Here is a 144018-nt window from a genome sequence, read left to right on the forward strand (position 1 = left end):
ACTTTTTTCAGTTCAAAATAGAACTTGCTTCCAACAACCTACATCAACGTTTTGAAGTGGTTAAGAGGTTGGCTGTGCCTTCATCCTGTCTTTCCTCTGCATTCTGCTCTCTGTTTGATTATACTCATTTTGTTGACTTTTCTATTTCCAAGGTGTGAAAGCTCAGACAAGTAGCGCCTCAGAGCCTTCTGTTTTGTTGTCTACAGAGATTTCAAGGCAGGAAGACAAAGATTCCCCTGTTCTCCTGACTGATTTTAAGTTGATAAGTCTGAAGGAGGATGTCCACCTTTTGCTGGGTGAAGTCTAGAAATTCTATGTATGGATCAGATCCTTGTCCTTCAAATACACTTCATTTAAGGAGACCTTTTCCCCTGATTGTCATAGTTAATCCTCTAATTAGGGATGTCAAGATCCAAGATCTTCATTTCAGTTTTTATTTTTCAATTAGTGGGGGCAGCAGGGACTGTGTTTCGCGATTCAGTTTGTTAAAGGTTTGGTTCATTTGCCGAACTGAAATAAACATTAAATGAAAAATAACCCAGAAAAAAACCACTAACAGAAACCCCCCCCTCCACCATGGCCCCCTGTACCCCCTGCTACCCTTTCAAAGTACTGCTAAAGAGGCAGAAGTGATCCCCAGTTGCTCCTGTCCAGCCAGGTCCTTTTTAAAAATGGTGCCATTGGCGCCATATTGATTTATGATCATAATGCATGATGGCCATAAAACAATATCATGATTACCAGCACCATTTTTAAAGGGATCACTCCTGCCCTTTAGCACCACTACAGAAGGGGTAAGGTGTTGGCGGGAGGTGGTAGGGCCCGGGGCTTTTAAAATAAATTCTCAGCAAATACTGCGTGATATTTGCTGAAACAAAAAGACCCAAAAATGTTCAGGGTTTTCTTACCCTGTAGGGAGGCAGTTAATTTGAAAGGAGCCAAAATGACAATGGTTTAGATTCTCTATTCATTTCAAAGTAATGCACATCCCTACTTCTTATCAAAACAATGTCCTTGGATGCTAATCTAGTTGAAAACTATAGCTCAGTAATGAATTTATCTTTCATGGCTAAATTTATTGAACATTAGTTATAGAACAGCTAAAGGACCTAAATCAGTTCAGGGTTTGTACCAGTTACTATATTAGTTACCTTTGTGGATAATGTAAGGCTTGATCTGGATAGAAGGGCTTCTATGCTAATTTTCCTACATCTTACAGCTGCCTTTGACACTGTAGATCATGAAATCCTCTTATTCAGGTTAAGAATATAAGAAGTTATTTATTTTATTTAACACTTTTCTATACCAACCTTCATGGTAGAGACCATATCAGGTCGGTTCACATCGAATAGGGGAACTGAACCAAGAACAGTAACCAAAACAAAAGGTTGAACGTGAAAAAGCAAAGTTACATTTAACAGGGAAATTAAACTTGGAGGCATAGACTGCTGGAAGGAAGGAAAGGCTAGAGATAGCGGAGAAATTATTAGTATAAACAGAGCAGTCAGGAGGCTCTTATTCTGGGCTTAGGGGTAATATGGAAATCTATTGCTCCTAAAGGAAGTTCTGTCGACTATTGTGTGTCATGGTTGCCCTACTGGGTCAGACCAAGGGTCCATCAAGCCCAGCATCCTGTTTCCAACAGTGGCCAAACCAAGATACAAGTACTTAGCAAGTACCCAAACTTTAAATAGATCCCATGCGATTGATGCCAGTAATAAGCAGTGGCTATTCTCTAAGTCATTTTGACTAATAGTTTATGGACTTCTCCTCCAGGAACCTATCCAAACCTTTTTTAAACCAGCTAAGCTAATTGCTTTATCCACATTCTCTGGTAATGAATTCCAGAGCTTAGTTGTGCATTGAGTGAAAAAGAAATGTATTTGATTTTTTTTAAATGTGCTACTTGCTAATTCATGGGGTGCCCCCTAGTCCTATTATCTGAAAGAGTAAACAACCAATTCACATTTACCTATTCTAGTCCTTTCATGATTTTGTAGACCTCTATCATATCCCCCCTCAGTCATCTGTTCTCCAAGCTGAACAGTCCTAACCTCTTTAGCTTTTCATCATAGAGGAGCCATTCCATCCTCTTTATTGTTTTGGTCGCTCTTCTCTGTACCTTCTCCAGTGCATCTATATCTTTTTGAGAGGCGGCAACCAGAACTGAACACAGTACTTAAGGTGTGGTCTCACCATGAAGTGATACAGAGGCATCATGATATTCTCCATTTTATTCACCATTCCCTTCCTAATAATTCCTAACCTTCTATTTGCTTTTTTGACTGCTGCAGCACACTGAGCTGATGATTTCAATGTATTATCCACTATAATGCCTAGATCTTTTTCCTGGGTGGTAGCTCCTAATATGGAACCTAGCATCGTGTAACTACAGCAAGGGTTATTTTTCCCTATTTGCATCACCTTGCTCTTGTCCACGTTAAATTTCATCTGCCATTTGGATGCCCAATCTTCCAGTCTCACAAGGTCCTCCAATCCGCTTGTGATTTAACTACTCTGAATAATTTTGTGTCATATGCACATTTGATCACCTCGCTTGTTGTTCCCCTTTCCAGATCATTGATAAATATATTAAAAAGCATCGGTCCAAGGACAGATCCCTGAGGCACTCCACTGTTTACCCTTTTCTACTGAGAAAATTACCATTTAATCCTACTCTCTTCCTTTTAACCAGTTTGCAATCCACAAAAGGACATTGCCTTCTATCCCATGACTTTTTAATTTTCTTAGAAGCCACTCATGGGGGGCTTTGTGAAACGCCTTCTGAAAATCCAAATACACTACATCTACTGGCTCACCTTTATCCACATGTTTATTCACCCCTTCAAAAAAAAATATATCAGATTTGTGAAGCCAGCGCCATTAGTTAAAGGATATCAGTGTCAGAGGCAGCGTAGGTCAATGGGATTGTTCTTTCCTATCCAACAGATTCCAGTCCATGGAATGGAATTGACAGCAATCATAGGAATTTTTTGGTGCTGCAGGGCGCTATTTTACCCCCACTATTTTATATTTACTGATGTCCAGTGTCAGGAACCATCGGCGAGTTTGGTTTTAAAGCCTAAAGATATGCGGATGATTTGCAAATTTACTGCCCAGCCCAATAGCATCGAATTTCACAATTTCAGTTTCGACTATCAGTGAATGTCTGAAGATCCTTTTCTATAGGAATGCTATGGAATAGACTCACCTTAACCCGACTATATCTGAGGTTTTACTCATTTGATAAATCTCCGCTCTAAAGATGAATTTCTTCTCTAGTTAGTATTAAACACGGGTCTTTTCCTGTGCAGCTGCTCTCCAAAGGAATTCTCTACCTAAAGAGCTTAGGTGAGAATTGAATTATTTGAGATTTAGAAGAGATCTGACCATCAGTTTGTTTTAGGCAGTCTTTTTCTTAAAGAAGTTTTAATAGTTAAAGCAGATGTGCAACTTATATGTTGTAATGCTGCAAGGAGGAGGAATAATGCCTTCCATTTTTTATTTAAAGATTGGTGATTAAGATTTTGTTTTGAATATATTCCTTGTAGTTAATTGAAATAATAGATTTGTGATTTAAGCAGTGTATGTTTACTGTTATTGAAGATGTTTTATTTGTTTTTAATCAGTTTGCTGTATGATTGCTTTTATTTAATTTGTTGTACATTGCCTTGAGCCTCACGGGTTAGGCAATTAGGAAGTGTGTTGAATAAATAAATAAATACATTCTCCACGAAAGCAGCAGCTGTGTTCCCTTCCTGCCCTGAGAAAGAGAACAGGAAGTTGGAAGTTTTCTATGAATGCTTTTACTGCTAAGATCTGGTACTAATGGGACTCCTTCCCTGAAATTACAAATGGAAGTTTCCTCTCAGACTGATTGAGTGCTGTGCTGTGGATCTCAAGATGGCAGCTGACAACACTTTTTCTTCCTTGATAGCTTACTGTCTGCACAGTATATGAGTTTGCCAGTCTCAAACCCCCCTGAGTGGTAAGTTCTAGCAATTTTCTGTCTCACCAGAACATATCTGTCCCCGCCCTCTCTCTCTCTCTCTCACTCATTTTTCTAATAATTCCTATTTGCTGACTTTTATGTCTAGAAATACAATATATACTGGCCACGATACAAGACCTGAAAGGAATAAAGTTGAGTGGGAAGAAAAACAGAGCCATCGCCTCAGAAGGGATAGCACCACACCTCAAAAACTTCCCAGTACACCACAGCATCACAGGAAGGCTACCCAGTCCTCAGTCAAGCATAGCAGATGAAAGATGTCATCTGCAACTCAACCTCTACTGCAATTCCTTAATGGCAGCTTTCTCATTTTGAACAATTGTGAGGGTGTGTAGTTTGCTCTGAGTAAAATATCGTATACTATATTAAGATTGCACACATATAGAAGCAGAACTTGCTCTTTGGTTAATCTCAGTCCACATGTCCGTACAGATGTTTATGTAGATTCTTTCCCATTTTTTTAAATTTTATATTTCCGGCTGTAACCTTCAGTAGTATATTTCTGAGAATAACTTTGATTGTTCCTGATACCAGCTGTGTCTCACTTGCAGAAACTGTAAATAAGTTTTGGCACTTCCATATCTGCGTATATTTCCTGGAGTAATTTAGGTTGTCAATGCATCCTTTAAGTATTCAAACCTCTCAATTTCCTGAAATCCCCTCTCCTTTATTTCAGTTTATGTCAACCAAAAGCATGCTCATGGTTCGCCATTATTTCACTATACTTAACAGGCTACTCAATAACTTAGTTCAAATTTGTTCTAGTGACATGTCCTAGCACGCCTTGGACTGTTACTTCTTAGAAAATATTTATTTATTTAGGTGTTTTATATATCATCGCTCCAAAAGTAAATCACAACGGTTTATAAAATCAGCATTCTTATGCTTGACCAACATTCACATTCTGGGGTAACAGTAATATTTGAGGTCGATTCAACAGCAAATACGTATTCTAGGTCATATTCATACATTTTCTGGGTCAACACAACAGTAAATACCAATTCTAATTCTTCTATCATTACACCATACATCATTCTGTATTTATGGCTCATTCTACTAGTATTGTCTCTGGTACCGACAGTGAAGTTATTGGCATTTTGTTGTTTTACATTAAATCATACGCATGTCTAAAGAGCCATGTTTTCAGTTCCTGTTTGAAACTCTTTCTTTCAGTTATCGGACATAGTGACTCTGGAAGAGAGAGAGAGTTCCACAACTTGGGGCCCACTATGGAAAACATTTGGTCTCTTATTTGTGTCAGGTGTGCTCCATGTTGGAGGCACCGTTAAAAGTCCTTTATTTTACGATCTTAGGGCTCTCTGTGAGGTGTATGGTTGAAGAGTCACTGCTATTAAACATGGGTTGATGTTGCTGATAAAATTAAAAATTAGAGTTAATACTTTATAATGGATTCTCAATTGTACTGGAAGCCAGTGCAGTGCTATCAGTGAGGGAGTGATGTGGTCAAATGTCCTTGTTCCTAGTAACAGTCTAGAAGTACTAGAAGACCTAACACATCTTTCCTCTTCTTGCCAAAAAGAAACTGTTTCTCCCTTTTGTATACTGAGACATCTACTTCATAAAACACCAGTGCTAACTTCTAGCTAGATTTTTTTTTAACAGGTTGTTTACTTCTACTGTGTTGACTATAATAATTTTCTGTTCTCAGTGGGGTCAGCTGGCAGAGCATTCACTCTCTTTCTCCCACTCCTTCCTGCCTTCCTGATGTCCCTTTGTCCAGACTCTCAATTCCAGCCAAAGGGCAAAAAATAGAAAGTCCTCAGGTCATGGCTCAGAGCTTAAATCGTAGACAAAATGAAGGCAAAAAAAAGAATCTTCTATCCAGTGGTGGAGCATATTGCTTAGGACCAATGGAATATGGAAATGTCAGGAAGTGGAAGGTGATGTGCTCTAGCCTTGAGGAGAGGGTGGCTTAGATTTTGCCTGACATAGATGAACCTTTCTGCTGAACCCTGTTGTCATTCAAAAGTCAGTCCCTCGGCCAGCATAGAAGCTCCTATTACTACAAGATTGTCCAAGAGAAATGAGGCAGGGGAATCGAGGAGAAATTCTCAACGGAAACAGGAGAAAAGCACCTCCAAAGATATTCTACACTTTCCCATAAACTGACAGCCTTTATCATTAACAGAGGAAGTCACACCTTTATTATATTGCAATAACTTGGAATATTGATGTTGTCATCTACCAGACATCTGCGAGCATGAACAATCAATTTTAGAAGCAAATTCCATCGCTTTATTATACTGAACAATGACCCTATCTGATATCAGGTGGGATCACTACATTCTATCAAACATTTCCTTGCAAAATTTTTTAAATGTAACTATTCATTCATCCTTCTTTTGCAAACATTTTCTTTATTCCTGATTCCCATCGTGCTGATAGATTTTAATAGTAACCTAAAAAAAAAACCCAAGTGTCTTGTTGGAACAAAGAACTATTGTCTCATCTTTAAAACTGAAACTAAACAAGTGTTATTTCTTTTTGCATCTGTTCCTAGTAATTGCATTTGTCATTCTTTCCAATGATATAAATAGATGTTAAGTTCCTCCCCTGCCCCACTTTTACAGGACGGCTCTTTGCACGACAAGTTTATGAAAAACTTCATGGATTCAGGAAGTTACTTATTTTGAGATTTTGCAACAAGCAGTTCATCTTGCCTTTATAATGCAACAGGGTTATTTTTGTTTTGCTTTTATCCATGCTTTAGAAATGGTCATCATCGGTGGTCACAGGCACAACAAAAAGAAGGGGGGGGGAGGGGAGTGTTACCAAAGGTACACTAGATAATTTTTGGCTGAGTTAATTCTTAATTCACAGCCATTAAAAAAAAAAAAAAAAAAAGAGACAACTTTAGAAAAGGTGCTCCCACCTTGATCCTTCTATCATGCTGAAATCGGGAACTTGTAAACCGATATGACGGTTCCCACCAAATACCAGTGTAGAAATTGTAACAAATAAATAAATAAATTATCAAAGTGTTGCTCCAGTATAATAATCTCTTACCTTGTGTGATTTGTTATTCATTTATTATATCTGTTTATCTTCTATGCCACATAATATGCTGTATAATAAGCCATCTAGTGATTTTACAAAATGGCGAAGGTTTATCTAGACTTTTGGCTTCACATTTACACTTTCTGGCAACTTCATGCCTAATTCTTTTTGCATTGACCTGATGAAGGGAGCGCAGAACCCAAATGCTAGCATCAAATTTAATCCAATGAAATGATATCACCTACAAGCTATTTCTAGAGCTTCACACTGAAAAATAGTTTTAAGCACTGAATGAAGCAACAGAAAACAAAAAAGCCCTGAAATAAACAGCTTCCATCTAATTCCTCACAAGGATAGCCAAGTTGGACAAAAAGTGACCCTTATTTCCTATAACAAAAAAACCAAACAAACCATGTATTCTAATACAATTCTAATCTATTTCGAGCTGATACGGAGGGCTGCGACTATGGTGCTCGAGCTGCATGTCAAGCTTTCCTTTATTTTGCTTGGGGCTCTCGACTTTGATCATTTTTCATGATATAGACTGTTGCGATCCCCCCCTGCTGCTGCGCTGCAGGAGGTCTCTTACCTTCCTCCAGAGGCCGCTCTGAAGCCAGGGCCTCGCCTGCGCATCATCCAGGACTTGCTCCAGGGCCTGAGAGGCCTAGCTGCTCCTGAGGCATGCCTGTGGCTTGCAGCCTCAGTGTTTGGACTTCCTGTTGGGCGACGCCCTTCCCTAGGGGCTGGCCCGCAGCTCTCTACCCTAGTTATAGGACCAGCGGTGGGCGGTCCTGGCAAGCTCCTCCCAGGGAGTTGCCTTCTACCTCCAGTATTTAAGGACTTTCTGTTCACTATGTCTTGGCCTTTGGATCGGGCTCTACAGTAGTCTGTAACCCTGCTGATCCAGGTCCTCTGTGGCTCTGACTCCTGCTTGTCTTCAGCCTGCCTTGACTCCGGTCCGTGACTCTGACTCCTGCTTGTCTTCAGCCTGCCTTGACTCCGGTCCGTGACTCTGACTCCTGCTTGTCTTCAGCCTGCCTTGACTCCGGTCCGTGACTCTGACTCCTGCTTGTCTTCAGCCTGCCTTGACTCCGACTCCTGCTTGTCTTTGGCCTTCGATCAGGCCTTACAGTTGGCTGTAACCGTGCTGATCCAGGTCTTCCATGGTTCCTTGTCCAGTGTCTTTGCCTGATGTCTGTTCCTGTGCCTGCCAGCCGTAAGGACTTCGGATGTGAGTATCCCAGCATCGGAGTTCCTTTTCGCCTGGGTCTTCCCCGCGCCCTCCTTCTCAGCGTGGTCCGCGACCAGCCTTCCTAGGCTGTGTAGGGTGCGTCTGGGACAGGGTGGTCCGCGACTCAGTCCCACGGGTGGGCTGAGTAGGGCGCCCTGATGGACAGTGCAATGTTCCCGTCCAGCCTTGTCTTCAGTGTCTGCTTCAGCCCTTGTCCGGATGTCTACCTGTCTCTGCCTTGACCTGGTTCCTGAGCCTTCTGTCCTGTTGGGCCCTGGAGTGGCCAACAGGAGGGATTCGTCCCACGGGCTCTTGAGCTTCTGCCAGCCGAGGGGGCTTCGGATGTGAGTATCCCAGCATCGGAGTTCCTGCTCGCCTGGACCTTTCCTGTGTCTCGCTTCAGCCCTTGTCCTGATGTCTCCGTCTTGCTTCAGCCTGCCTCTGCCCCGTCTGATGTCTGCTGTTTAAGGACTCTGTCTGCCCTCGCCTCTATCCGGCCTGCTGCCCATTGCCGTTCCCTGTGGCAGGTCCGAAAGGGCCGGGAACAGTCGTCGGACCGTTCATTAGTCAACTTCCCCGTGTTGGCTACCATGGGCATGCAGGTCCGGCTGAGGGTCGGACTCCCTGCTTCTGTTCCTGCCTGCCTGGCTCACCATGCCTGCTCAGCTCACCTCCCACGGTGTGGCCTTGGGCTCCTCCTGGGGTCCTGCCGTGGCCCAAGGGCTCACCACCCGCCCGAGACGACCGCGCCCGCGCGCGCTCGTAACAATAGACTACTTTCTTTCTTTCTCTTTTGCTCACATATCTACAGTGCCTGATTGTAATCTGCTTTGAAATGCCTGCAAGGCAGAATATAAATCACATAAATAAATATCCTTCTGCAATAAATTAGCTGATTTTCCATCAATGACTCTAAGCATATGATCAGTTAATCTCCTTTTTCTTTTGGCCAGGTATTCTGCCAGGGTTGTTTTCACTTCCAGTCATGTCTTGCGCTTTCATTTGAGATCACATCTTTCCAGCTAATCTAATTTTATTTATTTATTTAAGTTTTTTATATACCAACATTCAAGACAAAAGTCCCATCATGCTGGTTCACATGAAACAGGAGTGCAAAATAAACTTAAACTTGAACAATAGTGCGGAAAAGCAGTTACATGTAACAAGGAAAAATAGAACTTGGAGAGAGAAGGAAAGGAAAACCAGCTAATTACATATAATTACATTGTAAGAGGTAGCTAATAGTGATGTTGATGGTGATGTGTGTTGATTGTTAGGAGTTAAATATTGGAGTTAGGAAAAGCCTGCATGAACAGCCAGGTCTTGAGTCTTTTCTTGAAGGTTGAGAGGCTGGGTTCCATTCTAAGATCTGGGGGGATGGAGTTCCATAAGGTAGGACCGGCTGTGGAGAAGGCCCGATTTCTTAGCGTAATGTGTCTGGTAGTTTTGGCTGGGGGTACTTGAAGTGATCCTTTGTAAGCATCTCTTGTCGGTCTTGTTGAAGTGTGTAATCGGAGGGGGAAATGAAGGTCAATTAGGGCTAGTTGATGGATGTTTTTGTATATGGTGAGAATGGCCTTGTAGATTATTCTGAAGTGGATGGGTAGCCAGTGGAGGCCCAATAGGATAGGGGTTATATGGTCTCTTCTCCTGGTGTTAGTGAGTATACGGGCAGAGGCATTTTGAACCATTTGCAGTGGTTTGGTGTGTAGTGAGGGGAGACCAAGCAAGATGGTGTTACAATAGTCCAGCTTTGCGAAGATGAGTGATTGTAGGATTGTTCTAAAGTCATGAGTGTGGAACAGAGGTCTTATTCTTTTCAGTACTTAATCTTATTCTTTTCAGTACTTAATCTTCAGAAATTTTCTGTAACACCACATTTCCAATGCATTATTTCTTTACACAAACTCTGTTTTACTTCCGTATCCTACCATTAAGATGTATGCAGGCAGTAGCTGTTTCTTTAGTTTTAAATCTAACTTCCACCCAAAAAACAAAAGGGGGTCATTTACTAAAGCTACAATAGCACATAGTAAATGCATTACCACAGAGATAATGCTCGGAATTTCAAATACTGCACATTATTTGCAAGTTAAAAATCCAGTGCAATGCAGGTAATTAAATGAGCTGAACTGGGATAATAATGCATGTCCTGATAACCAGGGTTCTTTCCTTAAACTGGCCAGCCAGCCACTGATACACTTTTGCCCCATACCAGCTTGTGCCATTTTGAAAGTGGTGCTGCTGGACCCTGGGCATTACTAGACCACCAGGGATTTAAAGTAAGTGGTAAGGGGTCCAGGCAGTGGCATAGCCACGCTCTATTTAAATGAGGCAGTGCACTAATAAGGAGGCGCTAAGGACAATAGCGCGTCCCTAGCGTCTCCTTATTAGCGGTAGAGCTGGCTGTCAGCAGGTCCAACAACCAACACACTATTTTACCAGCATTGGTTTTTGAACCTGCTGCCAGCCACAGGTTAGGAAAATGTACGCCGGTAAAATTGAGTGTCCATTTTTGTAACCCGCTGACCTGTGGGCAGATTTAAAAAAAAAATTTTTTTTTTTAATTTTAGGTTCTCCGACTTAATATCGCTAGGATATTAAGTCGGAGGGTGTATGGAAAAGCAGTTTTTCCACTTTTCTGTACACTTTTCCAGGTTGTTTAGAACTTAACCCAGCTTGGCTTGCACATTTTACTTTCAGAATCCCAGGCGACTAACTAATAGGCTCATCAACATGCATTTGCATGTGATGAGCGCTATTAGTTTTTGGGGGGTTGGCAGCGTATTTTCGATGTGCTATTACCCTTTACAGTATAAGGGGTAATAAGAGTGCATCGAAAATGCATGCCCAAACGGGTGTTAAATGAAAGGAGGCTCTTTTTTTTGGCTTAGGTGTCTCCAGAATTTGTATAGGTTTTTTTTTCATGTTGGGTTGTAATGTGAACTGTCATAGTTTTGCTCTGCACCCACTCTTATGATTATTGCTGTTTTACTGTAATTAGGTGATCTTGGCCCTTCTGGAAAGAGAATTTGTGAAAGAATACATTGATATTTGTTTTATTACATGATTGATTGGATCTGTTTATGTTTTTTTTTACTTTTTATCAGATCTTATGTATTTAAAAACTGCAATAAATACAAAATAAAATACAGATTAATAATGAATTTTTAATGTTGGTAAGTGCTTGAAATAAGTTAAAACATTCTAAAGTTTCACTCATGATGCACAAGGGCTGTTGTAGACTACTTAGGAACCCATTGGCATATAACTAATAGGGTTTTGACCTATATGCGTATAGCCTACAGCCTACGATTGCTAACTTTGGGCCTACCCAAAAAAATCAGTTCTGACTACTCCACTGAGTCCAGCTGGGAAGAGAGTAAGGGGGGGGGGGGGGGGGTTTAGGGAATTTGGGGAGTCATTTTTTTCTACACAAAGAGGTTGGGGTTTGGCACTGGGATAGAGTTGACAGGGAAGCTAATTTCTTTTTTTAAATTTCGGCCACTTCAAGGTATGTAGGAGTAGTGGGAGACAGGGCCTCACTAGACACCCCCCCCCCCCCCCACCAGGCCCTTTTAAAAAATATCAGCCTGAGACGGTTACAGTGGGAGCGAAACTGTATTCCTAGCGCAAGCACAACAACCCAGTTCAAGTTTCCATTGCAGCGCAGAAAATGAAATAACAGGAATCAGTTGCAACGCGCTAAGGAAAGGCCACACCCACCCCAACTTTTCCCGGCTGGTGCAGCAATCAGCAGCTCGCGCCTGTCTCGAGACGCCCCAGGAAGGCGGTCACGCTCCCGCCCTCTGCCCGCGCACCCTCACTGCGCCCAGGCGGTCACGTGAGCCTGTGGCGTCAGGGAGACGGCGTCTGCGTCTTGCGCGCGCGGGTTTCCCCCGGCCGGAAGTGGATGCGCTTTCGGTTTCTGTGGCGCTGCGCCCTCCGTAAGTTTTAGGGAGATTTATCCCGGGGGGGGGGGGGGGGTGTCTATTTGTTTGCTGCTCTTCGTAACCCTGCACCGCGAAGGACCGTAAAGGGTGAACGGTGCCAGGGGGAGGCTGCAGCTGTTTCAGGGTATGAGTGTGCATTGCGTTACAGGGAGGGGGGGGAAACGGCCAGAGCCGGGGTTTAAGGCGTGACAATCGCGATAGGCGAGAACTGAGCTGCAAAGTTTGCTTCCCCTTTCCCGCAAATCCCGAGGCTGCAAAGTCACGAGCTAGCGCTGCGCCATGCAGCAGGCAGGCGCTTCTTGTTCACTTTTCCCGTTGCTCTGTGCACCTTTCATTGTTGCTTGTTTTGCTAAAGTGCTCGGGGTCTGGTGCTGCATTAAAAACAAAAAAACTGACTGCATTTTACGAGGCGCTTCTGGGAGCTTCCTGCAGCCCACGACTGCGGGAGGCAGAGGGCATGCTTTGACCTTGCCGCTTCCCCTAAATCTTACAAGCACAAATTATTGCCTGCAATCAAGGTGCATTAGAGTTTACATGCTATTTAGCATATTTCAGGGAAGGCGGCCAGATAAGACTCAAAAGATGCGAAATCGTTTTTGGCTAGCGCGGAGAGTCATTTCACTTTGAGATGTTGCCTTAACTGGGAGAATCGCTACACTTCCATCTAGAGGAGATTAAATAGCAGAAAACCTAATTCTGTTTTGAGTAAATGTTAGCAGGTCCAACATTACAGTTGTAAGCTGCTTTGATCTTAAAATGGAATTAGGTTAATCAAAATTTAATAATTTGTATTTTTATATTCTGCCTGTTGTGACCCTTCAAAGCGGCCATTAGAAGCTGGAGCCTTGTTATGAACTGTCTTTATTTCTTTCTAAAAAGAAAAGTCCATTTCTCTATTCAAGGTTTTTTGTTCCAATATTTTGAAATAAAAGTTCCACCTATCTTCTAGTTTTAGTAGATTTTTTTTTTGTAATCATATCTTTCCACTGCCACCTAAGAGCAATGTGGTCGATAGCATAAACACGATGCCATTTCATACAACGTGCTATCGTCTGCATCCTTCAAACTGTTCTTGTGCTCAGCCTCTGAATCTGTAAAGCTATTTTGCCCACATACAGTTTCAGAGAAGGAGCTTGAATAATGTTAGGAGGCACCACCTAGAAAATAAGACCTTGGAATCGTTGTGAACAATATATTGAAAAAAAAAAAAAGCAAGCTAAAAAGCAATGGAGAATAATACAGAAAGTATCATATTGCTTCTGTATTGTGTGCAGTTGTGGTTGCTCCCATCTCAAAAAAGACATAGCGGGAAAAAACCTGGAACAGGTGCAGAGGAGGGCAACAAAAAATGATAAAGGGGATGGAATGATTCTCTTTGAGGCTAGGGCTCTTCAGCTTGGAAAAGAGAGGGTTGAGGAGATGTGATTGAAATGTTTAAAGTTATGAGTGGGGTGGAGTTGGTAAACAAAGGATGGTTATTTACCTTTTCATATAATACTAAAACAAGAGGATAATGCTATGAAACTAATAAGCAATTATTTACAAACACTGTCCTGCATTGCAGAAAAACCTATGATCACCTTTACAAGAAAACAGAATATCAGATCATATTCTCTCTTCTGCACTTCCCCCTGAAGACCCAGGTGAATTGGGCCGTTTCTGCAGTCTCTCCCCACACAGGGGTTTCCATTTCCCTTTCTAGTTTTAAATCTGCCGGTTTCATGTTTTGGGTTCTAGGGGGGAAAAAAAGGAAGCTCACGTAATCCTCACCATGTAGTTTAAGGATTTACTCTTTTCCCAGAGCTTCACAGTGATTTTTCTTCTCTCGGCGAAGTATTGCTGTAATTCATGATCTCGGTCTGTATGGACTCCTTAGTTCTGGAGGATTGGGCAAGGCAACTTGAACACTGGGAGATTTGTAATTGCCAGGTTCTTGTGGCCTGGATTGGCCTCTGTTGGAAACAGGATGCTGGGCTTGATGGACCCTTGGTCTGACCCAGCATGGCATGTTCTGATGTTCTTATATAGATATGCAGCTTTTTTGCATTGCACAGTTTTCCGATAGCTTACCTTTGTTTGTTTTTGATTAAATATATGAGATGATTTAATATTGTATTTAGAATTTATATACCGGCATTGTAGAGAAGATCCTTGGAAATATTTTTTTTTTGTTGACGGTATCATCTCTACCTTTGCTTCTATGCTTGCTTATGTATTTTCTTCTCACCCTATGGATTTTGTTATTGCTTTTAAAAACACATATCCTGTTTTATTTCTTGATCTTTATTGTATTAGCTGAATGTGAAATCTCCTCCATACATTACATATTCATTGCAGTGTAATAGTTTTCCCTTATTTTTACATATGTTTCAAAGGCCTTGTTATTCTCCAGATTTTGTCTTGCCCCTTTCTATACCACTTTATGCCATGACTTCTTCCTGTGGTGGTGTTTGTGCCTCTCTTGTGTGTCATTGCCATTGGTTTGTGCCTGTGGTTATCATCTGACTTCTTGCCTAATTTCCTATATGGAAAAAGTCTCTAACATTTAGTAATGTACTGACTACACAGAAATTCTCATAACAAAAGTTGTCATATCCATGTGCAAATTTCTATACCAAAGAAGGAAGTAGGGCATCACGAAAGGCTCACAAATCACCTTGTTATTTTTAGCGTGAAGTCTCATATATCAATTACTGCATTTAAGGGCTGATGTAATAAGCCTTAGTGCAGCTGATTGCTTCGGATTTGGCGCACTTTTTTTTTTTTTTTGGTGCATCACCTATACTTTTGATGTAGTAAGTTTTTTAGCACACAAGAAGCGTGCGCTAAACAGGAAGTAAAGGGGTGTGCTAACTTTAGCACACTTTGCAGGCTAGTGACCTACATGTGGAGTTGGTTCCAGACCCAGAAAGTGTGTTAAAAATGAGTGCACTCTTTTACTTCCAGTTTAGCGCTGAAATTGATTCATCTCTAATGCTGAAACTTTGCTTCAATCCCAAAGGGAAGTTTTAACTTGCTATTACTCCCCAAGTTGGAGATCCCTGGAGTAAGGACCCCCTTGCTAAAAAAAAAAAAACAAAAAACCAAACAATCCAGGACAGAGTGGACCATGATCCCCTGCGCCCCCCCCCCCCCGCCTCCTTCCCATCCCACACTCACCCAAGTAAAAAAAAAAAAAAATTGCTGAAGCTAAGTGGGTGAACCCTCTCCTTCCCATTCCCACCCAAGTTAAAAAGAAATAGCCGGCTGAGGGGGCGATCCCTCCTTTCCACTGACATCACAGCCATCGGGGAAGGGAATGCGAAGTGAATAAATGAATATTAAATGCCGGTGCAGCCCACAGGAGGAGGTAAGATCCCCTACTGGTGTTTCCTGCAACTTTTGGAGATACAGGGGTGGGGTGGTTCACAGATTTCAACTTTGGAGATTTGGGGGAGGGAATTAGGAGCCCAGGTGCTATTTTTTTTTTAATGGGTAGGAGGAAGGGGGATCAGCTCCTCCGTGGACCTTTTAACAGGTGGAGTTGGGAGTGAGAGAAATTGCCACTGGGCCTCATATTAAAATGAAAGTAAATCTATTTTCACTTCTGTAAGCACATTTTTTTTATTTTTTATTTTTTTTACTTCAGAGAATTTTAAAAGCCCTGTGCTTGTAAAAATCAGGGATTATGCGTGGGGCCGGCTTCGAAAGGGCCCGGCCACGCGTGTAACCCCCCTATACGCGCACAATTGCCGGGCCAGAAGAAAGGGTGGGGGGCGAGCTGGGACAGCATGCAGAGTTTACCTCTGTTCCGGAGGAGCAGTAAGCACAAAAACAAAAAAATTGGGGATAGGAAGGGTAGGTGTAGGGGTCGGGGAAGAGGGAGGCACCCGCACATGCACACACGGATATTGTATTTTATAACATGCGCGTGGCCACACGCATGCAGATACCTTATTTTATAACATGCGCATGCAGATATTTTATAACATGCACATGGCTGCGCGTGCAGATATTGTATTTTATAACGTGCATGGCTGCGCGTGCAGATACCGTATTTTATAACATGTGCATGGCTGCGCGTGCAGATACCGTATTTTATAACATGTGCATGGCTGCGCGTGCAGATATTGTATTTTATAACGTGCATGGCTGCTCGTGCAGCTACCGTATTTTATAACATGCGCATGGCTGCGCGTGCAGCTACCGTATTTTATAACATGCGCATGGCTGCGCGTGCAGATATCGTATTTTATAACATGCGCGTGCAGCTACCGTATTTTATAACATGCGCGTGCAGATGTATTTTATAACATGCGCATGGCTGCACGTGCAGCTATCGTATTTTATAACATGCGCATGGCTGCGCGTGCAGCTATCGTATTTTATAACATGCGCATGGCTGCGCGTGCAGATATCGTATTTTATAACATGAGCGTGCAGATATCGTATTTTATAACATGCGCGGCTGCGTGTGCAGATATCGTATTTTATAACATGCGCGTGCAGATGTCGTATTTTATAACGTGCATGGCTGCACGTGCAGATATTGTATTTTATAACGTGCATGGCTGCTCGTGCAGCTACCGTATTTTATAACATGCGCATGGCTGCGCGTGCAGCTACCGTATTTTATAACATGCGCATGGCTGCGCGTGCAGATACCGTATTTTATAACATGCGCATGGCTGCGCGTGCAGATACCGTATTTTATAACATGCGCATGGCTGCGCGTGCAGATACCGTATTTTATAACATGCGCATGGCTGCGCGTGCAGATACCGTATTTTATAACATGCGCATGGCTGCGCGTGCAGCTACCGTATTTTATAACATGCGCATGGCTGCGCGTGCAGCTACCGTATTTTATAACATGCGCATGGCTGCGCGTGCAGATATCGTATTTTATAACATGCGCATGGCTGCGCGTGCAGATATCGTATTTTATAACATGCGCGTGCAGATGTATTTTATAACATGCGCATGGCTGCGAGTGCAGCTATCGTATTTTATAACATGCGCGTGCAGATATCGTATTTTATAACATGCGCGTGCAGATGTATTTTATAACATGCGCATGGCTGCGCGTGCAGCTATCGTATTTTATAACATGCGCGTGCAGATATCGTATTTTATAACATGCGCGTGCAGATGTATTTTATAACATGCGCATGGCTGCGCGTGCAGCTATCGTATTTTATAACATGCGTGTGCAGATATCGTATTTTATAACATGCGCGTGCAGATGTCGTATTTTATAACGTGCATGGCTGCGCGTGCAGATATTGTATTTTATAACGTGCATGGCTGCTCGTGCAGCTACCGTATTTTATAACATGCGCGTGGCTGCGCGTGCAGCTATCGTATTTTATAACATGCGCATGGCTGCGCGTGCAGCTACCGTATTTTATAACATGCGCGTGCAGCTACCGTATTTTATAACATGCGCATGGCTGCGCGTGCAGCTATCGTATTTTATAACATGCGCATGGCTGCGCGTGCAGATATCGTATTTTATAACATGCGCGTGCAGCTACCGTATTTTATAACATGCGCGTGCAGATGTATTTTATAACATGCGCATGGCTGCGCGTGCAGCTATCGTATTTTATAACATGCGCATGGCTGCGCGTGCAGCTATCGTATTTTATAACATGCGCATGGCTGCGAGTGCAGCTATCGTATTTTATAACATGCGCGTGCAGATATCGTATTTTATAACATGCGCGTGCAGATATCGTATTTTATAACATGCGCGGCTGCGTGTGCAGATATCGTATTTTATAACATGCGCGTGCAGATATCGTATTTTATAACATGCGCGGCTGCGTGTGCAGATATCGTATTTTATAACATGCGCGTGCAGATATCGTATTTTATAACATGCGCGGCTGCGTGTGCAGATATCGTATTTTATAACATGCGCGTGCAGATGTCGTATTTTATAACATGCGCGGCTGCACGTGCAGATACCGTATTTTATAACATGCGCGTGCAGATGTCGTATTTTATAACGTGCATGGCTGCGCGTGCAGATACCGTATTTTATAACATGTGCATGGCTGCGCGTGCAGCTACCGTATTTTATAACATGCGCGTGCAGATATCGTATTTTATAACATGCACATGGCTGCGCGTGCAGATATCATATATATTTTTTAATTTATCAATTTTTTCAAAATAAATACAAAGTACAAACTTTGCACAGAAAATCAGAAACAGATTAATCATAACATTTATCAATTTACTGAAATAAACATCATCATTTACCAAGACCACAATTTGCTGGGAGTGGAGAGGGAGGAACAATGTCATCTATATCTTAGGAGCTATTAAAGAAAATAGTTTTTGAACCATAAATTCTCGGTGGCTAAACTCCAATCTAATTTCTTCTTTTATGCCTGAGTTATGGGGCTTACTTGAGGAGAAGAGGAAGGAAGCATTCTCATTCGGGAATCTAGAAACATTTTTAATTGTTCAGCAGATGTCGTATTTTATAACATGCGCATGGCTGCGCGTGCAGATGTCGTATTTTATAACGTGCACGTGGCGACGCACGCATGTTATAAAATCAGCGCGTCTATTTGTGCGCACCGAGAACCGTGCGCCTTTTAAAATCAACCCCTTAGTGCGCAATTTAAACTATTGTGTGCTTTGCTTCTCATTTCCTTATTACACCTGAAATGTTAAAATTTAGTGCTGTTTTTTTTATGTGGTCTTATTACTTCGGCCCCTGAGAGGGTAATTTTGAAACATCCTGAATAACTAATGCTGCCATTATTTTATTCATTTAATTGTATTACATTTATAATCTGCACACTGAAATTCACCTGTTCCTCTTGGCAGATGACAAATATTACAAAGAGATGTAAGTAAAACCAGCAAAAAATAAGACAAAAACTCAAGAATAAAACACAGTAGCAACATAAAAAAATACATAGGACCTGATAAAAACTATTGTGTAGCTACAAACCACCTAAATACAGCAATTCACAGGAGTAACCTCGTCTTTGCAATTTTACAAAATTGCAGATAGAACATAACCTAATCTCAGCTGATGAGGCCACATAGCAAAAAAATGTTTGATGGATTACAGATAGTTGTGTGGAGCATAGAGATGGCAAATTTAACAAAGCTGCCAGTGAAGAGCATCTGGGAGAGCAGCGAGATAGCTGAGCTGTCAGATAGGCAGGACCTAATGCATGTATTGCCTGAAATGTCAGACAAACTATTTAAAATTGATCCATAGAGAACTGGCAACCAGTGTTGATCACACAGGACTAGAGTTATATGCTGTTTCGAAAGCTGACTTTCGTGCATAAATCCGCTTTGAATATTATTCCATCAACTCTACCACACATAAAAGTTATACCTGCTATTTGGTGTACACAAAATTTTCCTGAAGATTTACACACACAGTTCTGAAAATCCAAAAATATGCATGTAAGTCCAAACCCCTTCTGAATTCCATCCCCAGAAATGCCTCGGCTCAGAGTGGGTAGCCTTACATGTGAACATACATGCATAAGTTTACCTGTATGTCAGGCAAACAATTTTGTAAAAAATCATTTCTGCATGGAAGAGACTTTTTTTGCACAAAAGTCCCTTTCTAAATTATTATAATGTCAAGGACCACAGAACTGGGACTTTTTTTAGCTTAAGTCACAGAAGCAATTTCAGAAAAGAATTTTGCAGTGAGTTTTCAGCACAATGTGTATTCAGTGCTTCCAGGAAAAGAAGGATTTCCGGCCCATTTCCTTGTTGCTTATATTGTCTAAGATAACTGAAAACGTTGTTTACAGTTGTTGTTCTTTTGGAAACCAACAACTTCTTGACAGTTCAGTTTGGATTCAAGTTGTGTCACAGTACTGAAACTCTTCTGGTTTCTGTTTTTTGACACCATTCATTTCAGTTTTGACTCTGGTTCTCAATTTCTCCTGATCCTGTTCGATATATCTTCAGCTTTTGACACCCTTAATTACAGTATCCTATAGAAACGACGGCAGAAGAAGACCAAATGGCCCATCTAGTCTGCCCAGCAAGCTTTTGCACTTTTTTTTTTCCTCATACTTGTCTGTTACTCTTGGCCCTTAGTAACCTATTTGGTTCTATTTCCCTTCCACCCCCGTCATTAATGTAGAGAGCAGTGTTGGAACTGCATCTAAGTGAAATAGCTTAATTAGTTAGGGGTATTAACCACCGCAGTAAGCAAGCTACACCCATGCTTATCTGTTTACCCAGACTATGTAATTCAGTCCTTGTTGGTTGTTGCCTGTATATAGATCCACCTTTCTACATTCCCCCCTGCCGTTGAAGCAGAGAGCCATGCTGGCTATGCATTGAAAGTGAAGTGTCAGCCTTTCTTCCCTGCTCTTGAAGCAGAGAGCTATGCTTTATATGCATTGAAAGTGAAGTATCAGGCTTATTTGGTTTGGGGTAGTAACCGCCGTAATAAGCAAGCTACTCCCCGCTTTTTTAAAAATTATTTCCAGGTAGTAGCCCGCGGCACTGGGCATCACTTTTACTGTTCTTTCCTGGTTTTCCTCTTTTCTCTCTAATCAGTCTTATTATGTAATGACTGGCAATTCTTCATCCAACTTTCACTGTTTAACTACAGGTGTCCCCAAGGATCTTCACTTTCTCCTTTTCAATATTTACCTTGTTCCTTTTTGTGCAGATCTTTCCAAGCTGGGTGTTCTTTTTAAAGTATATGCAAATGGCATTCAATTTGTTCTTCTCATTACCATCTCTTTTTGATTTTGTCTTTCTGTCTGCTTGAGCAAGATTAAGGACTGGTGTTATATGGCAAGCTTTCTCTCAATTTAAGGAAAAGTGAAATTGTGTGTTTATCTCACATGGCTGAGCCGAATATCCCTGCAAATGTCCAGGCTGATGGATTTTCCGTTCCCATTCAACTTAAGTGCTCGTAATATATGGGGGTGGGGGGGGGGGTCATAGTTGACTCATCTCTTGTCTGTTTGCCCGCAGAGCAGTCAAGTTTACTTCGAACTCTGGACTCTGTTCCTTGAAGCCTGTTTTAGGCCATCATGAATTCCACATTGTGACCCAGTCCCTCATTTTATTTTCCCCTAATTACTGTAACATTTTGTTCTTGGGTTTGCTCGGCTCCCATCCTCGGGCTCTGCAATTAATCCCAAGTTCTGCGTCTGGGCTGATTTCTGGCTCCTCTCCGCATGATCGTATTCTTCTTATCCTGGCTCCCAGTTCGCCTGGGGAGTAAAGTTCAAAGTTCTTGCCGTGGTCTTTAAAGCCCATTCAACAATAAATCCCCCTTCACCGCTTGCGCTCTTCTTCTCGGCTCACGTTAGATATTCCCACCTCAAAACAAGTTCTCTAAAAAAAAAAGGCTCTTTGGCTGGTCCAAATTTATGGAATGATTTATCCAAGACAATGAGATCTGAGAAAGGCCTGCGTTCCAGAAGCAGCTCCAGAGCCCTTTCTTTTCACCCAGGCTTTCCTGGGTTAATAAGGCCTAGGAACTGGTATGGGCCGGATTTTCAAAACGTTACGCGCGCAAATGTACCTACGCGCGCCGGGCCTATTTTAAAGAGGCCCAGCGACGCACGTAAAGCCCCAGGACGCGTCTTAAGACCCAGGGCTTTCAAAAAGAGGAGGGGGCGGGGTCAGAGGCTCCCGGCACAGCGGCCATTTGCTGCTGTGGTGGGGGATCGCGCGTAGGAGAATTTATTTGGCGGGGGGGGGATTTAGCTTAGGGCTGGGGGGGGTAGGGAAGTTCCCTCCGAGGCCGCTCCGTGTCTTAAAATCTACCCCTATGTATTTAGCCACCTTGCATTGCGAGCTTAATTTTTGTTTATTATGATGTTTTACCTTAATGTGCTGTCTCGGCTGTCGTATGTTCATTAATTGTTTCTTTCTGTGTGTTTTTGTCGATGGTATGTATATCGATTATTTTATCGTGTGTGTGTATTGTGATCCGCTGAGAATCGTGGATCATCGGAATGCCGTTGTTTAAAATAAATGTTCAATATGCTAGCATTTGTCTAAACTTTGGCTAGATTGTTGATTTAGATTATAACCGTATTTGTATTCTAGGACAAATTAAATCTGAATGTTTTTTGGCACCTCGGAAGTGAAGAGAAATATTCCGCAAAGATGTCCAAGATTGACAAGATGAGCATCCTCGGAGTGAGGAGTTTTGGAGTAGAAGACAAACACAAGCAAATTATTACGTTCTTCACCCCCTTGACCATTTTAGTGGGGCCAAATGGTGCTGGAAAAACGGTAAATCCTTTTGCCATGAAAGAGCATTTCTGTGTTTATTTAGGAAAAAATTAACAATCACTGAGGATATTCTTTATTGCCTCGCTCAGTCGTTGCAGGCTTTTAATGCTCTGTGAGGATAATTTTCGAAGCCATTCACCCAGGTGCATTGCCTTTCTGAAACTGATCCTCCCTCCCTCAGTCTGGTTACGAGTACTCGCGTTCTTGCACAGTGCAGCGCGCTTTTAGCCGGATCATGAGGAGGCGTGGGCGGGGAAGTCGTGCACGCAGGCTGCGTTTTTTCTAGCTGCATCATTTTCCATTTCAATTTCTCTGGCGCAGAAAGCGGATGAGAAATCCAGGGGGTAACTTTCTACGTGTGGGGCAGGTCTGAAAGGGGGGAAGTACGTCTGTGCCTTCCCTTTGGAAGGGCAGTAATCCCGGGCGGGGAGTTTGAAAGTTGCTGCTCTTTGTGGATCAGCAGCTTGACTCGTCATGACCCGGCTAGATCGTCTCTGGCTGAGAAAGGTGTAGAGGAAACAGGAGACTATATTTCTGTGCTGAGAGGGTGGTTGATCCCTGGCGCGACCTGCTGGCAGAGGTAATGGTTACAGAGGCGAGATGGAATTTAAAAATGCTTGTGGATGTGCAGAGCAGAGTGGGGAAGAGCTGCTGGGGGCAGGTAATGGGTAGGAGATATGAAAGAAAGAGAGATGCTTAGGACAGTTGTGAGGGGGGGGGGGTGTAGTGCTGGTGTTGGTCTAAGCAGAGGGGAGCGTTTGTGCTCATCAACCCAAAGTGGTAGAAAACCAGAGAGGAGGCGTCTTAATCGGGGTAGAGCAGATGGGCTTTTGGTCTTTATTTGCCTTCCTATACTATGCAATTCATTTTCAAAGGGTTTAGACAGCCTTAGGAAATTAGGTGCTTTAATCGGTCCCTTTTGAAAATAGACCGTGCTTGAGCCCGTAAATTTAGGTCCCTAAAAAGTGGCAGGGTGGGGGAGGGGAAAGAGATGGGTGCCTAGCACAGATTTTTCAGACCCGGGGCACCTGACTTAACTACCTAAATCTTGGCAAATGAATTGCAGGCCTTCATTTTAGGTGTCTGAGTGTAAGAGAATTTTTCAGCTGAATGGACCCCAGTTTCATCCGAAAAGCCGCCTGAATTTAGGCACCTGAGCAAAGCATTCTGCATGATTTGAAAATTTACACGTTATTACTGTGGGGGTGGGGGGCAGATCTGCTCCACGCGTGCCAGAGTGCTCAGCATGTTTACTGGGTATGACCGACGCCCCGGGGGCAGCTCGCGGATTCTGCATCAAATGGCATCTTGCTTGCTTCAAGTTAATGTCTGCTTCATTTTGTTTCCCTTTCACTCCCCAGACCATTATTGAGTGTTTGAAGTACGTCACCATGGGAAATTTCCCACCGGGCACCAAAGGAAACACATTTGTTCATGATCCAAAGGTACTCTGGTAACTGAGCTCAGCAAAATATCCCAAACGCATCACAGAAGTTAGGACCGAGGGTTTCCTGCAGGGCACGTTTTTCCTTTTCCAGCATTGCTTTGATTAAAGCAGTATTTCTGTGGCATATTCTGTTATGTAGGGTTTTGGGGGTTTTTTGGCCATATTTATTGATTAAAGTTTGGGTCTTTACACGTCTGACACGTCTGAGCCCTTCCAGAGCTGCATACCCCGAGTAGATCGTGAGCGGGAAGGGACAGTGGCTCCCCGGCATGTGGAGGGGAGGGAGAGCACGGGCCAGTTCCAGTCAGGGAGCCTTGTGTCGTGCAGCTGTAACCAGGATTCCCCACGGCCTCCATTCACCCTGCATGAACCTGGGTTTTGGCACATCAGTCAGATTCTTGTCATTAAAGCTATCATATGACCAATGTCAGAATCGGTCAGGAGGGCCTGTTCCAACCTGTGAGAGGTTGAATCTGAGTAACTTGCCGTCGTTTGTGACTTGAGTAAATGATCTCCTCTATGCTCTTAGCTGACACTAACTGGTTTGAAAGTCTGCATTCCCAGTACAAGGGCTGGTGATTAATTAGCTTTGGAGACTACATTTCTTCCGGGAGAAGACTGGGTAACTTTTGTGGCTATAAAAAAGGATGTTTAGGTACCTGGTGATATGCTGTATTATGGCACTGCAGTTAATTGGCGCAGTGTAATTATGGGGGATATATAAATTTCAGTGTTCTCAGTCCAGCTCTTCTCATAAGCAGGAAACTCATTAGGAAAAAGAAATTTGCAAAAATAAAACCAAGATCAAATTTTCTACAGCATGTTTTGGGCTTTATGGGGGCCCACAAGTTTTTAGAGGATAAAACTTGTGTTTAGAAGCCTGAGGTTACCCCACCATAAAAAGAAGCCGCCGCCTTTTAAAACCCTGCTCAGGAAAGCTCCTATTAGAGACTTCTGAGCCAGGCTATTTTATCATTCATGCAGGTTGCCCATGAGACGGATGTTAGAGCTCAGATCCGCCTGCAGTTCCGAGATGTTAATGGCGAAGTTGTAGCGGTCCAGAGATCCATGATCTGTACCCAGAAGGGCAAGAAAACGGAGTTTAAAACCTTGGAAGGCGTGATCACCAGAGTAAAGTAAGCTTCTCCTGAGACATTGGGGCCTGGGTATTTAACTGCGCATTTAAAAAAAAAAAAAAAAAAAAGTGAGCTGAAACTGATTTGTGTCTACCAAGAAACCATCATTTAGTTTAAAGCGAAAACATATAGGCTGGAGAGATCTAGAATCACCCTGTCTTTCTCCCTTTATATTTTGTTTTGCAAGCAGTGGTTAGATGAGCGTAGCAATTTTCAAAAGCCCACTTACACGGGTAAATTACCTTTACCCCTGTAAAACCCAGTTTTAAGTTTGTGAATGCTTTTGGAAATCAGGCCCTTCTATTTATTTATTTATTTGTTTTTACAATTTTGCAGAGCAGAAGGTGACCAGCTCTGACCCCGTGGCCACACAGTTTATGTTTAATCTCCTCCTCCCTGAAGGATCGCGCAAAGTGCCCATGCTGTGTTTGTATTTTGGATTAACTCGGGCAGCCACCAGCATGGGTACCCACATGCGGTGGAAATAATCAAATTTCACGGATTTACAAGTGGGAGGGGGCGCGGGGGGGGGGGGGTCTCTCCACTTAGCAATAAAATTAAAAAAAAAAAAAAATCATCAATGAAAGCGGGAGGTGAAATAATTTTGCGTATATGCCAGTGAACCTGTCCATAGGTTTTACCTGCATTAAGCGTGCTTTTGCAAATTGCTGTGTGATGGTACGTTGCTTTTCCATGCCTTAACTCTTTTGAAAATTCACCTCGGCGTGTCTTCGGATACTGCGAGCACCGACTGCTGAAAAGTCTTGGATTCCCAGTTGCGTGCCTCAGCCGCTGCCGTTGCTTGCCTCGGAGTTTGGTTTTTTGGTTTTTTTTTTATTGGCTGGCACTTTCTAACTGAGATCCAACAGAAATATGAAAGCTATTGCTGGGGCAATTTAGAGATGGCCTGCCAGCACATTTTCGGAGAGAAACTCCCCCTCCCCCGGGGGGGGGATTCCCTCTTAAAATCCAGCCAGTGGCTTCCGATCTTTTGCTGTTGCAGCGCGAGACTGTTTCAGAGAAGATCCCTCTGCTTTAGAGACGCCGTCAGGTAAGATTTCATGTCACAGGTTCCTCAGGGAACGAATCATCCCTCGCTCATGGAAAAGACCCCCCCCCCCCCCCCCCCGTGTGCAGTAACCTTCATTAAAAAAAAATAAAAAAATTTTTAAAGCGGCTGCAGATGTATTACGTAAATATTTGTCGAAAGAAATGAATGGTGCGCTGAGGGCGTCTTTTTTTTGTGTCTCTGTCGTGCAGGCATGGGGAGAAGGTGAGTCTGAGCACCAAGTGCGCGGAATTGGACCGGGAAATGATCAGCTCCCTCGGCGTCTCCACGGCCGTGCTCAATAACGTCATCTTCTGCCATCAAGAGGATTCCAACTGGCCCTTGAGCGAGGGAAGGCAGCTGAAGATAAAGTTTGACGAAATCTTTTCAGCTACGAGGTGGGTTTTTGTTTCCGAAAGGCAGGCCGGGGCAAATGCTGCGGCTGTGCCCGTCACTCTTTGCAGAGAGACGCGATCCGATTCCTGGCGAGATGCCATTGTTTGGCCTGTTCTGGGTTTTGTTTTTCTAAGCTTCCATCCCAGTGCCTTGTGATATTTGTAGTCCTGCTTCCGTGTGCAATTAGCACTGCAGATACCATAGTGCATCAGGAGGAGCGCCAATGTCTGAAAAGACTGTCTCCATATATTACATCCCAGCTGTGTGCCTTGCTGTCTCATTTCTTACCAAAATTACCATGGACGTAATTTTAAACATTTTTGCTGATTTTTTTCTTTTGCATTTTGTGTTTTGTTTTTCCTTTTTTGTTCTGGACTGGTAATTTCCTCCTTTGAACATCCAGCTCAGTCAGAACCATTCTGTACTGTGGTACGGTGACGTGAGCCTTCATTCACAGCTACCCAGATATTTTACCCCGTTTTTAATCTTCTCCTTCCCTCCTTTCTGGCTCCATCATCGCAGTATCTCATTCCCAACTGAGTTCAGATATCATCACTATGCAGTGACTGGGATTCTCTTTCTCCGGGGCGGGGGCTGTGAATGCCACCTACACCGTATCCCCAGTCTTGGCTAATCTAGGAGTGGAAGCCGAGCTCAAGGGTTAAACCCAGATTTCCCACATGGCCTTGCACAGGCTAGCTCGAAAATTTGTGTTCTTTTGATGGTATTTGCATCAGAAGGCGAATAATCTTGTAAAACCTACTGGGCAGCATTGCATAGTATTACCAAGTGGTTATCCCATAATGCCACATGACCACAGATCATGGAAATGGAAATAAAAAAGATTTTTAAAAACAAGAATTAAAGAACCTTCCCCACCCCCCACCCCCTTTCCTCTCTAAGGAAAATTGAGGACCTTAGGCGCGACAGCCGCAGTTGACTTCTCTTCTCTGTTGTGACAGCGCTATCTTCTGTTTTTCTCTCTAGGTACATTAAAGCTCTGGAAACCCTGCGTCAGGTGCGGCAGAAGCAAGGCCAGAGAGTCAGAGAGTGCCAGACAGAGCTCAAGTACCTGAAACAGAACCGAGCCAAAGCCCAGGAAATCCAGGAGCAGCTCAGTGGCAAGGAAGATCAGCTGGCTGCTTCCAAAGACAACGCCAGGTCGATTGAAAAACAGCTCGATCCTCTAAAGGTTACCTTGTTTGTTTCTCATTTACTTTAAATGCGATTTTTGTTAGTTAAGGAGATCTTGTTGACTTATCTTTTATTTAGTTTCCACCTGTAGTTTCAAGTTGAAGTCCCTGGGTGAATAATGGGCCCCGTGTATCGTGGGTCTCTCTTTGAGCTGCAGTTCTAGCGAGTAAACAGAAATAGATGTGCAGTGGAAGCCGAGTGCATTAAGCTTCCTGCAAGCCCTGTGCCTGTTTTCACAGTTAGTCCTGTTTTTAGGTGCAATACCCGTGTGGCAAGGCTTGTGAGAGCAGAGCCTGCAGTACTGCAGCTGGAGGGACGTTGTAAAGGGGTCTCTCTTGGCGATCATTCAGTGTTGTGCCAGGATGCTTCACAATATCCCACAAGCCCTTGGAGTGCAATGGAAATCGAAGGGACATTTTGGAATAGTTTGAGAGCGCGAGTCTATTCTCGTCAAACTCCGACCCCTCTATGTGGGTAAAAAAACCCCAACATGCTTGTTGTTTTTTTTCCAGTTACAATGTAAACCGAGATGATATGTAAATTCTTACATGAATCCCGGTATAATGTTAAATAAATAAAATACTTAGAACCCTAGCACTACCTCTTGATCTTAAAAAAAAGTTTGACTGGGGGGGGGAGATTTGCAGCCTTTCATTCATCGCAAACTCGCTTTGCTGGAGATGTTTGGGGAAAATTCATCTTATGGTTGCTCTGATTGTGTGGGAAAGAAAATCCAGGTGACATAGAACATAACTTTAAAATAGATTCCACATTTTTTCTCTGTCCGTCACCATTTTTAAAATATGTTGAATATGCACAGGGGGATTCTTTGTCGGGCTGGCTAATTTTAGTCCATATTGACGAAGCTCGGAAATTTAATCGTGTAAGATCTAGCAGCAAGCATATCATTTAAGTTAATGCTCCTAGATGATGGGGGAGGGGAGGGCTGTATTGGATATTCATGTGCTTCGCCCTGAGAGAGGTCGGCTGTGCTGTTGCTATTCTGCACGCATATATATAAATGCAGTTACCGTGATCTGTTATGCTTACTGAAAATTCAGTGAAATCTAAGTGAAGCCATGTTTGTGCCGGGACTTTCTAGTGCTTTTTAACTTTCTCCCTTTAGAAAGTGATCTCGCCGTTTTCGGACCGAGATAATTTTCAACAGAGCAGGTGTTAGGCCTGTGCTCTGTTTTCCTCCCTCCCCATCCCCAAGCAAAGTTTGAACCCAAATCAGTGAATTTATGAGGACATTCTCATGCCTACAGGAGGACAGACAAATTGAACCAGTCCCTAAGTGCTTCTTTAGATGAGTTGAAAAGCGCTAAAAATACATCTCAGCATGCCACATGAGTCTGTTGTATGATTTCTCTTTATCACTGATTTATCATGTTTCTTGGCAAAACCACTTCTTTCATCTTTGCAAGCTTCACCTTGCTTTTAGCTTATTTTCTGAGCACTTCTGTAACTAATTGCTCTGTTGCTACCAAGGCAAGATTAAATGCTCTGTCTCTCTTCTGTACTGCTGTAACCTGTTGCATGCGTGTGTGTGTGTGTGAGCATGCATCACTGACATAGTATCTGGAGCTGCATTTCTCATGCGCTCCGAGAAGATACTGCATACTGCCCCACCACTGCTGGTTAAAAATAAATCATATGGCATAATAATAGCAGGCTAAATGAGGAAATAACCCAAAACTTGACATGAAGCCACGATTTTGTGGAAAAAGTGAAAGAACAGTAAAAACCTTATTCAGTCCAAACCCACAGCCATCCTGAGATGGGCTCCCATCGCTTTGCTGGTGTGTCTTTTAACCATTGCATTGAATTTTGGGCTCTTCTGGTTTCTGTGAAGCTGTTAAGCAGTTTTCCTGCCGAGGTCTGTGAAAACATCGCAAATCAGTGCAGCCAGTAGGTGCACAGAATTAATTCACAACACTTTTTTTTTTTTTTTTTACTGACGTAATTGAAGGCCTGGAATTTAATTCTGTACTGCGTTGTGGCTGCAGTTTCAGCATGTTGACTTTTTGTTGGTAATTAAGGGTCAGCGGCTCCGTGATCTGGTTGGAAGAGCGGGTGCTTTGGGCCCTATGTTCAGATGTAAGAGGTTTGTGGCCAGAATATCTTTGTGTCACATGGATTCATTTTTACAGGCTCGTCTGGCAGACATTGACCAGAATCTTTGCAAAGTGATGAGGTTGGACAATGAAATAAAAGCCCTGGAGAGCAGGAAGAAGCTGATGGAGAAGGATAACCGTGATCTGGAAGAAAAAATGGAGAAGGTTGGTTGGCTTAATTTCAGCCGTGGGCTTAAGTAATATAAGTAGGGTGGAGGAGGCTATGGAACGGGGAAGGGGGGCACGGTTGCCCCGTGGCTTAGGCCATGTCACTGCTTTTTATTTTCCTACTGTCCAGGTGTTTCAGGGGACAGATGAGCGGCTCAGTGAGATGTACCAAAACCACCAGCGGACGGTGCGGGAGAAGGAGAGGAGGTTAACGGAGAACCAGCGGGAGCTCGACTCGTCCAACCGGGACTACCAGAGACTCAATCGGGAGAAAGCCGATCTCCTGGTGGAGCAAGGTATTTGTAGCTTTTCTGGTCATATTATTGCTGCTATTGTTTTCATTTGTATACTACAAAATAAGTGAGCAAGCTTATACAATCTTGTACAATCTGTCCAAATGGAAAGGTGCAAAAAAAAAAATAATTTTTCTTTTCAGTCAAATGGTTCAGTTCTCATATAATCCCATGCTGTATGCAACTCAAATTCTTGGCAGAGAACAAGAAATGTATGTATGTTCAAAAAATATCAGAAGTTATAGGCCCTTTATAATTCTATTGATAGCACACTGCAGGCATGAGATTCCAGATTATGGCTGTCAGCACCTTATAACTTCTGATACTTTTTGATCATACCTAGATGTTTCATTCTGTGTCAAAAATTTGAGTCACATGCAGCATGGGACTAATGAGAACTTGAACCAGGCGTACACAGTGCTGTACACACCCACATAATGGAGGGTCTTTGTCCTCTGAGCTTCCTGACCGGTTTTCAGGGCCACAGCTCTTTTCTTGGCTCAGAGTTAATCGCAGAGGGAACTGTATTTTTTTTGTTAAGTGGGGATCGTTATGTATAGGGCTTTCTCCCTATACATGGCAAATTCTCCTAACATAATGCAGCAATTATTAGATTTCTCATATTGACTGTCCTGTGCTTTTTTTGGTTCAAAAACTGAAATAATAAGTTGGGGTTTTAAGAGTTGTTGTGTTTGGGCTTCCCTGTCGCTCATCTCACCTGCCCTCTCCCGCGTTGTTCAGGGCGTCTCCAGCTGCAAGCGGATCGCCACCAGCAGAACATCAAGAAATGCAATTCCTTAATCCAGGCGCTGGCGACACAGCTGGAACTTGATGGCTATGAACGAGCCCCTTTCAGCGAAAGACTAGTGCAGAGTTTTCACGAGCTGGTGAAGGAACGGCAGGAGAAGGAAGAGGAAGCTGCAAATCAGCTGACAGTAAGCTTTTCTCTTCTTAACATTTGCACAGTTCTTAGTTTGATTTAGTTATGATTTTCTTAGTTTGTTAATTTTCTTCTGGGGTTTGTTTGGTTTTTTTTTTATATCTAGGAAAAAGTGCTTCGTGTACTTGGATCATAGTGCATTATAATGTTTATTAGAATGACACAATGAAGTCAATATTCAAAAGCCGTTTAGACGGATAACTCACAAGTTCCTGTTCGTACCCTGGATCAGTCCAGACAAGTGGGTTTATGCATCCTTACCAGCAGATGGAGGCAGAGAACAAAACTTTGAGGCATTGCTACCTAACCGAGAGTGCCACCTGCTGTCCTCAGTATTTCTCTGTCTCCAGCAGATGGTAGAATTGCAAGCCTGCACTCTAGAGTTAGGGGGGAAAAAAAAGAGTAAGGAGTTTTGGCTCCCAGAGGTGTTGGGTTCCTTCGAAGTCCATCCCTCGGGTGGAGCAGGGCGAGCTGGGGGTTGGTGACCCCTGTCCTGTCTTGGCAGGGGGGGGGGGGGGTTGATAGCCAGGGGTCCTGGTTCCCTCACCCCCTCTGGGCCCTTCACTCCCTCTGTGTCCCTGGCTCCTTCAACACTCGGCCTCCAGTAGCAGGGAAGTATTTCTGTTTCTTTTCACTTAGCTGGGGCTATGTCTTGCCGGGGGCAGCAAGAGCACTATGGCTGCTGGGACAGCTCTGGAGATCCCGGGGGAGGGGGGGGTGTCTGAGAAGCTGGCAGCCATCTTGTCAGCACGTGCAGGGAGTCAGGCTGCTGCTTCGGAGCCTTGGGACTCCCCTCCCATGCCTTTTGCTGCTGAACAGCACCCTGCTGGTGGCAGGGGAAGGGGAGACACTCAGGGAGTCGCCGGTCAAGACTCTTCCTCCTCTGATCCGGAAGAATTTTCCACAGATTTTGTTCTTCTCCTCCATAAGGCTTATTAAGCCAAGAAGGGTGTAGAGTCCACGAGACCATTACCCAGGAATTCCCGGGTGGTCAAAAAGCTAGGGATCAGAGGCCTGTGGAGACAGGAGAGATCCTGCGTGCCCTGGGACTAGGATGAGCTGTGGGTGGAAGAGGATTCGTTGGAGGGGACGGATGATCCTGATCAGATGCAGGGGGCTCCGGTGATCCAGATAGAGACCCTGTTGGTGCCAGGGGGGGATCCGATGCAGGATCCGGTCAAGGACCCAGTGGATATATTGGGAGATCCAGTGCAGGACCAGGATGCGGTGCGATTGTGGAAGGTGTTGACCTGCGGTTGGTCCATCTGTTCTGGAGGGAGGTACTGGGTCTACTGATTTCCTCAGGTGTTGGAGAACTGGGGATTAAAGTTACCCATGAGGACTCTGACAATGAGAGAGTGAACCCAGTCCTGGAGGGATTACGGGATCCCCCTAAGGCTTTTCCGTTGCCAAAGATGGTGAAGAAGCTGGTGCAATGGGAGTCTCCCGAGGCAGGCCTCAAAGTAGCGAGGGCTATGGTGAAGTTATGTCCCTTGCCGGAGCAGACCTTGGAGTCATGGCGAATACTCAAGGTGGATGCAGCTTTGTCTGCGGTTACCAAACAGACGATTATCCTGGTAATGAGTTTGGCAGCTCTAAAGGATGCCCAGGATCAGAAGCTGGAGATTCTGCTCAAGAGGCTGTTGAGGTTTCAGCTTTGAGTCTTCATGCGGTGGTGTGCAGAAGTTTAATGCAGAGAGCCTGCTTATGCTGGGACATGGCAAGCGGTCAGGGACGGCTCTTTATGACATGATCAGCACTTCTTCCAGGAGTACGGTTTCTGCAGTAGCGGCACAGAGGCTCCTGTGGCTGTGAAATTGGTCAGTGGACATGTGGTCTAAAGCCTTGCTGTCGAATCTCCCTTTCAAGGGAAGCTACTCTTTGGGGAAGACCTAGAACTGCTCATGAAGTAGTTGGGGGAGTCGAAGGGTAATAAGTTGCCTGAGGACAGAAAGGCCCCTAAGAAGCCTTTTCCGTCGTGAGCTCATTTTTGGGAGGCGCGGAGGTTTCGTGCAGGCAGGAACCCTGGTCCAGCAGCGCAGAAGCAGAGTTCTGGCAGACAGAGGCCCTTTCAGAGTCAGTGCAGATCCCCGAGGGATGGTGGTTCTCAAGGGGGTGGCAGAAACAAGATGGGGCAATGAAGGCATGTTGGTCCGCTCCTCCCCGGAGGCTGTTGGAGGGAGGCTGTCCCCTTTTTTTTTTTTTTTTTTTTTACAAGGAGTGGACCAGAATCACGTTGGACCGGTAGGTCCTGGAGGTGATAAGATACGGCTACGCCTTAGAATTTTCTCGTATGCTCACGGATGCCTTTTTAAGTCTCCCAGCGCAAGTGAGAGGTGGTGTGGTTACAACTCCTGCACGCCATTGTACCGGTAAGCCCTCAGGAGAGGGGGGCAGGGGCGGTACTCTGTATACTTTGTGGTGCCAAAAAAGGAGGGGACTTTTCGACCCATTCTTGATCTGCAGCAACTCAATACTGCCCTCCGGGTGCCACGGTTCCGAAAGCAGATGTTGTGCACGATGATGTGCTAAGGGGAGTTTCTGGCGTCATTGGACTTATCAGAAGCTTATCTTTGTATCCCCATTTGGGCCAAGCTCCAAAGATTCCTGAGGTTCATGGTTCTGGGAGAACATTTCCAGTTTCGAGCTCTTCCCTTTGGGTTGACAACGGCGCTGTGCACATTCACAAAGGTGATGGTGGTAGTGGCGGCGGCACTCAGGAAGGAAGGTGTCCAGGTGCATCTGTACCTGGACGATTGGCTGATATGGGTGAAGTAGGAGGTGAAGTGTGGTCACTCAGTCCAGTGGGTACTGCAGTTTCTGAAGTCGTTGGGCTGGGTGACAGTCATTTGAAGCCGGCCCAGTCGGAATTATGCTTCGATACTCGGATAGGGAAAGAGTTTCTGACTGCGGAGGAGTCAGCAAGTTGCAGGGTCAGGTCCCTGGGTTTCTGTGCCTGTCATTTCCCAGGGTCTGGGATTACTTGCAGGTCCTGGTTTCCATGGCATCTATGCTGGAATTAGTTCTGTTGGCTTTTGCTCACATGCATCCTCTACAGGGGGCTCTGTTTATCCCGTTGGAATCCACTGTCGGAAGAATTTCAGCTTCTTTTACCATTGCCAGAGGATGCCAGGTCCAATCTTTCATGGTGGCTGTTTCGGCCCGATCTGGAAGTGCCCGACAGGGTTCTAGTGACCACGGATGCCAGCCTCTTGGGCTGGGGGGTGATTTGTCAAGGGAAATCAGCCCAGGGTCGGTGGTCGCCAGAGGAGGTGAACTGGTCTGTCAGTTGGCTGGAAACCAGGGCAGAGTGTAGAGACTTACTGGCATTTCTTCCTCTCGTTCGGGACAAGTTGGTGCGAGTGTTCTCGGACAATGCAACGACAGTGGCGTACATCAGTCGTTAGGGCGATGTGGCACTGGAGGCCACTAAACATGTGGGTGGAGAAACATCTGGCGAGAATAGCTGCCTCTCATGTTGCCGGGGTGGACAAGGTACAGACAGACTTCCTCAGCAGACAGCGTCTGGACCCAGGAGAGTGGGAGTTGTTGGCGGAAACCTTCGCCTCGCTGCAGGCAAGGTGGGGCAGTCCAGCAGTGGACCTCATGGTAACTCCAGCAAATTAAAAAACAGATTATTTTTTTAGTCGCAGAAGAGAGGTCGGATCAGAGGGCATTGATGCTCTAGTTCAACCGTTTTCGACTTGGTTACTGTATGTATTCCCACTATGACCCCTCATAGGTCAGGTGCTACGGCGCATAGAGCTTCATCTGGGCAGGGTGATTCTGGTGGCACCCAAGTGGCCACTTTGGCCATGATTTGCGGACCTTCTACGTCTGACGGTGGATGGGCCCATTCTCTTGACCCATCTCTCAGAATTGCTACAGCAGAAGCCCATATTTTCAGACCAGGAGGATTGCTTCTGTCTAGCGGCTTGGCTTTTGAGAGGCGGCGACTCCATTTGAAAGGTTATTCAGAACCTGTGATTGCGACTTTTCTTCAGGCAAGGAGACCTTCCACATCAATGGCTTATGTCAGAGTGTGGAGGGTGTTCGAATGTTGGTGTTTGTAGAACAGGGTACAATCTTTGAAGGTGGATGTTCTGCAGATCCTGGCCTTTTTGCAGAGCGGTTTGGCTAAGGGTTGGCTTATAATTCCCTTCAGGTCCAAGTTGTGGCCTTGGCTCTCTTCGAGGTAGGATTCAGGGAAGACCGTTGGCGTCTCATCCGGATGTGGTTTGTTTCCTAAAGGGGACAAAACATTTGCGTCCTCTGGTTTGGAATATTTGTCCAGCATGGAATCTGAATTTGGTTCTTCGGGTTGCTGTATGTCCTCCTTTCAAACCCAATGCGGAGGGCGTCGTTAAAGGATTTAACCCTGAAGTCTGTTTTCCTGGTGGCTATCTGTTCGGCTAGGCGAATATCTGAGCTGCAAGCAGTGTCGTGTAGGGACCCTTTCCTGAGTTTTTCGGAGGATGGGGTTGCATTAAGTCTAAGGTGGTGTCCTCCTTTCACTTTAACCATGTGGTCCAGCTACTGGCCTTTCCAAAATTAGCAGCCAACTCTCTGATGGCATTCATCACCTTAAGATACTGCAAAAGGATTCGATGCACTTATTGGATGTGTATCTTAAGGTGATGAATGCCTTTCGGAGGTCTGATCATCTTTCCTGTTCAGTAGTGCAAGGAAGGGTAATAAGGCTTCCAAGGGCACTATTGCGCCTCCTTCGAGACGATAGCTTTGGCTTACATCTGTAAGGGCCGGTCAGTGCCAGAGAGGTTGGGAGCTCATTCCACTAGGGTGCAGGCAACCTCATGGGCAGCGTGTCAGTTGCTTTTTCCTCAGGAAGTTTGTCGAGCGGCGACGTCTTCTCTTCACACTTTTACCAGACATTACCGCTTGGATGTGTGAGCGCCAGAAGAGGTGACATTTGGGGATAGTGTGTTGTGCACGGGTCTTTCGAGTTCCCGCCCAGAATAGAAAGGCTTGAGTACATCCCATTTGTCTGGACTGATCCGGGGTATGAACAGGAAAGGAAAATTCATTCTTGCCTGCTAATTTTCATTCCTGAAGTACCACGGATAAATCTAGAGACCTGTCCCCCATCTTTTCGAAATACTTCCTCGCTTCTGGATCTTGCTGTGCTGGTATTTATACTCAGATTAAGGAGAGGTGTATATAGTTGGGTATGTATTTTATGTTAAATCAAGGGTGCCTAGTTCCAGGGGGCTCCAGCGTGATTCTCTGTTTGCTTTATCCTTTATTGGGTGGATTTGTTCACATAGACATTTTGGCTTGGGTACAGGTCAATACTGAGGGACTGCAGGTGGCACTCTCTGTTGTGTAGCAGTGCCTCAAAGTTTTGTTCTCTGCCTCCATCTGCTGGTAGGGATGCATAAACCCACTTGTCTGGACTGGTCCTTGGTACTTCAGGAACTAAAATTAGTAAGTAAGAACCAATTTTCCTTTATCTGTCTAAATGGCAAATGTGGCACATTCAATCACTTATCTGCCTAAATTGTATCCGGATAAGTAGTTATCTGAATATAATTTAGCTGGATAAAAGAGGGCATTCCAGGGAGGGGCTGAGATATCCGCTGTGTGGACTATGGATGGGTGGGGGGTATCTGGGGGAGGGAATATTTACAATTTGTTTACTTTGCTAATGGGGATGGCAGGCCCAAGACATGTAAACATACCTTAGAGGGTTTGAAGATGCAGGGCCCCAGCTATAATTTGGACAAGGGATCAAGAGAAATAGGCCATAGGCCCCTTTACTACCTTTTTTTTTTTTTTTTTTTTTTTTTTTTAAAACAGATCTCTACTTAACAGGATATCTTTGAAGATATCCGGTTATCCAGCCACAGAGGATGTTCAAACATAGCCAGTTACGGCTACATGTAGGACATTTATATGCTGTATTTACAGGACAAGTTATCCAGCTAACTTCAGCCAGGGTAACTTGTCCAATAAATGGCCTACTGAATATTGTCCTCAAAGATTTTTGTTTTTCGTTTGTGATCGCCTGCTACAATAATCCTTGCATTCTTTAATGTTCTGCTGGTCTGGAACTGCGGAAAAGATTTCTGTGTGGGAAGGCATTCTGTGTTTCTCCTTTGTGTTACGGCCATTAGATTGCTGTTGCCAGTGCAAAATGCATTTTCAGTGCGCTGGAGATTTATTAACGGTGGGGGCTTATTTTGTTCTTAGAGAGAATATGTGGGGAAAGAAGCCACGAAGCAAAGGCAGATCGATGAAATGAGAGATAAGAAAACTGGACTGCAAAGGACCGTGGACTTGAAATCAGACATTCAAAATAAGAAGCAGCTGGAGCTGAAGAATGTGAAGGCTGAACTTCAGCAGCTGGAGGGCTCTGTGGACAGGATTCAGGAACTGGACCAGGAGCTTGCAAAGGCTGTAAGAATAAACTGCTTTGTGGCAGGAAAATTCATAGGACTACTAGCTTAACCCTTGGTGTTCAGGTGAAAACACCTGCTTGACAGTACACCACTTTTTTTTTTTTTTTTTTTTTTTTTTTGCTTTGTTTTTTTTTTTTTTTTTTAGTGCTTGCCAGATGAAGCCCTCTCTTAGGCTGGGCGCATTCTGTGCACAATAGGGAAGGGAGGGAGGGAGATTTTTTTTTTTTAGCATTGGTTCATTTTTCGCTCCCGTCAGATTCCAGAACAAAGCTCCAGGCAAAGCAAAAGCCTGTATAGCAGTATATTAAAATATTGCAAATAATTAAAAAAAAAAAATGCATCCTGCATTCTGAAGGGAACAGAACATAAGCGACCCAGAGTTTGTGTCCAGAATCTCGGAGTCTTTGTTTAATTTAGTTTTCATGGTTGTCCATCTCCTTCTGCAGCCCTGGTTTTGTGTGTTAGTGTAGGTGGTGATCCCTAATGGGCTGAATCTGTTTATAGAGCATTATTCTTGCCTTCCTTTTCTGACCTGAAGAAGGGAACATTATCTCTAAGGAGCTAGTCAAGAAATGTATGAAATTAATCTAATAAAAAAAATGTATAATTTTTTTTTTTTTAAATTTGTTAACCTTTATTTCTACGCTTTGAAGTGGACTAAGGTGGCAATCACACTGCCTTCTTAATGTAACCGAGCACAGCTGGAAGGAGTGGGAGAGAAGTTAAAAAAAAAAAAAAAAAAAGCTCCTATCTCATTTTCCTTTTATGGAAAACTTCCTATTGCCATGCTTCAAAATCTGTTCTTGGGGTTTTTTTGTTTTTTTTAATTATATATTTTATTTTTAAATGTGTTTGCTTTTTGTTATTAGAAAGTTGATCTGGAAAACGCTGAGAGAGCCAGCAGCATAGAAGCCTCAAAAGCTGAAATTGCAGAGCTGCAGAATGAAAAGGGTGCGCTGGACAGGACTCTGCGCAAACTGGACCAGGAGATGGAGCAGCTGAACCAGCACACGATGACCAGAACGCAGCTGGACATGTTGAAGAAGGACAAGGTAAAAGCTGCCCTGCTCCCTTCGTGACTGGCACGCGGCCAGGGCCGTGACGGTGTTAATCGACCGCATGTGCCGCCATTCCGCTGTGGAGTAGTAAACGCGAGAGCCGAGGCCGTTAAAAAAGCAGCAGCGAGTGTTCAGCAGATTGACATGCTCGGTCGGTTCATGCATGCTGCCTTTCCCTCCCCTGGCGACCCATCCTATAGCTTTTAGTACAGTCTCAACGTGCCTAGTGGAAGGACAGTTGGACTGTTCTGTTGCAGGCCATGGGGGGAACCATTCCCCACAGCGCTTTTTGAAAATAACTTTACAGGCCACTATTTACTGTAAAGCAAAGACAGATATAAAAATCATGGGCACTCTATAATAAGTTGAGTAGAGTCCTTGGCAAGCAAAATCCTGAGTGCGTGTATATCTGACTGCCAGAACTATTCAGCTCACTCCACTCCTACAGTTCCCACAGCGAGACACTGCTCTCTGATAAAACTGCACTTATTAGCATATAGTGAAATAATCTCTTGGTGGGTTATATTGTTAATTGAAACCCTAGTGCAGGTGTTGGTTAGTAATGATGTACCGGTTTCCTGAAGATTTACTTTCTTTGCTGACTATTCCACCTTTTCCTCCCTCCAAGGATACTCGCATCCTAAAAAGATGCTCCCGACACAAGGGTGGAGGGCCTTATCACCCATAATCATGCACCAGTTCATCTCAGAATGTAAGCAGCACGCAGCTTCTATGCTCCTTTTGAGCTGCAGCATCTGTTACTCCTGGAGTTACTAATCTATGAGCAAAGCTTCCTCCCTGTGTGGGATTATTTTATCCTAACGGATGAGTCGCTTACTACCGCACTGCAGGGTAGCATGCTCGCCCCATCTCAAAAAACAATATGTCAGAGCTAGAAAAGGTACGGAGAAGGGTGATAAAAAATGATAAAGGTACTGGAATGGCTCCCCTAAGAGGAACAGTAAGAGCTTGGAGAAGAGACAGCTGAAGGGAGATATAATAGAGGTCTACAAAACTAGGAGTGGAGCGGGCAAATACAAATTGGTTGTTTACTCTTTCATGTTTACTCTTTCATGAAGTTACTAAGTAACACATTTTAAACAAATTGGAGAAAATATTTTTTTCACTCAACTCACAATTTAGTTCTGGAATTCATTGCTGGGAATGTGGTAAAGACAGTTAACGTAGCTGAGTTTTAGAAAGTTTTGAACAAGTTCCTGGAGGAAAAGTGGTTATTAACCAGGTAGACTTGGGGAAAAGCTCTGCTTATTCTTGCAATCTGTCTCTTGTTTGAAATCCTGCCAGGTACTTGGAAACAGGATAATGGGCTCGATGGACCCTTGGTCTGACCCGGTATGGTGGTTCTTAAGGTTCTTATGAGGTGTAGGCCCTGTTTCGAAGAATGAGTCCTGGAGTGAGAACGGGAGGAACTCTTGTAAATGGGTCCCTGTGCCTACAGCATTTACCTTTATAATGAAATGGAAGAGCAAGGGTTAAAACTTGGATGTTTGGGATGAAAAGGCGCTAACGTTTGCATGTGGGTCTCTTGAGCATTGTCTCAATGGTAAAGCAGCTCACGAGATGAGTATTGCTGCATTGTGCTTACATAAGATCTCTTCTGGTAAAATAATATTTTGTCGCTTGGAACTTTGCTGTAAGAATATTTTGCTCATTATAGATCATGATGAAAGCGTTGGCCTATCAGGCTCTTTTTTGGCACCTTGCATGTGTAGTCTGTACATGCTATATGATTAGCTGAAGGATGTGAATGCAAACCATTTCGTGATCAGTGGAATAACAGTTTGTAATCACGTGATAGTACAATGATGATTGTATTCCCTACAGGCTGAGAGAGAGGATCAGATCAGGAAAATAAGATCCAGACACGCCGATGAGCTGACCTCCTTGCTTGGATACTTTCCAGAAAAAAAACAGCTGGAAGACTGGATTTATTCGAAAGTTAAAGAGATTAATCAGATTCGGGACACGATTGCCAGGCTTAAGTAAGTCCCGTCCGTGGATCCTTTTATATGGTGGCATAGTAGATGATGGCGACAAACTCATGGTCTAAGATGGTAATATTAAAATGAGTGCACAGGCACACGTATACACGTGTGTACCGGTGTGTGAGCAAAGGTACACTGGAATTTTTAATCATGCACGCAGTTGTCAGCATAATAAAAAAAAAAACAAAACACCAACCACGTGTAAGCCTGCTCATAATTTTAAGAAGTTACTAGAGCACAGCCATAGGATTTTGTTGGCTTTTACGCACGTATGTATACAGATTTTAAAACATGCTTGTGCGAGGCACATTCACAGTTTGTTCAGTTAGTCCATCAGATTGTCCAGTTAATATCGAGGTCTTTCAGACCTGGTCTGGATCCTCATCCTGCAAGTAGCCCAGTTGACCCAGTCCCCTCACTGTATCCTGTAAGCCCTAAAACTCGAGATGTGCAGACTTGCTGCTCCTCCTCATCAGCTGCAGCAGTAAAGCTACGTCGATATCCTGCATATGCGTGCCTCGGCTTTCATTTTTAAAATACGAAGTTATGTGCGTAAGTGTTGGCCCTGTCCCAGAACGCCCATGCCAACTCCTTTTCTGCCCCCTTATTCCTCACGTGCGCACGAGTACATATGCGCGTAATTTTCGGCTTTTTAACGTCCCTGTTGCTTGCGCGCAGCCCACTTTTGCGCGAGCAATTATTTATTTATTTATTTAGGGTTTTTATATACCGACATTCTCGATAAAAATATCAAATCAGGTCGGTTTCCATAGAACAAAACTGTCGCTGGTAAGGCGTTACATTAAACATACCTTTTTAAAAAATACCTTTTTAAAATCGGGCTGTAAGGGTATATCCCAGCTGCCAGCCATAAAAGCTTGACCGCTTGTAGGACATCGCTCTTCGTCCAGTTTCTGTTTATCTTCCTCTTTTGGGACCTTACGCTAGGCCGCTGGGTCTTCAAGTTCTCATACTCAGCCTCACGTCCAGGGCTCCTTCCCCCAGCACCACCTCTTGTCAAGCAGCTGCCAAAATTGGTGAGGTCATTGCCCTGGACGTGCAGCTGTCTAAGCGTCCAAGGTAAATATTGATAGGTCAGTCACTGTATTCCCTCGATTTTTAAAGACTGTCAGGCTGAAGAGGAATTAAAGTAGAATTTAAACATGCTTAACCCAAGTCTGTGTGCCAGCATGCGTCCATGAATGTCTAGCACTAGAGACATAAAATATCTTCAAAAGGGTTTGTCCGGCAAACAGGACAACCCACAAGATTCAAACTAATACTGTGCAGTATTTGTTTGAGAGGCGGAGACGCGAGTGCCGGTTCTACTGATGCCCCTGAGGCAGCTCGATGAGCGAAACTCGGCCAGAGTCGGGCAAGATCAATAAAGTCCATTTTACCGATTCCACCTTGTTGTTTGTTTGCTGTTAGCCATCTTGGATCGGTTACCGGTTTGTTTTCTTGCACCATCCCTTTAGTAAGATATACATCTTTACAAGATCAGTTTAAAAAAACACATAAAGGAAATTTAAAGAATACCACCGGAAGCCTCGCCCCCTCTCGCTAAGATATATTATATTGCATCAGGTTTTGTTAGTCAGGAACAAACAGCTCCTGTAAATGTTTCAGAATTGCTTGAGAATACATCTGAGGATATTGTAGAAAAGACAGGAACGGTCTTAGTGAAGTTTGTATTCCCTTCTGATAGGGACACTGTCCTTAGATTATTTCTTCGAACTAGATCAGCTAAATTTTGTGATCATCAGATATGGATATTCCCGGATATAGCTAAATCAACTCGGCGTAGAAGGAAAGAATTCCTAGCTATGAATAATCTAGCTGAACTAAAATGGGCACAGATGGTGGTTCGGTATCCTTCCAAATGTTTATTGAGAATAGATAATCAGAGATATATATATATATTATGAACCAGAAGATTTAAAAAGGTTTCTAGAATCAAAAAAATTAATAGGGAGTAATACAAGTTAAATCAATAGCCGTTAAGTAAATAGAATGCTAAACTTTCTATTATTAGTAGATAGATTACCTTAGCTCAGAATTGAGAGATCTACTGTAGAAATACATGCTAAATAGGATTTCCATTGTTAAGGTTTTATGATTGCTACTTAAAATTTACTTTTTTTTTTCTTTTTCATGGTGATAATTGTGTTTAGTAATTGTTATATATTTCCTTTTTTTTTCTGTAAAATGATGGATACCCGTATTGTATTTTGACAGTTTGTCATAATTATTTGGAAAAGCAATAAAATATAAATTAAAAAAAAAAAAAAAGAGAGACAAGATACACAGACAAAAAAAAAAAGCAAATAGGAGACTTTGAGTTAAAACAGCCAGGCCGAGATTGGGAAGAATTAAACTAGGTGAGTTATAGGTGGGATTGATTGAGGAAGCAGTAACTTTTTTAACTGAGTAAAGCTGCATCCCGGGTGTACCTTCATCCAGTCTTATATCCTGACCCCATCTAGAATTTCTTGGGCAGTTACCATTACCTTTGGTGCTCAGTCCTTGTCACTCAGCTGAGCCATCATGGCAATAAGCCAGGTCTTAAAGACATTCATGTCACCTTTCAGCATTCATCGTCGTATATGAACCTGCTACTGTACTGATTTTGTGTGTCTGAACTGCTGACTGAATTATTTTTCACTTATGCAATACTCAGTCTTACTTTATAGCTTAAAATCAAAGCCTTTTCTGGCCCAAGCGCATTCTATAAGCCGCCTATGCTGTCAGGTCTAAGACCGATCAGATTTAAGAGCAGTGCTGTGATGTGACATTTTATGTCTGAGGTTTACAGCAGATTTTTTTTTTTTTTTTTTTATTTCCACACACTTGTTAGCCACATTCTGCATCTTCACACATCAGCTGTTGTAGGCTGTGAACTTTTATGTGTGCTGTGAGCTGCATATGGGCATCTTAATTTCCCTGACAAGCTTTATATGCGTTTGCAAGCTACCTGCAAACAGTCTTTTGTATTTTGCCATGTGCATGTCCAGAGTAAGATTTAAATGCTAGAGGATGGTACCTGCACTTCTTGGTGGTTAGGATGCATTACCTAGATGCCCACTTTTCTTGCCCATTGCTTCTGTGAAATAGTTTATGAACATCAAGATGCATTCTTTGCGACACTGAGGTCATTTATCTTTATCTATTCAGCTTAATTAAGAACACATCCTAAGCTTTCTGTTGCTTTGTCACTTTGCAGAAGCAGAGTTTTTGTGTAAAAAAAAAATTTGTAGGAAAGGAAAATGGACAGACTTGGCAGCCCTTATGGTCTTGCAGACTGGCCTGGTGGTTCCCTGCGAACCAGGGCTTGAATTCCACTTTTCCCTCTGATGTACCTTGTGACCCTGGACAAGGTCACATTACTCTGCATCGCCTCGGGTACAAACGCAGACTGCAATCCCTCTGGGGCAGGGACCCTCCTACGCTCCTTGAGCTTAGGTTTGGAATGGCGAGTAATTAAATCCAGAAATCCAGTTTGTTTGCCATCAGATTTCCATTTCTGTTCATTAACAGAATGGTGCACCTTGCCAAACTGCCTTTTACTTAACTTTTTGGTGCACTAAGAGGATAACTGCTTGTGTCCACCCACGAACGTGTGTATATGGACGCATGCAAACTTCCTACTGAATTTTGTGACCAGTAGGGAGAGGTTATGAAACATGAGAACGTATGCTTGCGTATGTACAAACTGCGAGCTGAACAAGCTCGGACTTATCAAAATAAAGGCCGATTTATCCAGCAAAGTAGTGGCATGAAGCCAGAAAAGGTTCAATAGGCACTGTTCAGGCAAGTAGCATTTTCAGACTTATCCGGCTATGTAGGCCTGCTACTTAGCCAGAATAATCAGAATAAAGCCGGATAAGTTCAGATTTGTCCGTCTAAGCAGCAGCCTAATAACTTGTAAATTAGCTGGATAAGGGTGCACAACTCATATACCCACGTAGTTGTACTTCTGGCTTTATCACATTAATTTGACACTTTTACCCCCTGTAAGTCGGTTTTTACATGCGGAAGACAGGGAATTTTAATGAAAGAACCAGTTTTACCATTTAGTCTACCGGTTCGCCCAGTCCATCTGCGGCTCATGAAAAACCCTCCGGCCTCTACCCTGTCATTTTTTCAGCTTTACGATCACGTTGTGCAGAAGAAAATATTTGCAAGTAAAAGATGTGTGAGGGGTTTTAAAATAGCAGCTTATCTGTATAAATGTTGGCCTCGCCCCTTTCATACACCTGCAAAGATACTCATGGACCCCGGTTTACGCATGTAGTTGCAGTTTTGAAAATAGCATGTTTACGTGTATGGACTGTTTTGTGCACGCAGTGTTTGAAAATTCACCTGTAAGGAAATATTTTGTTTATGGGCTCTTTGCTATTAAGAAACTTGGCTTGTATCATGTAGTGTAAGTTGATTACATATAATAATTAGATATAGTAAAGTACTTTGTGCCTCCTGTTTCTGCTGGGCGGCTGAATTAGGGGCAAACCAGTATGCGCCCCCGATCTAACACCTCTTTATAACCCTGCTAAAAGTGTGCTCGTCGTCGTGGAAGACCAGGCAAGCTACAAGATGCTGTGGTGAAGGCAACTTTCAGCCAGGGCATCCGACCTGGGTGAACACCGTCCTCTCAGTTATATAAAATAGTGTTATATTTTTGCGCTAGCACTTGGAAGCGCATTCCAACGTGCCCGGGTTATTTATTTTTGCATGCTCCGATTGATGCATTTCAGTACAAGTTTTCCCCCTGCAGCAGTGTAATTTCTGTTTGGGTGGTTCCTACCCACATTTGAGATGTTTATCTTGCAGTGAAGCACTGTCAGTCTTCTTAGAAACTCTGGACTATTTTAATTGCAAGTTTCTTAGATTGTGAAGATTTGCCTCCTTGCCTAGCATGCTTGTAGAGGCAGGCAGGGCTGTAAGGGGAATTTTTTTGAGTAGTTGTGTTGGATGCTCACTTATGACTCTTGTTTCCATTTAGAGGTTAAGAAAAAAGGATTTGGTTCACCCTGACCTGGATAGAGAAACTTGGGGGTTTTTTTTGGCTTTTCTTCTGACTTGACTCTTCCATCACCTGTTCCATGAATAATACGCCCTTTCTGTTTCAGTGGGGAGTATTTTGAGAAGGCAGAGGACTTTTGCATTAACATGTCGCTATAGAGCAAAGGACCACCAAATAAAAAATAAGCAAAGAGAACCCCTTTTACTTCTAAGGCCACCTAATTAAAGCTGGGTTTTGGTTTTTTTTTGGGTTTTTTTTTTTTTTTAAAGCTGTGGCGGCCAGCCCTGTACAACATAAGTCCATTTGCTCTAGGGCTGAGAGATTCTCTCCCAATCCTTGACGGCCATAAATAGGTCCGGTTTTCAGGCTATCTCTAATGAATATGCATAAGAGATTTGCATGCATACTGCCTCAATTTTATGCAAATATCAAATGGCTCCATTTTTCACCTATGGGCAGGCTGGTCCTGTCGTGGTTTTACCCCTCCATTTGTGCAATGGAGGTTGATCCAGGATCAGATCGGCTTGTCTTGAAAACACCAAGCCCATTGGTAATGACACCTTTACAATTTAAGTCAATGCCTTTGGGTAAATACGTTTGGATTTGATGTGCATAAAACGTTCGGGAACTTGCTCTTCATCCACCCCCATCACATCCTCAATTGTGAGGCTCCTGCCTTGTATTATAAGCTGACCCTTCCTACTGCCGCTTTTCCCTGGTCTCAAGACTTACTGGCGTTGGAAACGCCGAATCATGAAGAGACTTCTCTGGTCCTAGTCTGTGAAGAAATTCAGCACTTTTTTTTCTTAATACATGCACTAAAAAAATGCAGTAAGCAAAAGATATACTAATGCATCGGGAGTTAATGTGCACAAGCAAATACAAAAATATACGCACAAATCTGAGCTGAAATGTGTGCTTACATATTAGGTCAGGGGAGAGTGTCTTGGACATATTTTATGCACACAGAAAACATTGTCTTGTATCAGCAAAGCATGCTTTTTGTGGATAAATCCTGATTATAGGTCTTGGCACTAGAATTCTTGCTTCTGCCCACAGACTAATACCAAGTGCTGGAAACTTTACTTCACCTCTAATTAGGAATTAAATTTCCCTGTATGTACCCGGATCAGTCCAGACTCCTGGGTTTTGCCTCCCCACCAGCAGATGGAGACAGAGAAAGCTGTGCCAGACTCTGCCATATATACCCGGGTGCCACCCACAGTCTGCCAGTATTACTCTGTCTCCAGCAGATGGTGGGATTGCCAAACTCATAGTCTGGAATAGTTTACTTGGAAGTTAGGTTTTTTTCCTTTTTTTTCAGTTGTTCAAAAGTTATAAAGCTTTTAATTTAAAAAAAAAAAAAAGTAGTTTTGATAGCTTAGACAGGATCTGCTTTTGCTGCAGAAGGTTACCGGTGTGAGCGCTTCAGCCTCCCAGGGGGTCGGCAAGTCCTGAGGGGACTATCCCCCCTGGTGTGAGGCGGCTGCGGCAGGGGCTGAGAGCCCTCCTAGTGCAGTAGAAGCTGGGGTGATACCGGGGAGCCCGGATCACTCACCCCAGCACCACCGGCCAAGGATCACCTCGTCAGACCAGCAAGTTTAAAAAAAAAAAAAAAAAAAGTTTTACTTAATTCTCTCTCCATTGTGTCTTTGCTGCGGCTGTGTGGGCGCTGCGTTTAATCACGCATCGGTTTCTCGTTTTACTTCAGGGCTTTCCCTGTGGTGTATTGATGCCGCGTGGAGCGGCTTGCTGCGCCTGCGGCTCTGGTCGGACACGTCTGTCCCGAGATGGACTCTGTTCCGCCTGCCTTCCCGGTGGAGAGGGAGCCTCAGCGGGGGCCGGGGGGGGGGGTCGTCATTCGCAGTCGTTCGGTAGCGCTGGCAGTAGGGGAGCTCCCAATTTCTCCTCCTTGTTCTTTCCCGCCGAGCGCGGGAAACGACGCCATTTTGAGTGCCTTTGCGGCCGCAACTCAGGTTGCGTCGGGGGAGAGGAGTCCCCCGTCGCGGCTTTCTCCACAGCGGCCGGATCCGAGGCCGCAGTCTATCGCACCGACAGAGTCCATGGGGCAGGGGGATGCCCCTGATACCAATTCGGTTGATTCTGACTGCTCTTTTTCTTCTGAGTTTGTGCTGGTCATGCATAAAGCCTTTAAGGCCCGGAAAGCCAGCAAGAAACGCACCATTCCGGTGTTGGAGTCGCTTGAGTCTCCTCTTCCTCCTCCTTTTGTGGCCTGGAAGAGAGTCACGGGGGCCCCTAAGGGGAAACGTCCCTTGCGAGCCAGGATGCCGCAAGTGGATACAGACACTTCTTCAGACACTGCAGATCCAGATGAGCAGGATTTGCAGGCCCAACCTCCGAGGGGAGTTGAGGGGGACCAGCAGCAGAGCGCTGCACAGGGTTCTCAGAGCATCGAAGGCGATGATCCGAAGGTTGTTCGTCTGTTCAGAAAGGAAGAGTTGCTTCCTCTCATTCCTCCCATTTTGAAAGAATTGGGAATAGACGCTCCTCAGGAAGAAGCACGCTTGGGATCCATGGATCCGGTGTTATTGGGCCTGAGGGGTCCGACGACTTCTTTTCCATTTCATTTTTCTGTCACAGATCTCCTGTTTCACGAATGGGACACCCCAGATTTGGGGTTGAAGGTCACTAAGGTGATGGACAAGCTTTTTATCCGCTGCCTGAGGAGGCGTTGGAGATGCTTCGGGTTCCCAAGGTGGACGCCGCAGTGTCGGCAGTGATGAAAAGGACCATGATCCCGGTCACAGGAGCGACGGCCCTGAAGGATCTCCAAAATCGAAAGTTGGAATTACTACTTAAGAAGATTTTTGAGGTCTCTGCACTTGGTGTCCGAGCCACAATGTATAGCAACTTTGGATTGAGAGCTGGTCTTCGCCGGGTACAGCAATTATTTATTTTATTTATTTATTTAACAGTTTTTTATACCGACCTTCATAGTAAATAACCATATCGGATCGGTTTACATTTAACAGAGGGTATAACTGAAGGAACAATTCAGGTAAACAATAAATAGCTGAAACCCTCTCGGAGGAGGAAGCTCTGCAGGCGGGCCACCTGGAGTCTGTGGTGGCTTATAGTGCTGACGCTGTGCATGATCTGCTGCACACGTCGGCCAGGACTATGGTGTCCGCAGTTTCGGCTCAAAGGTTATTAAGGTTGCGAAACTGGTCGGTGGATGCTTCCTCGAAGTCTCCATTGGGCTCCTTGCCATTTAAGGGCAGGCTGTTATTTGGAAAAGAACTTGAGGATGTGATACAGTTTTTGGGAGAGAATAAGTCTTATCGTTTGCTAGAGGACAGGCCACGGTCTAGGGGGACCTTTTCCTCCCGGGCCCAGTTTCAGGGAGGTTGACGTTCTCGGGCACCTAGAACGGCTACAGCCGCGTTTCGGCAGTATTCTAACAGGCAACAGGCGTGGCCTCAGTCCTTTCGTGGCAGACGTTTTGGCAGGCCAAGTCCCGCTCAGTCCTCGACAGTCTGTAAGTCTCCTCAATGATGGGTGGCCAGCCCAGTCCTCGGTTCCGATGGTAAGAGGCAGATTGTCCCTGTTTACGAGGAATGGGCCAAAATCACAACAGATCAGTGGGTACTCTCCATGATAAGACACGGTTACGCTTTAGATTTTGTCAGCCAGCCTCGCCCTCAGATTCTGATCTCTCCGTGCGGGTACGGCGCAAAGCGTCGAGCAGTAAAGCAGACGCTGCAGCACCTGATCGACCTCGGAGCAGTAGTCCCAGTTCCTCGGCGGATCAACGAAGAGGTCGCTACTCCATTTACTTCGTAGTGCCAAAGAAAGAAGGATCCTTCAGGCCCATACTCGATTTAAAGCGCGTCAACAGGTGACTGCGGATACCACGCTTCCAAATGGAGACGTTGAGGTCAGTTCTTGCTTCGCTGAGGCTGGGAGAATTTCTCGCATCCCTGGATCCGACGGAGGCATATCTACACATTGGGATCAAGCCGGATCATCAGCAGTTCCTGAGATTCGCCATTACCAGTTTCAGGCCTTACCTTTGGTCTTGCTACGACACCCAGGACGCTCACCAAGATAATGGTGGTGGTAGCAGCTCAGTTGGGCAGAGAGGGGTGGTTGGTTCACCCAAACCTGGACGATTGGTTGATTCGGGCGAAGTCGGAATTGCTCTGTCGGGCCGCAGTTCAGCGAGTGCTGCAAGTACTGAAGAATCTAGGATGGGTGGTCAACTTCTCCAAGAGTCATCTAACGCCTTCCCAGTCGTTGGCGTTTTTGGGTGCGTTGTTCGACACCTGACAGGGGAGAGTTTTCTTAACCCCCGACCGCATTACCAAGTTGCAGAGTCAGGTACGAAGGTTACTGTACAAGCGCTCTCCGATAGTCTGGGACTTCTTGCAAGTTCTGGGATCCATGACTTCTTCTCTAGAACTGGTTCCATGGGCCTTCGCTCACATGCACCCCTTACAATCAGCCTTACTTTCCCGCTGGAATCCGGTTTCTGAACAGTTCCACCTGCAATTGCCTCTGACGGAGGCCGCTTGCTCCAGTCTGGATTGGTGGCTCATGGCAGACAATTTGAGCCGGGGAGTTCCCTTAGTTTTACCGGAATGGTCGGTGGTAACTACAGATGCCAGTCTGTCAGGCTGGGGAGCAGTTTGTCTCAGACAGTCGGTACAGGACTGCGGGTCCCCGGCAGAATCTCAGTGGTCCATCAATCGTCTGGAAACCAGAGCGGTTCGTCCAGTGCTAAAAAAAAACATGGGTTAAAGCTGTGCATGTCTCTGCATCGGGTGGGGGCAAGCGGATTACAAACTAATGCCTTAATGTGCACTAAACTCCTTCCTGCAGTGTGAGTAAGTTTGCACACAACTGTAGGTAAGACTGTGCATTCTGCTGAGCACGCCTTAAGAAATGTCTGGATAATAATGATGGATGGGACTGGAGAAAAATAGGAGGAAACCCTGGCTAAAACCAGAAATTGTCGTCATATAGGTGTTTACTGAATACTGACGCTTGTCTCAGGCAGTCAGGGAACAGTGGCAATGTCAAACTTCGTCCTTACTGTCACCATGCTGGAAAACGGAGCCATTGCCACACATGGACAGATGTAGGCTTTCATCTGTTTCACAAGCAGCTGATGCGTTTTAGGAGTAAAATACGATTGGCTGATTTAATGATCTGTATCCTGCCCAACAGCAACTCCTAGGCAATTTGAGACCTGTGAATCAAATCATAATTTCGTTCTGACACTTTCCTGCTTTTTGCCGCACACTAATATTCCTCTTATCCATAGGAGCTTGCTAAATAAAATAAAAAGAGGTGCTTTTATACCTAAGTTCTCTGTCTTGATAAATTTAAAGGTGATAGATTCAAGTTTTGGCATGATACACTTTACATGTTCATTGCTTGCCTCAGGCAAGCTGATTCTTAATCACTTTGTACAGTATGACTGGATTAAAATGTACTTGTTAAATTGAAATTGTTATTAATCATCAACTCCAAATAGAAAATAAACAGGTATTTAAATATCATACAACACTTAATATATTAATATCAGCAGGGGAATAAAGAAAAGAGGATTTATATTCAGACAACAACCAACAAGGACTGAATTGCACAGGCTGGGTAAACAAATAAGCATGGGGAGTAGCTTGCTTATTGCGGCAGTTACTACCCCTAACCAATTAAGCTAGATACTTCACTTAGATGCAGCTCCAGCACTGCTCTCTATATCAGTGGCGGGGGTGGAAGGTAAGTAGAGCCAAGGGCCAAGAGTAACAGATAAGTATGAGAAAAAAAAAAACATATGTGAAAGCTTGCTGGGCAGACTGGATGGGCCATTTGGCCTTCTGCCATCATTTATATATTTAAGTCATTTCAGCATTTTAACCTGCCTTCCTGACTTCCTCTGTGTTTGCCCCTCACTCTTGTGACACATTGCATATCAAGTCCCAAGATATTAAATGAAGCTTCCCCCACTATTAGTCCGTTTCAGAGGTTGACTCATTAGTGCTGTTAATCTTTTCAGTCCCTCCAGATGCTGTGGACTGAGGCAAGGTCTGGCACATGAACCTTTCTCCAGGACTCTCCAGTCACACATCCTGCAGTTTCTAGTAATTGCATAATTAACTTGTCACTTTTTACAGAAGCCCACTTTGTGGGCTTACCCAAGAAAACCACTTTTAGGAACCCACTCTATTTTAACCTTTAGTAATGTGGGCCACACAGATTAGATTAAGAAGCCTTGTAATGTTATCAGTGCTGGTCTAGCAGAAATAAGGCTTGACTGATCCTTGTGTGGTAAGCCTGGTGCCAGACTCGCAAACCTAGCTGCTAGTACTTTTGCAAGAATCTTCACTTCGATATTCAGTAATGATATAAGCTTATAAAAACCCACAGTGGTTTTTATCCTTTCCCCTTTTGGGAATTATTGTTAATACCCACCAATTTCATAGTGATAGCTCCTCACCCTCGAATAGTGAATTAAACAAGAACCTAAGAGGGTATACCAACAAACCTCTGAATCTTGTGTAGAATCTAGAGGTGAAACCATCTAGGCCAGGTGCCTTATCTTATTTCAAGGGTATAATCACTCAATTCCTGTTCATACCCCAGATCAGTCCAGACAAGTGGGTTTTGCATCCTTACCCAGCAGATGGAGGCAGAGAATAAAAGATTTTCAGGTACTGCTAGTTAACCGAAAGTGCCACCTGCAATCCCTCAGTATTTCTCTGTCTCCAGCAGAAGAAATTAAAAAGATGAAAAAAACAAAGTGGAAATTTTAGTCAGAAGAGACAAAATACAGTTGCATTACTGCTCCCCAAGGTGTTAACCTTCATGGGCCATCCCTCAGGTAGCACTGGGCGAGCAGAGGGTTGGTGATGCCTGGTCTATCTTAGCCCACAGGTCATATACACTTGTGCATTACCTCTGTTCCTTACGTACACATGATACTAAACCAGAGGAACTCGGCAAATTATACTGCCAAAAGTGAATTATATATTCAATTTTATTTAAACGATTATTTCAGATATTCATGTTACATAAGTTCCACTATGTGCTACAAGAACTCCCAGATTAAGACCATCATAAACATATTTCACCCTACACTCATAACATTCATACCATTCATACTACACATCCCAGTTAAACTCACTAAAATCAACACCCCCTATATACTAACAACCTGCATCTCTTATGCCTCACACCTAATGTTAACATGGACATAAACCAAAATATAATTATAATGGTTTCATTACAACATGTTATAACTGGTAACGAGTACCTACAAAGATTTTAGAACTTATAATATCATGTCAACAGTATGATGATATGACTTCCATGTAATAGTGTGACTCCCGACGAGATACTCGTTTCGCCCATACTGCAGTGCAGAGCTTCTTCAGGGAAAATTGATGACTTCCACGAATTATATATTCATACTGGCATCTCCATGATACAATTATCTTCATATCCATACATCAGTTAGAGGACTTTGCTGTCATTGATGCTTGCATATTATAAAAATGGCATACGCACATAGCACTGGACTCAGTTGTACTTTCCACAGTTCAATCTTCCCCCACACTAAATAATATGTTGCAGTTTTCTCAAGACAACTTTGCTGATGGTTTTATCCTCAATATCTGGTATGAAGCTTAACCCTTTTCAGACCATGTAACATCATTTCATGGTTTTACCATTTTTAAAATACACAGGATCGCCGTGCTGCTCCACTCTTTCGTACAAGGCAGACATCTGCCAGGCCGTGCTTATGGTTGCACGCATTAGGGCGACTCACCCGATCCATAATAAGTTTTTAAAGTTGCTGGTTTTCCAATGAGTGGTCAATATTGCCTAGGGTGCGGAAAATCACTTGATTATTTTGGAGAGAGTTTTAGCACACATTTCTATGGGGTTTTTTTTGGGGGGGGAGGGGGGTTGTTTGACTGATTTTATTGGATCTGATTGGAGCTCAGAATTTAAGTGGACATCCTGATCAGTGACCTCACATCCTCCTGAATTGAAATCTTAATCATTTGTTGCTTTTATAAGTTGACAGTAGCAAACGTTATTTTGAAGATAAGTAGTGCGAAACGCACTACTTATCTTCAAAATAACGAAACGCCCAGCCACATTCCCAGTATCAGTCAGAAACGTTCATGCAGCCATCTCTGGGGAGGAAGCACTGGCTATCACCAATGAAACCGCCAGTGAACCACAAAATAAATAAAAACCTTGTGTTATTACCACCATATAACAGGGATATGAGTGTAATAAAGGAACATTCTGTGGTCTTTTAAAGAACTTTTTAAGGACTGTGATACACAGGGGAATCATCAGTAAGATTACCAAATCCCACTTTTTTTTATATATCAGCTGTTGATATTACAAGCAAATATTAGTGGGTACAAGCAAAAAGCATTATATTAAACCAATTTTTACTTCCAGTTATTGCTTGATTCTAGATATTGCATGACACAATTAAACAAAATAACTCCTTATTGAACTAAACTTGTAGTGGTGGTCTGGCCTATTGTTTCTTAACTAAACCTCTTTGAGGCCCATATTCAAAGAGTTTCTCTGTTTTATTTTCCGAGTGCTCACCAGCTAAAAAGAGGCAGTGCTGGGGGGAATTCCCGTGGCACACTTTACATTCTCCAGGCAGCAATGATCTTCAGTGCTCTCTGTCCAGGTAAATAGCTGTCCAAAAGTAACCCAAACAGCTTTATCTGGGTAAATTTAAACCGGATACTAAGCCAGCGTGGCTTCAGGCTGAATATCCAGATAAAGTTATCCAGACAAGGCTGTCCGCCACCTGAGTATGAACATCTTCACGCGTGCATGCAAATAACCAGCGCATTAACGTACATTTTCCTTAACCTAATCACAAGTCCACATCATACAGCAAGCTTCCCCATTTCCTCATCTTGGTCTTCTACGTGAAATGTCCACCTGATCCAGAGCAGGGTCCGTGTTTCGGCTGCTGCCTGTGTCAGGATGTCAGAAGCTATCCCAGTACTTTCAAAAGAACAAATTCACTCTCCACTTCAATAGAAAACTTCCTTACAAAGATTTGGGTTTGGGTGGAATTTCCGCCTTGAAGCAAGATCCCCTTTGGACATTTTGGCTTGCTGAAGATTTGCATAGACACCACAACCACAAAAATGTCACAATATTGTTATATATGGTTTTATTAACAATCTTATATTATGTATATATAAAAAAATACCTAACCCAATATAATAAAAATCATTGAAAAAAACAAAAACCCAGCCAAAAACAATTAAAAGTACAACCAAACCCCATCAGCACCATGCCTGAGGGTTTTTATCTAGGAGCTGGGAAGTATTTATTCATTTCTGCTTTTGTGATTCACATTAATGGGGTCCACGTGAGCTCTCTTTAATTGTTTCCTTGGAATGGAAAGACTTGAAGATTTTCACCTTAGACGTTTGTGACTTTTCCGACTCCTCACGTTAGGATTGGACTTTGCACAGGGAAATTACAAAATGAACTTTTCTCTTTAAAATTGGAATCTTGCATTGAAAAAAATGGGGTTGGATGATTAAAACGTGGGGTTGATTTGATCTTTTTGACAATTTGTGTACGAAAGTCCTTAAAGAAAAAAAACAACCACGGCACTTTCCCTCCTTTACTTTATCAAGCTGATATCCTTGTTATATGATGGTGCACGCTTCTAGCTTGCAGACCACACCAAGTTTTGATAAGGGGGTAAGCGAGCAGGAGCAGTAATGTTGTTCTTCTCAAACAGCCGTAGGAAAATAGAAGCAAAGAGAGGTAAAGCACCTCGCCCCAGCTTCACAAAGACAATAAAATCAAGCTTGCCTTTCAGGAGTGCTCGCTTCTTGCATTTCAGTGCTCCGTGCCACTGGGCCTGCTGTTAGGATAACCTGTGTTCCTCTTTCAGCAAAGAACTAGCTTCCATGGAGCAGAACAAGAGCCACGTCAGCAGTGAGCTGAAGCGGAAGGAGGAGCAGTCGGCCAGTTACGAGGAGAAGCTTTTTGATGTCTGCGGAAGCCAAGACTTTGAGAGCGACCTCAGCCGGCTTCAGGATGAAATTGAAAAGTCTTCAAAGCAGCGGGGTGAGTTGGGCATCATTTATCCGTGAGCCGTGTCTGTAGATATGAAGACCATAATTGAACCAACCACCTTTCCGTGCTGTATTCCTAATGCAAGAACTGCAGGGTTATGAAATTGTTTTATTTTACTGTTAGTTGACCGAGATCACAAGTTGGTTCACACAAGCCTGCTGCCTGAAGAGTACACAGGCTTGGCCTGGTGGCTCAGTTGCTGCGCCATGTGGCTTTGATTCCTGGCTCGGGTCTTCTGCTCCCTGAGTGGGCCAGGCCTGGGGTGGCTGCAGAGGCAGGGAGGGAATTTTGGGGCTTTCTGTAACAGATTCCAAGATGGCCACCGGTAAAGAGATAAATTCATGAGACCAGCTGCGGTGTTACTGCGCAGGAGAGGCCCCTGAAAACGGAGTGCGAAACATCATGTAGGGTGGCAATTTGATGATAAGGAAAGTAAAGTGTTACGTTTTATTTGCAATAATTCAAAAATTAAAAAAAATGCAGGTCTGCAGCAGTAATTATGTATGACCCAGGGCAAGAAGGGCTATCTTTGAAACAGAGCCTCATTTAGAGATGGTATGAAGTTCCAGTTTATATATTGAAAGGCAGTCAACCTGCAGATAAAATTGTTTGTTAAAAAAGCAAGAAAGTAACTGAATGTTTTGGAAGTGCATTCTGTGATTGTGCATTCAGTGGTACAAGTGCTTAAACAGTGCCTCATGCAGATTTTTAACCCTCATAACTGCTTCTTATAGTTTCCTTATTGTAGTCTCCCTTTGTAAAGTTATATGTTGTTGCAGTAGTTTTTAGTATTTCCCCTTCAGTGATTATCTCAAGTTTGATTGCATCATGATAATTATTGCCAAAAGTGGCTTCACCGTTGTTTTCCATTGCACCAGATCCTGCATGGCTGCAAGCCAGGGTTCAAATCCCACAGACACTCCTTGTGACCTTGGGGCAAACCACTTCACCCTCCGTTGCCTCAGTCACTAACTTAGGACCTGATTCATAAGCATTTTTCCCATAGACACAGAATTGGGGTTGCGGGGGGAGCCTTAGTGAATCAGGGCCTTAGAGGGGAATTTTAATAACCCGTGCGCAGGCATCCATGCGCGTCTTATAAAATCTGCTACCCGCGCGCACAATTTTATTTCGGCATGCGCACGTGTGCGTGAGTGCCAAATCACATGCGTAATGGGGGGGGGGGAGGATTTTATAATATGTGTGCGGCGACGTGATAGGCCTTATTCCCAGTTCTCTCCCAGTCCGCTCCAATAAAGGAGTGAACTGGGAGGAAACTTCCTAAACCCCCTACCTACCCTGCCTGCCTTTTCCCCTACTAACTCCGACCCCTAAACTTCCCCCCCCCCCCCCCCCCCCCCCCAACTAACCTACATTTTTTTGTTTCATAACTTACCCGCCCTGCCGTGCAGCAGCAGGTTGCATGTGCCGGTCCGATCCTTTGATAAAGCCCACAGCATGGCCTGGCCACGCGCATATCTCCCAGTATATGTGCACGTAGGGCTTTAACAATCGGGCTCGCTGGGGGACGAGGGAATACCTACAGTACCTGAATGAGTGATTGACATCTCCCCTTTATTATTCCATTCCCACAGTAAGTAGTCCATCTGATGCCTGTTAGCATGTCACAGACTTTCATCATTCTGGTCGAGTGGATGGTAGTGCACCCCCACTGCTGTGCTCCTCCCCATCATCGAAATAAGGTGGGAGGGATAATAAAACAGGGGGAAAAATTCCCCAGGTAGTTGAAAATGAAGGCTTATTTGTGCCTACATTGAATTGAAAGCCCAAAGGAGCAGAAGGAAACTTTTACTGGATCAAAAAAGAAGAAACTGCTGATTCTGAAATAGTACATTGCCTGACGCCAGGAGGTGACTCGCAGAATACTTCATCTTTGACTTTTCTTCAGCACCAAATCTCTGTAATAATAATTATATATATATATAAAAAAAAAAAAAGCTGTTTTGTGGGATTTTAAAATTATCTAGTGGATGGTACAGACAGAGATTCAGGTGATGGTTTCTCTGCACTTCCTGTTGTAAATGATCTCGGGGCAGATTCACACAGCTGGCATCTCACCACGGGACCTGACGTGGTGGCCGTTCTGTAGGCGTCTCTCCCTGTCCACCAGCACACCTCTTCCTCCTCACCTGGTGCCTCAGCGTCTGCACTGGGGAGATGAAACAGACTTTTAAATATCTGAAAGGTTTTTAAAAAATACCACGGAAATAAAGTTTGTAGAACTTGGGATCATGAAGCTCTGGGGGTCTGACTTGGGAACAACATTAGAAAACATTTTTTTCACGGGAGGGGTGCGGGTTGCCTGGAACGACCTCTCAGAGGAAGGAGGCGGTGAAGATTAAAATGGTGAGGATCCCTGGAGGCAAGAAGACTGGAAATGAAGCAGCAGTTCCAACCCTAAACACCTTGCTGGGCAGACTGGATGTAATTTACTGTTACTGCATCACTGTTTTTAGAATTGAATCCTGCCACTGGATGTTTATACCTTCCTCCTTCTCAAAGTCTATGCTGTGGTAACTGAGATGTTTCCGGGTTGTGTTATATTGCTGCTTCTGGATTTTCTCTCTTCCCTGGGATGTGGTCCATGGCGGTTACCGTGCATGGGTGTAAAGCTTTCGTACAGTGCATCTGGCTGAATGTGTTCTCTGCGTCTCCCTGTAAAAGAATAATGAATTCTGTGTATGTTCAGAAGATGGCAGTCTTGCGTAAAGAAATGCATCTGCTTCAGGACAACACAGATGAAATGGCGCGTGAGATCCTACAGATGGCGCTCGCTATAATGTTGACTTGTTTCTTGCTTTGTTGTTTTGTTTTGTTTTTCCTTCTGATTCTTTTGTGGGCTTCCAGCTCATTTGGAACAGGGGCTTGGGTCAGTATCATGAACCTTAATTTAAGCTGCCTGAGAATTTTTCCCCTATTTTTTTTATATTCCCCTCCTACCTCAACTTAGCCTGGTCTTTAGAGTGACAGTCCTGGACCGGGGGCCCTGCCCCTGAGCTCCTTCTGGAACTCTGCAGTCATGGACTATAAATCCGGCCACTGGATGTTGTCGTTGTGCAAGGACTGGTTTACCTTACCCTCCGTCCCTCCCTCCGGGGGCTGTGAGCGCTGTCTCCATGATAAGAGTGTCTGTTTTACATTGACCCCCCCCAACTTCATTGACCTAATAGAGCAATATTTTATTTATTTATTTATTATTTTTATATACCGACATTTGATCTGAGATATCACATCGGTTTACATTCAGGTACTGTAGGTATTCATATCATATACCTTCTTCATATCATCAGTTGCACTGCTTTCAACTGCATCCACAGAGAGAACCCAAATGAACTAAATCGATTTCCCAGACGGTTCAGTCCTATGTATTTCTCCTGTTTTCTTCCTTTGATCCCCTCTAGCAATGCTTGCTGGGGCAACTGCTGTCTATACGCAGTTCATTACCCAACTGACTGAGGAGAATCAGCCTTGCTGCCCTGTTTGCCAGCGGGTCTTCCCTTCAGAGGCTGAACTGCAAGACGTGATAAACGACATGCAGTCCAAGCTGCGCCTGGTGCCGGACAAGCTGAAGTCAACGGAGGGCGAGCTGAAGCGGCGAGAGAGGAGGCGGGACGAGATGCTGGGGCTGAAACCAATCAGGTAATTAGGCGGTCAGCGCATCGCGCCTCCTGACGAGTCCTCGGGAAGGGTACCACCCCCCCGTGTGCCTGCCGCAGCAGTTCATGCCGCGGGAACGCTGGGCGGCTGGCTTCAGGCAGGGTGCAGGGATTCTTCTGGGGAGCCTTCCAGCAAGTCTGCTTTTAAGGGTAACCGAGGAAGGCAGAATTAACCTGCTTCTTCTGACCAAATGTATGCCAGCATCTTGTGAATGTCCTGAAAGCCAGGCCTGTTGGGGGTTTCTGTAAGATCTAGATGGTCCTACCTCCTTTGTCTTGTTTCATTTGAATGTAACATGCTGGATTATCTTTAATTGTACAGACAGCTTCCTACTTGTTCACTAGCTCAGGATATTCCAAAGCAGGCAGAGGAAGGGGAGAGACTTTTCGCCTTGCTCCATAGTCACTTTAAAAGTAGTTAGTACAGTTGTCTCTGAGCGTTTAATTACAGTTAGTTTACTTGTCCTGTGTAATAGTTTGTTACTGTTTTCTGGTTTTTGTACTGCAGAGAGAGCCGTTAATAATGTGGGTGATAGGAATTATTTCTTCCCACTATTTTTGCCAAATTATCATGCGGCACAGTCAAGTGTTGGTCATAAAAGGGGTGCAGGAAATGGCCTTGTATGCTCTGCATCCTTTAAAGATCTCCATGACCTGAAAAGTCAGGTTCTCTTATGGGGTAGAAATGATGCAAGGAGAGTTGTTTTGGGTACTTGCCGGGTTCTTGTGGCCTGGCTTGGCCATTGTTGGAATCAGGATGCTGGGCTTGATGGACCCTTGGTCTGAACCAGTATGGCATGTTCTTATGTTTAAAGCAATCAGCAAGAAAGGAGATTGCCAGTCTGAGGCACGGTCCACATCATTAGGTCATTAACGCATATTGCTTCATTCTGTTTAAGACCGGGAGGGGGGGGGGGGCCTTAAAACTGTGTCCTATTCTAAAGGATGCCATGGTACTTTTGTCACTGTTTTAGTAAGAATGATCCAGCGGTTAAAGTCTAAGAAAAATCTAATAAATGCTTACTGTGTTTTTTTTCCTGTCAGCTGTTCTGAATATCATTAGGGTGTGAGAGGTGCTTTTAGGCCCAATAATTCCTCTTTCCTCCTTTTTCTTCTTAATCGGAGCCCATGCTGTAACGCGGCGCCTTCATTCACACACACCCAGAGATTTGCCCCCTGTTTTTCAGATAGCCTTCCTGTTCCTAGTCAGGTCATTGCAGCCAGCGGTCCTGAGGCCAAGAGCCTGTATCATGGGCCCTAAATTTACCCTTACTGATGACCATGACTCGCTCCTCCTCTCGTCCCCTGCTCCGCAGCAGCTCCAGCCCCCAGCTGACCCAGTGTGTGGAAGGCCTGGTTCGGAAATCAAAGTGGGGTCCTTCCGAATGGGAAGTGTACAGCATTTGCCAATGCTTCACCAGGCCCAGAAAGGTTTTTTTCTAACAAGAATTACAGTAGAGGAACATCTCAGTACGTGGCATCTTAGGGGCTGGGCATCGCTGTATTTTTGGGCAAAAGGCATGTTTTGAATTTCTCTTGATAATTTTTCCAAACGTCTTTTTATTTACTTATTTTTTTTAATGCTCAGGCAAACCTTGGTGGATTTGGTTGAGAGGGATGTACCGGAACTGAGAAACAAGCTGACCACCATAAACAGAGAGATCCAGCGTCTAAAGGCTGAATTAGAAGAACAGGACACCCTCTTGGCCACATTTATATCTGAAGAGGAAAGTGCCAAGGCCTGTCTACAGGATGTGGCACTGATGGATAGGTACCAGGTAAAGTTTATGTGAAGTTTTGTGCACACGCTCACGTTTTACTTTTCTTTATAATCCGGCCACATTACGGTATTTGCAGAGACCCTGAGCGGTGAAGCATTTCAGATAGTATCCCTGTGTCATAGAAGATTGCAGATCAGTAGTGGAGGTAGCATTTTTTAATGATTATTGGGAAGAGGTAAAGTTTAAAGGTCAGCATTATTCTGAAACAAATGGTTCTGATATGATTTTGAGTGGTATGAACGTATAAAGCACTTACAACCCCTCTCCTTAGAAAATATCAGCGGACACCAAACAAAAACCCACCTGTGCTACACAGTTTAGTTCCTGGAACCCTTATGGATGAAATAGTTAATCATGCATTATTCATCTAAGAGATTTTCATGATGGAAGCTGCTTGCTTGCTTGCATGATCAGTGCTATTCCAACATTTCTCAGTGGAGAAATGTTGGAATAGCAAGCAAGCAACGACTTCCGTGTATGAAGGTCTTCTAGATGAATAATGCACGAGTATCTGTTTTATCCAGAAGGGTTCCAGGAGCTAAATTGTATAGTGCAGGGTGTTCTTGTTTGGATAACAGTGAAACTATAAAGACCGCTTTCAGGAGCTCAGCAGATAAAGGTTTACAAGAATCGTCTTTATATGTAATCTAAATTAAAGGCTTAGTCTGCAGGAAAGTTTATTTTTATTTTTTTTTAATAGTAAGCACTTTCAGAGGCCTACCTCATGGCTTGGCTACAGTACAGGAGTCGCAGGTTTGAGTCTCGTCTCTGGTGCTGGCACAGTTCAAGCATCTTGCTGTTAAACCCCCAGGTGGGAGGAAGGATGGCTGCTGGTGCTACAGCGTCCTCTGGTGGCCAAATAGCAATGTCAAAGAGTCTAGTCTTGGAGGAGATGCGCCCTCCTGTCTGCAGTCAGGCACAAAAAGAAAAAGGCAAAATAACTCAGGCAGAGCGTCTTGAGGTAGGGGCTTAAAAGTAAGTAGGGAAAGCAGGTTTTAGAAAACCCAAGGCTTTACTTGTCAGTTGTACTGAATTTTAGGTGGAGCTGCGGGATGTAGACAAGAAGATAGTGCAGCAGGCCACGAAGCTGCAAGGAGTTGACCTGAATCGCACAGTGCAGCAGGTGAACCAGGAGAAACAAGAGAAGCAGCTCAGGCTGGATACAGGTAAAACAGCACGGGTCTGGTACTCCTAGTCTAGCCAAATATGGAGAATGTACAGGTTTCTCCTGACCTTTTAAAATCTATTCTTTTAGAGATGATAAACTTACCAGACAATATCAGGAAGTGTATTTATTTGCTACATTGGGTGCTGACCTGGGTACAAAACCTTTGGTGCAGTATTAAGGGGACAGTTTTCAGAGAGATTCTCCGCGTGTAAGCAGTTACCTGCGGAGAAGGCCATTTTGAAAATTTGCCTCTTTCTTTCCTCCACAGTGCAGGAAAAAGTGGCAGCGCTGGGGTCATCCCAGTAATGTACCCGCGGGAAGTTTATTTTTAACTCTCCGGGTGTACTCCCTGGCGGGCAGTTTGCACCTGCAAGCTCCGTGGGTGTTTTATGTACCCATGGTCACCCTCTAGGGCAGAGCTTTCCAAACTGTGTGTCGGGACTCGTTAGTGTGTCGCCTGCAGTGTGCAGGTGTGTCGCGCAAGCCCGGTCAACTCTGATGCGAGTTTGGGCTTTTTTTTTTCAGTTTATGGGTTGCTTATTATTGGGTGATTTTTGCTGTCAATCGCGTTTTTTTGGGGGGCTTGGTGGGTGGAACGAGCCCAGCCATCCTTGCATTGGCTGCTGCTGCCGATGAGGCCTGGCCATGAGGAGTACTGACTGCAAGCAGCAGTGTCTGGTGATCATGGAAGGGAGTGAAGCACTTAACTGGCAACAATCAAAAAGACGAGGTACATGAGTGTGGGGGCCAGACATGTGCTGGGGGGGAGAGAGATGAGTGAGTGGGGGGCAAACGTGCTGGGGGACAGACATGTGCTTGAGGGGGAGAGATATGAGTGTGTGGGGTACAGACATGTGCTGGGGGGAGGAGAGAGATGAGTGTGTGGGGGACAGACAATTTGTTTTATTATTGTTTCTCATAAATTATAACAATAACATGAATCTTGGAATATATATTTTTAATATAAATTTAAGGTTTTCATGAGAGAGGTTGTGTCGTGAAACATTTTATTTATGTATATATTTAAGGAAACATACATAAATTGTCGAAATATGTTTCGTTCGTTTAACCTTTAACCTCTGGTTTACTAGTAGACTGAATTACCGTGTCGTGAAATTATGTTTGTCTAAAAAGTGTGTCACCAACATGAAAAGTTTGGAAAGCTCTGCTCTAGGGAAAGAATTTTCAGAAGGAACCACTGGAGGCCTGCGAGCACTTGGGGGGGAGTCTGAAAATTGGCATCTGAGAGCTCAGCTTGTGAAACCGACCTGCTGACCGAGTGAAGAGAGAGGACGTGCGCTCTACGAACTCTGCAGGAGCCCATTTCAAAAAGTAGTTTTGTTCGCCAGGATGCTCCTTGGATTTTTCAGTCCAGAGAGTTCAGCAAACACCCCTGCAAGCGATGCTAAACCTGGACGGGTTCTCCCGCAAGAATCGGAGCTGGGTGATTTGCGACTGCTGCCTTTGCCGCCTGACGTTGAGGCAGAAGGCTGTAGCGTGTTTGAGAGTCCCGAATTTTATTAAAAGCTTGGTGATCGAAAGATCATGCACAGCTCCCTCCGTGGCTCCCCAAACCGGGGCCCTTCCGAGAGTAGAATTGGTCAATGCACCCAACTTCAAAGATAAAGCTAAATTTTTGACTGCGGCTAGAGATAAAGGCCATGCTTTTCCCAGTTTGACTGAAAGAAGAATTTGAAGGATAACTTCCAGTTTGGTTTTTTGGTTTTGTTTTTTTTTTTTTTTTTAAATCATTCAAGAGGGAAGCAATCAACTGGGCTGAATGTGCTGTGAGGGGAGCCTAGAACAAACCCGTCCTACCGCCACCCCCAAAGCCGTAAAGGATGAATGGATCAAACTGATGGAGGAAGCGTGCAGTTCCTTCTTTTCGTGGCTGATTATTGCTGCTGCGGGAGCCGGACCTGGAGCTCTGGGCTTTGGGGGGAGGCGTTTTCAGTCCCCGCCAGGACTGCAGTGGGTTGGGGCCGTGGAGATTCTTTACCCCTAGCCTCGCTCCATTTCCCTGTGGACAGCGGTCATGCAGGGCTGGGGGAGATGCAGCTTTCAGAAGGCATTTGTAGCGTGCAAACACCCGCTTACCTACAAGGAAGCCGCCTGGATGTGCTGGATCCGCACGTGGGCCTTTGAAACGAGGGCTGCTGGGTCCTCCCAGAGGTTTTCTTAGTGGGGGGGCAAGCACGATTCGGTGACAGAGGGAGTTTTGCTCTCTTTACAGATCAAGAGTAGTATGCTTCTTACAAAGTAAGTTATTTGTCTGTGTGCTTGACCTTTTGCATCCTGATACAAGTCTGTTGCATACTGAATATTTCAGTTGTTTGCTTTTTATTATGTCATATTTTTGTTGTGTGAAGTTTTTTTTATATAATGTACTGGATTTTTTTGTAAACCACTTTGATGCTGTATCGAAGAGCAAGTCAATCAAATTGAATAATAATATGATTTTATTTATTTATGAGTAAGCTTAACATGCTGTGGTGGAATATGGGGGGAGGGGGGGGCGAGAGGGCAAGTTTGAAAAGTCGTTTAGCTGTGTAAAGAGCTATGTGCTCGGGCAAAAGAGCTGTTTGAAGATTTCCCACTGCATTTCTCACAAGTACCTGGATTTTCATGGAAGTGTTTCCATGGGGGAATTAGGCCAGGGCAGGCAACAGCAATCGTAACCTTTGCTGGAAAAAATTACCTACACTACAAAGCAAGCGCATATCTCTGCAGTTGCTTTTGCCTTGGGCAGTTTTCAAAGGAAAATAACATGGTATACTTTTCCTTTGAGTATTGCTGCAAAGCTGTACCATCAGGCTTTGCAGAATTCCATAGTTTGGGGGGGGGGGGGGGGGTTGTTTGTTTTTATACACTGCCCCCCAAAGAACAAAAATTATTTAACTTTTTTATTTATACAGTTTTATAATAGAACTTCAAGAAAATATCTTGAGATAGATACAGTCACAGTAACATCAGGTGTCAAAGGACAAGAGATAGGCAGAGAATACAAATAATACCCCTGGTGCCCCCAGTCCAGAAATTACAGTGATCCAAGTCTCAGTCCCCGAAGGAAAAAAAAACATTCAGACATAGCAGAAAAAAAGGGGAGCAGGACAAGATTAAAAGGAGCCCAGCTTTTACAGTACCTGAAACACTTGAGTTTGGACAAACTTTTGCTCCGAGGAAAATATTGAATGAAGTGAAAGATATATTTAATTAAGAGGATGGATGGGCTCTGCCTTCACCAGCCATTCTAGAGGAGTGGCTTGTGCTCCGTTCATAAAACGGGTGCATACATAAAATCTACAAGGGAAGTGGCCTGTATCCCTTGAGAGTCACAGGAATGTTTTAATGCTGAGCATCTGACTGTGACAAAATACATGCCCCGGCTCCAGTGAGTGCTGACTCCCTCCATAAGATACTGAATCTGGCTGCTGCTTACCTGTAGGAAAATTTGATGTTACCTGGAGATTTCACTACTGCATTAGTATGACCTGGAAGGATCGTAGGAGAGCACTGAGATCTGCACTTCTGGACGCAGTGAATTCTCGGGTGGAATTCACTGAGATGTGGAGGTTAAATAAATAAATAAATCCTAGCAACATGTGAGTCCTTATCCATGAGAGATTGTATGCTTTACGGCTGGGGACCATGTACACAGTGTTCAGAGTGTACGGTGTCTAGCCAGAGGTATCTCGGGTCATTAACAGTTAACAGATTGAATTACTGGTTCAGAAGCGGGAGTTTACTGGAGTGGATGGGATGAGCACAGAGGATCCCTGGCTGTGGAGTGAGTGGAGCGCTATCTATGGGTGATTTGAAAGGGTGCCTCTTACATCTCTTTAACATCTGGATTTTTTTTTTAACCTTGTAGTTTCTGGTACTATTGAATTGAAACGTAAACTTATACAGGATCAACAAGAGCAGATCCAGCAGCTAAAGAGCACACTTAACGAGCTCAAATCAGAGAAACTTCAAATCTCGAGCAACCTACAGCGTCAACAGCAACTGGAGGAACAGACCGTGGAGCTAACCACAGAGGTCAAGGCCCTGCACAGGGAGATCAAAGTGAGAAACCCCATTGAATGGCCATAATCCCTTTTGTTTTGTGATAGCAAATATCTCTGGCACAAAGCTAGTGCCTCCTTTATTCCAAACTGTTTCTTACTCTGAAAGTTAAGGTAACTGTACTTCTTTTTTCTTGCCACTGTGTCAACCTGTTGTCCCACTGTACAAACTGCTAACATTTCCTAGCGTGTAGCCAGATGAATTCAGGACCAATGGGTTATTCTCCCCTGCCAGCAGATGGAGACAGAGTCAGATTTCAAAACTGACATCACCCTAGATACACCCCTGCAGTGACTTCAGCCCTTCAGTATTTCTCAGTCTCCAGCAGCTGGTGGACGTACCACTCCCTATGGTGATCGCTATACTTTTTGGAAGGAGAAATTCTACATTTAAATTGGAGAAATAATTGAGCCCTGCTCTTCTGTGGTGATACCTAAAAGTCCTTCCCCCAGTTGAGAATTCCTGAGGCGATTTTTGAGATCCCTCAGAGATGTGCCTTGGCCCAGGAACTTGTTCCTGGCTTGGATTTTGCTGCTTAAGCTGCTGAAAGGCAGCAGGTACAGGAAGCTGAGCACGGCTGTGATGGCCAAAGCCCTCTTGCCCCGCAGCCAGAGACCATCTCTGTGCTCAGCCGATAAGCGCTGAGCCCCCAGGTAAGCGGGAAAAAAAAAAGAGAGAATAAGTTACCTCCAGATTCAGAGACGTTTGGAGGGATTTTTCGGTAAGACTTCCTCCGGTCTCCTTGCTCGGCACGCCATACCAACGTCGTTCCTGATCCTGTTGGGGTAAGGGAAAGTGGGCTTCGAAGAGGGTTGAGCCTCCTTCCTCCCTACCCAGGTATCCAATCTGAGAATCAACGTGACTGTTGAGAGATCGAGAGAAAAACTGATGCGGTGCTGTTATGACCTTTGCACTTTCATTTCAGGATGCCAAGGACCAAGTTCTACCGCTGGAAAACACGTTAGAGAAGCTGCAGCAGGAGAAACAGGAACTGATTGATGTGAAGAACAGAAGCTGCAAAGCGGCTCAAGAAAAGGTGAAAGGGAGCAGTTGCTTCGCTTTTCATTTGCCATAATTTTGACTTTGTAGAGCCAGACTTCAGAAGCTCCTCCGTAGGCGTGACACCTGTACAGCCACGGTGCAGGACTGGAACCTGGCTGATAGAAGCTCACGTGTCGAGCAGCAGTGTTTACCCCTTCGTCAGTTTTCACAAGTATTTCCCCGGGTAAGACAACCTGATTGGAAATTTCCCTCCCCAAATGCGGTTAAAAGGACGCTCGACTGCCCGTAGCTCATGCGCTTTTAGTCCTGTTAAAAGGAGACGTTCCCTTTGATGTATTTAGGTTGAATCGGGGTGAGAGAGAACAACGGGTGTATACAGGATTTCCGTTCGGCCACCTGCACAGATAGGTGCTCATTTAGCGCTTGTACTCTGCGCCTGCTCATTTTTAAAGGGAAAATGACAGAATTGTTTCCCTCTGAGAGCTGGCGCAGTGTACACGGGCTTAAAATAGCCTTGTTTGTGTGCAAAGTACACAGGTTATTAGAAGTTATCCCCTTTACTGCTAAAGTCTTCCTTGGGTAAGAACCATCTGGTCCAAGAGATACGACTGTTATTTCTAAAACATTCAGCATATCCGCCACTGTGTCAGTCGGCCTTTTCCATGACTGCCTCCGAGAGTTTATTTCCCGTACTATGAGCATTAGTATGCATAGCTTTCCAGATGTTGCTCTTGTTTCCCAAGGGTTTAAAGATGCACTTACCTGAGTATTTTTGCCTACCTGAGGGCTTTTGCAGCCTGAATGCATTAATTTGCATGTTTTAGCATTAAATTTTAGCTGTTAATGCACACACAACTTGCAGTACTGTAGGCCACTCAAAAATTGTCCCCGTAGTTATATTGTATTGCTATTTATTGTATTATTGCCATGCTTTGTGAATTGCATTGGGTTGGGCCTTGTCTAAGGAAGGCGGCATACAGAAATAACATATAGGCTTACTAATTCCTGTGTTCCATCTTGCTTATTTCCTGCACAAATTACACCATGCCCTCTGGATGCGATTGGTCCATATTGGCTGTGATGTCACAACCGACGTCACTTAACCCAATCAGAGTCTTTTTACAGTGAAAGCACTGTCCCTTGTTACTGAAATCCACAATATCGGCCAGGCTTTTTTTTTTTTTCCAGTGCACTAATGGGTGAGCTCTTCTTGCAGCTAAACGATGTGAAAGAGAAGATGAAAACCATCACTTCCTTCATGAAGGAAATCGAGAAGTACGTTCAGGATGGAAGAGAAGACTATAAGGAGGTAAGCAGAGCCACAGGCACAGATTGGAGAGAGTGGAAGGATGCCCAAAAGTAATTTCATCGCGCCATGGACTCACAAAGCTTCCTTCCCTGCAGCAAAAGGAGAACGAGCTGCATGAGATAACAACTCAGCTGAACGAGTGTGAAAAGCACAAAGAGAAGATCAACAAAGAGATGGTGACCATCCGGCAGGATATTGACACACAGAAGGTAAATACCTGGGTTTTCAAGAGCCTGTTAAAAGCAATTATAAATTACAGCATAGGCTGTAATCTCTTCTCCTTCATCTAAGTTGCATCTGGCAATTATTAGTCACGTTGGTAGATTTGCCACATGTAGATCCTTCTGGGGTTTTTTTTTATCTTTTTTTCACATTTTTGTTTGTAAAGTTCAGAACATATTTACCCTTGGGCTAGCCCAATGGCTCAGGTGGCAAGTGCCGTGCACTGACATGGAGAAAAGGTCCCCAGTTCGATCCTTGAGTCTTGTCTTCCACTCCCCAGGTTGGCGGGGGCTGAAGATGCTGCAGATTCAGCATTGAAAGTACTGTGGAGCGGGAATGGGGGGCCGGTGTTGGGGTGTGAGTCATGGTCATTGCTTAAGTGCGACAAGCTAGTGACTGGATTCAGAGCCTAAGATTGCCAGATAGAAGAAAGAAGCCTTGGTGCACATCCACCATTGCTGCAATGACCAAAACTAGGTGCGCTGGGGGGAGGTGGGGGCGAATCTATGGAGAGTGACTAAAGACTCAGGGTACCATATCCCAGCCCTGGTTCTAAGTGAACTGAAAGTACAGCCAGGTCCAACAATGCAAACATATTTATCCTTAATTAATTTAAGGTATAAAATGGTCGGTTATCTTTGTTCTAAAACATATAGGGACAGACTTAAATAGGTACACCTTAGAGGAAGATGGGCTGAGGGATCTATGATAGAGACATTTAAATACCTGCAAGGTTTCCATGCACAGGAGGTGAGACTCTTTCAACAGAAAGGAGGCTCTGGAATTTGAGGGGTCATGGGAAGAGAGCGAAAAGGGGTAAACTGAGGAGTATTCTAAGGAAATATTTCTTTACAAAAAGGTGGTGGAGGCATGGAGCAGCCTCCCAGTGGAGGAGGTGGAGATAGGGGCAGTATCTGAATTCTAGAAAGCTTGATATAAGCACAGGGGATCTCTGAGGGGAGTGGGAGGGATTATAGAGCTGAGCAGTTGGATGGGCAGGAGAGAGGCCATATAGTCTTCTATTTTTTTTCTGCCATCTTGTTTCTGGGTTTCTATGAAAGGTACCATCTGGACTATGGTTTTATCGGTACATCGTCAGACTTTAACATGCTTAAGGGTGCGATGTTCATCGTAGTGGTGGTTGCTCCCATCCACACCTGGAAGACCTAACTAATGCATCAGAGGACATTAGGGTGTAGCAGTTCAATAAGTAAAATTCGCTGTTTTGCCTCCCTTCCCTGCTGGAAGGGAGGCAAAACAGTCCAGACTCCTCTGTTTTGCCTCCCTTCCAGAGATGGAAACAGAGAAAGTTTCACAGGCACCGCCTTGTAACCTGGTGTGCCACCTGCAGCTCCTCAGTATTTCTCTGTCTCCAGCAGATGGAGGTGGTGCAGAACCTGCGGATATGAAATGTGAAGCGTCTGTACCCCAATTTGTAAAAGCATAATTTCTCTTCCCCGATTTCTCACTGTGTAAATAGTATCTGAGCACAGCTCACGCTACAGATGTGCCACAGAATTGCCCCAATGTTAAATAGTTTCTGGCTGCAGAATCTCATGTATCTGTCTGTACAATCTACATTCAAGGAGTTGCAGAAAACTCGAAGGGCTTTGACCTGGAATGTCACCAGATGCAGAGCACAATGTGTGGGATTATAGTTGTCCACAGTCTCCTTTTTCTTGGAAAACCCTCTGGGCGTTTGAACTCAGTCTAATTCACAGTTTAAACTGCTGGTGACCACTGTTGTGTGTCTCCCCTCAGGTTCAGGAGAGGTGGCTGCAGGACAACCTGACATTAAGGAAAAGGAAGGAAGAGCTGAAAGAGGTTGATGAAGAAATGAAGAAAAGTTTGAAGGACATGGGTGACATGAAAGTCATGGAAATGAGAAGGCAAGTTTGCTGAAAGCTGGAAGAGAATTCTTTATCTCCCAGGTGGAACCTTGAGGAGGTGGGAGATGTTTTAGAAGTCATTTCAATTTATCCCATGTTTGTAAAGAGATAAATATCAATATACATTCAAATTAAGGCTATTTGCACAGGTAAAGAGTATCTGGGTGAATTTGCCTTTTCTCGAGGTGCTAAAAATACAAGTAGAGTTCCACAATGCACAGACTTCTAGCTGCTTTTGGGCGAGGTATTAACAGGGAAGGGGCATGATTGGGAAAAAAAACTGTGTAGATTATATTTTCAAATCTAAGCGCATTATTTTGTATAAAAACTTTACTCGTACATGCAACAGTGCAAGTGCTGATAGCGGTTTTAAAAAGGAATGTGTGTACTTTTCACTTTGAAATTTAGTGCGAAGTGTCCACTGACTTTGCACAAAAGCAAACAGTTTGAAAATTGTGGTTCCCTGTATGTACCACAGATCAGTCCCGACTCCTGGGTTTTGCCTCCCTGCCAGCAGATGGAGACAGAGAAAGTTTCACTGACACTGTACATAACGCAGTGTGCCAACTGCAGTCCCTCAGTATTTCTCTGTCTCCAGCAGATGGTAGCTGGTATAAAGCCTGCAGTCTGGAGAGAGGGGAAAAAAAAAAGAATAAAAGACAAAATTTCTGGATCCTCCTAGGCGGTTGTGAGGTCTTAGTGGGGCCACCCTCCCCTGGTTTGAGGCAGGTGAACAGGGGGTTGATGACTTCTGATAGCTCGGTCTGGAGGTTCGGGGAGTGGACATCTGATGGTCCAGATCCTTCAACCCCATGAGACAGTGGTGGAACCTGCTGCCAGTTCTGCACTGCAAGCTGAGAGGAGCAGGGAAGTATCACTTTTATTCGGTTTGTCCTGGGCTGGGTCACTAAAGTTTGGCGAGAGGAGACAGATATAGCCAGTGGTCTGTCTCTTTTCTGATCTGCCATGTGGCTTGCACTCCTGAAACCTGAACCTCTGCACCAAAGGAAAGTATTGGTTTCTATGGATCTTTATTTATTCTCAGAGAGTTTAGAAAAAAAAAAAAAAAGAGAGGACAAGGAACTAGAAGAAGGAATCTGCAGCAGCGAGGTACCAGGGGGGGAAGCTACCTCATCAGCTCGGGGAGCTCAGCGATGAGGTTTTTCAGAGCTTCTCTGCCTGCGAAGGAGACCGGGTGTTGGCTCCCTGGCACTGAGGGACTGTTCCCCTGCTTGCCGTTGAGGTGCTGGTGGTGCCGCAGGTGCAGGGAGGAACAGTGTATGCGTGCAGCGAAAGTACAATGGCGTTCAGGGGTCTGTCGAGCATGACCGCACCGGTAGAACAAGCCTTTTGGGTGACGGGGTCTAGCTCTGAGGCTTTCCCCCCTCAGCGCAGAAACAGCAGCCATTTTCGATTCCCTAGCAGCATCGGCAGGGGAATCCCCTCCTCAACTATCACTGGCAGTTCCCTGTCCCGCAGAGCTGCAGAGAGGCACTTGCACTGAGGAGGAGTTTCTGGTTCTGTGGAGGTCTCCTGCTGGTTTTAATTTGCTTATGGTCAAAATGTGTTTAGCCGGATGCTGCCTCTTGGTCTCAGTATCCATGGATTCTCGGCCAATCAAGAGGTCTGAGCTGTGGAGAAGCTCTTCAGGGCGAAGATTTTCGGTGCCGGATGTTAAATGGATCTGGGCCTAAACAAGCTGAAGGTGCAGGCAGATTTTGCTTAGCCATGTGGTAGGCCATGGCTAAGCATAAGACCGTGACCTAGATTTAAGCGTTTACGTCTGTGACCTACACTTGATTGCGTATTTGCACAGGTACTTGAGCGCGTACGGCCGCGACCTGGACTAGAGTGCTTATTTGGGCAGGCACTTGTGCGCATAAGACTGCAGCCTAAACTTGAGCACGTATTTGCGCAGGTACTTGTGCGCGTATGACCATAGACTATATTTATTTATTTTTATTTAACAACTTTTTTATACCGACATTCGTGGGTACATCATATTGGTTTACATGGAACTAAGAGAAATACAGTGAACGGGGGGGAGGGGAGGGGAAGAAACGGGGTATAACAGGGTAAAGGCATAACAGAAAAAGTCTAATTGGATGCAACTAACAAGAGAAATAATATTATATAATGAAAGTTATAATAATAATAAACATAAAATAATATAAAAGAAACATGAAATAGTTAGTATATGAGTGAGTATTTGCGCATGTACTTGTGCGCGTACAACAACGACCTAGTCTTGAGTGCATATTTGTGCTCGTCCTAGAAGGGTATGCATATTGGCCCAGGTGGCATTGGTGTGCGCACAGGAGGCAGCCTAGAGCCAAAGTTCAGGAGAGCTAGGCGCCTGGATCAAACAGGTCCTTGATATCTGTGAGGCTTTGCCGTCTGATAGTATTTCAGTCCTCACTCTCTCCGTTTGTGTCAGCACTGTTTAGAAGCTCAAAGCAATTTAACTACTACAGCTTTTGCCCATGTTGTGACATCCCCTCAGCCTATGGTGTGTCTGGTGAGGGAGTGGAGTGGGAGGTGAGGCAATTGTCCGTTCTCCTCCTCCCTTGTTCCCGAGGGCAGAAGCTTCTCCAAGAGAGAGAGATTGGAGAGAGCAAGTTTGGGCCTTTGGGCTCCAACATAGACCCATCCTCCTCCTGGGTGGAATGTGTTTCCATGGCCTAAAGACCTTTCTGCAGGGGCGCCCAGCAAAGGTGAAGCAACCTACTAGTAGGGATCACATGCTTGGGGCTCTCTGTCACAGCAGGCAAATGCCACAGGGAGGCTATCCCTGGTAATGTTCAAGGGGGTGTGGATCATGAGACATCAAAAGATTCCAATGGGGAAATGGCTTTCTCACCTCTAGAAGAGGAAGAATTGTATATGATTGAGAGCCGCTTTGGACTCTGCTCAGTTTTTTTTCTTTTTTTAATAGAGATGTCTTGCTGGCTCAGACACTGAACATGCTTAGTGTGGTCGGAAGTCAATTTTAGGTTAAACGTCCTATTTCTTTTCTCTCCGCATCAAATTCAAGAGATATTGGATTTAAAGAAGGTAAACTCTGAGGTCCATCATAGCAGCAGTACTCAAGGGAGACTTCTTGAAATCTCTCGCCTTGATAGAGGCGTATCTGCACATAGCCATCAGGCTGGAGCACCAGATATTCTGAAAGTTCATGGTCCTAGGGGAACATTTTTTGTTTCAAGCCCTTCCTTCGACTGGCGATGGCTCCATGTATCTTTATCAAGGTGATGGTGGTGAGGGCGGCTGCATTGCAAAAGGAAGGTGTGTTGGTGTATCTGTATCTGGATGACTGGCTCATTTGTGCGAAATCAGATGACCTCTGTTGACAATCGGTACAAAAGGTACCGATGTGCTTGAAGTCTCTAGGATGGTTGGTGAACATAGCAATGAGCCATTTAGTTCTTTTAAAAACTCTGGAGTATCTGGGAACTCATTTCGACACACTGATCCTGGTACGTACAGGGAAAGAGTGTTTCTCACCGAGAGAGATTGGTAAAATTGCAAAGTCAGATTAGGCTTCTGCTAGAGCTTTCAGTGCCCAGGGTCTGGGACTATTTACAAGTCCTGGGTTCTATGGCATCAACATTGGAATTAATGCATTGGACGTTCACACATGTGACTTCTGTAGGAGGCTCTTCTCTCCTGCTGGAATTTGTTATTGGAAAAGTTTCATCTTCCTCTTCCGTTCGAGAGGGAAGCCAGGGCCAGTCTTTCATGGTGGCTTACTCACATCATTCTTGAGCGTGGTGTGGAACTGGAGATTCCGAATTGGATAATAGTCACCATTGATGGAAGCCTCTCCGGATGAAGGGCAACGTGGCAAGATCAGTCGGAGCAAGGTCATGGTTGAAACAGTAGGCCTCCTAGCCTATCAATTGGTTTGAGACAAGAGCAGTACATTTCGCATTGCTTGCCTGTCTGCCAAGGTTACATGGCCATCCAGTAGCTGGCTTGTTACGGCGGTTACTACCCCAAACCAAATGTGCCTGATACTTCACTTTCGATGCATATCCAGCATGGCTCTCTGCTTCAACAGCATGGGAGAAGAATAAACTGATACTTCAAGCATATCCAGCATAGCTCCCTGCTTCAACAGCAGGGGAGAAGAAAAACAACCAATAAGGGCTGTATAACATAGTCTGGGTAAAACAAATAAGCATGGGAGTAGCTTGCTTATTGCAGCGGTTACTACCCCTACTACCCCTAACTTATCAGCTAGATATTCACTTGGATGCAGCTCCATCACTGCTTTCTACATTAATGGTGAGGGTGGAAGGGAAATAGAACCAAGAGCTAAGAGAAACAGATAAGTATGAGAGAAAAAAGTGTGTGAAGCTTGCTGGGCAGACTGGATGGGCCATTTGGTCTTCTGCCGTCATTTCTATGTTTCTATGTTTCAGTATGGATCCTATAAGACAATGCGGCGACGGTGGTCTACATCAACATCAAGGTGGAATCAATCAGGCAGTGGCTCGAGAGGCCCCAGAGTTGATACTCTGGGAAGAGCAGCACTTGGAATAGTTGGCCGAGTCTCACATCGCTGGAGTGAATAACATTCAGGTGGATTTTATCAGTCGGATAAAGTTAGACCCCAAGGAATGGAAGCTGTCTGAGGCAATGATATGTCTCATTCATGGAAGATGGAATATCCCAACCAAAGAACACCAAGGTATTGTGGATTTACACGGTACAAAGGAATCTGAGCTCTGGTCTTGCCATGGACTCGAGGGATTCTTCTTTGTCTTTCCTCCCATGGCCTCTGGTGGACAAAAGATTTCGGCAGATAGAGAAACTTCTGGGCAATGTGATCCTGGTAGCTCCAGAATAGCCACATCGACCATGCTTCCCAGATCTGATCAACATGGCCATAGATGGGCCCCTGAGGTTCGGACATCGGTCGATTTTTTTTTTTTCCACCAGGGCCCAATAGGTGATATTCCGAAGCGGTTATTTCCACCTTATTGCAGTCTAGGCTATCTTCTACATGCTTGACATATGTGCAAATTTTGAGGATCTTCGAGTCCTGGTCTGCTGTTGACAGAGTGCATCCTCAGTCTGTTCAGGCTATGGTGTTGCATATTTTGGCTTTTCTACAGAAAGCTGGTCAAGGAACTGGCCTTTAACTGTCTGAGTGTCCAAGTAGTGATACTGGGTTGTCTCTGGGGTAAGGTGCAAGGGTATTGTCTGTCTGCACATTCGGATGTTATACGGTTCCTTCAGGGAGCTAAGAACTTGTTCTCTGGTGTGGAACACTTGTCCATCTTGGAATCTGAATCTAGTCCTTAGAGGATTGTGTGATGCTCGGTTTGAACCACTAAAGAAAGCTACGGTTAAGGACTTGACTCTTAAAGTGGCTTTCCTGGTGGCTATTTGTTCAGCCAGGAGAATTTCAGAGCTCCAGGCACCGTCATGTTGCGATCCCTTCCTACAGATGCCTGATTTGGGGGTCTCGGCGTTCCATCTTATGACAGTAGAGCTTCCAGCTTTTATGGATTAGGATTCCTCTACTCCTCATGCGAGGAAGCTTAGGCTCTTAGATTGGAGACATGCATTACAGAGGTATCTAAAGGTCACTGATGATTTCCGTATCGGATCAGCTCTTTGTACTGTGGAGTGGTCCAAAGAAGGGAAATAAGTTGTCTAAGGCTACAGTTGTGCAGTAGCTGAAGGAAGCGATCGAGTTGACTTACATTTCTAAAGGGTGCTTGCTGCCGAAGGGATTTAGTGGCGCATTTGACGCATTCTCAGGCAAGTTCCTGGGCTAAGTCACAAGCGTCTCAGCATGAAATTTGTTGGGCAGCTACTGGGAAGTCGTTGCACACTTTTGCTAGGCATTATCGCTTGAATGTCTGGGATCCAGCTTCCATGTGTCTAGTGAGAGTGTTCTACGAACCAAACTCTCCCAGTCCTACCCGAGTTAAGGGGAGCTTAGGAACATCCCAGGAATCTGGACTGATCTGTGTACATACAAGGAAAGGAAAATTGGTTCTTACCTGCTAACTTTTGTTCCTGTAGTGCCACAGATCAGTCCAGAGACCCACTCATTTATTGGGGGGAAGAGTCCGCTGCTTGCTTTGTATATAGTGTGGAGTTATTGGAGATTTTCAGTGCTGATCGCTTATGTTAAATTTGAGAAACGAGCTTTCCATTGTCTTTTTGGGCAACTTCACCTTCTTCCGGCTCGTTGGAGGCGAGCGAGTTTGCTTAGAGATTTATGGGTGTGCTGTCATCTTGGCTTGGGTACAGGTCAATACTGAGGGACTCAGGTGGCACTGGGTTATGTAGCAGTGTCAGTGAAACTTTCTCTGTCTCCATCTGCTGGCAGGGAGGCAAAACCCAGGAGTCTGGACTGATCTATGTTACCTCAGGAATGAAAATTAGCAGGTTAGAACCAATTTTCCTGTGGTAAATGCAAAGTGCAATTAATTTTTAAAATACTTTGTTAATTGGGGACTTCACTCTAAAAACTCAATATAACCTGCCTCTCCCCTAAGCCGCATTAAATTGCAGAATTTCAGTTTATGGTTTTCTTACTTCTCTGGGGAATCCAACAGGACCTGGGGCCATTCTTATAGCCTTGTAATTCTCTTCTCACAGTTACGCATAAGTTCTGAATAATAACTGTATGTCATTTTTCCCTGCTTGTCAGTGAACACCAGCATCTAGAGACAAAAATTGAAGACCTGAAGCGAAACCACAGCTTGGCACTTGGAAGGCAGAAAGGATTTGAGGAGGAAATCCTTCGATTCAGAAAGGAACTCCGTGAGCCCCAGTACAAAGAAGCCGAGGAGAAGTACCGAGACATGATGATCGTTATGAGAACAACGGAATTGGTAAACAAGGATCTCGACATTTATTACAAGACATTGGACCAGTAAGTAGCCCAGTGCCATTCCACTTGTATGTCCGTGGTAATACAGTGGCTCTTTGATATTAAACATCAGTGGGCAATAAACAGGATTATGCTTCTTGCATTGTGTTTGAAATGTCAGGTAGGTTATTGTTATAGTGAATCTGTGGTCTCATTGACAAACTTTCTTGCAACCATAGCATAGTGATAACAAGACTGCAACGTCTTAGTCAGGGCTTCCATTAAACGGAGTCAGTAACAATTCTGCATGCTTTTAAAGGTATTTGCAAGACATGTTTAATATAAAGGGTGATTCCATGTCTGAATTTAATTAGTATCTAGGTGTACATAGAGTTTGTGTTTTTTATTTTAACATTCATTTATTTCTTTATAGATTTTTTTATATTCTGCCTTTTCCAGATTAGTCTCAAAATGGATTACAATCAAATTACCGTTGAAAACGTACTACAGTAAAGCAAAATTAATCATCTAAACAGGAACAGGAAAGAGGGATAAAAAAGATAAAATTAGAGTTACGAAGGAGGTTAATTTGATTATTTATGGTAGTAAAAGGAGGGATGGAAGGGGACTGTGGTAAGGAATTTAGTTTCATGGGAGAAAGTCATTGACTGAGAAGATCTTCTGTGGTGAGACCCTATGGTCTGAACATGAATTTCGAATAGTCAATGGATGGAGTCCCTTAACATTGTCACTGCTTGTTGCCATTTTAAGTGAAACTAGGGGAAGGCCTGATTGAATATCCAGGCCTTGCCTCTCTTCCATTATACAAGAATCAGCTTGTAAAATGTACAAAGAATAGAAAGAAAGCTTTGAAACCTGACTCCGTCTCCATCTGCTGGCAGGGGAGCACATAACCCATTGGTCCTGAGACCATCTGGCTGCACGCTAGGAAAATAAAGAAAATAGTCCTAAAAGTCAGCTATGTGAGCCGGCCCAGTGTCGCAGTGCTGTGAACTTCCTTGTAGAAGGTCCCAGGTTCGATTTCAAAGTTGGGTCTTCCGCTCCCTGGATTGGCTGGAGCTGGAGATGGAGCAGTGAGAGCATTCACAGCCCCCTGTGGGAAGGGAGGGGGGAGGTGGGATCATGGTCATCACCCAAGGGTGACACCTAGTGGCCAGATTCAAGACCCATGATTGCAAGGTTCCAGAAGGCGCCCTGGTGCATGACCCTTGGCTCAGGACCATCACTGCAGCAAGCAGACATGGTACCTTGGGAGTGGGGGAATATGAAATACAGGAAAAGTCCTCAGGAGGCTGTGAATGAAGGCTTATGGTGCCAGATCCCAGACCTGGTTCCAGTTGAGCTACAACAGGAGCAAGAGGAAAATTGCTGAGTCAAAAAAAAAGTCAGCTGTATATGTAATGTTGGCGTATTCTCACTGCTTAAATTCGTGATCTCTAGTAGTGCTAGTATCACAGCTTATCACTTCTATAGTGCTCTAGACATACACAGCACTAGATGCGTCAAGAATGTACACCTCCACCGCACACCTCTTCACAAGAGGTGGCTGGTACGATATTGGCCTGCATTCCCAGTCTCCCAGTGTTTGGGAAGGCTTGAATTGTGGTGAACTGACACCTTCTTGGAAGGTTCTGCAGGGGTGGTGGGATGAGTTGGCAATAAATGGTGAAAGACATGTAACCGCCTCTGCCTTTGATGGATGAGATGGACAGATAATGTTTATTGAGCCTTTTGCTGGGTGTTTAAGCGTAATTTTTGTTTCATGGTTGTTCAAGTTGCTATGTTTGCTTTGTTTTCTGCAGTCTGGTTGCTTGTGGTGGTCGCTGCTTTGGATGGCTGTAATGTCTGGGAAAGGGGTTTACAGCAATAAATAGTTTAGTTTGTTTACTTAATTGCCTTTCTGATATAAAATCAAAGCCATAAGCCAATAAGTATAAAAAAAAGTGAAATACACACAGATTAGGCAGCTAGAGAGCTAATATTTACGTCTTCTAATGTAGCATGTCCAGGAATGAAAAATAATTGAATGTCGACCTCTTGATTTATATTCAAAGCGGATTACGTTCAGGTACTGTAGATATTTCCCTGTCCCCAGAGGGCTCACAGTCTAAGTATTTGAGTATATCGGTTTCCTTTGCTCTTTTAAGAGCCAATTCTACCACAACTAATTGGTGGGGTAATTGTACCCGTTCCAAACCCTGGGGATTTTTGTGCTCTAAATAATTTCTTCCTCTGTATTCTGAATCCTGCATTTTATCATTTTCACGTATGTCGTAGGTTGCATTGCATTGGACAGGTACCACCAGCAGAGTGTGGTCTGTTGATGCCACAGGATGCTCATATTTCCAGGACTGGCAGTTTCATCGTTAAATAAGAGTGGTGGTTTATGTAGGCAGCTTTACAGCTCTTAAGTTTTTTGGTTTTTTTTAGTTCAGTTTTCATAATTTCAGTTCCCTGTACGTACCCGGATCAGTCCAGACCTTGCCTCCTTTCCAGCAGGTGGAGACAGACTAAAACTGAAAGGGTATCCTATATCAGGACAGAGCCTACCCTGCAGCTCTTCAGTATTTGTCTGTCTCCAGCAGATGGATCAGCTCACTCTGCAGTTCCCAGATCTTGGCTACTTAGCCCTTTCCCTGTTGGGTTTCTTTCTCTCTTAAGGATCAAGCAAGTACCACTTTATTTTGAGTTAAAAAAAAAAACCAAAACCACCCTACCTTCTACCGTAGGCTCTGTTTATTTTTTCCGATCAGGAGACAGTCCTGTCTCCTGGCTCTTGTGGGGCTTAGGGGGGCTTGGCCCCTTGTGTTTTACATAGCCTAAGCCCTGTTTTCCCAGTGATCCTAAGTGGGGTGAAACTGGTGGTCCAGTCACTCCCCCCCCCCCCCCCCCCCCCCTTACCTGGCTTCTAAGACTACTATTGCTCGGTGGTTGAAGGAGGCGGTTTCCTCGGCCTATCTTTGCCAGGGTCGGGCGGTTCCTGAGGGCCTAAAGGCTCATTCGTTGCGTTCTCAGGCTACTTACTGGGCGGAGAGTCAATCGGTTTCTCCGCAAGAAATCTGCAGGGCCGCTACTTGGACGTCCCTGCATACTTTTGCTCGACACTGCCGTCTGGATGTGCAAGCACCGGTTTTTGGTTCCTTTGGTCGGCAGGTGCTTCGAGCGGGACTGTCTTGGTCCCATCCGGTTTAGGGAAGCTTTGGTGTACATCCCACGGTCTGCACTGATCCGGGTACGTACAGGGAAAGGAAAATTAGTTCTTGCCTGTTAATTTTCGTTCCTGTAGTACCTGTCGTCCACTCGAAGCTTTTCCTACAGGTTTCTGGATGTCAGTTCTACCTCTCTGTATTCAGGATACCGGAAGCATCTGTGTTGATGACAGAGACTATGCAAGAGTGTTCTTATACAGAGTTCCTTCAATGCTTGTAATTGTTACTCAGTTGAGTTTTCTGGTTACTTGCTTGATCTTCCTCTTTGGGGGTTTTCTTTGTTCTTTTCTGCTTTGACAATGGTTATACTGAAGGGCTACAGGGTAGGCTCTGTCCTGATATAGGATACCCTTCCAGTTTTGGTCTGTCTCCATCTGCTGGACAGGAGGCTCAATCCACGGTCTGGACTGATCCGTGGTACTACAGGAACGAAAATTAACCAAGGTAAGACCTAATTTTCCTCTACATCATGTCAGTTACAAATGTATTTTCTACTCAGTCCAGGTCATCATACTTGCTGATTTAGCCCCACTGTCCACATGACCATCCTGTCCCTCAAGTTGTGAGTCTTCGTATTCGATGCAGGGGTGCGGGGACCATCATGGGAATGGCATCTTTTGGTTGGGACAGGATATATTGGTGGAAGGAGAGGGAGGGGGGAGGATCAGGGATGTGGGAGAGGGGACGGGAGAATCCCTTCTCATACCCCCCTGCCTGTGCAGATTCCTTCTTTTTCTGACACTCATGCTGCCCACTTCTGGTTTCTCACAGTTCCCCAGTTGCCACAGAATCACTGGAAACTCGTAGCCCTTGGACTAAACCTCGCAGTACAAACATTTTCCGTGCTGTCATTTGACAGGGTTTTCTGTGGTGATGACTGAGCCTGTGTATCAGCAGGTTGCCTAAATGGAAGAGCTGAGTATGAGGAACCTTTGCAGTGTTCTCCAAAGCGCTAAGTCTGCCCTGCACGGTGGCTGTTATCTGTCCCTTTAAGGCAACACAGGAAACTACCATCTTGATATTTCAGGAAAAACAGATTAGCATCACTTATTGGTAATCATCTGAAAAAAAAAAAAGAAATGTCACAGTTCTAATGAGCAGAGAAGCAGTTTAATAGAAGCCTTTTGATGTAAATTGTCTTGGTGAATAATGCGCTTAGAAAAGGTACCTTATCTACATTGGTACTCGGGGTCCTCCATTGTAGTATCTGCACAGCAGGTACGGCAGTGGCAGTGAAAGGGCCGTCCTGCCATCCCAACCGGTGCATCTCTGTCATTCTCAAGGCCCAGATACTCAGAAAATTGAGCAAGCAATTTTAATAGATGTAGATGTGAGAGGTCTTGAACGAGTAGATGTGAATCGGTTATTTACACTTTCAAATAATGGAAGGACTAGGGGGCATTCCATGAAGTTAGCAAGTAGCACATTTAAGACTAATCGGAGAAAATTCTTTTTCACTCAACGCACAATAAAGCTCTGGAATTTGTTGCCAGAGGATGTGGTTAGTGCAGTTAGTGTTGCTGGGTTCATAAAAGGTTTGGATAAGTTCTTGGAGGAGAAGTCCATTAACGGCTATTAATCAAGTTTACTTAGGGAATAGCCACTGCTATTAATTGCATCAGTAGCATGGGATCTTCTTAGTGTTTGGGTAATTGCCAGGTTCTTGTGGCCTGGTTTGGCCTCTGTTGGAAACAGGATGCTGGGCTTGATGGACCCTTGGTCTGACCCAGCATGGCAATTTCTTATGTTCTTAATAATATCTGAAGTAAGTCAAAGTATTTTCTGAGATGGCGCTGATTAATGAAGGCGAAGCATTAGGACACTAGAAACTATCTTCCCCTTACCTTTTTATAAAGATTGCAAGTTCTTGGAAAGGAGCATGAAGTTTAGTAGAGATTTCTTTTTAAAAAGTAGAACTATACATATATTGATAGCGCACTGCAGATTAGATCTATGGGTGTCTTCTGCAGCAGAGTTCAGTAGAACGATTGAGACTTCCTCCACCCAAGGGGCTATGAATGCTGCCTCAACAGCCCCAGTTCCCTCTGCACCTGAGCGTGAAGCGCTGCCACTGGGCCACTAGACCAGCCCCATAGCTAAAAGGTTTTTTTTTCCCTAAACAGAAACCCCTAAGAGAGCAGGCATTTATCAGCCAGATAAACCGGGTAGTTGTCTGGCATATTTCTTCTGCATAAGGCTAGACGTCTTGTATGCTGTGTGATCTTATCCAGCAAGATAGGAAACTCCTAGTTCCTGGAAGTTCTTTCTAAGCGAATTTCATTCTTGCAAAAGTGCCTGTTGCCATCCCTATGTCTGTCCATCTGTACTCGTATCTAAGGCTCCCTGTGGATGGATTTGGCTGACGCTTACTGAGGTGCCAACACTTCCACCACGTCTCAGTTGCATCCAGGAGGACGGCACTCACAGATGTACTGAAAGAGCGAGGAGCGATACACAAGAAGACTAGGAAACTTGCCTTACTTGTGTTACATGAGAAGCTGACCCTTCTCTAGTGTGTTCATTTTTCGTTTGTTTGTACCATACAACACAAATGGGGTAATTTTCAAAAGCCATTAACCTACGTAAAGAGCACTTGTGCGGGTAAATCCTATGGACAATTCAGTCGTATAGGTTGTAGCAATTTTCAAAAGCCTACTTACATGGGTAAAGTGCATTTACACGTGTAGAACCCAACTTTAAGCATCTAAATACTTGTAAAACTTAGGCCCAAAGTGGTGTTCCCTTTCAATCCTTAGATCAGTCCAGACACATGGGTTTTTCATCCTTACCAGAAGATATATTAAGAGGCTTGAGGCCATCTTTGAATTTTGGTGATTTACAATTTTTGGTTCATTCATTTAATCACTCAGTCGATTATTTTAATATTCTATCTTTGTGTAACTTTTTTTTTTTTTTAATTTTGTATACTGTTTTCTAAATAAATGGTTCAATGCAGTTTACAACAATGTAGTTTACAACAATAATAAACACATTACAATTAATTGTTTTCATAAAATAGTCTTCAATTTTTTTCTAAAAATTTTCAAATCCCTTTCCAACCGCAGATCCACCAGCAATGCATTCCATAATGTACGTGCAACGTGTGAGAAAGCTGTGTTGCGTGTTATTTGTAGCTTATACTCTGGCACAGGGGGAATCACCAACAGATTGTCTGAATTTGATCTTAACTCTTTGTGGGAGTGTATTTCTTTCATTTGTTTACAAGACATCATGGATCTTTTCAATTTAACAGCTTAAAAACAATAATCAGTACTTTGTATTGAGTACGCCATTTTACAGGCAACCAAAGTAGTTGACACAAAACAGGACTAATATGGTCAGAGCATGTAAGACCCTTCAAGATCTGTGCTGCAGTATGTTGAATTAACTGTAATACTTTCATACTTGTTTGAGGTAAACCCACAAGAAGGCTATTACAATAATCTATTTGATTAAATTTCTGGGTTTGGCTACCAGAGTTAGTGTTTCCCCTGCAGACATTATATTAACAATTTCTCACAGGACAAGCAGGATGGTAGTCCTCACATATGGGTGACATCATCAGGATGGAGCCCAATCACGGAACACTTTTGTCAAAGTTTCTAGGACTTTGACTGGCACCTACTGGGCATGCCCAGCAATGCACTGACCCTGCATCCAGCAGGGGTCCCCCTTCAGTCTTCTTTTTTCCACGCAGCAGTAGCCTCACAGGTTAAGGAGCTCTCTTGAGATTCCTGACAGGAATTTTCCTCACGGAACTTCTTTCAAAATTTTCAAAACAATTCTACCCCATAGGGGTCCCCCTATCGATATCCATACTCCGCAGTTGAAAGGTAAGGTTTTATCCTTATTGCGGTCGATTCCCGTCGAGTTATCCCTTTGGGGCCTACTGGCCATCGACCGCACCGCGGCTAAACTTTTGTCGGAGAGCACTGGTGGGTCCAGTGCCTTCTACACCGATTCCATTATCAGTTGATGAGGAAACACCAATTCCCATTCCACCATCTGGGATCTTACCACCGACTCGTCCATCAATGCCATCGGTTCCTCCTTCAATGCCGTCGGTGCCTCCATCGATGCCGTCAGTGCCGCCGTCTATGCCTAGGCCTGGTCCTTCAGGATTAGCACCATTTCTCCCTGCTGGAGACCCACTAGGTGCTGGAGATCAGCCCTATAATCCTTGGACTGATGATTCGTCCCAGGATACAGATGATCTACCATCAGAGCCCTCTCCCTCAGATGAAAGACGACACTCTCCACCAGAAGATCTGTCTTTTATTAATTTCATCAAGGAAATGTCTGAAACCATTCCCTTTCAGCTGCAGACGGAAGAGGACTCTAGGCACAAGATGCTGGAAGTACTCCAATTTCTAGATGCTCCTAAGGAAATCATGTCTATACCTATCCATGAAATCCTGCTTGATCTCCTGAAGAGAAACTGGGAACACCCATGTTCGGTCCCACCTGTCAACCTCAAGACAGATGCCACCTATCTGGTGCAGTCAGCTCCTGGGTTCCAAAAGTCACAGTTGGATCATCACTCTGTGGTTGTTGAATCAGCCCAGAAGAAGGCACGACGTTCAAAACCTCATTCCTCCATACCTCCAAGGAAGGAACAAAAATCCCTGGATGCTTTTGGCAGGCGTGTCTTCCATGGCTCAATGCTCATATCTTGCATTGCCTCTTACCAGTTATACATGACCCAGTATAACAGAGACCTTTTTAAAAGGATCCAGGACTTCTCTGATTCTTTACCAGAGCAGCTCTAGACTCAACTTCATACTCTGGCTCAGAAAGGTCTAGATGCTGGAAAGCACGAGGTCCGCGCTGCATATATCTTTGACACTACCACTAGAGTGTCTGCAGTGGGAATTCGTGCAAGAAGACTGGGCCTGGCTCAAGACCAGAAGTCCAAGACAGGTTAGCAGATCTACCCTGTGTGGGCGATAATCTCTTCGGGGAAAAGATCCGAGAGACTTTCGCAGTTGAAGGACCACCATGAAACGTGCCAGCTTTCTTTTATGCCATCTGAGTTCCCTTCCACCCCTAAGAGAACTTTCAGACGTGACTCTAATCGGCCGACCTACAAGCCAAGGAAATTTTATCCTCCGGCTTCTAGAGTACACCCTTCCAGACCTTACCAAAAAGGTCAATCCAGGCAGACTCGGCCTCAAAAGTCTCAGCCAGCTTCTCAGCCTGGACCAGCGTCAGGGTTTTGACTCCTTCCTAGAGAGTGTAAGCCAACCTCCTCTTCCATCCATACCGGTCGGCGGTCGACTCTGCCACTTCAACAGCGCTTGGCATAGTGTCACCACAGACCAGTGGGTACTTGCAGTAGTTACTCAGGGTTACCACCTAAATTTCCTGACTGTTCCAGCGGACTCTCCACCTCGGCTGATGTGGGGGACATCCGACCAGTCTCCCTTGCTCAAACAGGAGGACTCATCCCTCCTCAAATTCCGAGCAATAGAGCCAGTGTCCCTCTCCCAGCAGGGTCAGGGGTTTTATTCCCGGTATTTTCTAATACCAAAAAAGTCAGGTGGCGTACGCCTGATACTGGACCTCGTCGCACTAAACAAATTTTTGCACAGAGAAAAATTCAAAATGGTAACCTTGGGCTCTCTACTTCCTCTTATCCAAAGAGAAGATTGGCTATGCTCTCTAGATCTCCAAGACACTTACACACACATCTCAATTACTCCATCTCATCGCAGATTCCTGGTCGGCCCTCATCATTTCCGGTACCGGGTACTACCATTCAGCCTGGCGTCCGTTCCACGAGTATTCACCAAGTGCCTGGTGGTGGTCGCAGCCTTCCTCAGGAATCAGGGTGTGCATGTCTACCCTTATCTCGATGATTGGTTGATAAGGGCTCTGACTCAGCAGGGCGCATTAACCTCCCTGCGTCTCACTATCAACATCCAGATCTCCTTAGGTTTCTAATCAACTATCCCAAATCCAAGATAGTTCCATCCCAAACCCTATCCTTTATAGGGGCCGACCTAAACACTATGCAGGCGAAAGCCTTCCTCCCCCAGGATCGTGCTTTCACCATAACATCTCTTGCGCATCAGCTAAAGACTTGAGTATCTTCAACTGCTCGTCACTTCCTCATACTGCTGGGTCACATGGTGTCCTCTGTGCATGTCACTCCGATGGCTCGCCTGGCCATGAGAGTAATGCAGTGGACTTTAAAATGCCAGTGGATTCAAGCTTGCAGCCAATGTACAGCATTATCCAGGTTACCAAACAGCTCCATCTGTCACTAGCCTGGTGGATGCACTACTCCAGTCTCATTCAAGGCCTTCCATTTCAGGCTCCAGATCCTCAAATTATCTTAACAGACACATCCAACCTCTGGTGGGGTGCACATGTGGGCGACCTGCAGATTCAGGGAACCTGGTCTTCAGAGGAAACCAAACACCAGATACATTTCCTGGAGCTATGGGCAATCAGGTATGTCCTCAAGGCCTTTCAGGATTGCCTATCAAACAAAGCCATCCTGATTCAAACTGACAATCAGGTTGCGATGTGGTACATCAACAAACAAGGGGGAACAGGCTCCTACCTCCTGGTCAGGAAGCTGCACAGATATGGGCATGGACCCTTTCCCGTTCGATGTGCCTCAGAGCAACCTACTTGCCAGGAATGAACAATGTGTTGGCGGACAAGCTGAGTCGCACTTTCCATCCACACGAGTGGTCTCTTAACCCCACAGTAGCGGACACGATATTCCAATGTTGGGGCTGCCCTCAAATAGACCTCTTTGCGTCTGTCCACAACCACAAAGTAGACAACTTCTGCTCTCTCATTCACAGTCACCACTCGCAACCAAGAGATGCCTTCGCCCTCTCCTGGGCCAGCGGTCTGGGAGCACTGAGAGGAGAGGATCACCTTGCTGGTGGCTGAAAGAATCAGTACCATTGTTTGTTAAACAGAACCAGTGAGTCACTCAGGAAAACTAACTGTAGTTTAAATCTCCAAAGGGATTGTTTTGCATTAATTTACCTTAGAAGCAGATTATATATTTCAAGGGAAGAGCTCAGTAACCCACATTCCAGTGGGAGCACTGAGAAGAGAGGATCACTTTGCTGATGTCTGAAAGGAATCAGTAAGTTTTTGCTTGGGACATTGTCTTTTTCAAACGTATTGGGGCAAAGTTAACTATTTGGGAATATTATTTAGTGTGTTTGTGTGTTTGTGCTTTTAATAGTCAGTAAGGCAGCGAATAAACAAGTTAAACTGTTTGTATTTTTAAATGGTCAGTCAGTAAGGCAGCTAGTAAGCAGTAGTTAGTGTGCTTATTTTTAAAAGTTTTTGTAAGGCAACTAGTAAGCAGAACTGAGTGTTTGTATTTAAAAAAAAAAATTTTTAAATTAGCCAGAAGCTATAAATAAGCTAGGAGCAGTGTATACCTAAGTAAAAAGGTTGAAAAGTTCAGTTCAGTTACTCACTTTGGAAAGGTGTTGAGGTAGTGTGATTTGGTTTGATTAGGTACCAACATTTGATAATCAAGAGAGTAGTGAGTCACTCTGGCTGATTAACTGAAGTTAGACTGTTTGGATTTTCTCTGATTAGTCTTAAATGTGCTACTTGCTAACTTCATGGAATGCCCCCTAGTCCTTCTATTATTCGAAAGTGTAAATAACCGAGTCACATTACTCGTTCAAGACCTCTATCATATCCCCCCTCAGCCGTCTCTTCTCCAAGATGAACAGCCCTAACCTCTTCAGCCTTTCTTCATAGGGGAGCTGTTCCATCCCCTTTATCATTTTGGTTGTCCTTCTCTGTACCTTCTCCATCGCAACTATATCTTTTTTGAGATGCGGCGACCAGAATTGTATACAGTATTCAAGGTGCGGTCTCACCATGGAGCGATATAAAGGCATTATGACATTTTCCGTTTTATTAACCATTCCCTTCCTAATAGTTCCTAACATTCTGTTTGCTTTTTTGACTGCTGCAGCACACTGAGCCGACGATTTTAAAGTATTATCCACTATGATGCCTAGATCTTTTTCCTGGGTGGTAGCTCCTAATATGGAACCTAACATCGTGTAAGTACAGCAAGGGCTATTTTTCCCTATATGCAACACCTTGCACTTGTCCACATTAAATTTCATCTGCCATTTGGGAGGTGCAGGAGAGGACCATTGCCTGTTGACTTTTTGCCTGAACTATCTACATTGTGAATACCGGGGTAAGGTTATTTCCTTGCCCCGATGGCACAGAGACTTACTTCTGCCACCTGACGTCATCAGGGAGGGTCCCAAGCGAGGGCCTTTAAAAACGGAGCTGCAGCTGCGTGCAGCTGACGCCGGCGCACCGCCCAAGCCGCGCACACCTAAGGGACACGCGGTTTTGTTTGAATTCTTGAAAATTTGAAACTTGGTCCTGAGTGCTCCTCCACCGGAAAAGTGAGTAATGGTTTTATAAGTATAATAAGGTGGTTTCCCTCTCTATCGCCTCCGTTATATATAGGATTCTCTAATTTGATTTTAAAGAAAACAGTGCAAGAAACTCTATTAACTGTTGCTTAAACACATGCCTCATAAGAAACGAAAAGGTAGGGTGAGGTTAGCTACTTCTGCAACTACCATGCCCATACCTTCTCAATCAACTATCGATGGGTTTTTTGTGCCAACCTATGTATCTACCCCAGGTGTGTCTGCTGGGAGGACGGATGAGGAGCACATCCAAACTCCCTTGGACACTCAAATATGGCTTAGCCCTGGGGCTCCTGAGACTCCCTCACCACCTACGAGCTCCCATATCCAGGCACAGAGCTGGAGGGTGGACCCAATTAATTTGGAGTCCACACCAGTTGCAGAAGCTGTTACTGAGCCTTCAACAGAGGGAGCTAAAGTTGGAGAAAAAGAAGGAAGGATGTTAGTCCCAATTAATAACTTAAAGAGTGGTGAGGAACTGGTAAATGAATCTGCAAAGATCACTATGATTTGTCAGGATGGAGGAATGAGAGAGCTTCCAACCCTGAGAATGATTAAACCACAGGAAGTTACCTTGGGAACTGTATGGGAAGCCTTAATGACGATACAGAACTCTATAGCCTCTCTTACACAGGCTATAAATAAATTTCAGAATAAAATACAAGAGATTGAGCCAAAGTTGGATATCCATGAGGTTAAAATCAAAGAATTAGAAGTTAAATCTTCGTCTATTCAAGAAATACAAATAAAGATGATACATGAAGAAAATGTTATTACGAAGAAGATAGAGAATTTAGAAAATTCCGCCAGATATCATAACCTACGGGTCTTAAATTTTCCTAAAGTTAAATTGATCTCTCCTCGAGAACAATTTAAGAAATATCTGGTTGAAAATCTGCAATTCTCTAAAGAATCATTGCCAGCTATTTCTAACATTTATTTTGTAACAACTACGAAGAAAAATCAGAGGATTATGGCTGAACCGACATTGGGAACAGATATCAACTTAACCTCCTTTTTAGAAACAGCAGAAGAAGACCAGATTGAATACCGAGGAACCCTTTTGGTGACCTTTGTGTTATCAATGGATAGAGACTCTGTATTAAATCTGTTCTTTTGTAATAGGAATAAATTATACTTGAGTCATAAAATCTGGGTTTTCCCAGACTTAACTAGATCTACTCAAGTTCGAAGGAGGAATTTTCTTGATATGACTCAAGAAGTCAAGCGTTTGGGGGCTACAATGTCTGTTAGATATCCTTGTAAATGTCTGATTTATTTGAATAACTCATGCTATCTTTTCTTTGCGCCATCTCAATTAAGGTTTTTCTTAGATAACCAGGGATCTGTCAGCACCCCAATTCAACCAACTCAGGATTAGTTGAAATAAGGTTACTTTCTTTTTTCTTTTTCCCTAATTTGATGTAATGTTCCAGTTTTGATTAGAATCTTATATACCCACCTGTTTAAAGATTAATAATAAGAATTGGGTATAGACAAGGATTGTAATAAGAAATATTGAGAAAGTAATTATTACTTCTATCATGTTAAACCTGGAATACCTTTTCTGTTTTATTTTGTGGAAAATGCATAAATATAAAATTTAAAAAAAAAAATTTTCATCTGCCATTTGGATGCCCAATCTTTGGGTACATTTGGTGCTTTGCTCGGGCATCCTCAGCTCGGTACTCACCCATATGTGAGGACTACCATCCTGCTTGTCCTGTGAGAAAGCAGAGTTGTTTTCTGTAACAGGTGTTCTCACAGGACAGCAGGATGTTAGTCTTCACGAAACCCGCCCGCCACCCCGTGGAGTTGGGTTCGTTTACGTTTTCTTAATTTATTTTTCGCACGTACTTTTACTATAACACGAGACTGAAGGGGGACCCCCTGCTAGATGCAGTATCTATACTGCTAGATGCAGGGTCAGTGCATTGCTGGGCATGCCCAGTAGGTGCCAGTCAAAGTTCTAGAAACTTTGACAAAAGTGTTCCGTGATTGGGCTCCATCCTGATGATGTCACCCATATGTGAGGACTAACATCCGCTGTTCTGTGAGAACACCTGTTACAGGTAAGTAACTCTGCTTTCCTGAGCAATCCTTTTCTTCCCTATCCAAAGCAAAGAAGATTTTTTGTTTTGTTTTTTTAACATTCAATGCCAAATGATTATCAGCAAGCCAGGTCTTAATTTCCATCATACACAATTGAAAACTGGTGATTGGGAAAGCATCATCTATGCTTGGAATATATATCTGAATATCATCAGCGGAGCGATAATAAAGTACCCCTAGCCCTTTCAATACATCACACACTGGGCACATGAAAATGTTAAAAAGAGTCGATGGCAAGGCCAATCCTTGAGGTGTACCAGAATCGCTATGTTTCCAAGACGAAACATTTTCTTTATGTTGAACTTGGTATTGCCTATTGGTCAAAATTGATTCAAACCGGAGAAGTGCAATCCCACCAATGGCAAGTTGTAATCGGCACAGTAACATTTTGTGGTCTAAGATATTGAAAGCTGCACTAATATCTAGTGCACAAGCACTCCCGATTTCCCCCGTTCCAATTCCATCAAGGACAACAGCAGAGTCTCTGCCCAGTGGTTCTTGCGGAAGCAGTATTGATTTGTGTCTAATAGCGCATTTTCCTCCACAAACTCTTCTGCTTGCACATAACACGTATTTCTCCACTATCTTACCAAGTGTGGAGATATTTGAGATGGGGCGAAAATTAGAGATGACATCCAGTGGCAAAGAAGGATTTTTTTTTTAACTGGTCGTACAGTCACCTTTTTTTATCTATCTGGGACAGTACCTACATCAAGCATCATATTAACCATTTTAACTATAAAACTGTATATCTTTTAAATTCTTAGTAAAAGAAAAAGGACATGTGTCCAATTGTGTTGATCTCAGGCCATTTATGATACTTGTTGTTTCCAATAGTTCTACCTTTCTGAATAACGTTCAACTAATATTTTTAGTCTGTGGAAAAACATTGACCGTTTCAGTTATCTGTCTAAATGGCGTCCAAATATCAGCCTCTGGATTCCCGCTGTTTGGCACCAACCCTAAGTAATGGCTGTGCTGCACAGAGAAATCTGTGAAGTCTGCCTCCATCTGCTGGTACGGGGAAACAACCCACTTGTTAAGGGCTGGACTGATGTAGCAGGACTGATAGAAAGGAAATTAAAAGGTAAGAACATTTCTCCTTACTCCGGACTACTGACCTCAGATCATTCTGTCTTTTCACACACAACTCAGTTGTCAGTAGTTAAGTTCATAGATAGTTGTGGTGTGCCATGAAGCCATTGTCTCTGTTCAGAGCTAAGTTGATGGTGTTAAGTTTTTTTTTTAGTTCTAATTCAGCAGTGTCACGCTGGAGGGCCCCTTTGAAGTTCCTTTAAAGGACTTTGGCAACCTTAAGAGTCAGAGAACGTCGTGGTTGAAATGTTTTCTTACTGGTTTCTGAATGTTGCCATTCCTAATGTCAGATTGATGTCCATTTGTTCTTTTCCCCAGGGGTTGTCCTGTTTGTCCCATGTAGACAGCAGGTGAATGAGCCCTGGATGTTGTAGTTGATGTTAGTGGTTGCTGTGTTGGCGTTGCCTGGGCTAATAGGTGGACCGAGTTGGCATCTGAGTTTCTGGCAGGTTCTGAATCTTGAGTTGGAGTTATTGTCGTACAATTTGTGGTTGCTGGTGAGTGTCTGAGATGGGGGGCTGTTGGTAGGTCAGTAGTCTGGACTACAATGCTATTAATACTCTGTTTCCACACCCTGCCTGCCTAATTCAACCCTTCTCTTTGTTCTGTATCTCCACCCACCCGCCACCCCCATATATTTTACCCACCTCTATACTACATTTCGGGCATCTGGCAAAGTGGAGTCTGCCCTCGAAAGCTCAAGCCTCAGTAAATTGGTGAGTCTATAAGGTGCCACCTGCCTCTTGTCATTTTTGTGCTACTGGTGGTGTCACTGGGAGCTTTAAAGAGACAATGCAAAGCTAATGCTGGAGGAGCTGTTGGTTTCGCGCTCAGTGACTATGCAGTAAAAGAAAATTTTGGATCATGTTGTTCATAGGACAAATCAAATAGTTCTGCTCTTCAGTTTGATAATGCAGACAAGGAAAATGTTTGTAGATCTGCTCAGTAACTTCCACCTACTGCAGTCTTTACACGTTGTGGTAAAACTGATGTAAAAATCACATTGATTGTATCTGTTTCTTATTATCAACTAATCTATCAAATAATAATAATAGAAATAGGCTTGTTTTGTGCTGAGTCATTTCTCTCGCTCTTGCTGGTCAACCAGCATAGCATCCTTCAGCAGGAAGTCCTCAGCATGAAGTAAAGTCCCCAACTTCTTTAGGTATTAAATAGAAAGCCATCAGATAAGCATGCAAATGAAATTTAAATTTGGTTTGTCTTTTTTTTTTTTTTTTGTAATTGCTCTTTGCAACAGTTGAGAGGTTCTTGCATTCCTAAATAATTGTAGGAGTTTCGTGGCCCTTTTTTAAAGCAATGGTTAACGTATTTAGTTAATGGCGAGGACTCCGCACTATAAAATGTGTACTACTGCCACTTGGTGCTGTCCCGTTTACACAGAATAAATGCAAGCAAAATCCGACATGACATTCTTAAATCCTCCTCTGTTTGTCTCTCGACGGCTGTTGCATGGAGTGAGATGCCAACTTATCCATTTTTAATATAAACATTTGCCTATTCTTACTCAAAATAGTACTGCACTTTCTGGAGCACAGACCATGTAAGGCAGAATCAAAAAAAGGGTCACATGACCAATAGTTTCTGTGAGGCATTAACCTGCATTTTTCCAAAATAAAATGTAAAAAATTAAAAAAAAATCTAAGTCTGTTAAAACATTTTTTAAGCCAAGTGCCACCTAAATTTTATCAATCTTCTGAATACCACCCCAAGGAAAGCTGCTTTTGGTTTCTCATATTAGCAAGCTTAACCTCCGTTATGTATTAATGGGGAAATTCTGAATGTAGGCAGCGACTTGGCTTTGATGATCTCACGGTGTGAAGAAAGCGTCAGCAATGCGGGCAGCAGAAAGCTGAGGTTTAGTGTTACACAGTGGCAGTTCTGTAAGTGGCCTGTCTACTGAGCTGCATTAATGTGTTAACCCATGTTGAAACATCAAATTTGGTGCGAAATGCCCATTAAAATCACATCAACGTGCTTTATCAATAACTCGAGGAAAGTATTGCTGAGCTGCAATATGCCCCAGGGAAGAAACATCTTTTTTTGGTTTTGTCAGGGGGGGTGGAGTCTACTGTAAATATGATTATTTTGGAATGTTGATTGTACTGCACTGCACCTGTACGTTTGATTTAAATGTAATTGTAATTCACCTTGAGTAACACGGTTGGGGGCTGCTACTTGGGGGAGGGAAATGAGAATCCCTTGGGGTATTTGCTGCTTTCCCCACCCATGGGCCCAGGTACCCGCTGACACGCGTTCCCGCAGCCACGAATGCGAGAATGTTACCGGCGCTGGTAGTGTGTGCGCACAGCTACGAATGTGGGGTCCCCTAAAGGCTCAACGCCCTTTAATAAATCCTGCATGATGGAAGGGGAAGGACTAAAGCACATATAAGAAAAAAAAAATGCGTTCATGCACGTCAATGCACTAAAACAATACCCTCAAAAAAGATAAAACTTCCCAAACAAGGTTTCTGAGCCCATTAAAAATATGCAAAGAGTTTTCATGTAGAATTTGCAAATTTGAGCATGTTATGCTAGAGACTTCTTCTAATCAGTTAGATTCCTATCTATGATTTAAACTAGGAAACATACGAGTTAAGGTCACTGCAAAGCTGTGAATTTCCAGGTAGGCTTCTACCACAGATCATGACCTGGGTGTTCTTTTCTCTATTAAATATGTCCAGCTCCAATGTGAACTGGCAGCTTTACGGCATCTGGTCATAGGTAGCAACTCCAGACAGATTTCATATATTATCTGTCGCAAACACGAGCAAGGTGCCGGCCAAACTGAAACACACAGAAGGACCTTGTTAATGTAAAGGGGTAAATTTTTGAAGGCTTAGATGGCTTTTACGCAGGTAAAAATAGTTAACTCTCCTATATTGTCCATGTCAGATTAGGTGGGCTTTCAGCTGCCAGAAGTTATGGGTGTCCCTTTGGCCACATAGATGGGGGACATTCCTCAGAGGCCCAGTGGAAGACTTTATGGATCAGTTTCAGAACTACACACATAGCAAGCATGCTGCGTTACTGTGTGTTCTTTTATGTGATTAACACCTTGCAAGGAGCTGATGGGTCTGCCTAAGGACACATTATCTCCTGAACCATTTCACCTACAGCAAATACATTTTTAGGATAGGTACAGCTATATAAAAGGTAGAAACTAAAATAAAGTTTTTCCCAAAAAGCTTCTAGTTCCAGTCCAAAATGTCAAAAACTGACCTTTTCCCAGAAAATTGAGAAAAAATGCTCAAAGAATTTGCTCTAAAATACTTCTGTTATTTGGTATGAAACGATTTGATGATCAACTAAAATTGTTTTTAGTGTTACTTTTCTGGAATTGAGTTTTTTGCTCAGCTGTGGCACTTTCTGGATTCTGTGCATCCGAGCATGGTGGGGTCCTTAACCTTTGAATATATTCTCTCCAATTGAGATTGTGACACTGGCTTCAATTTTCTTGTTTTTTTCATTCCTGTTTTTATGTGCTGGTACACGATATGCTATATTCATCAGGCCAAGTTCCAGCATATAAAGAAAATTTAGGATTCTGCCATCATTTTGGTTTGGTTCGGGTTTATTTTTGTTTTTGGGTTGTTTTTTTTTTTTTAATCTTTCCATTTCGGTTGTTTTTAAGGTTTTAGTGCTGTCAATGGGGCGCCTGGCAGCTGACGTTTTACTTCTTTTTTTTTTTTTTTTTTTTTTCCCCCCTCATAGAGCCATAATGAAATTTCATAGCATGAAAATGGAAGAGATCAACAAAATTATCCGTGATCTTTGGCGAAGTACTTACAGAGGTCAAGGTAGGGAGACGTTTTTTTTCCTAAAGCCCCTGGTTTGTCTATGGCTCTAGGTTGCTGGTTAAACTCACTTCTTGGAGAAAATTCTGTTTGACGAAACTGAAGACGTGCAAACATAATATGCCCTGGTGTCACGACAAATGATTTTAATTGGTAAATCTAGATCCACTTTTGCACTGGTTGATAACTTTGATAAAATCAACTTTCTCCCCTTCTTAAGTGAAAAGAGACTGCCCCTCGTCCCTGCTGAGCCGCATTTGTTATTCATGACAGTATTCTTGGTAACCTTAACATAAAATCAAGCATTTTTGTTTTTCCTACAATGGAAGAACTCCCCTTCGTATCACTCTGTACTCCTTAAATCTCTGACTTGCCTCCTGCTGCAGTGGTGCCTCCAATGCCTGTTGCACGTTGGCTGCTATTTGTTTTACGTTTTCGAAGTTGCTTCTTTGCGCACCCGTCTTGACCGAATAGATTTCTCAAATGGAAGTAAATGCAAAACGTGCCTCCTTAATTGAAATATTCCCCATCTCCCCCTCCTTGTTAGATATTGAATATATAGAAATTCGTTCCGACGCCGATGAGAACGTGTCTGCCACGGATAAGAGAAGGACGTACAACTACAGGGTGGTAATGATAAAAGGCGATGCTGTGTTAGACATGAGGGGGAGATGCAGCGCTGGACAGAAGGTAATTGTGTGTCGGAGGCATCCGTTCTTTTCTCCGTCACTAAGAGCTCTAGGGAGTGCTGGAGAAGAGGTGTATAATGAATCTGTACAGTCTGCTCTAGTCGTGTAAGCTTTTTGTAAATAATTTGAGCATTAAAAGAGCTTTTGGATCTTATCTTCCCCATTCCACCTGCATTGTCCACCACACCCAAACCCATCTCTCCTGTGCCCCCGGAAAAGAATAGCGCTTATCATCAGCCTTGGGGTTTCGACCTGATTTTCAAAGCCATTTCTGCAGATAAACCCAGTTTTATGCATATAAATGGCTGTCAGATCAGCGTGCATAAAAGTGTGCACACTTTTGTATGCAAACTGAGAAGAGGCATTCCAGGGCGGAGCTGGGTCAGAGGTGGAACTTTTCCATCTTCAAAATTTCTGTGCATAAATAAACCCTCACAAGTTCCGTCCTCTTGACGAGCAGGTGTAAGTTTGTGCAAGTTATTCTGTGCCTGGACCTGACCAACAATTTAAAAGTTAACGTACACGCAGAGGCTTACCTTGAAACTGCGCGGTAAAGTCTGCGCATGAGAGATGCGTGCAGTGCACATTGTAAGAAAATTACCTTCTTTATCTACTACTTGAGTCCCAAAGAGTTTAAGGCAGACCGTACTTGCAAGAAATAGTGCTGCAAGATGAAATGCAATCTGTACTCCCCAGGCATCCCCTGTGTGTTGCACTTTCATAATCATATTGTGTCCTTTTAGGTACTGGCCTCCCTCATTATCCGATTGGCCCTGGCAGAAACCTTTTGCCTCAACTGTGGTATCCTTGCTCTGGATGAGCCAACCACCAACCTTGACAGAGAAAACATTGAATCCTTGGCGCATGCTTTGGTGGAGTAAGTAACGTTTTAGCCTCCTCTAGCAATGATATGGGTATTTGACTTCTCTTTTTTTTAAACCCGGAGAGTTCTTGCAAAATTGATGCCTGTATTTGATAGTTTCTTATTACAGCTCTGTGTGTGTGGGAAGGAAAGAACATAAGAAATTGCCATGCTGGGCCAGACCAAGGGTCCATCAAAAAAGGGTCCACCGGAGCGGCTAACAGTAAGGGCTAACAACGCTTACTGTGTTAGCCCTCACCTCTCCCGGGCACCCACTGCCGAGGAGGCCCTAGGGGTGCGCAGTTTCCCCTAGTTAATATTAAATCGAGCACTCAGGAGAGGTGGATCAGCGAGCGTTAAGGGAGCGAGCCCTCATTCATGAGCGCCCGTTTTACCACTCGCCGATATTGTATCGGCCTGCCAGTGCGCGTATCCTGAGAATCGGGCCTGTTTCGAAGGGCTTCTTTCTTTACTAATTGAGCTTAGCTGTGAGCCAGCCTGGTTACTCAGAGAAAAAAGAGCTATAATTAGAAGTCGCATGATCTCCTGGGTCAGAGGTTCAAATCTTCCTGGCCACTAATTCCATGAAAGCGTGGGCAAGTTGGTTTAATTCCCCGTGTCGTGGTTTAGTTGCTGTGGAAAACAGTTTGTTGCTTTTCCTTCTGCCTCCTTGGAAGCAGATTAGGTGGACAAGAAATGTGCTGTTGGGCCATTCACCTCGGAGGCGGCTGCCTAAATGTTTCTGAAGTGTAAAAGTGTGTTGAGGCTCTTTCTTGATAAAGCAAGTTACTGTAATTAAGACGAAGCACTTGAGCGTGGGCAGCGGAAAGCTGAATTTTAATCCCGGGACCCTTCTTTGTTCCGCAGAATAATAAAGAGCCGGTCCCAGCAGCGCAACTTTCAGCTTCTTATCATAACGCACGACGAGGATTTTGTGGAGCTCCTGGGCCGCTCAGAGTACGTGGAGAGTTTCTTCAGGATCAGGAAAAACATTGACCAATGCTCCGAGATCGTAAAATGTAACGTTAGCTCCCTGGGCTCGTACGTTCATTAAATCTCCGAGGCGTACTCGGAAGGGGACTGGTCACAAAATTCAGCAGCGGCAGGCGAGGACGCGTGCCCGGAGACAGGAGGACGTTCGCTTGTGCAGTTAGCACAAAGCTTTGTTTCACTCCCGTTTACTGAGCCATCTGTAAACTTTTTTTTTTTTTGGAATAAAAATCTTGCAAGAGGATTGCCGTTTTGTACTTTCTCTTTTTTCCAGGGTAGATTGTGGTGTGTGCCACTAGTGCTCTCGCGGCAACACGATGCCTTGTGGTTACGAGTGTTATGACCAGGAAGATCTGATGGAAAGCACCAGCTGGGCCTGTGCTTCGGTGCTCGTGAGTAAATGCCACAGGCGGCCGGATGGGAAAGTTCAGTTAGACACAGCTGTCCATTCATTGTCCTTCCTGAAGACCCTACAGAGTCATTCACACCTGCATTCTCTGACCGGCTGGACGTGTCCGACACCACAGGATTAAGAACATAAGAACATGCCATACTGGGTCAGACCAAGGGTCCATCAAGCCCAGCATCCTGTTTCCAACAGTGGCCAATCCAGGCCATAAGAACCTGGCAAGTACCCAAAAACTAAGTCTAGTCCATGTTACCATTGCTAATGGCAGTGGCTGTTCTCTAAGTGAACTTAATAGCAGGTAATGGACTTCTCCTCCAAGAACTTATCCAATCCTTTTTTAAACACAGCTATACTAACTGCACTAACCACATCCTCTGGCAACAAGTTCCAGAGTTTAATTGTGCGTTGAGTGAAAAAGAACTTTCTCCAATTACCGTATTTTTCGCACTATAAGACGCACCTGACCATAGGACGCACCTAGGATTTGGAGGAGGAAAATTAAGAAAAATAATTCTGTCCCCTTGATGGGCTCTGTAAGGAGCTCCCCGCTGGTGGCAGTCCATGGGATATTTTTTTGGTTTTGTTTTTTTATAGTAAGGCAGAGAACATCCACACAGGTACTTGCTGCTTTTCTCTCCCTCACAATCATACAAGGCTCTTTCACACTCACTAGCACTCTCCCCCACTCAACTCATTGGCTCTCCCTCACATATACACATACCCACAGACAATCACACACTCAGACTCTCTCCCTCATTCACACAGCTCTCTCACACCAGTTATTTTAAACTTTCATGACTGCTCCAAAGTTCAATAATAAATAGTCAGGGCTATATTACATTGATTAGGAGAGCAATTGCTCCTAATATTTCAACAGGTAGCCACTTAATCAGCACAGGCAGTAATTCTATTTGCTGGTCTGTGTCATGTGTCCTCCATCCCAGGCAGTATACCACCCCCATGACCCTCCAATACATCCAAACCACAAGGAGTGAAGTTCTTACTCTGGACTGCAAGAGAGGTCCTCCGGCAGAGCCCGAGCTCCACGCCGGTCCCGGGGTGCAGCTCACTGCAAGGTCGGCGTGGCGCAGGTCAGTCATCATCTGTTTGAACCGCGTGGGCTACGGAGGCCCTTCCAGTTCAAACAGCTCCCTGCCGGTCTGCTGTTCCCAGGGTGCATCCCACTGCGAAGGCTGGCGCGGCACAGGTCAAATGCCAGCCATCCGAACTGGAGGGGCCTCCATAGCCCACGCAGTTCAAACAGCTGATGCCTGACCTGCGCGGCGCCGGCCTTCGCAGCGAGATGCACCCCGGGAACAGCAGACCGGCAGGGAGCTCAAGTTCCGCCGGCAGAATGTGACACACCCGCATCACCATGCTGATTGGGAGGGGGCGGGGAACGGCGCGCGAGAGGGAGAGACACTACCTTCGCTCCATAAGACGCACCCACATTTCCCCCCCATTTTTTGGGGAAAAAAAGTGCGTCTTATGGAGCGAAAAATACGGTAGTTTTAAATGTGCCCTATGCTAACTTCATGGATTGCCCCCTAGTCTTTCTATTATCCGAAAGAGTAAATAACCGATTCACATCTACCCGTTCTAGACCTCTCATGATTTTAAACATCTCTATCATATCCCCCCTCAGCCGTCTCTTCTCCAAGCTGAAAAGTCCTAATCTCTTCAGCCTTTCCTCATAGGGGAGTTGTTCCATTCCCCTTATCATTTTGGTAGCCCTTCTCTGTACCTTCTCCATCCATTGATGTCCTGATGGAAAGCGCTGGTTGTGAAATGAAAGGCTGCCAGCTGGGCCTGCGCTTTCGTCTCACATCATATAATTGAAGTCGGTGATTTACTTTTATTCTTGTGACGTGGCCGTTTCCCAGGGCTAAGATCTGGACAGTGAGAGCCTTCACTCTCCGCTACCTCGGGATTTTCTGTCCCCTGCCAGCTTACTTTATTCCCGGTGATGGTCCTCGGCCGAGGGTCTCTGCACCAGTGCTCCTCTGCCATCGTGTGGGCCTTAAATCCAGCCATTAGGATAACAATGACGCCTCCCACCCCGTCACCACAGTCATGTAAAGGGATGACTTAGGGATGCTCCCAGCTTCACCGTTTCAGTTAAGATTCTGATTCTCTGCCTTTCATTTAATCTTCTCTTCTTTAATTAGGGTGTCTGCTTGGTATGTGTATTCTCTCTGTTATCTCTTTTGAATACTCAGGTGCTGGTCAAAATTAATTTTTGTGATTTTTTTTTTTTTTTGCAATAAAATTTGCAAACCACAATAACTTATTTAATATTCATGGTCTCCTAGGCAAATCCTACCTTTTTTTTTTTTTTTTTTTTTTTTTCTCAGCAGAAGGGCTTTTCATTGCTGCAAATCTTTTCTTGCTGCTGGGTAACGTTTAAAGTGGTGAAACTGTGAATTTGAATGGTTTATCAGTAATGATTTTATTTTATTTAAAATCTTTTCTATACCGTCGCTAAGTTATATACCATCGCAGCGGTTTACATGTAGGCACATAAAGTAGGTGAGATGTGTACTATAGTACATTATAACAGGTGCCACCAAAGGTTTAGTTACAATATATTAAATAATACAATCAATTGTTTAGTGAAAACGGTCATGACCAGGTGTGCCTGTAAGGTACTATTCACAGATAAAATACAGAATCTTTGTGTTTTACAATTACGTTTGATGTGAAATAGAGTTGTTAGGCTATTTTAATGCACATTCTGAGAATAGTGCTGTATGCTGGTGCTCCACTTCGAGGATTATAAGGGTATAGAGCAAACGTCTGTTCCTGAAACTCTCATATAGTGTCGTTCTATAAAATTCCTTGGCGTGAATATATCAAAGCCAGTCCTGCTTTTAACCCCAATGTACACCTATGGACTTCTAGACCTGCTGCTTATAAAGAAATTGCAAATCCATGTTTATCTGGTTAGTTGATATATATTCTTTGGAATCGTAGAGTAATATGCCAGAAAACGTTTGTTTCACCATTTCATTTCACACGGACGCTTAACAAATGGTGATGTCTATATCTGAGCAAGGGCAGAAGGAGGCAGAACACTGCGAAGGGCAAGGTTACCAACTCCAGTCTTCGAGAGCCACAAACAGGCCTGGTTTTCAGAATATCCACAATGAATATGCTTGAGATAGATTTGCATGCAGTACCTCCACTGTATGCAAATCTATCTCATGCATATTCATTGCAGAGATCCTGAAAACCTGGCCTGTTTGTGGCTCTCGAGGACAAGAGTTGGCCACCCCTGGTGAAGGGAGTGAGGTTCTGCGCTCGTCTTGGTGATCATAAAATATGAGATACTAGATGCAGACGTCACAGCCGCACAAAACCCTCAAAGTGAAAGTTTCTTATGCAACCTCCTAAAATCCTACTAAAAGTAGACTAATCTGTGTTCTGACAAAAATAAAATATAGATTCAATGTTTGCTTATTTAGGCAAAGCATATCTATACCTTTCCTTACATTCTAAGCAGTTTACAAAATTACATTCATAAAATTGTAAAAAATTACAATATAAAACATCATAGAACACATGGACACTGTAACAGCCAATTTGACAGCTCAAACCTCTGCAGAACAAGGATTATAAATGCCTCTTCAAAAAAGTGAGTTTTCAAAGCTTTTTCCATACACGATTCTTTACAGAGTGCCTCGGGGAAGCGCCTTCCCAGTGTCAGACCCGTGAGATTTTGCTAGTCGTGGTACACTTACAAATGAGCTTAGATTTCCTTGGTGGCCTCTATCGCTTAAGAATGGAGCTAATGCAACCAGCTGCTTAGCTGTTTAGAGGCTTATGAGCAAGAGTCAGCAACTTAAATTTCACTCTCTGTTCTACTGGCAGCCAATGATAATATAATCATAATGAGTTGCTCCAATAAGCTTACTTCTGTGGTTCTTGGAAGACCCAAGTAAATGATGTTGTGGTGGTCAAGAGAGCACCAATGACTGAACAGTCTGAGGATCCTGCTCAAGAAAAGATTTAATGTTGTCTAGCATTCAAAATTTACAATAAGCACAACGTGCCACTGAAAAGTTTTCAGTCCAAAGCATTGAAATTTAAGTCCCTTTTCTGCAAAGATTGTCCATAGGAAAATCTCAAGTGGACCTACAACTTGTAGTCCTAAATATTCCTGGTACTGGACAGGATCAGCTACTGCGCTGGAAAGTAAAACACCGTATGTCCCATTCTCATCTTGGCACCAGAGATTCGTATTGATTACAATGATTGTATTGAGTATTTTATTTTTAAACCAGGATTGATTTGGGAATAAAAAATATCAGTGGTGGACAATGACCAAAACGTCCTCCTGGAACCTGATGTAGAAACTCATTTGCAGGTAGGGCTGCCAACTGACTGCAGTTTGTTCTAATAACACGTTGGTCCAGCCTGGATTTTTTACGCCTATGGTACACTAGCACTTGTAGTCTAATTTCCCTAAGAAAAGCATAACTGCATGTCTGCGTGTGCCTCTCCTGAAAACATGCAACCAGCTGATGACCCTACCATCAGGGTCCTCTCCGAGACAAGCTCAAAGAGCCTAGGCATGTCAGCCCTAATGACACATTCCACTGGAAGAACGACGGGAATATAGGAAAACTGGTACTTACCCTGCTAATTTTCGTTCCTGTAGTACCACAGATCAGACTCCTGGGTTTTGCCTCTCTTCCAGCAGATGGAGACAGAGAACGTTTCGCAGGCACCACCTCTTAACCAGGTGTGCCACCTGCCGTCTCTCAGTATTACTAAGTACCCAAGCAGAATATAGTTTAAAAAAAAAACCAACTTCTAATAAATGAACGTTACATTGCCCAAACGAGCAGAGGAAGGAGGAAAAATTCATAATTGAGAACTAAAACCAATTTTGGAACATTAATTGTAAGGACTAAGCAGAAACTTGTGCCATTCTTCAGAATATATAGCGGACTCTCCTTTCTTCCCCCTGGGTGGGACTCTGAACTGATCTGTGGTACTATAGGAACAAAAATTAGCAGGTAAGAACCAATTTTCCTTTCCCTGTACGTACCCAGATCAGTCCAGACTCCTGGGATGTACCAAAGCTTCCCTATCCAGGGTAGGACTGTGAGAGTCCCGCTCGAAGTACAATTTCACCGAAACTGCTGACGTCCAGAGCCTGGGCATCCAATCGATAGTGTCTGGCAAAGGTATGCAAAGACTTCTAAGTAGCCGCCCTGCAAATCTCTTGGCGGCAAGACTAGCTGACACTCTGCCCAGGAGGCCACCTGGAACCTGGGTAGAAAGAGCCCCCTAACCCTTCCGGAATAGGCCAACCATGACAGATACATGTAGAACTAATAGCCTCCAACCAACATGCAATCGTGGCCTTTGAAGTCTTCTCACCCTTTTTCGCGTCACTCCCTAGCACAAAAAGGTGATCTGACCTCTAGATACCATAACAGTGCCCTTCTGACATCCAGACACCAACCTCCAGATTTGGAAAAGCCGGAAGCTCCACAGACTGACTTAAGTGGAACGCCGAAACCACCTTCAGCAAAAAAGACGGAACCATCCGCAAAGAAACTCCGGAAACCGAAGTCCTTAGAAAAGGTTTTTTACACGACAGGGCTTGAAGTTCTGGCACCCATCTAGCTGAACAAATCGCCACCACCTTCGAAGTAAGATGCTTTATGGTGGCCTTTTTAAGAGGCTCAAATGGCGCCGCACACATGCCCTTGAGGACCAAATTAAGGCTCCAAGAAAGGTACGCTTTATGAACAGGGGGACACAAATGCTTCGCCCCTCGAAGGAAACGTACCACATCAGGATGTGTTGCTAGGGTTATTCCATGAATCTTGCCTCGCAAACAGCCCAGGGCCAACACCTGTACTCTTAGGGAACTGAAGAACAAACCTTTGGTTAGCCCCCTCTGCAAAAAGGCCAAAATATGCACCACCAACGCTCGCTGAGGATCAAGCCCTTGCTCCGTACACCAAGACTCAAAGACCCTCCAAACCCAGACGTATGCCAAGGAAGTAGAAGTCTTTTAAGCCTGCAACCCAGTAGAAATAACATCCTCAGAATACCCTTTCTTCCTTAATTGCCTCCTTTCAAAAGCCAAGCCACTAGACAAAAGCGATCCGCTTGATCTGAAAAGATTGACCAAATCAAAAACCAAGGTCTCCGAGGTCACTCTGGAGCCATGAGAATCCCTTTTCCTGGGTGGATCTATTCTCCTCACAATCTTGCCCACCAGAGGCCATGGTAGAAACACACAAATCAGAACATCGCTCGGCCAAGGAAGGACCAGGGCATCGACCCCCTTCTGCTCAGCGCTCTCTTCTGTGACTGAAGAATTGGAGTGCCTTGGCATTCCACTGAGTCACCATGAGATACATATGAGGAATGCCCCATCTGCAAGTAATGAGGCTCATTGTTTCCTCCGATAGCTCCCATTCTCCGGGATCCAACTGCTGATGGCTGAGAAAATCTGCTTGCACATTGTCGGACCCTGCTATGTGAGAAGCCGCCATCGAGGCCAGATGCCGCTCCAACCAGCTCATCAGCAATTCCACTTTCAGAGCAACCGCTCGGCTCTTGATACCACCCTGGTGGTTGATGAAGGGCCACCATTGTCACATTGTCTGTCGGGATCCTGACTGGATGGTTGCACACGAGAGGCAGAAACATGCAGAGCCAAGCGCACTGCCCTCGTCTCTAAGCAATTGATGGACCAGGATGCTTCCTCCATCGACCATTGTCCTTGCACCGACTGGGACTGACATGCGGCTCCCCAACTGTAGAGACAGGCGTTGGTGGTCACTACCATCCACTCTGACACCTCCATGTCCTGACCAAGTCACCTCGAAAGGCTGGACCTGGCTGACTCTGTAAGAGATAGTGGGAGATGAAACTGCTCCAATATTGGATCCCACCCAGATAGTAACGCTTTCTGCAGAGGTCTCATATAAGCAAATGCTCAAGGGTGCCAAAGGTAAGTGTCTACCTTTGGCACCCTTGAGCTCCAGAGTATCTTCGGGCAAGGGATAAAGCTTATCTATGGCTCTGCTAGCCTTAAGACCAGTCTCCAGAGTGTCCCACTCCCTGACCAACAACTGCTTGACATGAAAAGGGAAAGTCCTGGCCGGGCCCCATAAGCCCACCATGACCAGGTCCACTGTTTCCTGGTCCGATGACTCCTGTGAGACTGCTATCCCTAACTCCGCCAGGACAAGTGGGATCATAGGACCCAGCTCCTCCCTTTGGAACAGGTGAACCATCTTGGGATCGTCCCCCTCCATGGAAGGGACCTTCCCAGGTTCCTCTTCCAGATCTTGACCATTCCTGGGAGGGCCATCCCCCGACTGCAACCCCTAATCAGACTCCTCGGAGGAGTCGTCCTACACTGCTGGACCTATGACTTTTCAGATTCTCGAGGCCACCGAAAAGTTGATCTTCTTTTTGGGCGGACCCTCCAAAGCCCTATGCTTGAGGGAGGAGCACCCTTTGTCCCTCTGGGCTAGAAAGGCTTCGTACATCAAAAGAACAAACTTTGAGAAAAGGGTGAGGGGTCATGAAAATCCCCCCCCCCCCCCCCCACGGGGATCAGGATCCCTCCCTGAGTGCCCCTCCAGGCCCCCCCCCCCCACCGGGCTTCATCGTGGCTAGAGTCTGCTGGGGACAGCCCCGACGGGAGATGCTCTTCCCCTGCCGACCTCTCTTCAGCGGACGCGAATGGCTTCAAAATGGTCGCCGTTCCCGCACTTAGCCGGGAACAGGTCGGCAGCCTCCTCCGAAGCAGCCAGCAGCCTCCCAGGCCTGCGCTGCTTTAATGATGCTGCCGCAGTTCCCCGCGATGTGCCCTCCCTGCCAGAGAGGCATCGGGAGCATCGGCCGTCCTTAGAGAGCCGGGAGCAGTGTTCCTCACATGCAAAGCAGCTGCTCCCACGTGGCATGGCTCGGCATGGACCCCAACCGCGTGGCACATGCCGAGAGAAGAGAGCTGCCAGACGGATACCCCCAAACGGCTTACCTCCGACTGCCACCACAGACAGGGAGAGCCAAATCAAACGGAAGCCCCTTTCTCTCTCTTCTTTTTTTTTTTTAATAAACTTTGAGTACACAAAAAGCTCACTTCCCTGATAGAAGGGTGGCAGAGGCTTCCATCAATCCTTCTGTTGGGGAGGGAACTGGGCCACCAGCGTTCACCCTCGGCGTGACTCGGAGAGCAATTTAGGGTCCCCAACCCCTGCTGGTCTAATCCTACTACCAGGACCTGCCCAACCTCCTGGGAGAAAATCTCGTACTGTCCAAAAATTCCTTTTTTTTTAAACTCGGGTACAGGAGAGCAGGTTTTGCACCACCTCCATCTGCTGGAGACGGAGGGACGGCAGGTGGCACACCGGGTTAAGGTGCCCGTGAAACTTTCCATCTGCTGGAAGGGAGGCAAAACCCAGGAGTCTGGACTGATCTGGGTCCGTACAGGGAATGTGAATTTCAGGGGGGGGGGAGGTCATGCTGTATCATAGTATTATATTGGGCAAACAGCTGATCAGTTCAAAAATTGTCTCCTTGACGCTGCAGCAGCAATACTTTATGTTAATTAGACTAAGTAGCAGTGCTGTTTTAGATGTCTATGAAGCTAATGGTAACTCTCATGCCTGGTGTACAGTAAACTGTGGACCAATGTTAAGCACTCACTGTACCATGAGCGGTCCTCAGTGAGCCAAACAGTGTCATATCAGATGGTTTTCTATCGTACTATACAGAGAAATTCTGGCAGCTTGAAGAAGTTTATGGTAACCGTTCTGGTTATATGATGTCAAACGAACATGATTCATGCAGGCAGAAAATGGCAAATGTCTGAAAAACGTTCTTTGCTGATCAGGGACTCTGTCCTTGAAAGCTCAATAAATTGGTTGGTCTATAAGGTACCACCTGCCTCGTGACATTTTTAGTAACAAAAAAAAAAAGTCCCAACTTATTCTGAGGCTTTAACCAATTGCTCTGCCCAAGTGAGCAATCCGAATGGTATCTGTGCATCAGTAACTTCTAAGAACTTTACCGCTAAGATCAAAGTCAGCCTATTTTCCCCAGTGTGTGCACTTATTTTTGTATCTCATTGCTACTGGAAATCCTCCTGTAATAGCTGTGATAGGATCAGAATTGTATTGTTTCGCTGTCTATACATCTTCACATTTTATATATTTATCTAAATACCAGATCTCAGTATGAATGTGTAACAGTTTACGGAAAGCAGTATATTAAGTTTATAAAAAAACTATACACACACAGAGATAGATATATAAATAAAAGTTAGGATTCCCTTGTACACATGGCTGTGCTTCCATTTCGGCTGAGATCTGATATTTGGATAAATGAAGATTTTGCTCCTACTTAATTTAATAATGTATCAAATATTATTTAGAGCAGAGTTTGATAGGAACAGGATTCTGTTCTCCATCAAAAAGCAGCAGTAAATTCAGAATTGTAACATGGCTCAGAAATCCAAGGAGGATACATGCACCACCTATTTATTTAACTCTTTAAACTCCACAATTATTTGCTGTGGAATTTCTCAGCATTTATGAAATCTGCTCTTTTTACCTTTTCATTCAACTTGATAGCTATCCAGGTTTAAAGTAAATGCCTTCCTTCCCAGAATGTATTTTATTTTGGCCTGGCAGCTACTTTTAGGTTTGCAGGTCATTCAGCACCAACCATTCATGCTTTGGGTATTTATTTTTCACCTAATTCCTTCTCCTCCTCGTTGTCTAGCTCAGCAGAGGTGAGCAAATGAGAGTTCCCACCCCCCGACACCAAGGATTGTGTACATTACCTCTGTACCATCCCAAGCACCTGCCAGCCCAGTGAAAGGTCACCTGCACGCTTGTACACAGGGAACACAGACCCCTTTTTGGCTTCAAAATGTTTCACAGACCCCCCCCACACGCTTCTCTTTAATGTTTGCACGCCATAACAAAAGAAATAATGAGATGCACTCCAGAATCATTGGTAATGCATGAAACCTTGATCTAACCTCAATACGAAGGGAGGGCAGATTCCAAAGCTCTTTAAAAATCCCCCTCATGATTGAAGGTTGAGGCCGTTCCACCTCCCAGTCCAGCTGCACTGGGGGAGAGGAAGCGGGTTCAAAAGAGTCCCAGCTGGGCAGCTTGGTGCAACCTGGCAGAGAATTCAGCTTCGGTACCTGCGGATCTGCAATCACATTTTCAAAGGGAAACTGCCCCCAGAGCTTCCTTTCAAAAACTCGGGCCAGCAGGGGAAAGCCAGTGCTTTGGTTCCTGCACACTTTTCATCTCCTTGGAAATAGGTGCAAAGTACCTAAGCAAAAGTGTGCACAAGCATTTCAGAATTAAATCCCTGCGTGTCCTTTCCCGCCCCCCCCTTGCATTGGCATAGCCATGGGTTGGGCAGTGGTCTAACTACTTTGAGCTCAGACCCATCCACCTAGCCCTGCAGTTTGAGAAGCAGCAGCCCGTGAGGCCACTGGTGGCTCCCATCCACTGGAGGCCAGAAACAGAATGAGGCCCAGGAGGCTGCCGGTGGACCACATCCCACCGGCGGCCGAGAAGAGAAACCCAACCAGAGACGGCCCATTCACCTGCTGCTCCTCCTCGCGTCAGCCCTACTGAATTGAAAACGCTTGCAGCTATCATGTGTTCTATGCTGATCTCGCAATGCACGAGATCAACTTAGAGGAAGCGATAGCCGCAAGAGTTTTGAATAGCACAGGGGCCGGCACACGGGAAAGAGCAGCAGCAGAACAGGCTACCCCTTCTGCTTCTCATAAGAAGTTTGCCTGTCTGGATGTGTTTTTGAGTGAATGGGAACCTGCTGTGTGTGTGAGCCTGCCTGGGGGAGGGAGAGTTGGTGTGTGTGTGAGCCTGCCTGGGGGAAGGGGATGTTGGTATGACTGGGAGCCTGCCTGGGGGAAGGGGATGTTGGTATGACTGGGAGCCTGCCTGGGGGAAGGTGATGTTGGTGTGACTGGGAGACTGCCTGGGAGAGGGGGGTGTTGGTATGACTGCGATCCTGCCAGGAAGTGTGTGTATGTGAGAGAACGTGGGAATGGAGAGACTGTGTATGTGTGAGAGAGTGTGTGTGTGTGTGTGTGTGTGTGGAAATGGGAACCTGCATGGGAGGAAGAGTATGAGAATGGGAGCCTGTGTGTGTGTGAAAGAGAGAGCCTGAATGTGAAAGCCTGTGTGTGTGAGAGAGAGAATGTAAGAGTGAGAACTTGTGTGTGTCTGTGAAGGGGAATGGGAGCCTGCCTCTGTGTGGGAGTGGGAACCTGTGAGTGAGCCAGCATGTGAGAGTGAGAGCCTGCATATGTGTGAGAGCATGTGAAAGTGGGAGCCTGTGTGTATGTGAGAGAACATGCAAGAGTGGGAGCCTGTGTGAGAGAAAGCATGTGTTTCAGAGAGTGCATGTGAGAGAGAATGTGTGTGTGGTTGTATGAAGAAGGAAGGAAAGAAGACTAAAGGAGAGAAAGGAAACAAAGGATAAAAGAGACCCTGAAAAAGGAATTAGGAAAAGATAGACAAGGGAAACAAAGAGACTGGGACCAACTGATTAGAGAAATAAGATCAGACACCAAAGGTTAAACATTTTTTTTTTTTACTTTCAGCAATTGGAATAATCCACTTTTGTGAATGCACATTTCTTATATATTTGCATTTTGCTGTTTCTTCAGTATTCCAGTGTTCACAGAAGCTGAGCCTGGTTTATCAAGCTTTTCATTTCAGTTTTGTCTGCATGTTTGTTTCTTATTTGTAGTCCCTTATTCTGTATTGGGTAGGGGGTCTGTGTGATGTGCAGATGTAACAGAGATGCAATATTTTGGCTGGCGTGTAGTTTCTCTGTAGGAATTTGTAGCAGTTCGGCTTGTTCTGTTTGCCCACTATGCAGTGTATTAGTGTTCTAGGGCTTGGTGTAATGCCTGCCTCTGCTGCCTTTCCCTTTTCCCTTCCTCCTCTCTCTACCTCTGTCAGCATGATTCCTGGGGGTCCTCTCCTCTCCCCTGCCATCCACTCTCACTCCTCTTAACCAGATCAATCCTGGATTCCTCTCTCCAGCTTTCCCCTCCATTCCTTCCTGCCTCGTTCTTTCTTTCTTTCCTCTCTTTCCCCAGTCCTGTTTCACCCTTTCTTCCTTTGAGTCATTCTACTCACTATTTTGGTGCAGTAGAGCTCTCCTTGCCTGTCTCTGTCGGGCAGGTGCCAGCAGTGGGAAATGTTTCTCACCGCTCTGAGAACCCAGCTTTCCTCTGCTCTCCTCAGGTTCTGATGGCCACAATCGGGGCCCCCCACTCCTCTTTTCCGTGTGCAGCCATTGGATTTACGATTGGTCCCTCTCTTCCCCACCTCCACTAAATATGAAGCAGTGTAGTTTGAGGCTTCTAATGGTTGTGAGCAGTTCCCCTCTGTCCCTCCTCCTTCTGGTCTGCAGCAATGTAGGGTGAAGTTTTCAGGGCCATAATAGACCTGTGGCAGCGGCTCTGGGAGTCACAGGAAGTAGCAACCCCTAGCTAAACTCTTGCATCTCTTCGGGAGGACCCCCTGGGATGGTCTTGTGGAGCAGAGATTGGGAACCACTGCACTAGGACATTGGACCAACCAGAGAATAAATATGTTTGGGTTTTTCTATTAATAAAACTAGTTTACTGTTTTGTTTTTGTGTTTTATTTGGGGACTGGTAGTTTCCTCGTGTTTATTCTCCCAGCTTCTTTGGGACCAGCACCATGAGCCTTTCAGCTTGGAGAAGAGACGGCTGAGGGAGGAATATGATAGAGGTCTACAAAATCATGAAAGGACTTGCATGGGTAAATGCGAATTGGTTATTTACTCTTTCAGATAACAGATAGACCAGGGAACACCCCATGATGCAAGTAGCACCTTTAAAACAATTGGAGAACATTTCTTCTTCACTCAACACATGGTTAAGCTCTGGAATTCATTGCCAGAGGATGGGGTAAGGTAGTTGGTGTAGATGGGTTTAAAAAAGCTTTGGATAAGTTCATGGAGGAGAAGTCCATTAACTGCTTGTTGCTGGCATTGGTTCTATTTAATGTTTGGGTACTTGTGACCTGGATTGGCCACTGTTGAATGCAGAATACTGGGCTTGATGGACCCTTAGTCTGTCCCAGTATGGCATATCTTTTATGTTCTTATTCACAACTAGCTGAGCTAATTTCTCTCTTCCTCCCTTTAAGCTGAGCCACTGCAGGAAGTCCTTAGCCCCAGGTCCTTCTGGAACGTGCAGTCGTGGTTCCTGAGCCTGGCCACATGCAGCAAGGGCCTAGTCTTCCTTCCCCCTGGGGAATATGAGTGCTACTTCTGCAGCATCCCCAGTCCCGGCCAGCCTAGGAAGCAGTGTCCTCTCCAGGCACGACGCTCTGCTTCCTCCACATGGCAGCACGCAGCACTGCTGCCGTGTCGTCAGGCTGACCCTTAATCTTTTAAATAAAGTAACATATTGCAAGCTGATTTGTTTTATCCTTGTCCTTCAGTTCCAAAACCTGACATAGCCAATGTTTCGGCATTTACATAAGTAAATTCTTAACAAAAGTAATGATTAAAACTTTAGTTATTTCGGGAAGAAGTAAGTGACGTGAATTAAGTGCTCATATATGACATTGGTTGTAGCCCATTGCAGGCAAGAACCTGTGGCTTATTTTGGAAAGAGCACATTTGTTCTGATACTGATTCCCATTTTATAGTAAATGATGGTCCTTGTGGTTGGTGCTTGTTTTGCGCATTATAGTATCTGATATCGCTATTTGATTGTTTGAGCTAACCCAGATTGATCTACTATAACTAAGAAATGTTTTTCCTTTACCCAGTATTATCTTTTTTGAAATCTGGATATCCAGAGCAATGTTCCCTCTAAGGTGCATGGAAGACTCTCATCGCCTTTCTCCTTGCCAGGTGCACTTCAATCCAGGGGCAGTTCTGTGATGAGGCAGGGTGAGGCGGCTGCTTCAGGCGGCAGAATTTTGTGTCGGCAAAAAAAAAAGCCCCTCTCCGAATGCTGCTGTGGCGTCTGCCTCACAGTGCCTGCCCCTGCCGCAGCTGCCTCACCCTCCTCCCTGGGAGGTATCCGGATTTGGCCCAGAGACTCCGGAATTCTGAACGAATGGCCGGGTCTCCGGGCCAACACCCGAAAAACTCCGGGTGCCCCCGCTGCAGAAAGTCGGAAGAGAAAGGGCCTGGAGCAGCAGCAGCACCCGTGGCCCCCCCCCCCCCCCCCCCCCGGCAGAAAACGTGAAGCCCGGTGCTGCGCGACAAGGAAGGCGAGCAGGGAACGTCGCTCTTCTCCGCGGGAAACTGAAGACGCAGGAGGAGGCGCGACGGGGCCGGGCCGAAAATAAAACAAGAGCATAAGGGGCCAGCGCTACTGGAGGAGGAAGTGGATCGCATGTGCTGGGGGCCTGTGGCTCATGAGAATCGAGGTGAGAAGAGACACGTGCATGTGAGGATGGAAGAGGGAGAGAAGTGAATGAGATGTATGTGTGTGTGTAGGGTGTGCGTGGAAAAGGGAGGGGGGCGCCCTCTCGTCCCTCGCCTCAGGCAGCAGACTGCCTTGAGCTGCCTTTGCTTCAGTCAACCCCCAGTAAAAACTCTGCAAGGGTGGCAGCTCCCTCAAAATCTGGGGCTTCATGGGATGGCTGGAGTGTGCCTGGCAGGGAGCGCGCGTTGGTGCTGGTCCCCTGTGTGCCATGGGGAGCATTATCTACTGCTTGGCAAAGGGCTCCCACCACACCTCTATAGTGCTTATAGGTGCTCTTTCGGATACAGTAATGCAAGCAGAGAGTCCCTCTTCTCCAAGTATCTGTGGGGCTGAGAAACTGTCATTAAACAGGCCAAGGAGCGCCAGTCGTTTGGGATAGAAAGATCTGCAGTATTTCCCGTGTATGCGCACTATGTGAATAAATGCTGTTTTCCTAAGCAGAGGAGAGGGGGAAAATTCTTCCTGGAGTCAGCCTGCTGGCTCAGTGGCAGCGTCATGGTGGGGGGGGGGGGCCTGCTCAGCTCTTCTGCTGTCCCACCCCCCCTCCTGGGGATTTGTCATCACAGGGTGAAAAAAAACATCTATTGGTTGGGATTCAGGACCCATGGTGGGAGGCCTGAGCGTGGCCCCTGGCCGAGGGTTATCATGGCAATGACTCAACTAAGGAAACCTGGGAGAGAGGATAAAATAGTGCGGGGGGGGGGGGGGGAGGAAATGCCCAAGGGGTTGTGCATGCCCAAGGCTCATGGTGCCAGTTTCCAGCCTCTGCTCCGACTGAGCTGGAAGTGCAGGGTCAAAAAACAGTGATATGGCTTTTCTATTCCGAAAATTGATTTTGTGTTCACGATGGTTATGCGCTATGTTTGAATAAGTTGTTTGGTTTTTTTTTTTTAAAAAGGGCCCTTTATGTTTAATTCTCGAAAGAGAAAATTGTATGTGTGTATATATATATATATATATATATATGTATGTGTGTGTGAAAAAACCCTCCACCTCCTTTGCAATGGTTGTGCTTCCAAATTTGGTAACTGCTTGCTGACACTTCCTACTGTATGTAAAATCTGTGGATTCTTTTTTTTTTTTTTTCTATTTTCACTGCGATCTAGATAATTTTTTTTTTTGAAGATGTGGCTTGGTGATTTTAAACCATCAGAAACCTAAGAGCAATATTGTGTCATTCTACGTCATTCTTGGTTTTCCTCTCTTGCTTGTATAAAATTGAGGAAGAAAGAGGATGCCTGTATCACTTAGGGCTGGACAGGTGTGCAGGATCCTGGTCTTGAAGAGCCCAGCGCAAGGGAACGATGCTGACGTTTCTATACCTCACGTGCGCTGCCTTCTGCTTTGTGCAGTGTTCGCATGCTGCTGCCCTGCCGCTCTGCCAGAAAGAACTGTACCTGGACGAGGTCTTAAGAACGCTCATAGCAACACGGATTAATATAACCAACACGTCTAAGCACGAGGTAACTTTGTACGTAGTGCATGACTGGGCCGTGACTGTTCACACCGTAGGATTAGTGTCTTTATAGTGCCTTGCTTAGTGCTAATGTTCTCCATGCCTACCTCGAGCTGGTGCTTTCAGAGACGACCCAGCCAGCTAAAAGTTTGCAGTCTCTTGCTGAGTTTGTAGAAAGCACTAGGGGCTTCCACGCTGGTTGTTTTGTGTGTGTATGCACTAATCAATATGCCAGATAGTGTGCTGTAATCTAGTATGAAGCATTGTGTTTGCTTGCTATCGGTAACACAAATCGTTCAGCTTTTACATATTTGAATATAAAGGATGCCTACGGGTATTGGAGAAAACGGTATAACAAAAAATGAACAGTCATAAGTCACCCTTTTAGATAATGAATTTTCTGTTTGTTCTGCTGTAATCAAATACTATATATTTATCAATCCAGTAAGCAGAAATAAAATCTGCTGTCTTTCATTATTTCTTGTCTTTTTTTTTTTGAGTAAAAAATGTGATAATTTTAGTCTTTCACAACAGAGGAGATCTCATCGCTATTTATGCATGTTGAGCTACTCTGATTTCTTGGCGTGCCTCTAGTTATGTCACAGTTGATTAACCATGCCTGACAGGTTCAATGGCAGTTCAGAACGTGATGCACAAGCAGTTAGCAGGTCAAGTTTCCATAATACCAATATCATATCAAAGTTCCCTAGGGCGGGATTGAAGGCAGAGCTAGGGTAGCAGGCCCTGCTGGGGATACTCCATCAGCATCAGAGCACCTGTGAAAGCTGGAGGCTGTTACAGCGTGCACTGGACTCAATCTGCATTTTCTTTTCTAAATCGAGGCCTTAGTACAATCATCATTTCTCTTTTGTCCTCAGGATAACTGCAGCGATGTCTTCCTGACTCCCATCCTCGACCCACATGAACAGGTAAAGGAAATGGAAACAGACTGAAGAATGACGCGTAGCCTAACCAAAAGGGAAAGCAGTGCAAATGAAATGATGAATTAAGGAAGCAAACCAAAAGAGGTTCATTAAGTGATAAAGAAGACTAAAATGTAGCCATGGTGCAATGGGGGCCCATAGAATTGGGCAAAAGATGAAAGTGAGATGTTTGATGGAAACAAGATAAAATAAAGCTGAACCCTGTCCATCCTTCAGGGATTTTTCTGTGCTGGGGATTTACCATAGATTATGATAAAATCCCTAAAACAGGACATGGCCTTTATATCATACCAGGCCTACCCACCTTATAAACAGACAAAGCCCATCCAGGATAAAATTAGACCTTTTTACCTGCTGCTAAATGTCTGTAAAATAGTAATAAAACAATTTTGTAATAGGCATGGAAAAGGGGGTTTTATTCTCCATATTTCTTTTTAAATATGACACTAAGGAAGCATCCAGGAAGCCATTTATTTATTTATATTCTACTATTTGACATGTCAAAGCAGATTGCATGCAGGTACCTTGGGTATTTCCCTGTCCCCAGAGGGTTCACAATCTAAGTTTGAAGCTGAGGCAACAGCGGGTGAAGGGACTGGCCCCAGGTCAGAAGGAGTGGTGGTGGGATTTGAACACTGGTTGCCTGCTGCTCCTCCACTCCATGAGCCTGCCAGGTTTAAATGTAATGCAGTCTGAAGTACAGATTAGCAATAGTCGAATAATGTAGGAGGTGGTAATCCCTACAATTTGGGAAGTCCACAGTGTATGTGTATCCTGGATGCAGTAGGGCTTCAGGCTGTATTTCTGGAACTGTGATAATAATTATAGTCACAGATGAGACTCAGTTTCATTATCAAACAACCCATACTATTTTTAAAGAAGAAAGTCTAGCTGAACATGGTCCATAAAATAATAACCTTAAAAACTGAAGTACTATAGCTGCTTTGAAAGTTTCCTTTCTTACTCTTTACCATAGAAGTTAAAACTGCTTCCCAAGTGGAATGCAGAAAATCAGAGGGCGATGCGAAAATGCCAGCTTAGGCTCGAGCTTTGGGTGTCTGATCTGCTCTCACAGGAAATTATGTTCTTGTTTCCCTTAGCCCCCTCAGCCTGTGACTCTAGTCCTCTGCAAAGCTGCTAAAGTTTTGAAACAGGTTTGCAGTGCTCACCTGCAGCCACTGATGGAGCAGTTCAGAAGTTACTTATCGGCACTGGAGAAACAGGGACAGGCTGTAAGTACATCTTGGAAATGTATGTCTTTTGATCTAAAATGTGCTTAGAAGTATATTCAATTAAAATGTCTGCATGCATGAGTAAATTATGACAGTAAATGCTGTGATTGTTTTCTGAAAAGGCAGACCATGCCATCCCCTACTCTTTGACTGAGAGAATCCCAAAGCAAAGCTGTCCCGTTCTACCTGCATCAGTCAGATGAAACGGGGACCCTCTACCGACTGAGAGTCTGTATATACGGGCTTATAGAGGAGTCACTTGCACCCTTTCATTTAGTTCAGGTTTTTTACCTGATGAATCGCTGTTTCTGACACTGCTAAAACAAAGCAATGCCCAATATAGTAAGATAATAATGATGACAGATAATGGCAGAAACATAGTAATGATGGCCCAGGCAGTCTGCTCAGCAAGCTGCTTAAGGTAGTAACTGCCTCTCCATGCCGATTACCCCCCTGCTCCAGGCAGGTAACTCCCAATGCCAGCTCTGGAATTCTTTGCCAGAGGATGTGGTTACAGTCATTAGTATAACTAGGTTTAAAAAAAGGTTTGGATAAGGTCCTAGAGGAAAAGTCCATAAACTGCTATCAATAAGCAATAGTAGCTTGTGATTTATTTAGTGTTTGGATTCTTGCCCGATACTTGTGACTTGGACTGGCCACTGTTGAAAACAGGATACTGGGCTTGATGGACCCTTGCTCTGACCCAGTATGGCATGTTCTTATGTTCTAAATTAATATAATTGGAATAAAAACAGAAATACTAATATAAAATACAACATAATTACAATTATTGTCTTAACAGTTATTAAAGTAAAATAACAAACATAATGATCATAATTTATGAAGAGGGGGATACAATACATTTATTAAAAAATCAGTCAGTAAAGAAAAGTTGCATATTTGCTACTAATCATTAAAAAAAAAAAGTGAGAAGAATAACGCACCCCCTCTTCTGTACATTGAGCACTTGGAATATTCTGCCAAAGGAACAGTGTGATTAACTAATCACCTCATGGCATCTGCACCCAGATACCACTGTAAAAATGATTAGGAAAATATTTATTTAGATTTGATTATCTGTTTTGTAGAAACACTCAAAACAGATCTGATAAAACAAAAAACATACAATAAATATCAATAAACCTATTAAAAAAAAATAACAGAAAATTCATCCCCCAAAGCTTCTATCAATCAACCTAGCAGCTTATCATACAATCATAAATTAAATCCAGATCACTCACTAGTACTCTCTTCTTTGAATGATGTTTTTTCTGTCAAATGGTAATTAATCAGCTACTTTTTGCTTTGCTGGTATGGCAAAAGATGAACTCAGTAAGCTTATCACAAGCAATTAACCTGTTACAGCCAGGAGAATGAGTTAGAAGATCCTCAGGTTACAATGAACATGATAAACAAGGACACACGTGGAAAGTGATCCGCGTGGCCAACTCTTCACCTCATCAAAGCACTGGAGGCCAGCACGTTTAATATCGCTCCATCCTCGCCACACTCATTGGCCTGTGTCTTGAGAACGGATCATCCAGGCACCACCAGTCTAATGCACTGTGTCTTCTGAGAAAGGACATCACGTCACACCCTGTTTGACTTCGGTTATGTAAAAGACCAGAGCTGCATGAATAGGCAAATAGCAGAAGATATTCAGTTCACTGCATTTTTCTCAAGCTACATTAAAAAGATATGAGGCTGATGAGAACAGGAGGGAATTTGGCTCTGGAGATTTGCCCTTGTGTATAAAACTGTTTGCATACCTCCAAACATTGTCGAATAGAAGCCCTTGTGGTAGTGAGAAATTGGTGCTTTTGATAAAAGCAGGCAAAGAACTATTCGCACCTGTCCTAACTCGTCCTCTCTGTCTTCCTTCAGGTACAATGCACAGTAGAGAAGAGTGGGAAGGAAATCGGTCTGTCGTGCTTCCTAACGGACCTGAAAGAGTATTTCCAAAGAATGTATAGACAGTTTCCCTGTTCCGCCACGATAAAAGGTATTTCTCTTTTCAGGCACTTATTCTTAATAATCCCCTTGCATTCACTTAAACAGTTCGACTGAGTCGTCATCATTAGCAGAACCTGTAATGAGGCATATGTAAAAAAAAATTAGAGACCTCCTGTAAAATAGTTACTGCTCAGGCTTTAGCAGAATGGGTGCTCCAGCAGTGGAGCTGGAAGGAAGTAGTCTGTCTCTTAAGAGCTGATGCTGTAACTTGGATTCCTTCCAGACCGGTTGAGAAGAGCACCATCAAACTGTGGCATTTCTTGCTGGAGGATGTAGTAAAAAGCGTTAGCATAGTTGGGTTTAAAAAAAGTCTAGACAAATTATTAGCCATCAGGACCTGGGAATGCCACTGCTTATGCCAGGGTATGAAAAAAAGGATTAAATATTTTCTTTGGGATCCTACTGTCCACCCGTGATCCAAACACACCTTAATTATTGTGTGAGAATTTTCTGTGAGTCTCACCCATTTTGGTATCCATGGCTATTTAATGAAATAATACAGCTTAGCTTTAATTATCTCACATTTTATTTAAATATAATATTCATAGAAAATAGAATTAAAAATGCTGATCCTCATGTAATTTTCCTTCCTAGATTCTACAGTCCAAAGGCCCCAGTTCAAGTGACTTCACAAAGATGAAAATAAGTTATTTTCTTTTTTTTATTAAAACAGATTTTATATTTTATATTATGCAATGTTTTTATATTTATTAATTATTTTATATTGTTAGTAAATTGTGCTGTTTTACTTTGTCCCTTGTTTTGAGCTACCGTGAAAAGGCAAGTAATAAAAACTGAAGTAAAAAATAGATAAGAAAATTGAGCTGTTTTTTTTTTATATATCTTATTTAGTCAGATCTGTATTGATAATTTATAAAATGTTTGGTTCATTGCACGTAAACAATAAAATATCTGAATGGTTTTCTGGGGTTGCTATTATTTAAGGTCTTAAGATAATGTTCTCAGGATATGTATTTTCCATAGACTCAGTATGAAGAGTCTCACAATCTCAATGTTCAAATTAGTCCAACAGCTAGCTGATATCATAACGAGGAAAGAATCTAGTTTCTCTAGCACTAAAGCAACTCTAGCACTGCTTGCTGGAAAAAGTGTGTGAAATGATTACAGCGCCTAAAAAGATCAGCATCTTCTTACTCAGCCACTGATTGCCTCCCTCCCTGGCACGCAAGCTGCCCAACAAGGGACTGGGAGTAAATGCCCATGGTAGCTCTACAGCAGCCGCTTCTCCTCAGTCAGTCCCCGTCTGCCGGTCTGCAGCTGCACACTTTGCACCTCCGCCAGCAGAGCCTGGTCCCATGTCGCCCCAGCCCAGTTGAGGCCCCCCCCATCTCTGGGAGGGGAGCCAGCCTGAGAGTGGGGAGGCGGGGTCTGCTCTGCTTTCCAGGCTCAGGCTCTTGCTGGCTTCTTTACCCTTCAGCTGCAAATAGAAGAAGAGTCCCTGCAGCCGGAGTATTAATCATAGAGGTGGGGCTGGCTGATAGCAGAGAGAGGGGAGGGATGGCCCTGCAGCCGGAGTATTAATCATAGAGGTGGGGCTGGCTGATAGCAGAGAGAGGGGAGGGATGGCCCTGCAGCCGCAGTATTAATCATAGAGGTGGGGCTGGCTGATAGCAGAGAGAGGGGAGGGATGGCCCTGCAGCCGGAGTATTAATCATAGAGGTGGGGCTGGCTGATAGCAGAGAGAGGGGAGGGATGGCCCTGCAGCCGGAGTATTAATCATAGAGGTGGGGCTGGCTGATAGCAGAGAGAGGGGAGGGATGGCCCTGCAGCCGGAGTATTAATCATAGAGGTGGGGCTGGCTGATAGCAGAGAGAGGGGAGGGATGGCCCTGCAGCCGGAGTATTAATCATAGAGGTGGGGCTGGCTGATAGCAGAGAGAGGGGAGGGATGTCACTTTGGTTTTGAGTTTTTAATGTGTTGCTGGGGTGGGGAGAGAAAGAGAAGTAGGTGTTTATTTATTTTTTTTTTAATGATCAGCTGGGGTTGACTGGGGGAGGGGGTTCTTTGCTGAGGACAATACTTTTGGGGGGGTGGGAGAGAAAGCAATTTTTTTTTTTTTTAGAAACCAATTTCCTTGAACTGGCTTGTTACTTTCTAAAACTGCTATAGCCCGGCTGCAGTGCTGACCCATGAGATTAAATACTGGGGGGAGGGGGGGAATCTTCCCCCACCTCAGCCGTCTTTGCTCATCAGCACTGCCACTAGCTCCCATAGTTTAAGGCAGTGGTTCTCAACCTTTTTTCTGTCGGGACACACCTGACAGATGGTTCTCACATGCGTGACACACTGACCCATGATCGTCACGGGGCTAGATATAAAAGTTCAGTTTGCATCCACGGGAACCCCCCTGACCCACAATAATGGATGTAAAGCAGAATTATGACATTCCCCATACAACTAACCCTACAAAAAAGATATTCTGGTTCTGGTGTCATCTCAGTAACAGCAACTCAAACTCCTTCTACTTCCAGGCTCAATAGCCCTACTTATGAAAAGACAGCAGTTTACCACCAATCATGTCCTCTGAGAAAACACAACAAATAAGACCGATACAAACTCTTACATGCTAGCAAAATATCTCATCTCGGTAACAGACACAGAACCGACCTAACATACTCCCAGGATCTGTAGTAATGCACATAAACTAATCCACACACATTTACACTTGTATTATGGAATACACTCAAATAGGAGCAACCCTATCTATGAAAAGGCAACAATATAAATATTAAATCAGGTCCTAAAAACCAATACACCTCTTATTAGGAAAACAGAACTAGCAAGCAGCTATAGATCCCCCACACAGAAATAATTGTAAAACTATACTAATAAGCAGAATAAATGTTTCTAAATAGCTATGAACAGAATAACATCCAACAATTAAAAACTATTAAAAGTCTCCAAACACCAATAAAATATTTCAAAAAAAGCAGACACATCACATAATATTAAATAATTAAAATGGCAGTCAATCAAGAAAAATAAACTTAAAAAGCCACCTTTACTTACCCCCTCCAGCAGCTCTCCTGCTCCTCTTCCATGCAGGCCGTAGCACACAGCAGAAGCAGCAGTAGAGGCTAAGCTCTATACTCATGGTCCTCTTCCTTAATGCCCATGTCTCTCACACACACACACACCATACCAGTCATGCCCCCATGACCAGTTTCTGTCTCTCAAACACTAATCATCTCCCAGTCTTTGACACACACACCAGTCACCTTCCTGAACAGTTTCTCTCATGCCATACACACACACAGGCTTCCCACTCCCGTGTTCTACTTACATATACAGGCTTCTCACTCTCATAATCACTTTCTCTGTCTCACACACACTCACCAGTCTCCCATGCTTGTTCTCTCCACATGCACAGGCTTCTCATTTCTATAATCACTTTCTTTCTCTCTCTCTCACACACACACACACACACACCAGTCACCTGATCTCTCTCATGCATACACACACACAGGCTTCCCACTCCCATGTTCTTTCAGATATACAGGCTTCTCACTCCCATGCTGTGTCTCTCACACACCCAGGTTTCTCACTCCCATGCTCACTTCACATGCACAGGTTTCTCATTCCCATAATCACTTTCTTTCACACACACACACACACACACACCAATCACCTGATCTCTCTCATGCATACACACACAGGCTTCCCACTTCCATGTTCTGTCTTACATATACAGGCTTCTCCCTCACATGCTGTGTCTCACACACACTCAGGTTTCTCACTCCCATGTTCACTCTCTTCACATGCACAGGCTTCTCATTCCCATAATCACTTTCTCTGTTACACACACACACACACACCAGTCTCTCTCTCATTTCCATGCTCGCTCTCCACTGCATAGGCTTCTCATTCCCTGAATCACATTCTTTCTCTCATATTCACACACACCAGTCTCTTTCTCTCACACACCCCGTCACCTTACCAACCAGTCTCTCGCTCTCATGCATGCACACACACACAGGCTTCCCACTCCCATGCTCTTTCTCTCACATAATCAGGCTTCTCACTCCCATGCTTTCTCACATACCCAGGCTTCCCACTCCCATGCTCTTTCTCTCACATAAGCAGGCTTCTCACTCCCATGCTTTCTCACATACCCAGGCTTCCCACTCCCATGCTCTTTCTCTCACATAATCAGGCTTCTCACTCCCATGCTTTCTCACATACCCAGACTTCTCACTTCCATGCTTTTTCTCTCTCTCACACACACACAATCAGTCATTAATGTCTCCCACTCTCACATACACATCAGTCACCTCCCTGAGCAGTCACTTTCCTTGTCTCTCACATTTACACCACATCAGCTCTCTGACCAGTTTCTCTCACTCACACACCTGCTCTCAATCACACACAGGCTGGCTGCTTCTTTCTCTCACTCACTTCCTTCCCCCTCCGGAGCACAAATGGAAACTGCAGCCTCCTCCTCCTCCTCCAGCCCCCGCAGGCCAAGAAAGTAGAATCCCATCGGCCGCGGGAGGCTCCTGCTGCTCTCTCTCTCCTTTCTTGATTACCGGCTGCTTCCATTGCCCGGGGGCCGATGCCGCTGCTACTTTATCACGCGGCACGGGCCGGCTCTTTCTCCTTCCCGCGCACCGCGCGTATCACTTCCTGTTCCGGGTCACGAGGGGGGGGGCGCGGGAAGAAGAAAAGGCCCAGTCACAAGTGCCACAGCTTCTTTTAGCGCCGCTGCCGTTCCCGCTGGGCTTGAACGCGCTGATAGCCCGGCGGCAACGGCAGCGGGGAAGGAAGAGCAGCGGGAGAGACCCGGAGCACGCGACCCACTACCCGGTGCTTGGCGACCCACGAGTGTGGCGCCAAGCACCGGGTGAGAAGCGCTGGTTTAAGGAAGGTGGTTAGCCAGTCCCCGGCCTGCACAAAGTTAAGAAACACTGCTCTAGAGGTTTCCTGACAGCATTGCTTAAGCACAAAACCCCTGGGAACATTTTGGAGGTGAAAGCAGCTGTTTTAAGGAGCTCAGTAATGCGATGGTTTTATTGCAGTTACTTAGAAACTGACTTAAAAAACCAACAACAAAGGGTTAATTTAAAAAGCCCTGCCCACATGAAATCTGGAAGATAGGCAGGTGGCCCAGTGCATAGCTGCCGGTACGCGAAGAAGAAAGGGTTTCTGAAAAACAGGCGGGGGCCGCGACAGCGCCATTTATACACTGCCCCGGGAACGACAGACCCGCGGCCATTGCTGCTGTCTCAGAGAGCACATAAGGATAAGGGGAAAAAATAGGGTAGATAGCAGGGGTTTAGGAAGTTCCTTTCCTGGAGGAGCCTGGGAGGGAAATCACATGGCTGCCTGCATGTTGAAAGATTTCCCCCCTTACACGCGCGAGCTGGCATTCACGTGCATGTGCACGCGGCTAGTGGATTTTAGAACATGCGCGGTCACGTGCACACGGGTTTGGGGCTCTACCGTCTAAGGACTGAATTCACTCACATTGGGATTTGGAACAATTTTCTCATCATTTCCTACACTTAAAAAAAAAAATTGAATCATTTATTTAATAGCAATCGCTTCACTGATAAAATCGCTCGAAGCAACTGACCGCATCTCACCTACATTAATAGCCTTATTGCACACAGCACGAGCCCCATTATCCCTTTTTCTCTGCTATGCACCGGGCATGCGCCCTTCTGAGCTAAGGGCAAGAAACCGAATCACTTCCCCGCAAGTCTGCATTTATATGAGCTCTAAGAGGTAGATTTTAAGACCTGCGCGTGGATGCAGCGATTTTATAGCACACACACAGGTTTTTAAACTGGCTATATGCGCGTATACGTGCACACAATTTTATACTGATGTGTGCATATGTATGCAAACGCCATCTCGTGCACGTAAATGGGGAAATGTTAGTAGCTACATGCACCAAGGTGATAGCCCTTTTTCCCCAGTTTGCCCCCAGTAAAGGAGAAGACTTCCTAATCCACCTAGTGAACTTGCCTTTCTTTTACCCTGTTACCCCCAACCCGTAAAGCCCAGCTGACTAGCATTTTTTTTTTTTTTTTTGTTACATGACTTACACGCCGCCCATAGCAGAAGTGACGTTACGCAGTAGGGGACCCCCCCCCCCCCCCCGGTGCACGCTTGTGAGTGTAACTACTTACACGCTGGATTCGTGCTACAGCCCCTCTCAGACCCCGCCCTGCCTCTTTTTGGCAAAAAGATATGCGGGTGGCCGCAGGCCTTTCACAATCCACGCGGCGGGTGCGGGTCCGAGTCACGCCCATATCTCCCGGTTTTGGTGTGCACAAACCTTTTAAAATCCAGCAGCAAGGGAGCAATTTTCAAAAAGCCCATGGAGTTGCAAACTATGTGAGCACCTTTACTGCCCAGTCCTTAATAAGCAAATATTCCAAGAGACGTGACCTGCATTGCTTCTTGCGTGAAAATTAGCACATGCACCGGACATGCTGCGTGCTTTGCACCTGCTATCTGCGTGCAGCATAAAATAACACACGCGGATTTGAAAATTTAATTTTTGCACGCCTCTTATTTTTTTTCTCAGCTAAAAGTGCACGTCCTATGGAAGCCCAAGTATAAGGAGGCCATCTTCAAACTATTTTACCTGGATAATTTATTTACCTGGGTAAATGGCTTTGAAAGTTGCCTTCCAAACTACTTCCATGGCACAACTTCATAGCAGGTAATGAAAGAAAAAGAAAAAAAAATACAAACAAATTAGAAGTGTTTTATTCCTGGTAGGAAAAACTGTTATAATTAGAAGGAAGTGAAAAAAAAAAGTTATACAGGAATTACAGAAGACTCATTTATATAGAATAAAAAGAAACCTTAATAAAATGTTTCATCCTCTTTGCGCTCTGCAGCTTGTCCTCACTGCCTTGTAACCTGCACCGCACATAAAGTAGGAACAATTCCTTCACAAACATCACATGCCTATTTTTTTTTTTTTTTTATCACTCTGCTAACTTCAGTCTCCACTCCACCCCTCCTTGGATAGAATGCCCTGACACAGACAAAGAAAACAGGGATCCTCAGCCTGCAACAGTTCATGACTTGAACCACTCAACAACACAGATCTGTTTGGTTGACACTGTGACAATCTATGGTTGTGGTGGTGTTAATAAAGAGGATGTTTGTATATTTATTCTATGGTTAGATGGTATTGTTGATTTTAAGATTAGTCCATGCTCTTACTTCTAGTTAGTCTTTACTTTGCACCATCTTCTACTGCTGAGAGGTTGGTTGTTTATTTTTAGTTAGGAAGTAGTGTTGATGTTTAGTCATTATTGGTGATGTATTTATAGTTCAGGCCTTACTGTGCTAAGGTCCTGTTGATCTATGAATGTAGGCTGCTACTCTAATGTGCTATACCCTGCTTTGGGTGAATTTTTTTATTTAAAAAGGCAGGAAAGAAATCAAAAAGAATAAATAAGCTTAAGGACAATATTTCCACTCCATACAACTTCAGTTACTTGCCAGGATTGAGATAAATTCCTGACTTTTGCTCTGATTTTTCTGAAATACCGATACAGCACAAAGTTTCCATCTCCTCTTTTGCCTCAGTGGATCCCACACACCCTATATTCTCCAGCCAAAGCAGATGGCACTAATCCACAAAAATGTTTTTTTCTTTACTTAGACAGAAAGCCTTCAGTGTCAATGAAAGCTGGATACACACTCAGTAACTAAGCTGGTAGTTATTCCTCATCTTAGCCTGCTGTAAGAGTACAGTTAATAGCCAAGGCAAGGGGGAGGCCCATCTACAACCCTACAACAAGGAGAACACAATCTCTCTTACAAGACTGACGTCACCTTTTCCTTACATGGTTCCTAGCAAACAGCCAGAGGACCTGAGACACTACCCCAGGAGGCCATAAGGTTGTGTGTAATATGTTTTACATAAATAGTTTATTTTTAGCATATTTTGTGTATGTTACACAATTTTCAAACACATTACATACATTAAGTATGTGCTATGACGGAGGGGTGTGATATGTATACACTGCTTTGTGTGATAGATACATGAATGTATGTAGTAGTGTAACTAGTATCATGCTTGATCACGTAACACTGCTGTATGAGAATAGTGTGTGTCTTCTGTCTTCCTGCAGGCCTAGGACTCATGATGTCATGCATGTGTGCTGTGCATAAGATGAGGTGTGTATGTGCAAAAGTGGCTTGCATGTAGAACATGTGTAGAATGCAAGTGTTATTGTGTGCGAGTGAGAGTGAAAGAGAAAATGTCAAGTTGTGACTACAAGGAAAAAGTAGCTTAGCATAACAAAAGGCATAGCATAAGTGTTGAATAGATTAATATAAGCATTTGAATAGTCCAAAGTGCTTTTAAAAGGCTGATACTTTGATTGCTGGTGTATGAATGGCATTTTTACAAGTGGATGTTCCACTGAAAACTTTAGTTCATCTTCAAAAAGTGGAGAGATTTTTAATTTGAGGGAAGGTCCAACCTGATAGCACAGTGGCAAGAGGTGCCCAGCATCACAAGGAAGACCCGAATTCAATATTCAGGTCAGGCTTCTGCTCCCTGGGATGCCATAGAGGCAGTGTTCACAGGCCCTGGTGATCAGGTAGTCTCAGCTATCTCTCAACAGCGTCACCTACTGGCCACACTTATGGTCAACATGAGCCAAGTTCTGGCGAAAGCCCTGGTGCGTAGCCTTTGGAAGCATAAAGGAGCAGGACGAAACTCCTAGCTCAAACAAATTGTGCAAGGGTAGCTGATAGAGTAAAAGAAACTTTCCTGTTTTTTAAATCTTAAAAAGGTTTTACAAGCATTAAAATCACACCCATAGGAGGTAATGGGTCCCGTGCAACTGCAGCAGGAGGTAGAATAAGCACAGATAAGGCTCGACTGTATACATTTGGGTGAAAAAACATTTGTATGCAGATCCCTGCTTAGAGTGAAGGGTGTTAAAGCAGTGATGGTGGCTCCTCTTGTGGACGCCAACCAACCTTTCTTTAGGCCAGTGTGAATATTTTCCAGTTTTGTTGAATTTCTCTTGGGTACCTGCTTTTAGGATGGTTGACGTTTGTAGTCATTCTCTCCCACACCCCCAAATCTTTGCACTGCAAAGATCAAAAACACTGAAACAAGCCCAACCTGGACAGATGGCTAGGGAGTTTTTCAGGTCTAAGCCTCCAGTTCAAATCAAGCTCAGCTCAGTAGTCACAAAGGTTATTTGCATCTATAAGCTATTTAGTAATCTACGTTAGAGTACAATTTTGGTAGCCTCAGTCTGATTTCTTATGAGCAAGTGTCCTCATCACTAAAAGCCAAAACAAAAATCCCACCATCCTGTCAACACCTTACTTAGAAGTATCAGCAGGGAGGCCAAGAATTGAATTGGCATGGAGACTGAATAATGACAACTGGATGCACTCACGATCAAAAAATAATGTACTATAATTCCATTAAAAACTCACAGCCCAGGACATGACAGCAGCCCCCATGCATGCTTCACTGATTCTCTTCCACTTCCTCATGATGGAATTCAGATTAAGCTCTAAAACCAGAGGCAGCAAACAAATAAAGGGGGAGAGGTGGGGTGCACGCAGGGTTGGATTAAGGGCAAAGGGTAAGAACATAAGAAAATGCCATACTGGGTCAGACCAAGGGTCCATCAAGCCCAGCATCCTGCTTCCAACAGTGGCCAATCCAGGCCACAAGAACCTAATGAGAGTAGGAGCCCCACTCCGACCCAGCATAGACAGTGCAAACACACACATCCATACTAACATAACTCTCAAGCTACTGACCCGAGGACTTAGCCATTTTGGTATTTAAGAGAATGATGCCACGGAAGCTTATAGAGGTGAACGATGTGTGGAAATTATGTTTAAAAGGATGATGCCACTGATCTAAAGATATAGATGGGGTAGTCAGGAAGGTGATGGACTCTCTCATGATGAAAGCGAGGTTGGAGAAATGGTGTAGTCCATAGATTTTTCTTTTTATCAGCAGAGAACTGTTGTGAAGGCCCATCCTGTCTGCTAACCACACATTGATGTAGTAATGAACAGGAGCACTTCTCGCAAACTGACTAGAAGACGCTCACTTTCTAGCCACTGCCTTCAATAAAAGTCTAGCTTTTTCCACAACTGACCACATACTAGGGCTTTCCTCGAAGAGAAAAAACACCAGCTCTGCTCAGGAGCCTCGGTCCTAGCCAACCTTTACACTATCTCAGCATCTCCATTATCTGCGAGTCTCTTAAAAAAAAAATACAACCTACCACTGTCAAAGATTACAGTGCAAGATAATTAAAATTCTCAGTTTTTCCTAAGCTGCCCCAACTGCTCTCAAAGTAATTGAGCAAATGTCAATATGATGTCATGTAGACCACAGTCAGGCCCCACAACCTGGCATTTTACATATCTAAAGACCATCACACCCATAATCTCCAATTACACACATCTAACACACCCTTAAGAACATAAGAACATAAGAAAATGCCATACTGGGTCAGACCAAGGGTCCATCAAGCCCAGCATCCTGTTTCCAACAGTGGCCAATCCAGGCCATAAGAACCTGGCAAGTACCCAAAAACTAAGTCTATTCCATGTAACCATTGCTAATGGCAGTGGCTATTCTCTAAGTGAACTTAATAGCAGGTAATGGACTTCTCCTCCAAGAACTTATCCAATCCTTTTTTAAACACAGCTATACTAACTGCACTAACCACATCCTCTGGCAACAAATTCCAGAGTTTAATTGTGCGTTGAGTAAAAAAGAACTTTCTCCGATTAGTTTTAAATGTGCCCCATGCTAACTTCATGGAGTGTCCCCTAGTCCTTCTACTATCCGAAAGAGTAAATAACCGATTCACATCTACCCGTTCTAGACCTCTCATGATTTTAAACACCTCTATCATATCCCCCCTCAGTCGTCTCTTCTCCAAGCTGAAAAGTCCTAACCTCTTTAGTCTTTCCTCATAGGGGAGTTGTTCCATTCCCCTTCTTTCATTATAATATTATTTTTTAATCACCTTCAAGAAAAAAAGCTTGTTGAGAATGATACGGAGGGGAAATACATATACAATTTTGAAAAGAGAATTTTAAGGGGAAAAAAAAAATCTATACCTTCATCTATCCTACCAAACCAAATACCAGAAGAAAAACAGGAATACTCCTATAGCAAATCATAAAACAAACTGAATGTGAACAGGATCACCCTATATGAGGTAGCGTGAATCAAGCTCCTGGGAAGGAGGAATTGGATAGGTCCATCTGAGTCTGTCTCTCACTTATAAACTTGGCAAACTGCGATGGATCATAAAATATATACGATGTAAACGGGATGCAACAAAGGAAGAAGATGGAAACAATAGCAAACTAACTTCCCAAGTAAAGATTAATACCATCTATGTGGCCATCATACTAGGCACTCCCAGTATAGAATACCTCCATTTGCCTTACTTTTAATTATTATCCAGTATAATAAACTCCTTTTTAGCTTTATTTCTTTTTTTTAAAGCAATTAAAACTTACTTTGTTCCTGAGATGAATTAAAACTACCGACACGGGTCCATGTTTCATTCACTGCATCAGGGGGAATTCTCAAATAGTAGACACTCTTTCATTCATTTATCAGTCCATTAAAGTGTCAGATTACTGCTGGAATAAAATGAAATAAATACCATCAAACCTCGAATTATTCTACAATGTGTATCAGGAATAGCAAATAAATGTATACACGTGCCTATAATAAATTAAATAGCACAAAAACACCAGCCAATATTAAAACATTCTTGGTACAGATACAACATACATTATAGGTTGTTAGAATGACAGCATTACCCCATCGCCATAGCATCTCTCTTGGCACCAAAATCGAAAAACCAGAAGCTACAACCCGAAGGGGTTCAGGTAATGATGTTTATATAGATCTTCATATTACTGAACACCATTCCACCTCAACATTTAAACCTCAGGGAACTACAGTATTAAGATAGTAAATCCAAAATTGTTCCCTTAGGTTCAAGCGGGTGAGCCGATTGCTTTTTCTAAATGTGCCTGTGATATGTTCTAAGATGCCCCATTTCAAATCTTCAAGGCAATGGGGCACAATGGGAGCCTGAATCTTACATGTATTCATGCAGCTTTTATGCTCCGTCAGCCGTGTTCTTATACTGCATTTAGTGTGACCAATATATAGATCTTATCACAAGTTCACTGTAGAAAGGACACAACATGAGTGGACGAACAATCAGTATTACTACGAATGTTAATGGTTTTTTCCGGAGGAGAGATCAATCCAATGTGTGCCTGCAACAGATTGCTTGCAAAATTTGCATTTGCCACAAGGATTATATCCACTATTAGAAGCCACTGGAGTGGCAATTTCTAAATGAAAAAAAAAAAAGTGCACTACTAAATCCTTAATGTTCCTACCCCTTTTGTAAGGGGGCGACTTAAATATAGGGTGCAGCATTAAGACTTCCCAGTGTCTACGAACGATCCAGGCAATCGTTCCGGCTATGTTACTAGACTTTAATGGCACTTTTATTGATAGTATTAATATATACAATCCCCATAATTCTATATGTGCCTTTCTGTAAACTGTTGTGATGGTATAGAAAAGATTTTAAATAAATAAATGTATGAATGATAAATAGCAATGATAAAAAAATCTAACCTAGATTCATCTGATCCAGCAAACTTTCGACCAGTATCGAACCTACCCTTCCTTTCAAAGATCATGGAAAGAGTCATCAACAAACAACTAACTGATTATTTAGATGATCATCAAATACTCTTCCCATCCCAATATGGGTTCAGAAAGTACCACAGCACAGAAACGCTTTTGATATCACTTTCTGAGGTGCTACTAAAAGCTTTAGATGCTGGCAAATCATACCTCATCGCCCTTCTTGATATATCAGCTGCTTTCGACATGGTAAACCACAATACCCTTATTACCCGTCTATCTGAAATAGGTATCTCGGGATCGGCTTTACTATGGTTTCAGTCATTCCTGAGCAATAGAACATACAGCGTTAGATGTGGACGAAGTGAATCCAAGCCAAGAAACCTCTCTCAAGGAGTCCCCCAAGGATCTTCTCTCTCCTCCACATTGTTTAATGTTTACCTTACACCGCTATGCCGGTTTCTCTCTAAATTGGGTCTTCAACACTTCATCTACGCAGATGATGTTCAAATACTCATACCTATAACCAGCACAATCACAAATGCACTGAGTACCTGGAAGGTAGCTTTATTAGAAATTAAAACAATCCTCACAGACAACCAATTGGCTATAAATACCAATAAAACTGAACTTATCATAATTTCACCTCCAAAAAACACAATACTGATCAACTCTGATATTTCTCAAAACAACTACCCTATTTCACAACAAGTACGCAGCCTTGGTATCATCATTGACAGCAATCTCACGTTTAAAAAATTCATCGCGGATACGGTAAAAAACGGTTTCTTTAAGCTATATACGCTTAAACGAATTAAATCTCTATTATACCAATATGATTTCCGCACAGTCTTACAAGCAACTATTTTATCAAAGATTGATTACTGCAATGCTCTGTTACTGGGTCTACCTAAAGCCACCATTCAACCTTTTCAAATGCTGCAAAATGCAGCTGCCCGCATTATCACCGACACAAGCAGCCATGATCACATCACTCCAGCGCTTCAGTCTTTGCACTGGCTACCCGTGGCTTACAGGATAATTTATAAATCTATGTCGCTGATACACAAAGCCATTCAAAACAGAGAAATGCATTGGTTCACAGATCAACTACAATTCAAAACGTCTTCCCGCCCAATGAGATTCCAGAATTTAGCCAAACTAAATATCCCAGCACCCAATCTGACTAAACTCTCTAGTACAAAAGAACGATCTTTCATCATTGCTGGATCAACAATATGGAACACCATGCCCTCTGAATTACGCCAGGAACTCTGTCACAAAAAATTTAAACAAAACCTTAAAACCTGGCTATTTAAAAAAGCCTACTATCAATGATCTGAATCCTCAACTACTCTTCCTAACTTCCACAATCTATCATATATTGCTTATATTCTATTAATACAAAGTTATATACTGTATTGTATTCGTTCAGTTACCATGTTATATTGTAAAGCGCAATGCTGAATTACTGTTTGAATGTAAACCGAGGTGATGTTATTTACGTACCCCGGTATATAAAAATCTATAAATAAATAAATAATAAATAATGAATGTTGGAGCACACTCAAAGAGAGCTGTCTTTATCAAGTAGGAGCCAGGTGCGCTCTGTATGTTTTGCTCTTTTAAGAGCCCTCTTGATTATATGAAAGGGGTAGCCTCATTCCAACAAACACACACTCAAGTTATTGTGCCTGTATCAGGAAATCAGCCTTCTCTGAGAAAAGTCGACATATTCTCAAAAATTGTCCCATTGGCAGGTTATTTTTTTTAAAACACTTGGATGGAAACTAGAGTAGTGCAACAAATTATTCCTCTTAGATGGTTACCAACCTACCTCCTTGTTAACATATCCAGATGCCTAGGAATCTGATAGCATCATCCCAAGCTGGGCTGTGATGTCATCCAATCGCGATGGGAGAGCAGCAGACTCCTCACTTCCCCCATTGCTCACAATCCCAGATGCATAGGAGGTACATGCTGTTCCAGGGTCAAAGATGCTTCTACGACAAAGTAACCAGTAGCAATCCCTCTCCTGGTGGAAAACCCAATGGTACCTCACCAGAGCTCTGTGGGGATCAACCGCTCCAGATCTGAAGACTAAGCCTGTCCATAGAGTCCATCTATTGTGACATTGTCATACCCTTAGGAAAGCTACAAGACTTACCTTTGCATTTTCCCATATGATAGAAAAAAGGCAAAGAAAAAAAAAAAAGGGGTGATAGGTAAGGAAAAAATCCTCACATCAAAGCACAGGTGCATATGACCATTTTGGTTCTCCAGATACCACCTTTTGAATTTTCTTCAATTTGTTTGGCTAGATTTTCTCCCATCAAGAAGAGAAATGTAGAAATTAATACTTACCTGATAATTTCCTTTTCTTTAAAGAGGATAGGTGGATCCACAACCAGTGGGTTATGCACCTCTACCAGTAGATGGAGCAAAGCTGACGTCACAGTATTTATTTATTTTATTTATTTTAAATCTTTTCTATACCGTCATTAAGGTGGGTACCGTCACAACGGTTTACAGTAAGGCACAAAAATAATGTTATTAAAATTTATCCGTTTACACAGGTGCCAATAGGTTCGGTAACATAAGTTTTTAATCAAAGCTAGATGTTAAATGAGTGTGATCACTATTCTGTCCAGGTCAATTCTATAGCAGTTTGAGTTCAGGACTCATTCTATAAATGTAATTTATCCTTTAGTGATGAATTCTATTAAAAACGAACACCCTACTCCTGCAGTGACATCACCCCACCAGTATTCTCTGCAAAAGCCAACTATGGGCAAACTATCAAAAACTTAATTATTAATAGACAACCACTCCAGCACTCAGCTAACAGGAAACCACTGAGCTCAGACAAGGAGTGCAATAACACTAGTCTAGGGATTGGATTGACACTTAGCAGTAACCCCAGAACATGCAGCCACACAGGAGAACAATAGAACAAACATCCAGAAACCAAGGGCAGGAAGGTGAATCCACCTATCCTCTTTAAAGAAAAGGAAATCATCAGGTAAGTAGTAATTTCTCCTTTCTTAGCATTCCAATAGGTGGATCCACGACCAGTGGGCTGTACCAAAGCTACTCCTGAACAGGGCGGGAGGCTGCTCGTGGACTGATCAATACCACATGTGCGAAGGCTGTGTCCTCTCAGGCCTGCACATCCAGGAGGTAATGTTTGGAAAAGGTATGTAAGGAGGACCACGTCGCAGCTCAGCAAATCTCAACGGAGACAGCAATCTAATCTCTGCTCATGACGCTGCCTGAGCCCTAGCAACGCCTTGGAGTATAAACGGCTGGTCCATCTTCCTGAGAGGTTCAGAAACCTCTAAATACCTTGAGATATGCCTCTTGACATCCAAAAACTGTAACAGGCAATATTCATCCACATCTCTCTCCCTGTTCAGAGTTGGCAGAGAAATACATTGATTCATGTGAAAATCTGAAATCACCTTTGGCAAAAAGGATGTAACAGTACGCAAATGTATCGCCCCCCCAGAGCCATTCACAGAAATGGTTCCCGGCAAGACAAGGTCTGCAATTCGGAGACTCTACATGTAGAACAAATTGTCACAAGAAACTCCGTTTTCAAGGAAAGTTACCTCAAGGAAGGCAACGCAGCGGTTGAAAGTTGGGACCCGCCAAAAATTCCAAAACCAGATTAAGACTCCACAAGGGACCGGCAACTGCAGGGGAGGACAAAGATGCTTCATCCCTTTTTAAAAAATGAGCCACATCTGGAGGAGCCAAAAGGGTCCACCATTCACCTGACCTTGGAAACAGGCAAGAGCCACCATCTGTACCTTCAATTAATTAAGGGCCAACCCTTTTCACAATCCATCCTGCAAAAATTCCAAAATGAGCAAGATCTTAACTGAACAAGGTAGAACCCTTTGATCCTCACACCAAGTCTCAAACACTTGCCAAACCTGCACATAGACTAAGGAGGTGAAGAACCTTCTCGCTCGTAGCAAAGTGGCAGTCACCGCAGTGGAATATCCACGCTTCAGCATCCGAGCCCTCTTAAGGGCCATAACATAAGACAAAATTGAGTTGGATCTTCACGAAGAACAGGCCCCTGCCATATCAGATCCCTGTGAACCGGTAATCGGATAGGAGGGTCCACCAGAAGCCTTTGCAAATCTGTATACTACAGCCTCCTGGTCCAATCTGGTGCTACCAGAAACACCATCCTTATGTGACTCTCGATCATCCGATCATTCTGCCCAACATGGGCCACAGGGGAAAAGCATATAGGAGCTTGCCCTCTGGCCATTCCTGCATGAGGACATCGATGCCCAAGGTCTTTTTATCTCTCCTGCGACAGAAGAATCAAGGAGATGTCACTAGCAGGTCTAGAAATGGGAGGCCCCAGCGGGCCACTATGAGCTGGAATGCCTCATTTGACAATTCCCATTCTCTTAGGTCCAGACTCTGTCTGCTGATAAAGTCGGCTCTTACATTGTCTTTTCCTGCAATATGGGAGACTGAGATCACCTGAAAATGCACTTCCACCCATTCCATGAGTTGGGCTATTGCCTGCAACACTTGCTGGCTCTTAGTTTCTCCCTGGTGATTGATGTAAGCCATTGTTGTTGCATTGTCTGACATTATCTGGACCGCTCAACCCTGCAATCAGTCGACACAGAGAGACTCTTCTGTACTCCAGCACCCTTGCGCTGCCAACTCCTGACAGTGGGCCTTCCAACCCTGGAGGCTCGCATCCACTGTGAATACAAGCCAGTCTGGTGATCATAGGAAAACCCCTTCCTTAGATGGTCCTCTTGCAACCACCACTGCAGCTGTTTGCTGATCTCCATCGGCAGGTGAAGTATTGAATAGTCTTGAGACTGTGGACTCCAACGAGGCAGCAAAGTGCACTGAAGAGGGTGCATATACACCTTTGCCCATGGAACCATCTTTAGGGTGGCTGCCATCAACCCGAGCACCTGTAGATAAGATCACATTATTGGGCATATTGTTTCCATCAATAGTCGCACCTGCACCGTCAGCTTCTAAATGCAGCCCTCCGGCAGAACACCCTGCCTTGCTTCATGTTGAAGCAAACACCAAGATACTTCAGTATCTAAAATGACTATAGATCTTGACCAAGTTCACCACCCAACCTAGTTTCTGTAGCAAGGAGATCGCTTTATGTGAGACCCAAAGGCTCTCTTCCAGACTCTTGGCCCAAATCAGCTAATCGTCTAAGTACAGGTGAACCAGAATGCTGTCCTCTCTCAACAGTACTGCAACCACCACCATAATCTTGGAAAAGGTTCTGGGCATGGTGGCCAACCCAAAAGGCACTCTCGAAACTGATAATGTTGCCCCACAACAGCCAAACGCATAAACTGTTAATGCTCCAGGCAGATGGGAATATGAAGGTGCACCTCTCACAAATCTAGACACATCAGGAACTGCCCCGACTGAACTGCCATTATCAATGAGTGTAAAGTTTCCATGCGAAAAGGAGTCACCCACAAATGACGGTTGACTCCCTTGAGAACTAGAATAGGCGAAAAGAGCCCTCCGTCCTGGGTACAATGAAATAAATGGAATATTGGCCTGTATTTTCTTGAGACCTGGGCACTGGAAGATTGAGGAGCCTGCAGATTGAGGAGCCCTGACAACATACACTCCACTGCTTGGATCTTCTGCGAAGAGTTGCAGGGAGATACCATGAAGATATCCTGAGGGACACTGAGAAACTCCAGTGTGTAACCATCTCTTATCACCTCCAGAACCCACTGGTCTGACGTGATCTTGACCCAACATATTTATTTATTTATATTCCACTTTTCAGCACTTCAAAGTGGATTACATTCAGGTACTGTAGTTATTTCTCTGTCCCCAGGGGGCTCACAATCTAAATATGCACCTGAGGCAACAAGAGCGTAAAGTGACTTGCCCAAGGTCACAAGCAACAGCAGTAGGATTTGAACCCTGGTCTTCTTGCTTCAAAGGCTGCTCTTCTAACCACTAGGATATTCCTCCACTCTACCTCTGATTAAAAAAAAAAAAAAAAAAAAAAAAAAGAGAGGCGAGCTCCTATCTCCTGTTCTCAGGGGTGGGTCCGGCAAACCTTCATTGAGAGGGTCGGCGAGCACCATCCGGCCTGCGCTCCTTCTGGGCTGCCTGGGATGAAAGGACTATCCAAAGACGGAGTCCTCTGGGAAGCTGTTTCTCTGTAGGGTTGAAAGCATCTGAAACCCCTAGCAAGACATCTTGTGCTGAAGGAGCACAGCATCTGCTTCTTATCCTTTGGTAACCGAGGAATCTGGTTACCAGAGGCAGAGAAATACATTATTTTTCCAGCTCACTCCCAAACAACAGTGATCCTTTAAAGGGCAATTTCGTAAGATTAGACTTTGAAATTGTATCAGCCAACCAATTCCTGAGCCATAGCTGACGCCTGGCCGCTATTATTTCCAAAGCCATCCCTCTGGCCGCGGTGTGGACTGGGTCGCAGCCCACATCTGCCAAAAAGGCGGCTGCTAGTTCCATCACTGCCCTGGAACTCACACCAGAATCATTGAATTCCTGAGGGACAAGTAAACAAGAGCGAGCCACCAGGGAGCAACAAGAAGCTATCTGAGCTCAGCCTATCCCAGCAAAGTACACGAGGGCATAGACCTTTTCCACTGCACTCAGCTTCCTGCAATCTGCTTGGCTTTCAGCTTTTTTTTTTTTTTTTTACAGCTAAGTCCATGCCGCCTGGAACCAGCTACCAGGCCAAGGCACTCATCTGAGGGAAGGATCCAAAGATATCACCTCAGGAAAGTCAACTGAAGGAGGGACCATAAGGTATCACCGTTGGAGAGTGGGGTAATAAACTTCTTTCTTCTTTTATCCTTCTTCAAAAAACTTTTAATGCAATCCCCCATAGGGAGATGCACATCCACCATCTGCTGGAGACAGAGTATACTGGCGGGCTGATGTCAGTACAAGGGTATATAAACCATGGTGTCGGCTTTGCTCAGTCTCAATCTGCTGGTAGAGATGCATAACCCCATGGTTGTGGATCCACCTATCCAAACGCTAAAGTTTGGATTAATTGATTAACTTTATCACAGGAAGTATAGCAAAGAAAATAAACAGATGGATGCCAGACAAAACTGTGCCAGCTCTGGGGCCCTTACAGTGAAACTGACCCCCTTCCTTTTTATTTTGGAGCTCCACCATGCTGAAAATGGACAAGAACACCTGGATGAATAATATGGAAATCGGAAGTCTCAAGCAGGAGAGAGTCACATGGCAACAAGCAGTTTTGCAAAAACAGATCTGCTACATACAATGATTTATATCACTCCCCACACAAAATTTGCATATAGACAGGAAATATAATTTGTATGTGCCCTATCTAAAATATCTGTTTATGATGCTCTGGGAAAAAGTTCATGTGTGGGGTGCTTATCTTAACAAGGTTACTGGGACTCAAAATTGTATGTGGAGGGTGTGTAGTTTTAGACAGACAGACTCTTTCACTTCTCTGGTTAGAAGAACATGAATTATTACAATAAGAAAATATTTCTAAACACTGTTTCAAGAACCTGCTGAAGAATTTGTGGTTTAACATGACACTTCCACTTCTGTTTTGTACTTAACCAATAAGGTAGAGGCCAAAACAGATACCACATAATGTATGCACTGGATCGCCTTACTGTAATTATTAAATGATTTTTATTATAAAAAGAAAAACGTTATCTGGCAAGTGGGCTGGATCCAGCTTGCACCATTTTGTTAGGCCCTTGATACATGGCGGAGGCTTTGTCACCCAATTACAGAACAAGGACGGCGCCTGTCTTCCCGTGATCTACAGCAAAGTATGATCTGCGCCAGGAGCCTCGGAGCTGCTGCAGGGAGATTTAGTGATCAATCGCTGTGACTTTACTGCACTTGAAATAGGATCAATCAGAATTACAGGTAAAGCTCTGCAAAAGAGATGTTTAGCACATTTCAGTGCAATACAAGAAGAAAGCAATTTTTCCCCCATAAAATAGACGCAGGAGGACAAGGAGTGGTATATTAAATTGGAAGGAAGGAGGCTCATCAGAATTACTTTTCTACTGCGAGCATAACTCATGCTTGGAACTGCCTATCAGCAGAATCAAAGCAAACCAACAGACTACGATATATTTAGAAAAGCAATATGACATGTGGTATGGTTTTTATTGCTCACTGTTACATTTACAATTATGTGAAGAAAACTGGGAGCTCCTCAGAGACTCAGCAAGTTGGTGCAGCGGGTATCATCCAAAAAGGAAAATGTTCTTCTGATGGGTTGTAGGCATGTGTGCAACAAAGTTTATTTATTTAGGTGTTTTATATGCCATTGTTCCAGAATAAGATCACAATGGTTTACAAAATCAGCGTTCATAATCTTGGTCAATCACATAATATGCCAGCATTCATAATCTGGGTCAACACCACGGCAGATATGTTTCCGTTCACATTCACACATATTCTGGGCCAACACCAGGGCAGACGCATGTTCCCGTTCATATTCACCCATGTTCTAAGCCAACACCAGGGCAGACATGTTCCCGTTCATATTCACCCATATTCTGGGCCAACACCAGGGCAGACATGTTCACGTTCATATTCACCCATATACTAAGCCCGCACCACGGCAGACATGTTCCTGTTCATATTCACCCATATTCTGGGCCAACACCAGGGCAGACGCATGTTCCCGTTCATATTCACCCATGTTCTAAGCCAACACCACGGCAGACATGTTCCTGTTCATATTCACCCATATTCTGGGCCAACACCAGGGCAGACATGTTCACGTTCATATTCACCCATATACTAAGCCCGCACCACGGCAGACATGTTCCTGTTCATATTCACCCATATTCTGGGCCAACACCAGGGCAGACATGTTCCTGTTCATATTCACACATATTCTGGGCCAACACCAGGGCAGACACATGTTCACGTTCATATTCACCCATATACTAAGCCCGCACCACGGCAGACATGTTCCTGTTCATATTCACCCATATTCTGGGCCATCACCAGGGCAGACACATGTTCCTGTTCATATTCACACATATTCTGGGCCATCACCAGGGCAGACACATGTTCCTGTTCATATTCACCCATATACTAAGCCCGCACCACGGCAGACATGTTCCTGTTCATATTCACCCATATTCTGGGCCAACACCAGGGCAGACATGTTCACGTTCATATTCACCCATATACTAAGCCCGCACCACGGCAGACATGTTCCCGTTCATATTCACCCATGTTCTAAGCCAACACCAGGGCAGACACATGTTCCTGTTCATATTCACCCATATACTAAGCCCGCACCACGGCAGACATGTTCCTGTTCATATTCACACATATTCTGGGCCATCACCAGGGCAGACACATGTTCCTGTTCATATTCACCCATATACTAAGCCCATACCACGGCAGACATGTTCCTGTTCATATTCACACATATTCTGGGCCATCACCAGGGCAGACACATGTTCCTGTTCATATTCACCCATATACTAAGCCCGCACCACGGCAGACATGTTCCTGTTCATATTCACCCATATTCTGGGCCATCACCAGGGCAGACATGTTCACGTTCATATTCACCCATATTCTGGGCCATCACCAGGGCAGACACATGTTCCTGTTCATATTCACCCATATACTAAGCCCGCACCACGGCAGACATGTTCCTGTTCATATTCACCCATATTCTGGGCCATCACCAGGGCAGACACATGTTCCTGTTCATATTCACCCATATACTAAGCCCGCACCACGGCAGACATGTTCACGTTCATATTCACCCATATTCTGGGCCAACACCAGGGCAGACATGTTCCTGTTCATATTCACACATATTCTGGGCCATCACCAGGGCAGACACATGTTCCTGTTCATATTCACACATATTCTGGGCCAACACCAGGGCAGACATGTTCCTGTTCATATTCACACATATTCTGGGCCATCACCAGGGCAGACACATGTTCCTGTTCATATTCACACATATTCTGGGCCATCACCAGGGCAGACACATGTTCCTGTTCATATTCACACATATTCTGGGCCATCACCAGGGCAGACATGTTCACGTTCATAGTCACCCATATTCTGGGCCATCACCAGGGCAGACATGTTCACGTTCATATTCACCCATATTCTGGGCCAACACCAGGGCAGACATGTTCACGTTCATATTCACCCATATACTAAGCCCGCACCACGGCAGACATGTTCCCGTTCATATTCACCCATGTTCTAAGCCAACACCAGGGCAGACACATGTTCCTGTTCATATTCACCCATATACTAAGCCCGCACCACGGCAGACATGTTCCTGTTCATATTCACCCATATTCTGGGCCATCACCAGGGCAGACACATGTTCCTGTTCATATTCACCCATATACTAAGCCCGCACCACGGCAGACATGTTCCTGTTCATATTCACACATATTCTGGGCCATCACCAGGGCAGACACATGTTCCTGTTCATATTCACCCATATACTAAGCCCGCACCACGGCAGACATGTTCCTGTTCATATTCACACATATTCTGGGCCATCACCAGGGCAGACACATGTTCCTGTTCATATTCACCCATATACTAAGCCCGCACCACGGCAGACATGTTCCTGTTCATATTCACACATATTCTGGGCCATCACCAGGGCAGACACATGTTCCTGTTCATATTCACCCATATACTAAGCCCGCACCACGGCAGACATGTTCCTGTTCATATTCACACATATTCTGGGCCATCACCAGGGCAGACACATGTTCCTGTTCATATTCACCCATATACTAAGCCCGCACCACGGCAGACATGTTCCTGTTCATATTCACCCATATACTAAGCCCGCACCACGGCAGACATGTTCCTGTTCATATTCACACATATTCTGGGCCATCACCAGGGCAGACACATGTTCCTGTTCATATTCACCCATATACTAAGCCCGCACCACGGCAGACATGTTCCTGTTCATATTCACACATATTCTGGGCCATCACCAGGGCAGACACATGTTCCTGTTCATATTCACCCATATACTAAGCCCGCACCACGGCAGACATGTTCCTGTTCATATTCACACATATTCTGGGCCATCACCAGGGCAGACACATGTTCCTGTTCATATTCACCCATATACTAAGCCCATACCACGGCAGACATGTTCCTGTTCATATTCACACATATTCTGGGCCATCACCAGGGCAGACATGTTCCTGTTCATAGTCACACATATTCCCGGCCATCACCACAGCAGACATGTTCTAGTTTATATTTGTGCATATTCTTGTTCAACACGACAGCAGATATATAGACTACTTCATACTCATATATTTTCAAAGTCTACACAACAGCAAATGCAGCTTCTAGTTCTACTTCCTATACACTTTACATCGTTCATCACTTATAGCTCGCTTCATTGCCATTATCTCTAGTACCGACATTGAAGTTTTCAGCATTTTGATATTTTATGTTAAATCATATGTATTTCTAAAGAGCCATGTTTTAAATTCTCTCTCTCTGTTATCTAGCGTAATGATTCTGGAAGGAAGTTCCAGAACTTGGTGCCCGCTATGGAAAACATTTGGTCTCTTATTTGTGTTAGTTGTGTGTTCCGAGTGGAAGGCGCTGTTAGAAGTACTTTGTTTGTGATCTTAGGGCTCTCTGTGGTGAGTAATGTTTATTTATTTATTCATTCCGCTTTTCCCACTTTTTCAACGCGAATTACATTCAGGTACTGTAGGTA

At 44.3% G+C, this 144018-nt stretch overlaps 1 protein-coding gene across 2 annotated transcripts; it reads left to right on the top strand.

The window, feature by feature from the left end:
- Positions 1–12051: 12051 nt before the first annotated feature.
- On the top strand, positions 12052–99245 carry RAD50 (RAD50 double strand break repair protein). 2 transcript variants are annotated; one of them, XM_029583355.1, is made up of 26 exons: positions 12052–12208; positions 22268–22456; positions 23818–23901; positions 24888–25039; positions 26300–26485; positions 27471–27675; positions 29831–29959; positions 30093–30258; positions 30997–31190; positions 37406–37612; positions 38484–38666; positions 40518–40675; positions 55627–55802; positions 59234–59471; positions 61077–61266; positions 62309–62435; positions 66309–66502; positions 67428–67538; positions 68721–68813; positions 68909–69022; positions 70797–70924; positions 77598–77822; positions 96378–96463; positions 97008–97150; positions 97893–98026; positions 98879–99245. In XM_029583355.1, exons 2-26 carry the CDS (start codon positions 22328–22330, stop codon positions 99063–99065), a joined length of 3939 nt encoding a protein of 1312 aa, XP_029439215.1. In that variant the 5' UTR covers positions 12052–12208; positions 22268–22327; the 3' UTR covers positions 99066–99245. The 2 variants fall into 2 exon arrangements, with proteins under 2 accessions (XP_029439215.1, XP_029439216.1); XM_029583356.1 differs by lacking the exon at positions 12052–12208 and adding an exon at positions 12323–12338.
- Positions 99246–144018: the final 44773 nt, after the last annotated feature.

This window comes from Rhinatrema bivittatum, chromosome 18 (genome assembly GCF_901001135.1).
Source record: "Rhinatrema bivittatum chromosome 18, aRhiBiv1.1, whole genome shotgun sequence".
Taxonomy (NCBI): domain Eukaryota; kingdom Metazoa; phylum Chordata; class Amphibia; order Gymnophiona; family Rhinatrematidae; genus Rhinatrema; species Rhinatrema bivittatum.

Excerpts from the sequence above, each read along its gene's own strand:
- RAD50 (XM_029583355.1), top strand. The coding sequence starts at position 22,328 with ATGTCCAAGATTGACAAGATGAGCATCCTCGGAGTGAGGAGTTTTGGA. Across the intron at positions 25,040-26,299 it reads GGCGTGATCACCAGAGTAAA|GCATGGGGAGAAGGTGAGTC; the intron begins GTAAGCTTCTCC and ends TCTGTCGTGCAG. Across the intron at positions 30,259-30,996 it reads CGATCTCCTGGTGGAGCAAG|GGCGTCTCCAGCTGCAAGCG; the intron begins GTATTTGTAGCT and ends CGCGTTGTTCAG.